Source organism: Lithobates pipiens, unplaced genomic scaffold (genome assembly GCF_037356315.1).
Source record: "Lithobates pipiens isolate NorthernLeopardFrog02 unplaced genomic scaffold, aLitPip1_a1.2 Scaffold_18, whole genome shotgun sequence".
NCBI classification, from domain to species: domain Eukaryota; kingdom Metazoa; phylum Chordata; class Amphibia; order Anura; family Ranidae; genus Lithobates; species Lithobates pipiens.
In genome coordinates, this window is record NW_027507758.1 from 339864623 (window position 1) to 340008801 (window position 144179).

At 43.9% G+C, this 144179-nt stretch overlaps 1 protein-coding gene across 1 annotated transcript; it reads left to right on the forward strand.

Annotated features, from left to right (window-relative positions):
* Positions 1 to 17835: 17835 nt before the first annotated feature.
* On the forward strand, positions 17836 to 98142 carry SLC17A5 (solute carrier family 17 member 5). Its single transcript, XM_077487382.1, has 11 exons — positions 17836 to 18188; positions 42923 to 43119; positions 58009 to 58242; positions 61677 to 61764; positions 76269 to 76355; positions 76462 to 76580; positions 80493 to 80651; positions 84285 to 84417; positions 86341 to 86488; positions 86697 to 86787; positions 91869 to 98142. The coding sequence occupies exons 1-11, from the start codon at positions 18086 to 18088 to the stop codon at positions 92004 to 92006; spliced, it is 1497 nt and encodes a 498-aa protein (XP_077343508.1). The 5' UTR covers positions 17836 to 18085; the 3' UTR covers positions 92007 to 98142.
* The last annotated feature ends 46037 nt before the right edge of the window (positions 98143 to 144179 follow it).

The window sequence follows — 144179 nt, forward strand, 5'->3', positions numbered from 1 at the left end:
CCAACACACTACACAAGGCCGCCGCGCTGGCGGCCTTATATAGTGTGGGGCGTGTACTACACAGCCTGAGCTATGATTGGCCACAGGCATCCTGCCTGTGGCCAATCATGGCTCTCCTCGCTGCTGGCGCTGTGCCAATCATGAGCCAGCAATGCACTGAGATGGCACAGTGGATTGTGGGTCTTGAGCGCCATACGAATTTGGCGTGAACGGGCCATAACGTTCGGTATTCGCCGAACGGGCGAACAGCCGATGCTCGAGTCGAACGTATGTTCGACTCGAACACGAAGCTCATGCCTAACTACTACACATGAAGCTGGTCCAACATAATACCATCTGGTCATATGATTTACTAAGTTTAGGCTGATTCATATTAAAATACAGTATATCACACTCAAAACATAAGAAAAACGAATGAAAGGATAGATTGTAAAATGTGTGCTAAACTCTACAATCTAGTCAGATCTAATAAAACAAATGGCCAAACACCATTTCATGCAACCTAGTGCAGTTTGTATGAATTTATTGAACCATATGTGAGCTCACACAACTTTAGATTTATTTACAGTTTTTTCTAAATAAATTACATACATTTCAGTCATGGTCCCTGGGACACAGTTAACCCTGCCACAGTCTGCCCAGGCCTGTCCAGTAACCAGGTGGTCCTACTCAGACCCCATCAATTTACTTGAGTTGCCTGCCTAAAACCTACCAATAATTATATAGGGATCACCCACTCAGAGACCCCAATCACTGAAATGAGTGCATTAATGTGCATGCCCAGGACACAACATCTTCAGGACTTGGTTCCAAGATTCAGGACTGTCCAGGCAAATCCAGGATAGTTGGTACACTATTATAGCAGGAGCATGTGCATGGCTCAGTTGCCTTCAACAGTACTAATGTAGCGGCCATAACCCTTTGCAGGGTGGCCTTGACTTAATGGGCTTACCGGTTATCCTCTCTCGGCCTGCTCCTCCGCGTCTAGGGGTTCCCAGGGTTAATACCCAACGACTTGTACACTGACACAGATGAAATCCTTTCAAAAAGGTTTATTTTGCAGTAGAACTTTCACAAACACAGTCTCTTAGGGAACAGAGGGCACGGGTGAAGAACTCAGGAACCTTGAACTGCAGGTTTAGCAAAGTCTTTATTTTCCACCTAGAGAGTAGCCACTCGCAGCTGGGTACTTCAAGGCTGAACAGATCTCTAGCCAGAGATCATGGCAGTCAGCATGTTGACTCAAAACTTTAACAATCAACTGAGGGTATACAGGAACCTTTTTCCAACCGTACCTGGAACGTTTCCCGCTTCCTTTATGGTACTGAAAAATTGTGAATTTGTCAATGTCCTTTGCAACTCAGTAACCAGGCACTTCTCAGGATGTCACTTGCCGGCCCTCCTCCAAAGAGTCCTTCCTCGGTCACTTCCACGAGCTGTGGTGTCCCTCCAAGCCAAGAGCACACCCGGACACTTTGAATCCTCCCTCAGTTACTGCACTTCAGACCAGCAGGTTCCGAGACTCAGAAACAGACGGATCCCTACCCCAGACCAAGCAGGTCTATTAGGGGTCACTAACAGAAACATGTTGCGGGATGTCGAACACCCCTCACGGGGCTACCCCGGTCCTGGAACCAGAACAGACCACATGGGTTTTACGAACAACTCCGAAACCCTGAACACGTGACATACACCTGTTTAAGTACCCCCTCCCAGACTCCTCAGTGGGCCCCAGCACTCCCGCTGATTGGTTTCATGAAGGCCGATACCAAAACATCCAACCAGACTTGGTTCTGGCCTGTCATGTGCACCTCACCATTCACATGACCAGGCAGAACTTCCAAACACAGACTGGTTTTAGGCCCACCTACAATAATTAACTCTCAGAACCTTTACTGTCCTGAGGGCAAAAACTAAATTTGCAATGCGTGTGACATTTGACCCCAAATGTCATCCGCTACAACTAATACAACCCTTCCATGATGACAAAGACTATCTTGGCTTGGTCATTTCCATCTATTTACATATGTATGTATTATTATTATTAGACCCAGTGTTCTGTGTTCTAAAAAAGTCAGAAACATTTTATCAAGAGAAAGTGAGTAGGTACGTTGTATTTTTTATTTTATTTTTTACACAGTAAAAACAACGTTGCACCATCTCATACACATTAATAGCTTTATATTAAGTATTTTTTTACTAACCTAGGATACAAAATAAAAAAATTCTGTATTTTTTAATTCTTTATTTATAAAAAGAACACTAGACATAGACACATGATCATATCCGATAAGCATACTTGTTCATATGAATACTTTATCAAGCAAGATGATGGGGTAGAAAATTTTGAAGTTGGTTTAAAGGAGGAGAGAGATTAGGAAGTGTAGAGGAAACAAAACAAGAAATAAAAAAGAAGGGGAGGGTGGAGATGAGGGTGATTACCATTTATCTAGTAAAAAAACATGTTTACGCTTATTACAGTGATTTGTCATACTACAGTTATTGTGGGTTGCATACATGTTGTATTCTACAATGTTATCACTGGGAGGAGAGAAAGCATTAATATTATTATATGTTGGCCAATTCTTTAGGTTCGTGGCTGGAGGGGAAAGTTATTCCAGAGACCAGGTATATATGCGAATTCCAAATTCAGTTTTATAATTGGGAACTGTACTGGTTATTATGTTTGAGAACAGGCACCGATAATGATTACAGCACCTCCCAGTGAGGAAGATCCCAGCGCTGTGGCCTGTGAATTCATCAAAGCTAAAATAAATCTTCAGGTGAGAGCCAGAGTCGGCTCATCTCACTGCAGGCAGTACAAGGCTCTCAGGTTACCAATCTGATTGGGTAAATGGACACCTATCCCCCCCCCCCCCCCCCCCCAAACATAGAATGCTCTCCAAGTAGTCAATGTTCCTCCATACACACATATATATTTGAAGTTCTCATATACACTCCCCCCCTCCAAGCAGTCATACAATTATCCCCCCCCCCTTTATAGTTGAGGCTCTGCCATACACTACCCCTGCCCTTCTTTCCATGCAGTCATACATTGCCCCTCCCCCATACACTCAGTGCTCCCTGATTCCTCTCACTCCCCGTGTTGACAAATCCCCCACAGCTCCTGACTGCAAAACCTTTGTAATGTGTGCCAAGCAGCCAATCGCATTTAAGTGCTTAATATGGAAATTAATATACAGATCTTGTTGCAATAAAGTAATCCATGCTGAAAACTCATTAAATGGTCCTCATTCACTGAAAGTTCATGTACTGCAAAGTTTGCATTGATTTCAGCATGCATGGAGCACTTTGCACATGCTAAAATCAATACAAACTTTGCAGTACATGAACTTGAGGACTGTTTACTGAGTTTGCATTGATTTCAGCACGTGAAAAGTGCTCCATGCATGCTGAAATCAATGCAAACTCATTAAAGAGGAGGTCCAGCCCCCCCCGTGAAATGTTTTTTAAGTCAGCAGCTACAAATACTGTAGCTGCTGACTTTTAATATTAGGACACTTACCTGTCCAGGGAGATTGTGATGTCAGCACCCAAGATGATTTTTGGATAAGTTCTCGGGTGCTGCCACCACCATTCATATTATAGGAAACCAGCAGTGAAGCTTCATAGTTGGTTCCCTACTGCACTAACAAGGGACGGCACCATCTCCCGGAAGTGGAGAAGGGTAACTGTCAAAAACAGGTACCCGGTCCCTCCCCCGTGAAAGGTGCGAAACGTGGCACAGGAGGGGGGGGGGGAGCAGATAAGCAGAGCTTCCATGTTTGGGTGGAAATCCACTTTAAACAGTCTACATTCAGTGAAAACTCATGTACTGAAAACTGCTCTGTGCAATAATCAATACATAATTCGTATACAGTACACCAATAAGGTCTGATATTATGAACATGAGGCTACACTGATGGGCACTGATAGGCTGCACTGGTGGCCCCTGATGAGGCTGCACTGATAAACTGCACCATTAGGCTGGGCACTGATGAGGCAGCTCTGCACTGATGGGCACTGACATCCACTAATGAGGCAGCATTCTTAAGCTGCACTGATGGCCACTGATAGGCTGCACTGATATAAGGCCCCAAAGGGATATGGTTTACAGATGACAGGGTGGGTCTTAAACAGGAAGGGATGTGGCCTTGACAAGAAGGGGTGTGTCAGATTTAAACACACATTGTGCACACATTTAGTCAGGCCTAGGGCAGCACAAAACCTAAATACACCACTGAGTACGTGCACCAAGGGCAGGGGGTATGCCGCTTGTGCCTCCGCTACACATGTTGAAAATGGTCAGCAGTAGCCGCTGGCATTTTTATCCTTCTCTAGGTCTAGGAAGTCGGGCCAGGGGCATGGCCGTGGCGGTCGGTGTAGCAATAAGATTGATAGATTTGAGGCAAAGCAACTCGAGCGCACATCTGCTGCAGCCGAAGGCAGCTGAGGTGAATTAACCCCTTACATGCCAAGTGATCGGCTGGATTATAGAGACACAGGCTGGATCTGGATGACAGTGGGACACAGCGAGACACAGGCTGGTTGGGAGGAGGGGACAGCAGCAAGCTGTATCAGTGAGACACAGGCTGGATGAGCGGTGACACAGGCTGGATAAGGGGGGACACAGGCTGGGTGAGGGGTGACACAGGCTGGATGAGGGGTGACATGCTGGATGAGAGAGGGACACAGGCTGGATGAGAGGGTGACACAGGCTGGATGGGGGGGGGACACAGGCTGGATGAAGGGTGACATGCTGGATGAGGGAGGGACACAGGCTGGATGAGGGGGGACACAGGCTGGGTGAGGAGGGGACACAGGCTGTGGGCAGGGGGTGACGCTGTGCTCTCCTCACTTGGGGGACCATGTTAGGCAGTCATAGGCAGGTGAGTAATTGATTGGGATCGCTCTCACCTGATACTGAGGTGGATCCATCCACCAGCTCCATAAATTGATAGCATCTCATGGCTGAGATTCATTGGGGATCGAGCAGAGAGGCAGGATACTGGTGATTGTGCTTTGGCGGTAAGTGTTACTACTCCAACCCCACACCTATTTATATGGTGTTTTACTGTCTTTTTGGTTTGGAATCCTTGCTTTTCTTGTTTCAAACCCTCTCCTTCTTTGACTGCAGGGTGCTACTTATGATTTTTGATTTTGATAATGATTTTGTATGATTTTTACAGAGCTGATAATTCTAAGGTTTTTTCCCAAAATCTTGGGAGGTGAGGACTTCCGGATCTAGGCTATAGTGCGACATGAAGGTGTTGAAAGATGACCAACTAGCCGCTCTGAAAATTGTCTCAGAGGAGACCCACGCCAAGGCTGCTCAGGATGAGGCCATTCCCCACGTGGAATGAGCATTCACCGCAACTAGGACTGGGAGCCCACTAGCCCGATATGCCTTCTGAATTAGTTTTATGATCCAGCTGGCTAAGGTCGTCTTGGAGGCCGCCATTCCTTTCCTTGCACCCTTGGGAATGACAAACAGATGTTGATCCTTGCGTAATTGCTGTGTCAACTCTAAATAACGCCTCAGGGACCTGGCCACATCCAATTCATGTAGTTTTGAAGAGGTTGGATCTTCTCCGAAGGCTGAGAGAACCCATTCTTGATTAAGGTGGTAAACTGATGGTACCTTCGGGACAAACTGGTGAATAGGCTGCAGAACCACGCTATCTGGAAAAAACGTGACGTAGGGTTCTCTAGCTCCCAAAGCTTGAATTTCCGACACCCTGGGCCCTGATGCGATGGCGATCAGAAAGGTAATTTTCCAGGTAATATCTTCCAATGTACACTCTTCAGTGGGTGCAAAGGGTGGACTGGCTAAGACGTTGAGGACAACTGTCAGATCCCAATTGGGGTAAGTGTTTTCCTAGGAGGATGTAACCTTAGTACTGCTTTTAGGAAGCGGTCTACGAGGGGCTACAGTGCCCAGCGTGTGTCTGTTAAGGCTGATAAGGCCGAAACCTGAACCTTTAGCGTGTTAAGACCTAAGCCTAGGTCCAGGCCCGACTGCAAGAAGAGTAGAACATTATGAACTCCATGATCCAGCGGATTAAAATGGCTGGATTCTGCCTGCTGGGTGAATTTTTTCCATACTCTGTAGTAGGTGGCATTGGTAGATGACTTCCTTGCTTGCAACAATGTTTGTATAACTTGATGGGAGCACCCTAGGCTGCCCAGTCTCTTCCGCTCAACTTCCAGGCCCTCAAGTCCAGGATCTCCAGATGCAGGTGGAAGAAGTCGCCTTGCAATAGGAGGTTGTCCGAGTGGGGAAGCGGAAGTGGATTGCACAAAGCCATCTTGATTAGAAGCGGAAACCATGGTCTCCTCGGCCAGTATGGGATGACCGCCAGGATAGTGACCTTCTCCGATGTCAGCCACTGGAGGAACCTCAGTATCAGGGGAACCGGAGGAAATGCATACCCCTTCTGGAAATTCCAGGGCTGGATTAGGGCATCCACCCCTGCTGACCTTGGAGATGGGAACCTCGTAAAAAACAGAGGAGTTTTGGCATTGAGCGGGGAGGCAAAAAGATCTATCAGGGGAGTACCCCACTGTTAGCATATCCAGCGGAAGACTTGTGGATTCAGTGACCACTCGATTTTGTTGTTGAAAGACCTTGAGAGTCGATCGGCTAGGTGATTCTCCGGGGGATTGGGATGTAAGCGGCCCGAAGGTTGATCAAATTGTTCTCGGCCCAAGATATAATTGGGGCTACCTCGCTGGCTAGGGACCTGCTGCGTGTCCCCCTTTGGTTTTGAATATAGGCCACTGCCGCTCTGTTATCCAACTGGAGCAATATGGCCTTGCCCCTGAGCAGTGGGGCCAGATGTAAGATTGCCATCCATGCTGCCCTTAGCTCTAGTATGTTGGAAATCATCCCTTCTGCATTTTTTTTTTTATAAAATTCTTTTTATTGAGGTTTACATTGTAACAAAAACAAAAACAAAAAACAAAAAACAAAAAAATAAAAAAATAAAAAGAAACCACAAAAGAAGAACCGCGCAGGGTCCAGTCATTCCTGACTAACATTAACATCTCCTAACTACCACCCAGACCACCCCTCCCCCCACCCCACCCTCCCAAACCCCCTCCCATATTGTCACAGCTCACAGTGGATCGCAGAGACCCAGGTCAATAACAGAATGCCCCCATGAAGTACCTTCCTATATTGCCATTCACATATATGTCATCAGCCGTTATAGGGCTGCCCCTTCACTTAATTACAGCCCAAATACTCCCCCTTCCATACATCATACTATGTCCAGTTATACCACAGAGGTCGTTGTACATACCATAAATCAGTATCATCATCCCCAGGAGATCAACACCCCACAGTGTCATCAGCTTCATACCACACCCTCCACACTCTATCAAATTTCTTAAGACATCCCCTGGCTATATATGTAGCCTTGTAATATGGCAGCATACCATTAACCAAGCCTTTCCAAAAGTTAAGATCAGGAGCATTAGCATTCTTCCATTTAAGCAATATAGCCTTTTTCCCATAATACAAAAGGATAGTGAGCAGGGTTCGCAAGGCCCTCGTAGGTACTACCTCCTCCACCAACCCCAGCAGTCAAACCCTCACAGTCAGTGGAATCTGCACCATCAAGAGGCCCGAAATACATGTCGTTACCTCCTTCCAAAAATCTTGTATGCGTGAGCATAGCCAAAAAATGTGCCCGGCATCAGCCGGGGCGACCGAACATCTCCAGCATTCTGCCCGAGCATGGCCATAAATCTTCGCCAGTCTTGCTGGCGTGTAATAGCTCCTGTGGAGAAATTTAAATTGGATTAGCCTATCTCTGGCAGATATCAGGTGTTTAAAGGGTTGAGACCACAAATCATTCCAATCATCCCCTTGGATGTCCGGCACCTCCAATTCCCACTTAGCTCTGCAATTCAGGACAGCCTTCGGCGTCAACTTAAAGAATTCCTTGTATGATACCGAGAGAACCTTTTCAAGGCCCTCTCGGGACAACACGGATTCAAGACACGACGGGAGGGACTCTATCCTCAAATCCCCAAACTGTTTCTGGAAAGCATGCCTGATCTGAAAAAAGCGAAAAAGATATGTGTTAGGTAGGTCATGTCGCGCCTGGAGTTGGGGGAACGTCAGCAAGTCACCAAAAGAGGTAATATCCTTAAGCGTTTTTACTCCCCTCACCGCCCAAATCATCGGATCCGGCAGATTATAGAAGTGAGGTAGTAAGTGGTTCATCCACAGCGGAGTGGATGGGGAAAGTCCTCTGTAGCTAGGGGCCGCCAGTCTCACCGCCTGACCCCAGGCTCTAATAGTGGCCCTCATTGTTTGTGTCAGAGGCAGGTCCGACCTGCCCCCCCGGAAAAGAGCAAAACGCAGACTCTCGTATGAACCCAGCGAGGCAGCCTCCAAAACGGTAGCCGCATCACCGTCATCCGACACGAGCCATCTGCGAGCAAACACCATCTGACCAGCCAAATAGTACTTGTGCCAGTCCGGCAAAGCTAAGCCCCCTCTCTCACTGGGTTCCTGTAGTATCCTAGTCCCTATTCGTGGGGGCTTGGGGGCCCAAACAAAAGAGCTCACAACTCCCTCAAGCTGCCTAAAAAATTTTTGGGGGATCCATAGTGGCGCATGACGCAGGAAATATAGTATAATTGGAAGAATCTTCATCTTAATCAGACTAATTCTACCTATCAGAGAAAGCGGTAGTTTGGACCACACCTGTGTCTTGTGTCGGAGGAGGGTCAATAGGGGAGTCAGGTTCAGAGGTATATAGTCTCTCACATTGGCTGTGATTTTAACCCCCAGATAGGTGAGCGATGTCACCCAGCGCAGAGGCAGGTCCAAGTCCGCCCCCTCCCTGGCCCTTGCATCGATTGGCAAGATAGAGGACTTGCCCCAGTTCACCGTCAACCCAGAGAACCTGGAGAACTCATCAAAGATAGTCAGTACAGCCCGCAGTGATTTCCCAGGGTCGGCCAAGAACAGTAGCATGTCATCGGCATAGAGGGCCAATGACTCCCGGATAGAACCCACTTCTATTGCCCTCACCTCCCCGGAGGATCTCAGTGCAGCAGCCAGGGGCTCCATGACCAGGGCAAATAAAAATGGGGATAATGGGCATCCCTGCCTAGTGCCCCTGCCCACATTAAAAAAATTAGATCTAGTTGACCCCATTCTAATGGCCGTCCTGGGGTTCCTATACAGCATAGCAATCCACTGCCGAAACCGCGGGCCAAACCCCAGCCTCTCCAGCACCTTAAACATATACAACCAATCGACTGAGTCAAATGCTTTCGCAATGTCAATTGACACCACGACCCTAGAGGAAGAGTCAGTTGGGGGTAGCTGCAAATGTGTGAACAGTCGTCTCAGGTTTGTGTCAGTCGATTTGCCGGGTATAAAGCCAGTCTGATCTATATTGACTAACGTTTGGATCACCTTAGCTAGTCTTGTTGCCAAGATTTTCGTTAAAATTTTTAAATCGGCATTCAACAATGCAATGGGGCGATACGACGCACAGTCCGCCGGGTCCTTCCCTGGCTTCGGCAGAAGCACCATGTAAGCCTCCAACATGGAGTCCGGCAGGGAGGCGCTCTCAAAGCATTGTTCGAATACCCAGTGTAGTCTCGTCTCCAATTGGTCCAAGTATTGTTTGTAAAAATCCGCCGGAAGGCCATCAGGCCCCGGCGCCTTGTTAGGGGGGAAGGCCAAAACCGCGTCTCGAACTTCCTGCAGCGTGAGACCCGCGTCCAACATGGCACAGTCCTCCTCCGCCAAACTAGGAAGAGGAAGCCCCGCCAGCAGCTGTTCCAACGCCACCGAGTCGTACCGCGCAATAGGGGAGTATAGAGTGGTAAAAAATTCCGTGAATTCCCGTAGTACGAGGGACGGATCCGTAACCATCCCGCCCGTCGCGTCCCTTATAGCAGGAACCAGCACCGCAGGGTGACTGTCCGCCGCCATCATAGCTAACAGCCTTCCATTTTTGTCCCCCTCAGCAAAGAGCAAGTGTGCGTTTCTATTCAAATCAGCCTTGGTCATACTAGTAATGTGAAGGGAAAGGTCTCTGCGAGCCGCCAAAAGGGCCTCGTAAGACTCCTTCGTAGGGCGTAATGCCTGTTCTTCCGCACAGCCCCTCTCCCTGCGTTTTAAGGCAGTAAATTCTTCATTGTCATTCACCCTTGCCGTCTTAATGGCTGATATACACTCCCCCCTAGTGACAGCTTTGAAAGCATATCCCTTCTGCATTGAATCGCCACCTCCCTTGCACTAGTTGGTTTTGGAAGTGTGCCTCCCATCCTAGCTGGCTTGCATCCGAAGTAAGGACAGACCATGAGATGGGTCCCAGGGGACGGTGAACCAGAAGGTTGGGTGGTTTTGTCCACCACCAGAGACTGGGCTTCATTGACAAAGTGATGACTATTAATTGCCCCAGGTGCTTCCTTCTCCACTGCACCAGAAACCCCGACTGGAAGTCTCGCAGATGCCACCTGGCCCACTTCACCATTGGTATACAGGATGAAAGGGACCCTAGGAGGCTCAGACAACCTGATGCTGGCATGGATATTGGGATCTTTTCTGGTGGGAGTGACACGGCTTTCTCTGGGGCCTGGCTAAAATGATACTTCAGACTGTTTAAATAGGAAATCTCAGCTTGGGAGCACCAGGATGGCCACCGCCTAGCTTCAGAAGGCTACTGAGCATGCGGCAAGCGCTCCGCTGTAGCCCCGCCACCCGTATTAATGAAAATGTGCACAGGGACGCGCGCGAAGTGTCCGGACATGCCGGGGGGGGGAAGCAGGAAGAGACTGTGAAGGCTGCTGGCCATCCCGGGGAGCCAGCCATGAGGAGGAAAAGCAGCATGTCGGCCTGGCTGAACAGGAACAGGTATTGCGCTAAAGGCTCCCCCGCCGGGGGGGGACTCTGTGATAGGCAGCCGGGAGACTGAGGAGAGGACATGCTCCTGGATCTCTCTACCCCCAAAAAGATCCACAGAAAAACGGGCTCCCATACTTATCTGGTGCATTTAGTAACCCAAGTAATGAGACTCCATACTGCAGGAGAGCATGAACCTGCAATGGTCACACCATATGACGGTGAGGTAGGGCTGGACTGTAATCCTGCAGGGATGAGGACAGGAAAAAAGAATACCTGAGGGGGGGAGTAACTCTTTTTTTTATAGAGTTACGTGGTCCTGTGGGTTGATCGAGGGCGGAGCCATCAACCATTGGTATGCTGCCATGGAGGCACCAGGATCATCAGGGGACACAGAGCCATAGTAGTTACTATGTGGGATGTTCCATAGCAATGGCAACTGAAGGGAGGGAGACAGGGCAAAAAAGTAGGGCAAAAAAAGAGGCTAGAGGACTCATACTGCAGCCTGCATTACACTGCGCCCAAAGACAATATCCTCATGACTTTTAACATCAATTTGATCAAATCTGGTAAATGTATGAACTGAAGACCAAGTTGCAGCCTTACAGATCTGAGCCATAGATGCCTGATTATGCACCGCCCAAGAGGCACTGATCGCCCTGGTTGAGTGTGCTTTAACATGAAAAGGAGGAATTTTCTTCTTTAAGCCGTAAGCTTGAAAAATCACTTGACAAATCCATTTGGAAATAGTAGATTTTGATGCTGTCTGTCCCCTTTTTGGACCTTCTAGTTCTGATACTCTTCTAGCAGAAGAAATGGCAACCATAAAGACTCAGATCCAGTTAATTCACATCAGTTGTCTTCGGCTGCAGCAGCTCTGTGCTTGGCTTGCTTTGCCTCAAACCAGCGCATGCACAGGGGCAGCAAGAGATAACTAATTTCACGGGATACCAATCTTACTGCTACACCAGCCGCTGTTGTAGTCCGTACTCAAGCGCAGAGGAAACTACAACTCCCGGACACCAGAGTCTTGGAGGCAGGGTATTTCCTCCAGGAGTCAGTGATGTGCAATGGCCTGCTGAGCTGCCAGGTAAGACACCCCCAGCTGACCACCACATCCCATCTCCCACCCTATACACCCCATTTGCCCTGCCCCAGTGATCAGGCTGCATTTATGGACACTGGTGAGGCTGCATTTGATGGACACTGGCGAGACTGCATTTGCTGATGATTTCGCACATGAACAAAAACCATCACAGACACACACAGAAATCATCACAAACACATACTAAGGATGAGCTCAGGCGTGTTTGCAATGCCACGTGCCCATGCCCCCAGGAAGCTGACACTCCGCAGCGCTAATCACAGGCGGTGAGAGAGACATTTCCCGATCTGCGGCTGCACAGATCAGGAAATGTCTCAATGACGGTAAATAGCGCTGCAGAGTGTCAGCTTCCTGGCGGGCACGTGGAGTTGTGAACATGCCTGAGCTCATCCTTAACCACTTAGCGCAAATTGCCGTCATTGTACGTCGATACTTTGATGCTAAATACCATTGTTATGGTCTTAAAGGGGGAAAAAAAAATTGCAAAAAAATGAAATTTATTTATTTTTATTTTTTTTTTATTGCATTTTTGTGTAAATATGAGATGTGAGGTCTTTTTGATCCCAGGTTTCATATTTAAAGCAATTTTTTTTTTTAAAGGACAGTGTAAAAATAAAAATTTAAATAAATAAGATTTTTTTTTTAAAGCGCCCCTTCCCACGCAGAAGTGAACGCATACATACGTCGCGCAACACATATGAAAACATGTAACCTGTAGAAATTTTTAAACTTCGCCTCTGGGGATTTTTAAGGTTAGAAGTCCCAAACAAAATTGGGGTCCTTTTTTTATCACAATAGACTGTTCTTTTGGTGGTATTTGATCACCCCTGCGGTTTTTATTTTTTGCGGTATAAACAAAAAATAGCGACACTTTTGAAAAAAACGCATTATTTTTTACTTTTTGCTATAATAAATATCCCCAAAAAATAGATAAAAAAACATTTTTTTCCTCAGTTTAGGCCGATACGTATTCTTTTACATATTTTTGGTTAAAAAAATCACAGTAAGCGCTTATTGATTGGTTTGCGCAAAAGTTATAGCGTCTACAAAATAGGGGATAGTTTTATGGCATTTTTATTAATAACTTTTTTTTTTTACTAGTAATGGCGGCGATCAGTGATTTTTATCATGACTGTAACATTATGGCAGTCACATCAGACAATTTTGACACATTTTTGGGACCATTGGCATTGATACAGCGATCAATACTTTAAAATTGCATTGATTACTGTAAAAATGTCACTGGTAGTGAAGGGGTTAACCTCTAGGGGACGGGGAGGGGTTAAGTGTGTCTTAGGGGAGTGATTCTAACTGACTAGGGGATGGGCTTGTGTGATGTGGACACTGATCGCTGCTCCCGATGATAGGGAGCAGACAATCAGTGACCTGTCACTAAGCAGAACGGGGAGATGCTGTTTATATCGGCATCTCCGCATTCTTGAGCTCCGTGACATGATCGCGGGTATCCCCATGGCGATCGAGTCCATGGAACCCACGGGCACGGATATCGCGGCAGGCGCGCATGCACGGCGGGAATTTTAAAGTAATGTACGGGTATGTTACTTTGCCCAGCCGTGCCATTCTGCCGACGTATATATATGCCAACAGCGGTCTGAAAAGTGGCTAAGTAAAAAAAAAAGTGCATTTTTTACAAAAAAAATTGTGCTTGTAAGACCTTTGTGCAAATACGGTATGACATAAAATATTGCATTGACCGCCATTTTATTCTCTATGGTGTCTGAAAAAATATATATTTTTATATATATATATATATATATATATATATATATATATATACACAGTGCCTTGCAAAAGTATTCGGCCCCCTTTAACTTTTCAACCTTTTGCCAAATTTCAGGCTTCAAACACAAAGATATAACATTTTTAGTTTTTGTGAAGAATCACCAACAAGTGGGACACAATTGTGAAGTGGAACGAAATCTATTGGATTTTTTAAACTTTTTTAACTAATAAAAAAATGAAAAGTGGGGCGTGCAAAATTATTCGGCCCCCTTTGCGTTAATACTTTGTAGAGCCACCTTTTGCTGCGATTACAGCTGCAAGTCGCTTGGGGTATGTCTCTATCAGTTTTGCACATCGAGAGACTGAAATTCTTGCCCATTCTTCCTTGCAAAACAGCTCGAGCTCAGTGAGGTTGGATGGAGAGCGTTTGTGAACAGCAGTTTTCAGCTCTTTCCACAGATTCTCGATTGGATTCAGGTCTGGACTTTGACTTGGCCATTCTAACACCTGGATACGTTTATTTGTGAACCATTCCTTTGTAGATTTTGCTGTATGTTTGGGATCATTGTCTTGTTGGAAGATAAATCTCCGTCCCAGTTTCAGGTCTTTTGCAGACTCCAACAGGTTTTCATCCAGAATGGTCCTGTATTTGGCTGCATCCATCTTCCCCTCAATTTTAACCATCTTCCCTGTCCCTGTTGAAGAAAAGCAGGCCCAAACCATGATGCTGCCACCACCATGTTTGACAGTGGGGATGGTGTGTTGAGGGTGATGAGCTGTGTTGCTTTTACGCCAAACATATCGTTTTGCATTGTGGGCAAAAAGTTTGATTTTGGTTTCATCTGACCAGAGCACCTTCTTCCACATGTTTGGTGTGTCTCCCAGGTGGCTTGTGGCAAACTTTAGACGAGATTTTTTATGGATATCTTTGAGAAATGGCTTTCTTCTTGCCACTCTTCCATAAAGGCCAGATTTGTGCAGTGTACGACTGATTGTTGTCCTATGGACAGACTCTCCCACCTCAGCTGTAGTTCTCTGCAGTTCATCCAGAGTGATCATGGGTCTCTTGGCTGCATCTCTGATCAGTCTTCTCCTTGTCTGAGCTGAAAGTTTAGAGGGACGGTCAGGTCTTGGTAGATTTGCAGTGGTCTGATACTCCTTCCATTTCAAAATGATCGCTTGCACAGTGCTCCTTGGGATGTTTAAAGCTTGGGAAATCTTTTTGTATCCAAATCCGGCTTTAAACTTCTCCACAACAGTATTACGGACCTGCCTGGTGTGTTCCTTGGTCTTCATGATGCTCTCTGCGCTTTCAACAGAACCCTGAGACTATCACAGAGCAGGTGCATTTATACAGAGACTTGATTACAGACAGGTGGATTCTATTTATCACCATCAGTCATTTAGGACAACATTGGATCATTCAGAGATCCTCGCTGAACTTCTGGAGTGAGTTTGCTGCACTGAAAGTAAAGGGGCCGAATAATTTTGCACGCACCACTTTTCAGTTTTTTATTTGCTAAAAAAGTTTAAATTATCCAATAGATTTTGTTCCACTTCACAATTGTGTCCCACTTGTTGGTGATTCTTCACAAAAAATTAAAATTTTATATCTTTATGTTTGAAGCCTGAAATGTGGCAAAAGGTTGAAAAGTTCAAAGGGGCCGAATACTTTCGCAAGGCACTGTATATATATATATATATATATATATATATATATATATATATATAATGTTTGGGGGTTCTAAATAATTTTCTAGCAAAAAAATATAAAAAATAATTTTAACAAAAAGAGGATCTGTTCTTAAGTGGTTAATACTGACATTACACAGAAACCATGATACCCAAACAATAGAAATGACTTTCTTGAGACAGGGGTACTTAGGAATTTTTTTTTCTGCAGGGGTACTTCAATGTAAAAGGTTGAGAAACAATGCACTAGAGGGCGCCTGTATAGTAGTAGTGTTAGCTCAGAGTCTCCACTAGAGGGCACACCTGTATAGAAGTAGTGTTAGCTCAGAGTCTCCACTAGAGGGCGCACCTGTATAGAAGTAGTGTAAGCTCAGAGTCTCCACTAGAGGACGCGCCTGTATAGAAGTAGTGTTAGCTCAGAGTCTCCACTAGAGGGCGCGTCTGTGTAGAAGTAGTGTTATAGAAGTAGTGATAGCTCAGAGTCTCCACTATAGGGCGCGTCTGTATAGAAGTAGTGTCAGCGCAGTGTCTCCACTGGAGGGTGCATCTGTATAGAAGTAGTGTTAGCACAGTGTCTCCATTAGAGGGCGCGTCTGTATAGAAATAGTGTTAGCTCAGTGTCTCCACTGGAGGGCGCATCTGTATAGAAGTAGTATTAGCGCAGGGTCTCCACTAGAGGGTGCGCCGGATTTTTTTTATTTCAGATCTGCAGGGGTACTTCAATGTAAAAGGTTGAGAAACACTGCACTAGAGGGCACCTGTATGTGTTAGTAGTGTTAGCTCAGAGTCTCCACTAGAGGGCACGTCTGTATAGAAGTAGTGTTAGCTCAGAGTCTCCACTAGAGGGCACGTCTGTATAGAAGTAGTGTTAGCTCAGAGTCTCCACTAGAGGGTGCGTCTGTATAGAAGTAGGTATGGTAATCCCAAGCAGGCTTAGATCCCAGCGCCATCTAGTACACGTGATCATCTTTTAGCTGCATAGTGCAAGTAAAAAATAAAAATAAAAATCGGTAAATAAAGTCACATTAAACCTGATGTGATATCACATGCTCACAGAGAAGGATGTTATCCCAGTGTGATAAGAATACCAGCAGACACTGCTTCAGTTCATAATTTAGACTGTGACTGTTCCTTCTGACCGCTTCAAATCTACAATGAATGGTATGTACAGAGTGCCTCAAACATGGTAATTTTCATTGTGGAATGGGCAGAGGATGATGCAAGAAATAACCCATTTAACCTGTGTTGCTTCTTGTTGAATATCCTCATTGTATTAGTATAGCTATGCTTGGAGACAGCTCAAACATATCTTAAAGAGATGCTTTGGCATATACAGTATGTGCTCAGGTTTTAGGCTGGGTTCACATCTCCGACGGATGCGGCTCGCAGCAGGGGTCCGGTGCGTTCCTGTTCTCAATTTCAGGGATGAATTGAGAGCCAAATTTCTACATGAATTTGCAGGGGTACTTCAATGTAAAAGGTTGAGAAACACTGCACTAGAGGGCACCTGTATGTGTTAGTAGTGTTAGCTCAGAGTCTCCACTAGAGGGCACGTCTGTATAGAAGTAGTGTTAGCTCAGAGTCTCCACTAGAGGGCACGTCTGTATAGAAGTAGTGTTAGCTCAGAGTCTCCACTAGAGGGTGCGTCTGTATAGAAGTAGTGTTAGCTCAGTGTCTCCACTGGAGGGCGCGTTTGTATAGAAGTAGTATTAGCGCAGCGTCTCCACTAGAGGGTGCGTCTGATTTTTTTTATTTCAGATCTGCAGGGGTACTTCAATGTAAAAGGTTGAGAAACACTGCACTAGAGGGTGCCTGTATAGTAGCAGTGTTAGCTCAGAGTCTCCACTAGAGGGCGCGTCTGTGTCGAAGTAGTGTTATAGAAGTAGTGTTAGCTCAGAGTCTTCACTAGAGGGCGCGTCTGTATAGAAGTAGTTTTAGCGCAGTGTCTCCACTAGAGGGTGCGTCTGTATAGAAGTAGTGCTAGCTCAGAGTCTCCACTAGAGGGCGCGCCTGTATAGTAGTGTTAGCGCAGTGTCTCCACTAGAAGGGTGCGTCTGTATAGAAGTAGTGCTAGCTCAGAGTCTCCACTAGAGGGCGAGTCTGTGTAAAAGTAGTGTTAGCTCAGAGTCTCCACTAGAGGGCGCGTCTGTATAGAAGTAGTGTTAGCGCAATGTCTCCACTAGAGGGCGCGTCTGTGTAGAAGTAGTGTTAGCTCAGAGTTTCCACTAGAGGGCGCGTCTGTATAGAAGTAGTGTTAGCTCAGAGTCTCCACTAGAGGGCGCGTCTGTATAGAAGTAGTGTTAGAGTCTCCACTAGAGGGCGCGTCTGTATAGAAGTAGTGTTAACTCAGATTCTCCACTAGAGGGCGTGTCTGTATAGAAGGAGGGTTAGCGCAGTGTCTCCACTAGAGGGATGAAACAGCGTAGATCCCGCAGAATAGACGGCGGTGGTTTGCTGTGCAGCTCGGTTGTATTGGTAGGGGTCGCCCTGTCCCCAAAGTGTAGAATGAAGCTGTGTGAGGAGGAAGTATACCGGAAGGAGGCGCACACAGGAGGGAAGTGCAGGGCCCCCATACTCTGGGAGGAGTCTGCGGTGTGTGACTCAGGGATGAGACTTCCTAGCACGGGACCCGGCTATTTGTCGAATGTACACAGCGCTCACAGTCCACCATGAGGAGCTGGGGAAGTGACAGCGAGGAGGAGGACCGGAGCCCCTTGCTGACTGAACACGAAGCAGTCCGGGGGAATATCCAGAATGTCCCCCTTGATAAAGGTACCGACCTATAGAAGGCACAGCTGTGCCCGACACTACAGACGGCAGTGTAGACATCCATAGGGGGAGGAGCCGAGTGTGCGATCATGTGACCGCTCGTTCCATCACTAAGCATTACACCTAGATCAGAGCCCCTGTATAGGAAGACCTGGGATCTCACATCCCTCCCTAGTCACCCGCTTCTCACTGGGCTTCTACATGGCTGTTTATTACAGGCACTTACTGTTTATAGTGCTGTCATGTTACACAGTGCTTTACATATGTAGTGTACGGTCACATCAGCACCCAAGGAGCTTACAATCTAAGCCCCCCTAGCTCACACACTCACACTAGGGACAGTTTAGGCATGAACCAGCAATCTCCAGCATGTCTTTGGAGTGTGGAAGGAAAAACCTACACAAGCACTGGGAGAACATACAAACTCCATGTAGGCAGTGTGCTGTATGGAATCTGTACATTTGTGTTAGAAATGAGCGTAGGTGTGTTCAGATCCTAGTCCAAATCTAGCCGAGAGAGGAAGATGTCATTGTACTGGGCCAATCATCTGTGGCCCGAGCATTACCAGCCCCATGGCCACATATATAACATACAGGACAAGCAATGCATCCGCTGATAATGACTGGCCCAGTACTGTGACATCTTCCTGGCGGGCTTGGACTAGGATCCAAACACACCTCGGCTCATCCCTAACGTGTGTATGTGTGTATATATATATATATATATATATATATATATATATATATATATATATATATATATATATACACACACACACACTACACTACTTGTATAGTGTTACCAGTGCATGTTGGTCATGTGTTATTAAAGGTAGATTTTTTTTTTAATTTTTTTTTTATAACATTATACTTACCTGCTCTGTGAAGTGGTTTTGCACAGAGCAGCCCCAATCTTCATATTCTTGGGTCCCCCCACCAGTGCTCCTGGCCTATCCCTCCTGCCAAGTGCCCCCCACAGCAAACAGCTTGCTATGGTGGCACCTAAGCAGGCTCACTCCAGAGCCACTGCTCTGTATGTCCATTCACACATACACAGCTTGGCTTTACCCACACTCTCTCCTCATTGGCTCACTGGATGTAATTGACAGTAGCCAGAGCCAGTGGCTATCACTGCTGTCTCAGCCAATGAGGAGGAAGAGACCCACAAGAGCTGAGGCTCTTGTGCACATCGCTGATTCAAGATGGGGCTTAGGTAAATTTTAGGGAGGGCTGCTTCACACAGAAGGGTTTTTACCTTTATGCATACAATGTATGAAGGTAAAAAGCTTGAGCCTTTACAACCACTTTAATGTTGTTTGGAGAATTTCCTTCGTACAAGCCATCTGTGACAGAAGAAGTAACATTTAAGTTTAGAATCTGTAAATTCCCTCTTTGGTCCTCCTATGTTTCTGTGTAACGGTACCTATACTTATGACAGCTGCCCAGCCTGGTTTATGACAGTTTGAGGTACCAGCAGACAGTACCCACAAGTTAGACAACCAGTCACTTGTGGTCTTCCCTCTGATAGGCGAGCCTTAAAGGTATGTGTTGCCCATCACCCCTTTACCATAGGTATGGTAATCCCAAGCAGGCTTAGATCCCAGCGCCATCTAGTACACGTGATCATCTTTTAGCTGCATAGTGCAAGTAAAAAATAAAAATAAAAATCGGTAAATAAAGTCACATTAAACCTGATGTGATATCACATGCTCACAGAGAAGGATGTTATCCCAGTGTGATAAGAATACCAGCAGACACTGCTTCAGTTCATAATTTAGACTGTGACTGTTCCTTCTGACCGCTTCAAATCTACAATGAATGGTATGTACAGAGTGCCTCAAACATGGTAATTTTCATTGTGGAATGGGCAGAGGATGATGCAAGAAATAACCCATTTAACCTGTGTTGCTTCTTGTTGAATATCCTCATTGTATTAGTATAGCTATGCTTGGAGACAGCTCAAACATATCTTAAAGAGATGCTTTGGCATATACAGTATGTGCTCAGGTTTTAGGCTGGGTTCACATCTCCGACGGATGCGGCTCGCAGCAGGGGTCCGGTGCGTTCCTGTTCTCAATTTCAGGGATGAATTGAGAGCCAAATTTCTACATGAATTTGGCCCTGAAACGGAACCAAAGATGCACAGCGTTCCTGTGTAAGCCGCTCCGCAGCCGCCATGGAGACGTGTGAACCGGCTCCATAGAGAGCCGGTCACTATCTCCTGTCATGCGAATTGGATGTGGATTTCTCCACATCCAATTCACACTAGTGTAAACCCAGCCTAAGACAGGTGTGAAAAAATGCTGTAAATAAAGAATGCTTTCAGAAATAGAAGTGTCAGCCTAGGTTCACACTGGTGCGTGGGAAAAAAACACGTGATTTGAGCCATACATTTTGTATGGCTCAAATTGCATCGCATCCGCACCAAAATGGGACCTTTTTTATTTATTTTATTTATTTTTATTTTTGTTTAAGGGCGTCATTAATCTAACATTGACACCCGCAGCAGATCACATGGTTGCGTTTTTCACAGTGCGAACCAGGGCTCAGTGGTTTATTTTTTTATCAATGAATAAAATGGAAAGTGAGTGAAAGAGAAATACAAATCAAAGTAATACTGTAATAATGTTATGCTCATAATACAATATATTATTTAACAGTCTTTTGAATGTCATGCTTTTCCAGTTTGGCCTGGATTAACTTTGTTTATTAGTCAGCAGGTGGAGCCCACAACTTCTTTTTTTTTTTTTTTTTAACATGTTTTCATTTATCTTTTTACAGCCTCTGAGAACAATCCTGTTTTTACAGGCATCAGTAGCTTATGCTGAAACAGTAACTCATCCTTTATTGGACATCTTAGTCCAAGATTTCAATGAACTGGCAAATGGACATCTATACAGACTGTGGGGGTTATTTACGAAAGGCAAATCCACTTTGCACTACAAGTGCAAAGTGCACTAGAAATTGCACTGCAAGTGCACTTGGAAGTGCAGTCACTGTAATTCTGAGTGGTAGATCTGAAATGAGGGGAAGCTCTGCTGATTTTATCATCCAATCATGTGCAAGCTAAAATGCTGTTTTTTATTTTCCTTGCATGTCCCCCTTGGATCCACAGTGACTGCAATTTCAAGTGCACTTTGCACTTGTAGTGCAAAATGAATTTGCCTTTCGTAAATAACCCCTGTGTTTTGTGTGCCATCTCTTTTGCTGACCCTTGGTGTTCTGGAAATCCTTTGCCATGTATGAATTGTTTACTGTGTTTAGTAAAACACAGTGTTTGTCTAGTAAATGCAGACCTAAAAACAACCATGCAAAAACTAGATTGACCCAAGCCTGGTTTCTTATTAACAGTTGATGAAACGCATATATGCAGCAATACAGAAGTAGGCTTTCTTCCAAAGCACAGCATACAGTGCCTTGCGAAAGTATTTGGCCCCCTTGAACTTTTCAACCTTTTGCCACATTTCAGGCTTTAAACATAAAGATATAAAATTAAATTTTTTTGTGAAGAATCACCAACAAGTGGGACACAATTGTGAAGTGGAACGAAATCTATTGCATATTTTAAACTTTTTTAGCAAATAAAAAACTGAAAAGTGGTGCGTGCAAAATTATTCGGCCCCTTTACTTTCAGTGCAGCAAACTCACTCCAGAAGTTCAGCGAGGATCTCTGAATGATCCAATGTTGTCCTAAACGACTGATGGTGATAAATAGAACCACCTGTGTGTAATCAAGTCTCTGTATAAATGCACCTGCTCTGTGATAGTCTCAGGGTTCTGTTGAAAGCGCAGAGAGCATCATGAAGACCAAGGAACACACCAGGCAGGTCCGTAATACTGTTGTGGAGAAGTTTAAAGCCGGATTTGGATACAAAAAGATTTCCCAAGCTTTAAACATCCCAAGGAGCACTGTGCAAGCGATCATTTTGAAATGGAAGGAGTATCAGACCACTGCAAATCTACCAAGACCTGGCCGCCCCTCTAAACTTTCAGCTCAGACAAGGAGAAGACTGATCAGAGATGCAGCCAAGAGGCCCATGATCACTCTGGATGAACTGCAGAGAACTACAGCTGAGGTGGGAGAGTCTGTCCATAGGACAACAATCAGTTGTACACTGCACAAATCTGGCCTTTATGGAAGAGTGGCAAGAAGAAAGCCATTTCTCAAAGATATCCATAAAAAGTCTCGTCTAAAGTTTGCCACAAGCCACCTGGGAGACACACCAAACATGTGGAAAAAGGTGCTCTGGTCAGATGAAACCAAAATCGAACTTTTTGCCCACAATGCAAAAAGATATGTTTGGCGTAAAAGCAACACAGCTCATCACCCTCAACACACCATCCCCACTGTCAAACATGGTGTGGCAGCATCATGGTTTGGGCCTGCTTTTCTTCAGCAGGGACAGGGAAGATGGTTAAAATTGAGGGGAAGATGGATGCAGCCAAATACAGGACCATTCTGGATGAAAACCTGTTGGAGTCTGCAAAAGACCTGAAACTGGAACAGAGATTTATCTTCCAACAAGACAATGATCCCAAACATACAGCAAAATCTACAAAGGAATGGTTCACAAATAAACGTATCCAGGTGTTAGAATGGCTGAGTCAAAGTCCAGACCTGAATCCAATCGAGAATCTGTGGAAAGAGCTGAAAACTGCTGTTCACAAACACTCTCCATCCAACCTCACTGAGCTCGAGCTGTTTTGCAAGGAAGAATGGGCAAGAATTTCATTTCAAATTTTCATTTTTTATTAGTTAAAAAAGTTTAAAAAATCCAATAGATTTCGTTCCACTTCACAATTGTGTCCCACTTGTTGGTGATTCTTCACAAAAAATAAAAATTTTATATCTTTGTTTGAAGCCTGAAATGTGGCAAAAGGTTGAAAAGTTCAAGGGGGCCAAATACTTTCGCAAGGCACTGTATATGTGCACCAACACTGGTGCTGGAAGTGCTCTTCCTTGGGAGCTACCAGCATGTAGGCCAAGCTGTCACTGCTGGCTCTGGGTCTCGTACTAACAATCAGGAGCTTGGAAGACCTGATCTCAAGCGTGATTGTTGTATTGGCATATAATTGGCTGTCACAGTGATCAATCGGTAAAATGCACCCTGTACTCTTCTCTAAATTGAGAAAAAGGTACATTTAGCTTTCTCTCCTTGCCAAAGATAACAAGAAATTAATAAAGATGAAGTAGCTAGATCAGGGTGTGATCAAGGTCAGGATCAGTATATTTTAGGTAGGATTAAAAATAAAAAGCAAAAAAAAAAAAGTAGTGTTAGTGTGTTTAGGTGAAGCAAAGAAAAAAATGCAAATGTGTTTTTTTTTGTCTGTATATAAAAAGTATACAGCTAAATCTTTCCCTCCTCCCCCCCCCTTTTTTTTTATTTTTATTTTTTTTATACTATTTTGGCTGGTTTTCCTTTTGCAAATGAAAAAAAGTACAGATATCATTGCTATTTTTCAACAAATGCCCAATTTCCTGAAAAAAATCATATAATTCACTTGGCTACACAAAGTAGTTGCAATAGTATGTACAGTTTTCCAAACTACCAAAGTTGCAAAATTGGGTTCAGGCATTAAATTGGATGTAAACCCCATTCATGAAATCTGACCTGGGCATATACACCATATACACCACATACATCTGTAGTGTTAACTTATTTCTCTCCAAAGCTCTGAGTGCCATGTCTTTCTGCTGCTCCATTCCTCTATCAGCAAAGTCACTTCTGACAAGTTCTCCGACACATGAGATAAAAGCAGCTGGAAATTTCTGTCAGGGAGGGAACTTAAGCCGTACACATGATCAGATTTTCCGATGGGGAAATGTGTGATGACAGGCTGTTGGTGGAAAATCCGACCATTTGTACGCACAATTGTTGTCGGATTTTCAACTGACAAATGTTGGATGGCAGGTTGTAAAATTTTCCGCGGACAAATGTCTGTTGTCGGATTTTCGGAGCGTGTGTACATAAGTTGGACAAAAGTCCAAAGTACAAACACAAATGCTCGGACAAGACAGAAGCGGTCAGTCTTGTAAACTAGTGCTCCTAATGGAGAATTAACATTTGTGACATGGCAAATTATGAAAGTTATTGCAAACAAATGTTCAAAGGCTTTTTTAGTGATATCAAGAATAATAATATTATGCGTGGGGTTTTTTTTTTTTTTTGGCAAGTTACCACAACACCATTGTCCCATGGTTTTTAAGATCTAAGATACAACTATGTTGGTGTCTCTTGTCAGTTTTACATTGTATTTTTTTAATTAAATGTAACTGCCTATTCCCAAACTGTCATTTGAAGTAAAACGCATAGCCAAGTATTATTCTCCACAATTTTTTTTTTTTTATTGTGTATTAAAAACAAAACAAAAAAAACACATAAAATTAGACATGCTATCTGCCAATAGAACTTAACCAAAAAGTATATGCATCCAAAAATATAGAAAATATCAAATCATTATTATTCAACCAAAAAATAAAATAAAAGCCTCATGCATGTGTCCTGCTCCTTAATATAGGGGGCTAACAATGCCAAGAGTTGGTGAAAGCAGGGGTCTGTCATCCAGAGAGAATTCCAAAAAACATCTGGATTATTCTCCTGGAGCTCCCGCAGGCACATAACATAATTGGTCGCAATAAATAAAGCAACCAATTTTTGGTCCAAGAACTCCTCCCTGGACTTGGGTCAAAGCAATAACTCCAAGGTCAATAATAAATAACATGTCATCTCCTCCGTTTCCACTGAAAAGAGCAAATCGACACTCGTCAAACTTCTACTAAGACAAAATTAGCAAAAGGAGCCCAAAGGGTGGCGCTAAAGTGCTGAAAAACCACGTAGTACGTCACTACGTTCTTGTTTGTTGGCCGACAATTCCTTGCCGTTTGTATGCAAGATAAAATCCAGGCTCAGGCCTTCGGACAAAAGTCCGAGGTTTTGTCTGCGGAAAATCCGATCGCGTGTACGAGGCTTAAGAGATGGATAAGCAGAGAGCTTGTCTATTCAGACTAAAGCTCTGCAAGTTTCTTCGTTCCTCTGCCTATGTGGAGGGGGGTGGTATGTGCCTTTCCTCCAATCAGCTGTCGCACAGTGTATGTCTGGACTCCCCTCCCACTGCTGGACAAGGAAAAACTATTTCTAACACGAAATATAGAAAGGGGAAGACAGCCGATATACATGTGAAACTTATGTAGGGGGATTTCTTTCATCTTTGTATCATGTGAGGCTGGAGTAGAGTATAGGAGAGGGTTTACATCCACTTTAATATTATTTTACCTTCAGACATTAATGGGTTAATATTGGCCTGTATGTCTTTCAGAGGAGGGCCTAAAAATAAGGTTTACCTCTCAAAGAAGATCAAAGGTATGCAACTGACCTCTTGTGCATTAGAGATGCTTCATGAAGAAGTCTCTCAATGCTTTTGCATGATTGTTACAGCATTTCTCAACAAATTAAGGCCCAATTGAAGCTTCCTATATTACTGTAATGCTGTAATGTTTTTTTCGTTTTTTTGCTGTAGCAAGGGTTAAAATGCCCTGTGCTTGAGTGGGTTTTTTTTTTTTTTGTGTCAGTGTATATGCTCCAAGCAGTTGAAGAGAGTAGGAACATTCCAAACCCCTCTTGGGACAGGTAAGATGCAGAAATTCTGTCTTCTGTTACTGATACCACCTCTACTTGGCCAAAGGATAGAAAAGTCCAGTGTCTGGCTGATGAGTTACTATAATAGTTTGGGGGCCCCCCTCTTGAAACATTCAACCTGCGTGTTAAATATTCAATATATTCTAGTATATGGTATATTAGAGCTGCACAATTCTGGATAAAATGAGAATCACAATTTTTATTTTTATTTTGCTTGGAATAAAGAACACGATTTTTGTGGCGTAACATCATCTTTCACATTATACAAAAAAAAAAATTGGGCTAACTTTTTACTGTTTAGTTTTTTTTTAATTCATTGAAGTGTATTTTTTCCCCAAAAATTGCGTTTGAAAGACCGCTGCACAAAGAGAGTGTGACGTAAAACATTGCAACATAAAATATAATATAATAATCTAATATTTTTTTATAAAATTTGGGGTTCCTAAGTAATTTTCTAGCAAAAAATGCTGATTTTTAACTTGTAAGCAACAAGTGTCAAAAGGTTTAGTCTTTAAGTGGGTAAACTGCCCTCATTTAGGCTCCTTTCGCACGGGTCAGACTCTGCTGGCTCAGTGGGGATCGCTCCATTGATCCCCGCTGAGCAGGCAGATGACGGGTCCATCTCTCCTCACTGTGCAGGGATGGACCTATCAGAGCCCCGCTGTTCTCTATGTGAAGATAGGATGAAAACGGACAGCATTTGATCTGCCGGACGGATGGTGAACGTATCGCCATCTGTCTGTTTTGAGCAGATCTTGTTGGATCGGATGGCAGATGCAAGTCAGTGAGTGGCCTGCTCAGATTTGCCTGAAAAAGAAGGGATAGGCAGATCTTTGCAGGCTGATGGTGTAAAAGGCGCCCTACAGACCGAAGTTCATTCCTTTGATCTAAAAAGAACTAAAACATACAGTGGGGGTTGATTTACTAAAACTGCAGAGTGCCAAATCTGGTGCAGTTCTGCATAGAAACCAGAACTTCCAGGTTTTATTGTCAAAGCTTAATTGAACAAGCTCAAGTTAGAAGCTCATTGGCTACTATGCACAGCTGCACTAGATTCTGAGTGCTCCAGGAATGTTGATAAACATTTGTCACTTTTTTTTTTGACAGCTCAGCTCTGCACTGTTTACATAGAATCACCGAAATGGCTGATTAGCATCGTGAGGGGGGTTGAATCGACGTCACTTTTTTTTTTTAACGATTAATCGTGCAGCTCTACAGTATATATGTCCTTGCTGGTTAGAGTGTATCCTCCTTTTTTTATTTTTTCTAAGTCAACTTCCTGTTCTGTGGAACTTGAATATTTCTCTCAGGTTGTTTACTGAAAGAAATCAAGTCTGTCTATACAAGAGGACACTGTGTGCTGCAGTTTTCCTGCTGAGTTTGCTGTAATTATAGTTATGATGCAACAGCATTTCTCCTGTGGAACTATTGCATCCACATGCCAAACTTTATAATAATTAAAAAAAAGGTCCATCCAGGGGCACACAAAGCATTTATGCAGGTGCTCCAGAGCCCTCTAAGACTTGTGGGGGGAGGGGGGGGGTTCAGATCAGTGAGAGACTGCAGATGGAAGTATACCCATTAATGCAGACAAGCTTTGTACAGGTGGCTTACACACAAGCACCTGTCACTCCCGGGTGCAGAGATATACGGGTCTATAGACAATGTATGGCCAATCCCATTTGCATGCAAGTTCAGCAAGCCAGTAGTTGGAAATTGGCACAGACTTTTTTTTTTTTTTTTTTGTCTTTATTATCAATTGTACTTCATAAAATAGTCAGTCATTAGTGGACATCGTAGCCAAATATCTAATGTTTCCTCATCCTAAAGGATGTGCATTGTGCTGAGTTCAGAAAACAAACCAAACATATTGCTTTCCCCACCCTAGGAAGATTTACTTACTTTTATTTTTCCAGGTGACTTCAGGCTGGTCACATAATGTGAAACTGTGGGTGATCCTAAAAAGTGCAGAGCACTGCAGTGACACGCTCGCCACTCTGCTGTATTGTATGTGGGTGCAGAGCACAATAATGCCCTCTTGGCGTGAAGGTTCATGTGCTCACAGGATATTTCTGGGGGATGTTCAGCCTGGAAGACCAAGGTCTTTTAGTGGCATAAAGGAATTCTTGCAGGGGACAGTATAGGAGAGGAGGTGAGTATTGCAGTCAGAGGTGCTTTTTTGTTTTAAACCCTTTGCCCTATTGAATTTTGTCTGGAGCTGGATTTTAATAAAGTAGAACTAAACCCCCATATCCTTTACAGCCAAGGAAGCTGCCATCTTGGCCTCTATTTGATCTATCGCTATCATGGTGTTGCACATTTAATTTGTTATAATGCCAGCCATTTGATGGCTTGACAGTTTGATTTGACATTCAGACACTGCGCCAGATCATGTACCTAGTACATGATCTGACACTTCTGAGTCTGAGGCACACACGCCCCTGGTGACCCACTCCTACTGTGATCAGACAGCCTAATCCCAGCGTCGGGTACCACGGACTCTGTCCACCGGTTACACAGGACTCAGGCAGAATGACAATCTGCCTATGTAAACAAGGCAGATTGTCGTTCTGTCAGAAGGGAACATATTGATCCTGTGTTTCTGCAAAACGGGGACACAGATCTTTGCATAAAAACATCCCATAGTTTGTGGCTATACCTTTTGCGCAAACCAATCAATATACGCCTATTGGGATTTTTGTTACCAAAAATATGTAGAATACATATTGGCCAAAATTGATGAAGAAAGTAGATTTTTATTGGATGTGTTTTAGAGCATCTATTTATGGGGAGAAAAAGGACATGCATTTTATTTGGGTGCAGTTTCACACAGCCACGCAATTGCCAGTTAAAGTAATGCCGTGCCGTATCCCCAAAAAATGGCCTGGTTGGGATTTGGTTATCTGTTGACTGTTACCAACTCCTTTTTTTTTTTTTTTTCTTTCAGTCCACTGTCTGGCAGTTTTATATATTTATTTTCTTCCATGAAAGAACAGTTTTAATAAAAGGACTGTACATATTGTATATGGGCCTTGAAATACTCCTTTATTCCCACTGCCACCTGATGGATATTTGTATTTCCTATGAATGAGTCAGTTCATGCGTGTGTTCATAATTGCATTAGGGAACTGTCAGATATACTGTGGAGAGGTCATTTGCTTGTGCGTCATGAATAGAATTAGGTTGTCTGTTTTTCTATTAAACTTTTTCAGAAAATTATTTTTAAAAAGGGGGCGAGAAGCAGGATGACACCAGACTTAAACCTTGGACTGCCATCATCTCACACAAGCAAATGGTAATCAGAAAAACTAGGGATTGTATAGGACGGCACCTAAGGACATTAAATTCAATATATGAAGATTTTTATTTTATTTTTTTAAATCCAGATTTATTATTCACGTCATATAAAAGCTTAAAGTGATGCTAAAGTCTCTGATATTTTTAAGGGGGAAAACAAAAAAACATGTTATACTTCCCTGTCCTGTGTAATGGATTTGCACACAGCAGCTCTGATCCTCCTCTTCTCTGGCCCCTGTGCTCCTGGCCCCTCCCGCCTGTTGAGTGCCCCCACAGCTTGCTATGTAGGCACCTGAGCTGAACTGAGCCACAGCTTCCTGTGTCCATTTAGACACGGAGATATGGTCTAGCCCTGCCCCCTTTCTCTCCTTATTAGCTCACTGACTTTGACAGCAGTGGGAGCCAATGGCACCATGCTGTTGTCTCAGCCAATGAGGAGGGGAGTCCCAGACAGCCAAGTCTCTTGTGAAATATCGCTGGATCTAGATGGACCTCAGGCAAGTATTAAAGGGAGTTGATGGGGGCTGCTACACACAGAAGGCTTTTTATCTGAATGCATAGAATGCATTCAGATAAAAAAAAAATCTTCTGCCTTTACAACCACTTTAAAAGAATCCCATATTGTCTACAGTTTGTCAGCCTTTCTCAACCTTTTGAACACAGTGGAACCCTTGAGATAACTTTTCGGTCTAAGGGAACCCCTACTAAAACTGAGTATTTCATTATCGTACATCATAGGACACAGAGCCTTAAGTATTTACTTAGTGGGTTATAGCTACCTTCAGGTGTTGACACTGGCACACCCAATACAGGAAGTTGACTCCCCTATATAACCCCTCCTCCTTCCAGGAGTACCTCTGTTTTTTTGCCAGTGTCTAAAGTCCTTGGAATGAGTGAAGATGTGCTCTGCGAAGCTCTAAGAGGGATCCATGCTGCTGTATTTAAAAAGTCTCCATAACCGGATTCACCCCGCCACTGTGGCTTCAGGATGGTACCCGGGCCTCTCATAGAAGAAGAAGGTCTTGCCTATAATGCTCCTCTTTGAGGGCTGGACCCTAGGAACTAGTACTCTTTTTGGTCTTGCTACATTACCTAAAGCTGTCCTGAGGGGTGCTATACATGGTCCAAAGGAGTGGAACTCTTATTAAAAGGGCTCCAGTATTTTAAGGTTTAACCACGCTGCCCGCCGTGATGGAAGTTTGGATCTGTCTGTTTACAGCAGTATCCTGCAGCAAGGAAAAGGTAAGAGGAAAGTATAGGAACTGCAAAGTCCACCTATGACTTTTCTTTCAATTATATTGTATAATGCCTTAAAAACTCCGGAGGGAGTAATAGTGTATAGACCCTGTTTAAATCTGTGCAAATGCAGCATCTGTCTCAGCAGCTGGAGGGGCGTGGGGGGGTCTCCTCTCCCCCTAAATGCGGAAACTGAGTGGATAGGGATACATGTTATGTTTAACCGCTTAAGGACCGCGTCCTGCACATATACGTCGGCAGAACGTCACGGCTGGGCACAATCGCGTACCTGTATGTGAGTCGGGAGCGTGCGCTCTGACCCGGTCCTGAGCTCTGTGGCCGCAGTGAATCGCATAAAGGGACCTGGTCCTTTTTTCTGCAAATTGGTCCGGGGCTTAAGTGGTTAAACAAGCATAAGGGTCCTTTCACACGGGGCGGATCAGTTCTGATCCGCCCCGTGGATATCCGTTTGCTCAGCGGGGATCACTCCGCCGATCCCCGCTGAGCAGGGAGATGACAGCTCCGTCTCTGCACACTGCGCAGGGACGGACCTGTCACAGCGCCGCTCTCCCCTATGGGAGATCGGATGACGACGGACCGCAGTGCCCGTCGTCACCCGATCCGATCCGCAGACGGATGGAAAAATAGCTTTTTCCTCCGTTACACTTTTTCGGATCGGAGCAGGTCGGATGTCAGCGGACATGTCACCGCTGACATCCGACGCTCCATAGAGCTCTATGGAGCACCCGTTCAGGTCCGCCTGAAAAACTGACAGGCGGGCCTGAACGGGACGTCAGTGTGAAAGAGGCCTAAATCTGAAAAGCATAAAAAGGCTGTGTAAATCCCCTCGAGGTGATTCTTGCTAAAGCACAGAAAAGGGCGTGGCGCATAGACAATCAGGCCCACACCTGAAAAAGTTTAAAGCTGATACTCTAGGAAACAGACAGTGTCTATCAGAGCAGCTGAAAGAAGGCTGCAACAGGACAAAGTGCTGGTGCACATGAGGGGTTTACACAGGCATTTGCAGTACAGGAAAAACGTATTGTTTAGCATTAGATCAGTCTATGCTACCACTGTTTTTCCTACTATTGTTCAAATAAATAGAAGAGTTCTTAGAGTACCTTTTTTGCTTTTAGTACTTTGCACTTCAAGGCTTACTACTAAGGCACCAAAACCACCCCCAGGCGCTGGGAATTCCAGACATGCCTCCACATCCTCTATGGAGATACCTGACATGGCAAGCCAGGGTGAGTCATTGGAAGCAATTGGTGGTGCAACTGCTTCTCACACTTCAGCCTCTCTATACGTGACTGAAGATACAGGGCCCACTCTAAACTCCTTACCAGGGGAACATTGGGGACAAGATGAGGTATTACCCTCAAACGATCGGGGAAAAACAAACTGATTACTCCTCTGCGTAGGAAATAGTTGAAGTTTCAGCTTCACAATCTGAGGTACAAATCCTTACGGACATGGTTTGCTCCACTTTCATACTACCCCTAACAGAGTCAGCTGAAAGTATGGTTTCTTCTTTGGGTTCCTTGAAACCTTCACAACCAGTGTTTCCAGTCCACATATTACTAGAGAAGCTTATTTATACCGAATGGGATCATCCGGATAAGCATTTTCTCCCTCCAAAGAGATTCTCAGTTCTCTATCCTATGGAGGAAAAATTCACCAAAAAATTGAAAGTTCCAGCAGTAGATGCTGCGATTTCCAGTGCAGTTGCAGCTGTAGGCATCTGTCAGTCCTTAAAAGACCAGTTCACGGAGGCCCTTAACGAGCTCCCTGCACAACAGGCCAGTGAATTGGCTGATTTTACCAAAAGCATTATGTTTTGCCATAGATGCTATAAAGCAGGGATGTCCAAACTTTTTTCAAAGAGGGCCAGATTTGATGAAGTGAACGTGCGCGAGGGCCGACCATTTTGCCTGACATTCTTTGAACCATTAAAATTTGGTCTAAGTGTGTTCGTTCGAACACTAATACACGGCCCAACAAGAATTCTCTTGCCTTTTGTGGCTGTGTGTGTGGTAAAGAGAGGAGCTCAAGTGTATTATTTGGATACACCGTATTTATTGGCGTATAACACGCACCATCACCTTAAGAGGGAAGCTTCAGGAAAAAAAAAATACATTTTAAATAAAGAACTGTGAACTGCCCATCTGCAGACCCACCATTGCGGGAATGCAGCGGCCCCCATTGCCGGGAATGCAGCCCCACTATTGCAATTGCCAGGAATGCAGCCACCATTACCATCAGTGCAGCCATGGAGGGCAGGACGAGCGTCAAAGACCTACAGGAGAATTTTCTGTTTACACAGCTGCGTCTTTAAGAGAAAGTCACGCCTCCTCTGATGGACAGAACAGTCATCCAATGGCAGAGATGGGACTTCCTATTACAGCTGCCGTGTAAACAGGAAATTCTCCTGTGTGCATGGCACTGGTCCCGCCTCCTCCCTCCGAGGTAGCCGGACTATACATCTTTTGTGACCCCGACTCTGGGAGATCACCGGGGGCCACAAAAGATGTATATGTTTAAATAACCAGGCGGGCCGTTCAAAACCGTGCCGCGATTGGCCCGCGGGCCGGACTTTGGACATGCCTGCTATAAAGGATTCTATTCATCAGGCGTCTCGCCTTGCACTTGTGCTAGTACACATGCGTAGAACCCTTTGGCTAAAGGGTTGGTCTGCCAAAGCACCCTGCAAAAACCTACTGTCTCCTTTCCCATTTCATGGGGAGCAACTATTTGGAGATGATTTGGATAAACACATCCAGACAATTTCCAGTGGAAAAGGTACTCTCTTGCCAGTCAAAAAATAGTATAAACGTCCTTCATTTAACTACTTGCCAACCGCCTCCTGTACTTATAAGTCAGCAGTTTGAAGATAGATATCTCAGTAACGGCAGCAGCTGCTGCCACAACTGAGCTATCCATGTTTTCAGGAGCCGGTCCTCTTTACAATAATAGTGGTCTCCGCGACAAGATCACCATTATCAGCGGAGGCGATTCGGTCCTTTTTCACTTCCTTGGTATGGAGAGGAGTGAGGCTAAGATGGCCCCCACCCATCTCCAAACCATAGCAGGGCGGAAGCGACCTCAAAACGTCACTTCCGCCCATAGCTCTTAAAGGAACTTTTTTTTCAAATGACTTTTTTATTTTTATTTTTTTGTTTGCATTCTAGTCCAAATATGAAATCTGAGGACTTTTTGACCCCAGATCTCATATTTAAGAGGACCTGTGATGCTTTTTTTCTATTACAAGGGAAGTTTACATTCCTTGTAATAGCAATAAAAGTGACCCAATTTAACCACTTCAATACTGGGCACTTAAACACCTTCCTGCCCAGACCAATTTTGAGCTTTCAGGGCTGTTGCACTTTGAATGACAATTGTGCGGTCATGCTACACTGTACTCAAATGAAATTTTTATAATTTTTTTCCCCCCCACAAATAGAGCTTTCTTTTGGTGGTATTTGATCACCTCTACAGTTTTTTTATTTTTTGCTAAACAAATAAAAAAAAAAACGAAAATTTTGAAGAAAAAAGTTTTATTTTTATTGTTTGTTTGTTTGTTTCAAAACGTTGTAAATAAGTAAGTTTTCTCCTTCACTGATGGGCACTGATGGGGCTGCACTGACGGGCACTGATGAGCTGGCACCAATGAAGTGGCACTGATAGGCAGCACTGATGGGCACTGATAGGTGGCACTGGACGACACGGACACTGATAGCTGGCACAAATTGTCACTGATAGCTGGCACAGATGGGCATAGATAGGTGGCACAGATGGGCACTGATGAGCGACATTGTATTGCATTGTTTTTTAATGATGGATGCCAATCCATGCCAATCAGTGATGCCCATTGTGGGCACTGACTGGCATCCATTGTGGGCACTGACTGGCATCCCTGGTGGTCTACGGTGGCATACCTGGTGCTGGGCATCCCTGGTGGTCCAGTGTGGGCATCCTCGGGGGGGGGGGGGGATGGCTGTGCTGATAATCGATCAGCACAGACCCCCCCCCCTGTCAGGAGCAGCCGATCGGCTCTCCTCTACTCGCGTCTGACAGACGCGAGGTGAGGAAAAGCCGATCGCCAGCTCTTCCCATTTACACTGATCAGCCATGATTGAACATGGCCAGACCTGCTATCGCAGGTGCCGATATTCCATCCTACTTTACGCTAAATTTAACAGCTTGGCTATTGAAACCCACATCCTTTCCAGGTCTGTTATCGCAACTTTAATCGATGCAAGGAAACCAGTTTCCAGAGCTGTATATTGGAGTTTGGAAAGCTTACGTTTCCTGGTATGAATCCAAGGGATGGCATCCTCAGACATATATTCTAGGCAGAATCCTTGCCGTTCTACAATTGGGCGTAGAGATGAAGTTGGCCCCAAGTCTCAGCCTTATCGGTTTTATTTCAAAGACCGCTTGCTACGCATTCTTTAGTTCGGGGTTATATGCAAGGGTTGATGGGGATTAATCCGCCACTTAAATCACCTTTAACCCCTTGGGACTTTAGTTTTGTCAGTGTTATAAAAAACATTACAGCATGTTCCCTTAGTCCTTCTGACTAGGAAGCTGATATTTTTGCTTGCTATATCTTCAGCAAGGAGGGTTTCAGAATTGGCTGCTCTTTCTTGCAAAGAGACATATTTGATTATTCATGAGGACAGAGTGGTGTTACGCCCTTGTCCGGGCTTTTTGCCAAAAGTGGTTTCAGGCTTTCATCTGAATGAAAATTGTCCTGCCATTGTTTTTCCCAAGACCATGTTCCAGGGAAGAAAAATCACTAGATTGTCTTGATGTAGTGAAGGCAGTGAAAATCTATTTAAAGGAAACTGCTCAGATTCATAAGACTGATGTCTTATTTATTCTGCCAGAGGGTCCTAAAAAAGGACAGGCAGTGTTGAAATCCACTGTTGCTAAGTGGTTTCGGCAAGTTATTCAAACGTATGATTTAAGGGTTAAGATTCCCCCTATTCAAGTTAAGGCGCACTCTACCAGAGCAGTTGGTGCTTCTTGGGCAGTGCGTCACCAGTCCTCCTTTGCTCAGATCTACAAAGCCGCAACTTGGTCTTTGGTCCATACATTCACAAAATTTTACCTAGTGGATGTAAGAAGGAATGAGGATGGCGCCTTCAGGCGCAGTGTGCTGTAGGTAGCAGTATAAGTCCTCAAGGTCTGGGGGTGCCCTACGGGTTGAGATCCCTCCCCCCTCAAGTAGCATTGCTATTGGACGTCCCACTAAGTAAATACTTAAGGCCCTGTGTCCTATGATGTACGATAAAGAAAATAGAATTTTTATAACAGCTTACCTGTAAAATCCTTGGAGTGCATCATAGGACACAAAGGTCCCGCTCCTCTTTTTATGGAGTGTAAGTATGTTGCTTAAATTGCTTGGCTACAAAAACTGAGGTACTCCTGGAAGGAGGAGGGGTTATATAGGGGAGTCAACTTCCTGTATTGGGTGTGCCAGTGTCAACACTTGAAGGTAGTTATAATCCACTAAATAAATACTTAAGGCTCTGTGTCCTATGATGTACTCCAAGAAAAGGATTTTACAGGTAAGCTGTTATAAAAAATATTATCTACAACTCATGATACAGTAGTGTGATGGTCAGTGGGAAGAATGCTCCTTACACTTGTGGTCATTAGGAAGAATTACCTCCTAACAGGTAGCTGAAAAGATCAGTGATGTCAGTGGGATCTTATCTAAGAGGCAGAAATTGCTCAAGGAAGCCCTAGCAACCTCTGAAGGAACCCCAAGGTTGACAAACCCTGGTCTATGTGTTGACTCAGTCCTTCTTCCTTCTTCTGGATGTGTAACTCTTGGCGTCAACTACTGCAAACAATCATTTGCAATATCTGCCAGTTAATCTTTCACATCACATCACTGTGGTGGAATTTTGGCCCTCTCTTTGTAGGATTGTTTTAATTGAGCTGAATTGGAGGGTTTTCCAGCATGAACTGCCTGTTTAAGGTAATGCCACAGCATCGGACTTTGACTAGACCACTCCAAAATTTTCATTTTGTTTTTTTGCCATTTAGAGGTGGACTTGCTGGTGTGTTTCGGTTCATTGTCCTGCTGCATAACCCAAGTGCGCTGAAGGTCACAAACTGGCCGGCCATTCTCCTTCAAGATGTTCTGGTAGCGTGCAAAGCCGCCCCAGACCATCACACTGCCACCACCATGTTTGACTGTTGGTATGATGTTCTTTTTATAAAAAGCTGTTTGTTTTATGCCAGATCTAATGGGACTCGGACCTTCCAAAAAGTTCATCTTGTGTCTCATCAGTACACAGATTATTTGTCCAAAGGTCTTGATTAATCAAGGTGTTTTTTGGCAAATGTGAGACAAGCCTTTGCGTTCTTTTTGGTCAGCATTGGCTTTTGCCTTGGAACTCTCCCATGGATGCCATGTGTGTCCAGTCTCTTGTTGAATCATGAACACTGACCTTAAGTGAGGCCTACAGTTCTTTAGATATTCTGGGTTCTTTTATGACCTCCTGAATGAGTCATCATTGTGCTCTTGGGAGACATTTTGGTAAAACAACCATTCCTGGGAAGGTTCACCATCGTTCGAGTTTTCTTTATTTGTGGATAATGGCTCTCGCTGTGGTTCGCTGGAGTCCCAATGCCTTAGAAATGGCCTTGTAACCCTTTCCAGACTGATAATGTCTATTACTTTGGTTGGTATGATGTTTCTTTTTTGAGATCTTTTAGTGTGCTTTACTTTGTCAGATTCAACAGGTTTGGCAGTAATCCAGCCTGGATGTGGCAAGTAGAATTTAACTTTACAAAAAATGTGGTTAATCACAGTTCATTCATGATTTAGCAAGGGGGCGATTACATTTTCACACATGACCAGGTAGGTTTGGACAGTTTTTTTTTTTTTTTTCCCCCTTAATGAATGCCTACTTTTCAAAAACCTGCTTTTTGTATTTACTCGGGTTATCTTTGTGTAGTAAAATTTGTTTAATCTGACTCATTTAAGTGTGGAAAATAGGCAAACAATGAAAAAAAAAAAATCAGGAAGGGGGAAAATGCCTTTTATACAGAACTGTATATATTTTTTTGCCAATATTTTTCTTTCTGTAACTACAATATTTTTAAGTATACTTTCACAGAACTGTACATGAATAACAATCCTAAGTCCCTGAAACATTTATTTTTTTATTTTTTATGAAGAATTGAGTATGAGCTGGTGATAGTGTGTGTGTAAAATATATTGTGTGTACAGTGAGAGCCTGTTCCTGCCACATCCTTGTATAATGGGGAAGATTATTTCCATTCTGTATATGGTGTAACCGGCAGCACAGTGCTTTTGTAAGCATGTAAAATTGTATCTAAACTGGCAGATTTTTATTGTTTTCTAGCTGTGGAATACATAAACAAGAAATATCTAGTCAGTTAGACTGCTGCTTACTATCTAATTTAGTATCCTCTTCCTGTTTGCTGTTTTATCCAGCCCACCATAATTGTATTATCATTAACTGTCACTATGCAGCTATTGCAGCTAAAACCTTCCAAGTGCAGGCTGTCTTTTCAGCAGCAGCGGTTGATGATTTTACCATCTTGTACATTGTGGGGGGCATAGACTGGTGTGGTACTATGTGGCCACTTGACTGGTATGGTATGTACTAATTTAAATATGTTAATTTTCAGGCTAGTATGGTGTGCACACAGTGGTTAATGGGAGAGACGGCGTTTAGTGACTGAGTAAATATGGTGGTAAATGGCAGCTATTATAGTAGTTGTATGACGGGCTTTGTATTGAAGTTATCCTGTTATTTTACATCCACAGCCTAGTCAATTTTGTGTGTTTGGGACAATTTAACATGTTTTAGTATATTGGTCCATGTGTGGGTGCATGTTAATCTTGCCTCCTTATGCTTGCATACATACGAAGGTCTCTGCAACTTTGTATAGGCAGTGTATATAGGGATTGTGTATGCCTATGTTGTCTGACTGTGAGTGCTTGTATACAGGCTGTTCTCTGTCAGTCTTTCATGTTGCCAGCAGGCTTTTCAAACATTAAAGCGACCTGCCACCAACTTAGAACATGTTTGGTAAAGCACAAAAAAATCAAGTATTTTAAATGTTTACTAGCAGCATTTTGTTCCATAAATCCCTTTTCCACTCTCTTTTGAACTGCTAGAAAATTTGACTATACATTTCCCCAGAACAACTCCCCTTAATGCTTGTCAAAGCCCTCTCCTCTCCTCTTTGGAGTGTCTAATTCCTTTCTGAGCTGGCCCAGCTCCTCCACCCCTCACCTCCTTACACAACTTTTATTGTTTCAACAGGGTGAGGAGTGAAAGGGAATAATACAGTTGAATGACATCCCTTTTAACATTGTGACTCTCGGTAGTATTGTCAGGGCTTTGAATGTCTACACAAGGCAAACTTTTACAGGTATTAAAAAGCAAATACCCGCGCTTAGGAAAAAAACTGAACTGCAGCCTCCCTATTGAAGAAACGCCAAAGTGGGGTCCAGAAATTGCTAAAGCTCTAGATAAGGGAGATGGCGCTGTTCAATAAAGATGGTGAACAATATTGGTGTGTATTTAAAAATGTATAAAGTGCAAATGCTAGCACCTGTAAACTGAAACGTGATAAACTAACATACACAGTAAAGTGGGAGCGGATTTAGGCAAAGACGTAGGGCTGTATAGAAAACAGCTGAACACCAAGGGTCAAAATTCAAATCCCTGAACAAAAAACATATAAAGAACAGTGCAGTGCTAATAAAACAAAGAAATGATAAAGTCCATAAATCAATTAACAATCCAAGGTGTCTTCAGTGATGGACTATAAATATTGCATGCAGGTGACTTTGTGGGAAACTCAAACCTCCACCAATGATAAAGATGGCAGCTCACCTCACTAAGTGGACCCTTTCATTATAGAGGGTCTGCCATACCTCCCCCCCCCCCCCCCCCGGGGTAACAAATGGTATATCCACACATATATTTCCTAAAGATCTCCTTATTGTGGGATAAATCAATCAACAATCTCCACGCCAATGCCACATGTATCATAAAAATATAGAAAGCACATAGTGCTCTCTGCATATATGTATAATTAAATTTATTACGGAATAAAACTCGCAAGCACAGCACTTTTAACCGAGTGCCTGGTATAACAGCATGTATGTAAACAGGCAGCAGTGGCTGCGGGTGACGTAACGTCCATTCAGTGAGGTGAGCTGCCATCTTTATCATTGGTGGAGGTTTGAGTTTCCCACAGTCACCTGCATGCAATATTTATAGTCCATCACTGAAGACGCTAGATTGTTTGTTTTTGATTTATGGACATTATCATTTCTTTGTTTTATTAGTGCTGCACTGTTCTTTATATGAAAGACTTAGGGCTCATGCACAGTGCAGCACAAAAAAGCTGCTTTTACAAGCATTTGAGCTTTTATTTCAGCTTGAAGAAGCTTGAACTTTTTTGGGCTCTTTTGCATGGTTTTATTGTGCTCCTTTAAGCTTTTTTGAGCATAAGCGTTTTTTTTTCCCCACAAACCCTCCCCTCAGCTTATTTTTTTGTGTGTGTGTTTTCGAGCTTCTTTAAGCTCTTTCATGCTCCTTTCGTGCTTTTAGGCACTTAGGCGTTTTTTCTGCCCAATAGCTCCTCTCAAAAATGCAAGGTTGGTGGGGGTTTTTTTCTGCCTGTAAACTCCTGAAAAAGCCATAGTGTGCATGGACACATTGGCTAACATGAAGGAGAGTTTCCAGGCAGAAAAAATAAGAACTTAAAAAAAACTCAAAAGCCTGTAGGAGACACTTTGAGCTTCTTAGAGCTGCAGTGTGCATGAGCCCTTAAATCTTAATGAGTGGAAACAAATGCCCTTTCTGGCCTCTTTTTATATAAAGACTTCCATTATTTAAAGAGGGATTCCGCCCAAAAAAAAAAAAAATTAAAAGCCAGCAGCTATAAATACTACAGCTGCTGACTTTTAATAAATGGACACTCACCTGTCCCGGGTTCCAGCGATGCCGAGGCCGATCGACCGCTCGGGCCTCGGCTGCTGCCGCCGCCATTCGAGGTGAGGGAATCAGAAAGTAAAGCGAATCGGCTTCACTTCCCGGTTCCCTACTGCGCATGCGCGAGCTGCGCCGCGCAATAGGAAATCTCCGCGCTGTCACTGGGACCCGTGTGTGTCCCAGCAGACAGCGCGGCAGGGCAGGAAATGGCGTAGACTCCCGTGGGAGTCTATGCCCGGAAGTGGGTGAAAATACCTGTCTTTGACAGGTATCTCCACCCCCCTCCCCCCTGAAAGGTGTCAATTGTGACACCGGAGGGGGGGGGGGGGTTCCGATCAGCGGAGGTTCCACTTTAGGGTGGAATCCCGCTTTAAGCCAATTATAACGTGCTTTTAAGATGGCACATGGTGATTCAAAAAATGTCTTCTGTCCCAGGTGCCTCCACTAAGTTCAGGGGATGTGGACAGAAGGGCATGGAAAATCGCTTATGGTGGACATGCCCAAGAGTCAAGACATTCTAGATTTGAGTATATAATTGCTTTTTTTTTATTTATTTTTTTTATCCCCCTAGAAAGCCTTATTAGGTCAAAAAATAGAGTACACACAGGGTAGCACTGCTCTAACTGTCAAAACCTCCAAATATACATGTTGATTACTGGTACCGTCTCTCTCCAGGTGCCAGGTTCAGACGACCTCCCACTCATCACAAACTCGGAATATGGATATATGGAAAGAACCCGCACTCTGAAATCCATCCCAAATTCTTTATTGGATAATCACCATGTACAAAGTAACTGCTAACATGTTTCTGTGAGGAGCTCTTCGCCGAAACATGTAAGCATTTACTTTGTACTTGGTGACTATAGAATAGAGAATTTGGACAGATTCCAGTATGTGGGTTCTTTCCAAATAAAAAAATAAATAGATGAGGGCCCTGATGCATACCAAAAATTGATCACCTTTATATTGCTAGATCATGAAGGTCTTCCTCTAGTCCATTCCACTGATGAACAAAAAAAAAATATTGTGGATAATGGTAAAAGGAAAACGTCTTGGGCTCCTCTGAATGATGAAATGCCTTTATATGGAAAATATAACAAATTTAATAGATGCAATGGGATTGATTTACTAAAACTTGAGAGTGCAAAAACTAGCGCATTTCTGCATGGTAGCCAATTGGCTTTCTAACTTCAGCTTTTTTAATTAAGGTTTCACAAAAAACAAACAAACTTGGAAGCTGATTGGTTTCTATGCACAGCTGCACCAGATTTTGCACTCTCCAGTTTTAGTAAATCAACCCCATTATATTTTCAGGGTAATAATGAATAGCCAGCAGAATTGAGGTGTGCAACTGAAACGCATTTGTGTTCCTCTCCCTGTGACTACAGTCTTGCAGCACTCGCCTGCAAAAGAGCTGACACTGCAGGTATCAATGTCACTTTGGAATAACAACATAAAATACTATATGCTTTCCATTCCATATGGTAGAATACAAAAATCAGGGACTGAGCTACAGTAGAGCTGCACGATTCTGCCCAAAATGAGAATCACCATTTTTTTGCTTAGAATAAAAATCACGAATCTCACGACGTAAAATCTTTCACATTATACAAAAAAAGGGGGGGGCTAACTTTACTTTAAAATTTTTAAATTTTGAAAAAAAAATGTGTAAATAAGTACGTTTTCTCCTTCACTGATGGGCACTGACGGGGCCGCAGTGACTGTCACTGATAAGGCGGCACTGATGGGCACCAATGATGTGGCATCAATGAAGTGGCACTGATGGCACTGATATGCGACACAGACACCGATAGGTGGCACAAATAGGCACTGATAGGTGGCACGGATTGTCATGGATGGGCACTGATGGGCGGCACGGATGGGCATTGTATTGTATAGGGATGGATGCCAATCAGTGCCAAACAATAATGCATGCCAATCAGTGATGCCCATTGTGGGCACTGCCATCCATTATGGGCATTGGCATCCATTGTGGGCACTGACTGGCATCCCTGGTGGTCTAGGGGGGGGCATACCTGTTGCTGGGCAACTCTGGGGGTCTGGTGGCATCCCTGGTGGTCCAGTGAGGGCATCCTCTGGGGGGGGCTGTGATGATAATCGATCAGCACAGACCCCCCCCCATCAGAGGAGCAGCCGATCGGCTCTCCTCTACTCGCGTCTGACAGACGCGAGTGAGGAAAAGCCAATCACCGGCTCTTCCTATTTACACTGTGATCAGCTGTGATTGGACACGGCAAATAAATACTGATTTATATATTTATACTTGTGTCAGAAAAGACCTGGTCTTCAAGTGGTTAAAATAATTGGTAAGCCTTAGGTTCAAGTTCAGTCCTTTAGCTGCGACAGTGTTCAGCTACATCCTGTTGCTGCAGAGAGGAGTGGAGACTACACAAACACAGAAAGCAATCAGAATACTAAGTAAACACAACAAAAAAGGTCAGGCCTGGCAGAGGTAGAGGTGACACTCTTCTTGCATTGTGTATTCATAACGCTCAGCCTGTTTGTCTCCTGGAGACAATGCACATAAAAGATGTCTCTCTGTATTTCAGTGCCCGTGTGTTGCTCTGCTCGTTACAACTTGGCAGTGTTGGCATTATTTGGATTCTTTATGGTATATGCACTACGAGTCAATTTGAGTGTGGCGTTGGTAGGCATGATAAATTCAACTTCCCATGAGCAAGAAAACAGGAGTGCCAATGTTTGTCCCGACCACACAGCTCATCCAGGCGTGCCTCACAATTCTACGGTAAGCTTTAAAGACCTGTATCTTGCACCAATTTTTTTCTGCAATGACTCGTAGGGATAGGTATAGCAGTCTCTATTACAGTATGTACAGTGCCTTGAAAAAGTATTCACACCCCTTGAAATTTTCTACATTTTGTAATGTTACAACCAAAAACATAAATGTATCTTATTGGGATTTTATGTGATAGACCAACACAAAGTGGCACATAATTATGAAGTTGAAGGAAAATGATGAAGGGTTTTCCAATTTTTTATTAGGGGTTTCAGAGTAAAGGGGGCTGAATAAAAATTCATGCAACACTTTTCACATATTCATTTGTAAACATTTTGAAAATCATTTTACCATTTTTTTTTTCCTTCCACTTTTGACTCACAGTTCTCACATGGTACCTGGCTGTACCATGTGATTAGCTATAGCCAATCCCAGCATGTCAACAGTAACTAAGCAGTCATGAATGTTAACCCATTCATGACAGCTAAGTCAATTGCTTAAAACGCTGAACTTCACACTTAACCTCCCTAGCGGTATGATTAGTTCTGGTTTTAGGTGCTGAAAGCGGTACAATTATTTTGCATGGAAACTTGGCGTTTTATATTGTAGGCCTGCAATTCTTAGGAATAACTCTCTTAAATCTGTTCAAACCAGAGTCTAGCAGACATCCCGGGTATGATAAAGTTTATAATAAATAATAATAAAAATTATCCAATAATGTAATCAAATCCAAAAACACTGACATTTGCTCATTTGCAGAATTGTCGTTGTCATTAGATTTAGTGTTTGACAAATTTCCCCACAAATCGCTATCGCTCAATTCTACAAGTGATTATAATTTATTATCACGGTTTTCTAGTTGGTCTAAAACCACTTTTGACATAAAAGGAAAGTTTTTGGTTGCTATGGACAATCTCCAAATTCCAGGCAGAAAAAAACTGTATTTATAATATAAAAGTGCATGCAGGGCACTGCACAGACCACTAGGGACAAAGGGGGTGTGTAAATTTTTTTTTTTTTTTTTACAGTACTGTAATCTGATAGATGTATGTGTGTGTGTATATATGTGTGTATATAATATAAAATATATATATATTATTGTGTGTGTATATGTATATATTTATACATTTTATTATTATTTTTTCTTCATACTGTCACCAGTCAGTATCCCTGATCACTGCCATACCAGTCATATGATGATGCTGTACTGCACTGGTGGCAGTATTTAGGAAAATTCATTGTTAAAAAGTTACTTCTTTAAAATTGTGACTCAAAATGCCTCTTACGCAATACCTCAGACTGCCTACTTTCCATAAAGGGGTAATTTGGTGGGTATTTGTACTGTACTGTCCTGGCAATTTAGGACCTCAAGAAATGAGATCAGTACATCAGGATTAATCAGTTTTCGAAAAAAAAAAAATAGATATAGATATAGATATCTATATCTCTATCATAGTTTGTAGATGCTATAACATTCACACAAACCAATTAACCTACACTTATTGAGATTCTTTTTTTTTACAAAAGCCATGTAGCAGAATACATTTGGCCTAAATGTATGAAGAAATTTGATTATATTATAATATTAATTATATAATCTCAAATCTCCTAGATTGTAAGCTCTAATGAGCAGGGCCCTCTGATTCCCCTTGTCTTGTATTGTATATGTCTACCCCAATGTTGTAAAGCGCTGCGTAAACTGTCGGCGCTATATAAATCCTGTATAATAATATATATATATATATATATATATATCTCTATATCTCATTTATTTTTTATTTTTATTTGTGGTCTTAATGTTTTATATATAGCAAAAAATAAAATAAAAACCCAATGGTGATCAAATACCATTAAAAGAAAGCTCTATTTGTGTGGGGAAGAAAAGATCTAAATTTAATTTGTGTACAGCAGGGGTGCCCAACCTTTTTAAGAGTGAGGGCCACTTAAGCAACTTGGTAACCAATCGCCGGCCACAATGAGCAGAGCTGGCGGATGACCGGTCAAGGCTACTCTATAGGCCATCCAATCCACCCAGATGGAATGGAAGCGGAGGTGCATTGAGGGCCCAATTGGGTAGGGCCGATCGTGCGAAAAGAGCCCAAACTGCTTTCACACTTTCACACTGATGTGCTGTGGTTTATCCGCACTGCGGATGCAGTGTAGTGTATCTGTATCTATCCTGCGGGTTAACTGAACTTTGCCATTGACTCTGCCTGTGGCAAAAGCCGGCGCTGTACAGGAAGCATCGGCTTATGGGGCTCTGCAGCCGATTTCTTCATCTACCACTAGCTTCATTCACAACACTGATGCTGTGATATGACGGGTCAGCAACCTGCGATCTGGGCTTGCTAACCTGCCACTCCAGAGCAGGAGGTCACGGGACACATTTGGCCCCTGGGCCACTGTTTGGCCACCCCTGGTGTACAATGTCGGATGACCGTGCAATTGCCAGTTAAAGTAGCACAGTGCTGAATATCCAAAAAAATGCCCTGGTTCTAAAGGGGGTAAAAGCTTCCAGAGGTCAAGTAGTTAAATGAAACAAGTGATGGCCAGCTTTGAAAATATTGGGCTACGGCCTTTTATTGAGGTAAAAGCATATAAACAAAATCATTTAACCACTCGACCACTGGACACTTAAACTTCCTAACCAGACCGATTTTTCAGCTTTCAGTGATCTCACATTTTGAATGACAATTACTCAGTCAGGCAACATGCTACCCATAGGAATTTTTTCGTCCTTTTTGTCACACAAATGGAGCTTTCTTTTGTTGGTATTTGATTGCCTCTGGGTTTTTTCTTTTTTGTGCTATAAATGAAAGACCGAAAAATTTGTAAAAGAAAAAAAAGGCTTTTTTTTCTTTTGGTTATAACATTTTGCAAATTAATCATTTTTTTCTTCATAAATTTTGGCTAAATTTATACTGCCACATATCTTTGGTAAAAATAACTCAAATCCGTGTATATTATTTGGTCTGTGTGAATGTAAGAGCCCGTTCACACAGGGGCAACTCAGGATCTGACTTCAGGTCGTCTCAAGTTGCGCTACATGTAAAAATCAATGTACCGTATTTTTCGGACTATAAGGCGCACGTAAAAGCCTAAATTTTCTCATAAAATCGACCGTGCGCCTTATAATCCGGTGCGCCTTATATATGACCTTCGTGGAAAAAGCCACCCGGTCTCTTACCGTAAACTGACGTACCGTAAACCTCTCTCAGGTTTTTCTACTGCGTGACTGATAGCGATGAGTTTGAAATCCGCTTCGTAAGCATGTCTCTTAACAGGAGCCATTTTTGGGGCAGCGGGTATACCGTAGAAAATGAACGAATGAATGCGCACACCTCCTGACTAAGATGGCCGTAATGCCCAATCCAAGCAGTGCAGCTTCGTGAGCATTACGGCCATCTTAGTCCGGAGGTGTGCGCATTCATTCGTTCATTTTCTACGGTATACCCGCTGCCCCAAAAATGGCTCCTGTTAAGAGACATGCTTACGAAGCGGATTTCAAACTGAAGGCTATCAGTCATGCAGTAGAGCATGGAAATAGAGTAGCTGCGAGAGAATTCAACATTAATGAATCAATGGTACGAAAGTGGAGGAAGCAAGAAGATGCCCTGCGCCAGGTAAAGAAGACCAAACTGAGTTTCCGAGGAAACAAAGCAAGATGGCCACGGTTGGAGGACAAAATTGAACAGTGGGTTATTGAACAGAGAACCGCAGGTAGAAGCGTCTCTACTGTCTCTATTCGACTCAAAGCAACAGCGATCGCACGCGACATGGAGATCAACGACTTTCGAGGAGGTCCCTCTTGGTGCTTCCGTTTCATGAAAAGGCGGAATCTCTCTATCCGCACAAGAACCACTATGTCACAGCAACTGCCAAAGGATTACGAAGAAAAGCTGGCCATTTTCCATACCTACTGCAAGAACAAGATCAATGAACAGAAAATCCGACCAGAGCACATCACCAACATGGACGAGGTCCCCCTTACCTTTGATATCCCTGTAAACCGTACTGTCGAGAGAACAGGGACCAGTACGGTATCTATACGCACTACAGGAAACGAAAAGTCATCCTTCACTGTAGTTCTCGGTTGCCAGGCTAATGGCCAGAAACTACCACCCATGGTAATTTTCAAGAGGAAGACTCTGCCAAAAGAAAAGTTTCCGGTTGGCATCATCATCAAGGCTAACCCGAAGGGCTGGATGGACGAGGAGAAGATGAGTGAGTGGCTGAGAGAGGTTTACGTCAAGAGACCGGGCGGCTTTTTCCACGAATCTCCATCCCTATTGGTCTGTGACTCCATGCGCGCCCATCTGACAGATACTGTCAAAGCCCAAGTGAAGAAAACTAATTCGGTGCTTGCCATCATTCCAGGTGGATTAACCAAAGAACTGCAGCCACTAGATATAGGTGTCAACAGGTCGTTTAAAGTTAAACTGCGAGCTGCGTGGGAGCATTGGATGACAGAAGGCGAACACACATTCACCAACACAGGGAGGCAACGCCGGGCGAGTTACGCCACTATCTGCCAGTGGATCGTGGATGCCTGGGCGAAGGTATCAGTCACCAGTGTAATCCGAGCTTTCAAGAAGTCCGGAATTATCACTGAACAGCTAAGTACCGGTACCGATGACAGCAACGAGCCTGACTCGGATACTGATGAGAATGATGAGAGGGATACGGGCGTGCTTGATGCCGAAATCGCCCAATTGTTAAACTCAGACACTGAAGATGAAGAATTTGATGGATTTGCGGGAGAAGAATAAAGTGAAAAAGTGAGTGTCTGGTTTTGTACGGTATTCACCGGTAACTGAACAGTGTTAATAGTTATTGAAGAATAAAGTGAAAAAATAATTGTCTGGTTTTGTATTTAATTGAACAGTGTTAAGAGTTATTGTTATAGACCATTTTATGGTTATTGCTAAAGAGTTGAATAAAATTTGACTTACAGTACCGCATCCGAGTTGTGTTTCATTAAATGCGCCTTATAGTCCGATGCGCCTTATATATGGAAATATCCATTATATTAGCCGGTCGTTGCTAGTGCGCCTTATAATCCGGTGTGCCTTATCGTCCGAAAAATACGGTAAGTGAATGAGAGCCATCTTAATGCACACTACTGAAGTTGCTCCGACTTCAGAAAAGGTTCCTGTACTACGTCTATCCAACTTCTAGGCGACTGGTACCCATTGATTTCAATGGAAGTCACCTCCAAGTCGGATCTCCATCTATATTGAGGCGACTCACAGAATAATCAGCTCTCGAGGGAACTCCACGCCAAATTTATGAAAAAATCCGGCGCGGGATCCCATGTTGAGGGCACGCGGCCTGGTACGGTCCAGGTGGGGGGGGGGGCGCGCTTGCTCGTCCCCACCCCCTTCCTGACTGGCCAGGCTTCGTGCTCGGATAAGGGTCTGGTATGGACCTTGGGGGGCGCCACGGCGGTTTTTTTTCGGCGTAGGGGGGTTCACCCTAAAAAAACCGAACAAGACCAAAGGGCCTGGTATGCTCCCGGAGGGGGAACCCATGCCATTATATATATATATATATATATATATATATTATTTTTTATCTGGTGTGGAGTTCCCCTTGAGAGCTCATTCTCTAATTGGCCACGGCCAAAGTCGCCTGGCTTTGGGGCGACTTAAAGTCGTGTTGACAAGTCGTGTCAAAGTTGCCTACTAAAGTCGCGTTGGAAGTCGTTGCCCCTGTGTGAACCGACTCTTAGTCTACAAGCTATGGTGCCAATCACTGACAGTTGATCTCACCTGATCACACCTGATGTACTGACGGCCTATCTCATTTCTTGACACTAACAAGCCAGAAAAGTTCAAATCCCCCCCCCCAATTACCCCTTTTTGGAAAGTAGACAATCCAAGGTATTTAGTAAGAGGCATTGTGAGTATATTGAAGTTGTAATTTTTTTTTTTTCCCCACAATTCTTTGCAACGTGTGTGTGTGTGGTGTTTTTTTTTTTTTTCACAGAATTGTCATTAACGGTTTTTCTCTCACACAGCATATGCATACCACAAATTATACCCCAAAACACATTCTGCTACTCCACCTGAGTATGGCGATACTACACGTGTGAAACTTTTACACAGCCTGGCCACATACAGAAGCCCAACATGCAGGGAACAACGTCAGGCGTTCTAGGGACATAAATTACACCTTTCATTTTTTGACTCTCTCTTACACTTTTGAAGGCCCTGGAGCACCAGGACAATGGAAACATCCACAAAATTGCCCCATTTTGGAAAGTAAACACGGTACATCCCAACATATATTTTCTTTATCGTACATCACGGGACACAATAATTACTGTCTGGGATGTCCCAGAGCAATGCCACCTGAGGGGAGCGGACACAACAAAAGTAGGATGCAATCAGACCTGAGGACCTATACTGCAGCCTGCAGCACACTGCTTCCAAAGGTGACATCCTCATGCCTTCTTACATCCATCTGGTGAATGTATGGACTGAAGACCCGGTTGTGGCCTTGCAGATTTGAGCCATGGAGGCTTGGTGATGCACTGCCCACGAAGCACTAACAGCCGTGGTGGAGTGCGCTTTGACCTGAAAGGGTGGAACCTTCCTCTTCATGCCATAAACTTGAATAATTACCTGCTGAATCCATTTGGCAATAGTGGCTTTCGATGCTGCCTGTTCTTTCCTAGGACCTTCCAGCAACACAAACAAAACATCTGTTTTCCGAATCTGAGCAGTCGCCTTCAAATAGACCTTGACCGTTCTCATTACATCCAAAGAGTGTAGTGACTTTTCTTCCTTAGAACAGGGTTCTGGAAAAAATGAAGGTAAAAATAATATCCTGGTTTAGGTGAAAACCTGAAACCACCTTTGGCAGAAAGCTAGGATGAGGACGCAATACCACTCTATCCTTGTGAACGATTGAATATGGCTCTTTACAAGAAAGAGCCGCCAGCTGTGATACCCTTCTTGCAGAAGAAATGGCTACCAGAAAAACTAGTTTCCTTGACAAAAGGACCAAAGGAACATGTCGTATCGGCTCAAAGGGCTGTTTCTGTAATGCCGACGGAACTAAATTCCCAAGGGTTCAGGGGTGCTTTAACCGGAGGATTAAGCCACGTTACCCCCTGTATAAAGCTTTGGATCAAAGAATGCAAAGCCAGCGAACGTTGAAATAACACTGAAAAGGCCGAGACCTGGCCCTTGATAGTACTCGAGGCCAGCTTCCTTTCTAGCCCCATTTGCAGAAAGGCCGGAATTCTACCTATGACAAACTTCCTAGGATGCCAACCCCTGGATTCACACCAAGAAACATATGCCTTCCAGACTCTATAATAAATGACTTGCATTAATCAAGGTAGGTATCACTGAGCCTGAAAGCCCACGATTCTTTAGAATGTGGGTTTCAATAGCCAAACTGTTAAATTTAGTGTTTGTAAAGTAGGATGGAACACTGGTCCCTGCGATAGCAAGTCTGGACGTGGTGGTAGGGTCCATGGGTTTCTTACCGCCATCTTTACTGTTTCTGCATACCAAGATCTTCTTGACCATGCTGGAGCCACAAGAACTACCGACTTTCTTTCCCACTTGATCCTGAGAATAAGTCGAAGTAGCAGCAGAATAGGAGGGAACGCATAAATCGATGAGAACTGATCCCACGGAGTCACCAACGCATCTGTTCTGCATGCGAGTGGATCCCTTGTTCTTGACACAAACTTGTCGACTTTGTTGTACCTGGACGCAAACAGATCTACGTCCAGCATCCCACATCGTTGGCATATAGCCAGGAAGATGTCAGAGGGACCATCCCCACGGGAAACAACTGCTGCCGACTTGGGTAGTCTGCCTGCCAGTTCTACCCCTGGAATGAAGATTGCCGAAATGCATGGCACATGTTCTTCTGCCCGGGCTAGGATATGGTTTACCGCTGCCTGATTTCTGGTGCCCCCTTGGTGATTTATATAAGCCACTGCTGTGGCATTGTCGGATTGAATCCTGACATAATTCTGCAACCTGAATGTCCAGGCCTTTAGGGCTAGATGTGCTGCCCGAATTTCTAGAAGGTTGATGGGCAAGGTCTTTTCAATTCTGGGCCATTTCCCTTGGACAGACGCTTTTTCCAGGACTGCTCCCCAACATGAAAGGCTTGCATCTGTTGTTACCACCTTCCAGGTAACCGGTAAGAAGGATTTCCCCTTCTGCAGATTCTCTGATATCCTCCACCAACTGAGGCTCTGGCACACTTTTGGCAACAAACGCATTGGAAAATATAGTGCCTGAATCTTTTTGTTCCAGGCCAATAGGATACTGTTTTGCAGCAGTCTCAAATGAAACTGAGCTTTGGGAACTGCTTCAAATTAAGCCACCATCTTCCCCAATAACCTCATACAAAGGCGAATGGAAGGACCTTTCTTTGCCCTGACCCCTTGGACCAGCTCCTTTTATGGCGCTGATCTTTGTCTGGGGTAAAAACACCTTCTTTTGGGCTGTATCTATGACCAGACCCAAGTAGTCTAATCTTCTTACTGGCTTTAAAGACGATTTCTCTAGGTTGATGACCCAACTTAGGTAATCCAGGTAGTTGATTGTGGTGACTACACTTTTATTCAAGCGGACTACTGTCTTGTTTTCTTCCCCCAGGACCTCTTTTGTCCCTGAGATTGACCCTGAGGTTTACCTCTTGAACTTGATGGTGGAGGCCATCGCGACTGCCTGGAGTCTGATGCTCCTGGCACCGGAGAAAGAGCCCTTTTTAAATGATGGACGTTTTACTCTTTTTCTTAACTGGCAAAAGGGTACTTTTCCCACTTGATATTTTTTGGATGTATTTATCCAAATTCTCCCCAAACAGCTTTTTACTATGGAAAGGAAAACCAGCCAGGAGCTTTTTGCATGGTGCTTCGGCTGACCAACTTTTTAACCATAAGATTCTACGCATATGCACCAACCCAAGCGTAAGGCAAGAGGTTTGAAGAATAGACTCTCTAATTGTGTCAATTGCAAAGCACAAAGCCACTGGCAGCTCAGCTAATTCCTGGGTCTGCTGTTCAGGGACCACCTTGAGTACCTGTTTCAACTGATCTCTCAAAGACTGACATGCTCCAATTGCCGCCACTGCAGGTTGAGCCACTGATCCTGCCAGGGAATTTTTTTATTTTTTTTTAACAGGAATTCCATTTGGATCCCTAAGCATTTGCGCATTGTCAACCGGACAAGTAAAATTTTTATTCAGAGGATATAGCAGCGTCAATAGCTGGTATACTCCACACCTTAGTACAGTGCCTTGCGAAAGTATTCGGCCCCCTTGAACTTTTCAACCTTTTGCCACATTTCAGGCTTCAAACATAAAGATATAACATTTTTTATTTTTTTGTGAAGAATCACCAAGTGGGACACAATTGTGAAGTGGAACGAAATCTATTGGATAATTTAAACTTTTTTAGCAAATGAAAAACTGAAAAGTGGTGCGTGCAAAATTATTCGGTCCCTTTACTTTCAGTGCAGCAAACTCACTCCAGAAGTTCAGCGAGGATCTCTGAATGATCCAATGTTGTCCTAAATGACTGATGGAATCCACCTGTGTGTAATCAAGTCTCTGTATAAATGCACCTGCTCTGTGATAGTCTCATGGTTCTGTTGAAAGCGCAGAGAGCATCATGAAGACCAAGGAACACACCAGGCAGGTCCGTAATACTGTTGTGGAGAAGTTTAAAGCCGAATTTGGATACAAAAAGATACAAAAAGATTTCCCAAGCTTTAAACATCCCAAGGAGCACTGTGCAAGCGATCATTTTGAAATGGAAGGAGTATCAGACCACTGCAAATCTACCAAGACCTGGCCGTCCCTCTAAACTTTCAGCTCAGACAAGACTGATCAGAGGTGCAGCCAAGAGGCCCATGATCACTCTGGATGAACTGCAGAGAACTACAGCTGAGGTGGGAGAGTCTGTCCATAGGACAACAATCAGTCGTACACTGCACAAATCTGGCCTTTATGGAAGAGTGGCAAGAAGAAAGCCATTTCTCAAAGATATCCATAAAAAGTCTCGTCTAAAGTTTGCCACAAGCCACCTGGGAGACACACCAAACATGTGGAAGAAGGTGCTCTGGTCAGATGAAACCAAAATCGAACTTTTTGTCCACAATGCAAAACGATATGTTTGGCGTAAAAGCAACGCAGCTCATCACCCTCAACACACCATCCCCACTGTCAAACATGGTGGTGGCAGCATCATGGTTTGGGCCTGCTTTTCTTCAGCAGGGACAGGGAAGATGGTTAAAATTGAGGGGAAGATGGATGCAGCCAAATACAGGACCATTCTGGATGAAAACCTGTTGGAGTCTGCAAAAGACCTGAAACTGAGACGGAGATTTATCTTCCAACAAGACAATGATCCCAAACATACAGCAAAATCTACAAAGGAATGGTTCACAAATAAACTTATCCAGGTGTTAGAATGGCCAAGTCAAAGTCCAGACCTGAATCCAATCGAGAATCTGTGGAAAGAGCTGAAAACTGCTGTTCACAAACGCTCTCCATCCAACCTCACTGAGCTTGAGCTGTTTTGCAAGGAAGAATGGACAAGAATTTCAGTCTCTCGATGTGCAAAACTGATAGAGACATACCCCAAGTGACTTGCAGCTGTAATCGCAGCAAAAGGTGGCTCTACAAAGTATTAACGCAAGGGGGCCGAATTTTGCACGCCCCACTTCATTTTTTTTTTTATTAGTTAAAAAAGTTTCAAAAATCCAATAAATTTCGTTCCACTTCACAATTTGTGTCCCACTTGTTGGTGATTCTTCACAAAAAATAAAATTTTTATATCTTTATGTTTGAAGCCTGAAATGTGGCAAAAGGTTGAAACGTTCAAGGGGGCCAAATACTTTCGCAAGGCACTGTACATTTTTCCTCCATAGGATAAAGTGTTGAAAACTTTTTAGGAGGGAAAAAATGATTATCTGGGTGATCTCACTTGGAATACGTAAGCTGGCACGGAAGGCTTGAGGAGGCTTTAGTGAGCCCAAACAGGAAGTGGGCTCTTCAACCAACTCCATTAACGGGTTCCCGACCGGCTCCTGTAGAAATACATTGGCAGATTGGCACGGCTGGGCAAAGTAACGTACCCGTACATTACTTTGAATTTCCCGCCGTCAGCGCGCCGCCAGCAGCAGGCCTGGATGCCGAGTGCACCGTGGTCGCATGTCCCACTCGATTGCTGCGGGGACACCTGTGATTGTGTCACGGAGCTCAAGAATGGGGAGATGCCCATGTAAACAGCATCTCCCCGTTCTGCCTAGAGACGGCACACTGATCGTCTGTTCCCTGTCATCGGGAGCAGCGATCAGTGTGGTGTCACACACAGCCACACCCCCATACAGTTAGAAACACTCCCCTAGGAACACTTAACCCCTACACTGCCACCTAGTGGTTAACCCCATTCACTGCCAGTGACATTTTTAATAAACATGCCATAAAACTATCCTCTATTTTGTATACGCTATAACTTTTGCACAAACCAATCACACGCTTATTGTGTTTTTTTTTTTTTTACAAAAATATGTAGAAGAATACATATCGGCCTAAACTGAGGGAAAAAAAAATGTTTTTTTTATATATTTTTGGGGGATATTTATTTATAGAAAAAAGTAAAAAATGTGTGTGTTTTTTTTTTTTTGTTGTTTATAGCGCAAAAAATAAAAACCGCAGAGGTGATCAAATACCACCAAAAGAAAGCTCTCTATTTGTGGGGAAAAAAAGGATGCCAATTTTGTTTGGGAGCCACATCTCACGACCATGCAATTGTCAGTTAAAACGACGCAGTGCCGAATCGCAAAAAAAACGCTGTGGTCAGGAAGGTGGTAAATCCTTCCGGGGCTGAAGTGGTTAATGATAGCTTTAAACGTGGACCAAACCATTTCAGTAAGAAAATGTACCAGCAACTTCTCGGCATGTGAAGCTGAAGAAGATCCTTCCCCCACTTGATTCCTCGAAAGAGGAATCGTCAGCCTGTTCACGGTCCCATGAGGGGGATTCATTTTGCCCAGTTCCTCCGTTTGGGGATCCTGGGTGGTAGGAGATCGAATGCGTTTTTCTTCCACTCTGTGAAGACGTGATTAAAGCCACTAATCTTTCCTCTAAGCCTCTCATAGCTGAGGAGAAAACCTGCTCAGTTATATAGACGGGGCTGAAGTGTCAGAAGCAATTGCAGCCCCTGATTGCTTACTCTGACCAGCCTCCTTTAGTACGGAATGGTGTTGCAGAGGGAGGGTCCTTAGGACCTGTGTACGACCCCTTCGTGTCCTTGGTCTTTGCAGCATTTGAACCACCTCCTCTGGTCATAGTGCCAAGCACAATGCAGAGGTACCACCAAAACAATACACCCACCGCTGAGCAATAGTCCATTAAGCTCAGCCTGGGATGTGCCTGGGAATGCATGTGTCGCCAACTCGCATGCCCTCCGTCTGCTCCGTGTCCCTCCTAGCTGTTTGCACCTGAAAAAGGTGCATTTTATAGCTATGCAGCCTGTGTTTTGGATGCTCAATTCATGCCAACGCCGCTAAGCCTTGCCCCTTCCTTCCTCCGACCACCCACCGTGCCCCCCCCCAATCTATTTTAAATTGGAGAGGTTTCCTCTAATCCGTCCTAACCACATGGAGGAGGGCTGAGGGAGGAGGAAGAGGAGGAGAGCTTGCCAAAGCAGGACCGTTGTAATGGCATGGCGGGAGCGGTGCAGCACACCGCTGTCTAGCACCATGCTCCCCCTGCCTGCAGGAAGCTATCCATGTGGGGGGACATTCCTGGAGAAGAACCCCCCCCCCCCCTTTTCCATGATTTTACCTGGAGCTTTGGGCCGGAGAAGTGTGCAGCCTGAGACACAGAGATGAGACTGACAAGCATGGAACCGGTACTTGCTCTTGACAGCCCCCAGTGGTGACTATAGGCATGACAACATTTACTTTAAAGGAGAAATACCCACTAAAATTAGAAAAATTCCTTAGGAATCTCCCTTACCTTATCCAGCTGCAGGGTTCTGTGGTGACCCCTACAGCGGCCCACTCCTGGTTAACCCCTTCACTGCCAGTCACATTTACACAGTAATAAATGCATTTTTAATCGCACTGATCGCTGTATAAATGTGAAAAATCCCAAAATAGCGCCAAAAGTTTCTGTGTCCGCCATAATGTCGCAGTCACAATAAAAATTACTGATTGCCGCCATTACTAGTTAATTTATTTTTTAATAAAAATGCCATAAAACTATCCCCTATTTTTTGTAGACGCTATAACTTTTGCGCAAACCTATCAATAAACGCTTATTGTGATTTTATTTTTTTTTCAAAAAATATGTAGAAGAATATGTATTGGCCTAAACTGAGGGGGGGAAATATTATTTTTTTTATTTTATTTTTTAAATATTTTTGGGGAATATTTATTATAACAAAAAGTAAAAAATATTGCTTTATTTTCAAAATTGTCGCTTTTTTTTTTTTTTTGTTTTGTTAATAGCGCAAAAAATAAAAACCGCAGAGGTGATCCAATACCACCAAAAGAGAGCTCTATTTGTGGGGGGGGGAAAAAGGATGTAAATTTTGTTTGGGAGCCATGTCGCACGACAATTGTCAAAGTGACAAAGTGCTGAATTGCAAAAAAGAGCTCTGGTCTTTGGTCAGCCAAATGGTCCGGGGGTGAAGTTGTTAAATATGCTGTATCTCATAATTTATTCCCATCTTGCAGCAAGTGACAATGTAGACGGCCCCAGGCTGATACTTTTAATATAGAAGCACAGAAAGATCCTGGAGGGAGCCTATTTACTACTTGCACCTCTCCTTTATTCTGTGAAGTATGTAAGCATTGATCTGTGAAAACAAGATTACTTATGCTGCCAAGTGCCAATATCCTTTCTCTTTACTCTTGGATTTCGTTAAGGTCTTTTGCAGTTCTTCAGTGATGTTATAGTACATTTTCTACAATAATACATGTGACCCAAAGGGTTTGGGCTCTGCTGACACTGTAGTGTGTGGCCATGTTGGTGCACCTTGGTGAGCAATCCGGTATATTTAAGATTTTAAAAAACGTTTTATGCTCATTGGGCTCAGTCAGTCCCTCTTCTGTCTACATTTTCAGTTAAACTACAGGTAGCCTGCTAAATCCACATACATATATTTGAACCTGTACTGTGTTGCTTGCAGCATGATATTAAATAACTAACAAAAAACAATAAATTATGCTCAAATATTTATCAATGTGTATAATCACCACCGACAGTCCACTAAATAATCATCAGTGACCCTCCTCTAAATGATACCATGTAACAGTCCTCAAAAATCTTCCACCACCATGCAAGAAGTTATCCACCAAGAACTGTGTATCCTCCTCATGTAAACAGAAGAAGTACAAACTCGCTAGAACTAGATTCTGCCAAAGATTAAGCAGTAAACAGCGTTCAATATGAGCTATTCCCTCTTTCATTCACTCCAGGTCTTGACCAGCACATGAAGATTCTCCACTCATCCACTAGGGGCAGCGGTGCTCACTGGTCACCATGGAAAGCTCACAACCAATGCAGCCAACAGGCATCATAGTGTAGTATTTATTAGAACTCTTTCACTACATACATCTCCAACAATCCCCCCCCGAATAAATGCAAGATGTTTGGTCTATCCAGTGAAAAAAAAAAAGCTGCTTATCCCACTTACATCAACATCTGGTTCCTGTGTGGCGGCACTTTCAATGGTAGATTTAACAGAACAAAAGGAGCAAATAAGGCAAATTCTTAGTGTTTGCATATACTTTAAAACCTTGTGACATAAATGGCAATGTTCTGAATACTATTTGATAGGGAAGGTCTGCAAAATACCATAAAATAAATGATTTGCTGATAACCTGTCTATCCTTTTACATTTTCAAGGGCAAGACGTATAACTGGGATGCAGATACCCAAGGCTGGATACTTGGCTCTTTCTTCTATGGTTACATCATTACCCAGATCCCAGGTGGATATATAGCTGGAAAATTTGGTGGCAAACTGTTGATGGGATTCGGCATACTAGGCACTGCAGTATTTACTCTGTTAACACCAGTGGCTGCAAATTTGGGAGCTGGTTACCTTATAGCAGTTCGAGCCCTTGAAGGACTGGGAGAGGTAATTTTTAATCTGTTGAAACAAATGAAAACAGAGTGTTGCATTGTCCACTAGAAGAACCAAGTCTGTAAATGGAGAAGCAAAAGCAAACAGAACAGTGCTTTGCTCTGGCTGATGAACGAGCATGAAAACATCAGCACTGTATCTCTGCCTTGTCACATTTCCACACATCAGCTAGAGGGAAGCACTTTTCTGTTTTTGGTTGTTCTGAGTACATTTCTATTTAATACAATAAATGCAAGTATTTTGTACTACATCATGGAGTTTTCTATCCGTTTTCTCTCTAACGCTTACCATTGTGGGCTTGGAGTTTGTGTAATTTGCTTTTGGAGATGCAATACTGCCTGAGTGGACAGCGATCCTTCATTAGCTGCATTTAGTACATTCAGACCTTCTTGTCATTGGGGTCTGATTTTTGTGGTAAGCTACTGTAGGCCCCTTTCACATGGGGCAGACTCCACCAAGAGCCGCTCTGCTCAGCGGATGTCTGGTCTGTGTCCTTTCTGCTTATGCACAGTAGACGCAGACACGGCCTGCTCTCTTCTATGGAGCGGTCAGTCCGTTTGCACCCAACTGCCGTCCGATTCGCTACACTGTTGGGGATCCCCCATCTGTCTGTCTTTTTTATTTTTTTATTTTATTGGACTGGATGCCAATGGGTGTCTGTTTTACATCCACTGTTCCATAGAGGACTGACAGGTGAACCCAATCAGTCTGCTCATGTGAAAAGGGCCTAACACTTGTGTGGTGGAAGAAGGAAACGTATTTGATGTGAAGATCACTGCCTGAGTGGATTTTTGTTTTACTTTTTTCAAGCCTGTATTTTACATTTTCTATAAATTTTTATTTATTTTTGTCACGTTTTTCAGTTTGCACAATATTTTATACTTGGTACTTCTAGGAGACAGTGCAAGTCATTGTTTAATTTTTTTTTTTATTGGATATACAGTATGTCTTTATATCAGCAAATTATTCTGTCCTAATTTATAATTGTATTTTTTTTAAAATATATATACTGTATACATTGTTCTTAAACATTGTGTCACAATCACAATATTTGTTTGTCATTAACATGGTTATATCACATAGTTGTATTTTGATACTTACCAATATAACACTTACCGCAGATATTTTAGCTTTTCTCAATTTGATTTTGTTAGAATGTTTGTTTGTTTTCTTTTCGTTTTTGACCACTGTTATGAGCTGAATGTAGGATAGAAATGGCATGCTCACTGTGACCAATGAGTAGTGTGAATTGTACCTGATGTGAAGGATAACAAGTGTTGCCTTTCATTTATGAGCACTGAAGAAATGCAAATGTCTGAAATGCTCTTATTTATATTGGAAGGATTATAAGATATAGCTGGAGGTGAAAGCAAACTAGTCCCTATATTTAGGGAGAATTTAGTCCCTGGAATTCATAAAGACTGGAATAGGCAGATTTTGTCAGAGTGTGTCTCGTGCATTCTAAAATTGGTAAAGAATGCGCCAAATTCATCTACCTGTCTAAAACTTGAACTTGGCTCATGCTGCGTCACTTATAGAATGCATGAGGGACGCACAAAACAAAATCTGCCTGAGCCAGTTGCTTTACCTTCTGCAGGCCAAAAGTGAGTTGGTCTTAGTGACGCAATATAAAAGTGTTACATTGTAGAACTGCTTGAATTTGGTGCACGAGTCGCTGTCAGAACCAAAAGAGTTGCAAATGCTTCATGAATTTGGCCCAATACATCAATGAAATCCCATCCTCCTGTAGTAACACAAGGGAGCCCTAATCTCTAGAAATTCTTTTGTAAGGCCATCTCTGAGCTGCATAGATCAACGCAAGGGCACAGAGAGAAACCAGTTTGTTTTCTATGTGTCCTTATAGCGCGACACTGAAAAACAAAAGTTAGGAAAGAAAGGTAATCTGTGTTTGTTATAAAAAAAAACACAAGTATTTATGCAGTCTAACATGAGCGGGTATTAACAAACCCTTACAATGCATTGGTTTGTGGTATCATTTTGGATTTTAGGGTTGTACCTCAGAATCAAATGTTCCTAGTGATGAAGATTCAGGTAAAAATCTGAAAATGAATATTTTCCCACTTGTGAAAGCCAGAAAATTAGCGTAATGAACCCCTTTGTTAATACAGGAAGGGATGACAAACAGGCTTGCAGTTTTCCCGGAGGCTTAAGCCCCCTAAACACGATCAGAATGTCGTACAAAAAATACACATGCACAAATCTTTTTCGTATGATGCCAGATCAGATGATGATCGAAAACGCAACACAAATACATTAAAACGCACTACATCACTTCCGAATTAGAATTCTGTCTTATGAGAATTTTGGTGACTTTAATAAGCTCTTCAGGTTCAATCTGAGTGAGCATGCAAAAAAAATCCACGATCGTTCGTCAGATAATCTAATGTGTATCAGGCATTAGCTGGTGTGGTCTGCTACAATAATTTCCACCCAGTGCTTGCTATGTAGCGGTAGAACAGTTATTCAGTCCTGGATTTTATGCTAGATGTATCAGGCTGGTTGTAGCGTAACCCTTTTATGTTGGTTGTCAAAGACTGCATATTCATTGCAGTTTTGTATGGTCATACATTTGTATCTGTCAGTAAACCCCAAACCACATTTATATGCAAAGATATCTAAAGCATTTTGCATGTAATACTCATGTATGTCTTTTGTGTGTGTTGGGGAATAATCATAATTCTGTACGTTGTAAAGCCCAACTCCAGGAAATTTAAAAAACCCACTGCAAAAGTTTAACTGCTCGTTTATGTCTAGGGGATTGTAAAAACACTTTAAATTGTCCAAACCTATGTTTAGCAAAATGCACACTCCTATGCTTCTGGAGTGTGTTTTCCTCGCATCCAGTGCAGGGCCATGCCATTTCATCAGTGTTGAGGTCAGGGGCATCCAACCGCCTGAGTGCAGGGAAGAGGCGGCTGTGGGGACCAGTCAGGCAGCATGGTAGAGCCTGTGGGAGTGAAGGATCAGGTAATAAAACTGCTTTACCCACAATCCCTAGATGTAAATCGGTAATTAATCTTTGAATCAGGACTTATATTTTTCAGCTTTAAAGTAAGCTTAAAGTAAAGCAAAATCTGAAGAAAACATGCCAGAAACCTCACTGTGTATAAGTGCAATCGCTACAAAAGACAATCTCCCACAAAATATAAAATGTATACAGAATAAGTGCAATTAATTATTAAACCTTAAAAGGATTATGCGCATATAGTTATATGCCCCTATACTGCTGCCCACACTGTTTTCATATGTGCCAACCAAAATGATATACAAAAGAATGTTTGACATTATTATGGACATGTTTGTATAATTTTTTATTTTTTATTTTTATCGTTTATACATGTACTGCATGGCAGTGTTTTTATATATAATTATTTGTAAACAATTGATTTAATCCAATGTCTCCACAGGGTGTGACTTTCCCAGCCATGCATGCCATGTGGGCTTCCTGGGCGCCCCCTCTTGAGCGCAGCAGATTGTTAAGTCTTTCTTATGCAGGTCAGTATATAAAGATTCAGCCATATTTTTTTTTTCTTAATGACCACAAGTGTCCTGGTTATTGCTAAAACTGTGATGGACCGAGTTAATGCAAGGCCAAAGCTAGACAACTGCATTTACCCACCTAATCGAGGTACGTGTGCATGATCATTTTTTTTTTCCCAGTTATCTTCCAGGGTGGCTTAACAGAGAGGCTCCTCCCACTTAGATCAGGAAACATATGATCCACTTTATAAAAGACCACCCATAGGCCATGGCTCCTCAGTATTATGTATTTCCTCTGATCAGACAGGAACTTTAAGCAAGTTGTTTTATTTTTTTTCTGGCCTATATACTAGGTAGCAGGGGCCTCCTAGTGGCCAGATCCCTCTAACAAGGGCAGTGCTTCTGGGGAGCTGGTTGGCTTGGGTCATCCTGGGCCCCTCTGTTAGGGACTCATGGATGAGTAAGGAGGGACCCCCCCCCCTCTCATGTCCCTGTTTGTATGTACCTTCAGTGTAAGGTGCCTTCTTGGCACGCTACCACCAGGGATGGACTCCTGAGCACATATCCTCCTGCAACCAACAGCGGGCTGGTTTCTCATGCCAGGGAGTAGCCTGCTTTTCCTGGGTCTTCCTGGCTTGTTCAGGAGCGCAGTAGGCCTGTCTCCATGCCTGCTATCTTTTTGTGGCTAAATCCGTCGTGCAGGTGAATGAAGTCCCTTCCGGTGCACAGGCATGAAGGGATGCGGTACCCATTTTGGTACACCCAAGGGGGGTAAATCTAGCCTGTACCGAGTAAAGGAAGGGCAGGCACACTAGCCACAAGGATGGCGCTGGATCCACATTGCAGTCCCGGTTCCTCCACGGCAATATAAATAAAGGGCACTAGCATAAGATGGTGCTGGGATACTTCCTGGACAGTGAACATGGAAGAGCTGGAGACTGCGGATGCAGGTCTGAAGGTGACATCACTTTTTGCTGCAAAGGTAAGAAAAGGTTGGCTAGGGCGCTCCTATAGTCTTTTCTTACCCTCCTGTGGTGGGGGCACAGGGGGATTGTGGGGGTCTTTTTGTTGGTGCACGGGTGTAACCTCCCTCCTAGTTGTAGGGTTGAGTCATATATAGCATCACAGGTCCTGGTGGTGGGTGTTTTTAGGCATGAATTTATGCTATCCACCTGGGTGTTCTTTCCTTTCAGTTTGTACTTCAGTTGAAACACTGGGTTGGTTTGTCCTTTGGACTCTCGATTTTTGTCCTGGAAATAAGCAAAGAAAGCAAGACATATGCTTCTAGGAAGAGATGCCCAGTCCTTACTAGAAAAATGTCTGCTGGTTGGAAAAAGGACATGCGTCAAGATTGCATTGATAACCTGGTCAAGAAAGCAACAAGCCTGCTATTCAAAAATGTCATTGATTCAATGAAAATGGCACATCCGGAGCAAGCGCCAGGGCAGAGGTGACCCCCTGATCAGGGGATGCTAGAGGAGCTGGAAGAAAGCTCAGAGTTGGCTTTGGATTCCAAAGAAGGGGAGTTTAAGAAGGATAAGCCAAATAAAACCCAAAGATTCCGGTTTTCCATAGATGAGACAGATGAGTTATTAAAGGCCATATATGATACCCTGAAGTTGAAGAAGCCAGAAGATAAAGAACTGTCTGTGCATGACCTGTTGTATGCAGGTCTCCAAGCCAAGCAGGCCAGAACCTTTCCGGTTCATGCACTAAAATAAACCATGTTGCAGGAATGGAATGTACCAGAAAAAATTATCTTTCTCCCCCAAAAACCTCAAAAGGAGATTCCCTTTCAAAGAAAAGGATACAAGACTATGGGATAAGTGTCCCAATTTGTACGCTTCACTATCAAAAGTCTCAAAGGGAGCGGAGCTCTCTTTTGAAGATACAGGCTCATTAAAAGCCGATGGACAGAAAAGCCGAAGGTTACTTGAAAATGGCATGGGAGGCCTGTTCAGCTAACTTTAAACCTGCCTTTGCCACTACCTGCATAGCACGTACTGTAGATTTGTGGTTAAAACAGCTCAGCTCACTTCTAGAGTCAGATACTCTTAAAGAGGAGATCCTGGAGGCACTACCAACTTAACAAGGCAGTGGCTTGTATAGCGGACACCTCCACAGAGTCTGAGATTTACATCCAGGGCTACAGCCTTGGTTAACGAGGAATGGAGGGCTATCTGGTTAAAATCCTGGGATTGGGAATACAGTCTCAAAAATTAAGCTCTTTTCTTTTCAGGCAAATTGTTTAGGAAAGAGTTGCATTCGGTACTCAAAAAGCTCAGCCGACAGGAAAAAGGGGATTCCTATCCCCAAAAAGCAGCAACAAATGGAATTTTCGTCCCTTTCAAGGGCCAAGTGACAGCAGCGGGGAAAGATGTCGGCACAACAAAGCTTACGCAAACAGACAGAATCAGAGAAAAGGTAAAAGTATGGCAGTATAGGAGGGGGAAAGGAAAAGGTGGCCCAGTGGGCGGAAGATTGGGGGCTTTCTTCCCACAATGGCAAGCCATTTCCAGCAACAGTTTTTTATTTTGCATCTTATCAATCACGGACACAGAATAGAATTAGTGGGCTGTCCTCAAATTTCGTGCCATAATTTTACCAAAAGAAAATGCAATCTCTTCTTCAAAATATGCTCGAGGAGGACGTGATAAATTACATTCCTCTAAATCAAATGAAGGGTGGATTTTATTCCCACGTCTTCCTCAGGAAAAAGGCGTCTGGCAAATATCAGCTGATTCTAAATCTGAAATGTGTAAACTCTTTTGTCAGATATGAATAGGTAAGTAAAGTTGCGCTACGGACTGCACAGAAAATTGATAGAAGATAGGTTAGAGCTGCCTCTACTTAGAAACCTCAACCCAAAAATTGGGGAGAGGGTACTATGGCTAAAAGTGTAGGAGAGTAGATTGTGGCGCTAAACCCAAAACCTTTTATATTTTATGTATTATGAATACCCAATCCTCAACGAGAAAAAAAAAAAAGGTAAAAATATGAATTATATGTGCTGACTTATGTAATACTATATGTCTAATACATACTCTTACTTAAGTGTATTAGTGCCTAAAATCCCCCAAAAAGTGCCAAAAAAACTGTAAATTATTCATTTCAATCTGAATAAATAGTGGTATAGTTCATATAATAAACATGTGCTAACACAAATGTGCTGGCAAAAACAGAAGTGACCGTCAGACATTGGAAAAATGTCCCATATAGCGGTGAAATAAAGTGACTAATGCAAAAGTGCTGGTGTCTTCAATGAAGAGAACAGCCTTCCCCGGTGTGCTTCTCAGTGTGATGATAATGTGAATGCTCTCACCACAATTCATACCCCAATTGGGGTGGATGGGCTTTCACAGTATAAGCCACTGTGCTGCTATCTGGCGTTTGCTGGTGATGCACTGGGGGATGTTCACTCTTCCGATCCTATTAAACCTCAGTTGATGTATACATTGAAGGAAGAAACATATCCATAGTGTAGTATGTATTTACAATGTGCTTTATTTAAAACGAAAAACCTACTCACATATAGGAAGTAAAAACTTGCTTTGTTTACAATGTCCACCAGCCGCTGCTAGCTGCGAGGAAGATGCACGCAACGTGACCACGCCCTAGGCGTTTCATCAGAGTGACGTCTTCTGGAGTCGCGTAGGGCGTGGTCACGTTGCGTGCATCTTCCTCGCAGCTAGCAGCGGCTGGTGGACATTGTAAACAAAGCAAGTTTTTACTTCCTATATGTGAGTAGATGCACAAGGGGGAAAAAAGCTGGGGGACATGGGGGACAAGGGGACTTTATATGAAATACAACACTCAGGGTTGGCTGAGACATTATAGTATTATAGTATAAATGTTCTGAGGTGACAATGGGCATAAAGCAATAATTCATCGAGTATTTAATTGAAATCAATAGGTAAGATATACAATAAGAAATAATTGATACAAATACAATATATTAATATGTAATTAATTAAATCAATAGTATAATAAATAAAATATGATTAGTATAATATCTCACAATATAATTTTATATCATACAATATATCATAATAATAATAATAATAATAATAAGTATAATAACATAATAAATAATATATCACATAGTAAAAATAAATAGCAGCAGTACACCCAAAATCGACACGACCATGATGAACATATTGTAATAAAAAATAAATGAATACATAAATAAATAAATGTCTCCGCCCTTTAATAGAGCCCATGGTATAAACTATAGATACTGTGATATAGCAGCAAGGCTAAAATCTCGACGCATTTCGTGGACTTATAGCCACTCATCAGGAGCAGCTGGTTAGGAATATCTACAATGAATTATATGCAAAAAGTTAATGGTTTAAAATCAATTGATACAGGAAAGAGAGGGAGCAACACCTATGATCCTAGCCCTTTTACCTGTAGTAATATAATGTGATGGTAGAAACAGGCAAAAAATAATAAGTAGTAACTGGGATTAAATATATCGGGGGATGATAAACCATTGTCCACCCGGGAGCTGAGGTAGTGACGAATGCGGCAGCAGGACAGAGGCATCCAAGGGACAAAAATGAGAAAGGTGTGTAGAAAGGATCCCCCTTCCAATGCAGTGATATTCGATATAGATCATTAGAACATAGAACATAGAACATTTATACTATAATTAATGTCTCAGCCAACCCTGAGTGTTGTATTTCATATAAAGTCCCCTTGTCCCCCATGTCCCCCAGCTTTTTTCCCCCTTGTGCATTTATAGATTAGGGATGGAGACCTTTGTACGGGATGTCCAAGGTCTCATATAAAGTCCCAACATTGTTCTCCTTTTATTTCTATATGTGAGTAGGTTTTTCGTTTCAAATAAAGCACATTGTAAATGCATACTACACTATGGATATGTTTCTTCCTTCAATGTATACATCAACTGAGGTTTAATACGATCGGAAGAGTGAACATCCCCCAGTGCATCACCAGCAAACACCAGATAGCAGCACAGTGGCTTATACTGTGAAAGCCCATCCACCCCAATTGGGGTATGAATTCTGATGAGAGCATTCACATTATCATAACACTGAGAAGCCCATCGGGGAAGGCTGTTCTCTTCATTGAAGACACCAGCACTTTTGCACTAGTCACTTTATTTCACCGCTATATGGGACATTTTTCCAATGTCTGACGGTCACTTCTGTTTTTGCCAGCACATTTGTGTTAGCACATGTTTATTATATGAACTATACCACTATTTATTCAGTTTGAAATTAATAATTTACAGTTTTTTTTGGGGGGATTTTAGGCACTAATACACTTACAGTGCCTTGCGAAAGTATTCGGCCCCCTTGAACTTTTCAACCTTTTGCCACATTTCAGGCTTCAAACATTAAGATATAACATTTTTATTTTTTGTGAAGAATCACCAACAAGTGGCACACAATTGTGAAGTGGAACGAAATCTATTGGATTTTTGAAACTTTTTTTAACTAATAAAAAAATGAAAAGTGGGGTGTGCAAAATTATTCGCCCCCTTGAGTTAATACTTTGTAGAGCCACCTTTTGCTGAGATTACAGCTGCAAGTCGCTTGGGGTATGTCTCTATCAGTTTTGCACATCGAGAGACTGAAATTCTTGCCCATTCTTCCTTGCAAAACAGCTCAAGCTCAGTGAGGTTGGATGGAGAGCATTTGTGAACAGCAGTTTTCAGCTCTTTCCACAGATTCTCGATTGGATTCAGGTCTGGACTTTGACTTGGCCATTCTAATACCTGGATACGTTTATTTGTGAACCATTCCTTTGTAAATTTTGCTGTATGTTTGGGATCATTGGCTTTCTTCTTGGCACTCTTCCATAAAGGCCAGATTTGTGCAGTGTATGACTGATTGTTGTCCTATGGACAGACTCTCCCACCTCAGCTGTAGTTCTCTGCAGTTCATCCAGAGTGATCATGGGCCTCTTGGCTGCATCTCTGATCAGTCTTCTACTTGTCTGAGTTGAAAGTTTAGAGGGACGGCCAAGTCTTGGTAGATTTGCAGTGGTCTGATACTCCCATTTCAAAATGATCACTTGCACAGTTCTCCTTGGGATGTTTAAAGCTTGGGAAATCTTTTTCTATCCAAATCCGGCTTTAAACTTCTCCACAACAGTATTACGGACCTGCCTGGTGTGTTCCTTGCTCTTCATGATGATCTCTGTGCTTTCAACAGAACCCTGAGACGATCACAGAGCAGGTGCATTTATACAGAGACTTGATTACGCACAGGTGCATTCTATTTATCACCATCAGTCGTTTAGGACAACATTGGATCATTCAGAGATCCTCGCTGAACTTCTGGAGTGAGTTTGCTGCACTGAAAGTAAAGGGGCCGAATAATTTTGCACGCACCACTTTTCAGTTTTTTTTATTTGCTAAAAAAGTTTAAATTATCCAATAGATTTCGTTCCACTTCACAATTGTGTCCCACTTGTTGGTGATTCTTCACAAAAAATTAAAATGTTATATCTTTATGTTTGAAGCCTGAAATGTGGCAAAAGGTTGAAAAGTTCAAGGGGGCTGAATACTTTCGCAAGGCACTGTAAGTATGAGTATGTATTATTATTATTATGACACATAGTATTACATAAGTCAGCACATATAATTCATATTTTTCCCTTTGGTTTTTTTTTTTTTTTTTTTTCTCGTTGAGGATTGGGCATTCATAATGCATAAAATATAAAGGTTTCGGGTTTAGCGCCACAATCTACTCTCCTACACTTTTAGCTTTTGTCAGATACAAACGGTTCAAGATGTAGTCTATCTACACCACCAGGGAGTTAACCACAGGAGTTTTAATGGCTTTGTTAGATCTAAGGGACACATCTGCACAAGTTCAAAACCCTGAACTTCCAATTCAACTCTCTGCCATTTGGCCTAGCGTCAGCGCCACACATTTTTACAAAAGGGCTGGAGGAAGCTCTGCAGATCCTGAGGGCAGAGGGGATTCAAATAATCCCGTACTTGGATGATCTGCTGATATTTGCATATTTCGCAAAAGAAGTGGAACAGAACATAAACGGGACCATCATACACCTCCAGCAGCTGGGCTTGCTGGTGAATTGTGAAAAGTCACAGCTAGTCTCTACTCAAAAGATAGCATTCCTAGGGTACACAATAAATTGTACTGTATCCAAAATCTTTCTGATGGAAGAAAAAATCATGACGATAATTAAAAAGGCGAGCAACCTCTGCGCAATGGCGGAGACCTCAATACAAAACATGAGGATTCTCGAATTAATAATGGCGGCCATCCCAGGGGTTCAACGGGCCCAATTGCATGCAAGTTCTGCAGTCCTTTATGCTCTCGATCTGGGATGGGAAGGAGTTTTATTACCCGATGATTTCCCTCAGGAACTTTAAAACTGTCAATCAGGTGGTTGCTAAAGGCAGAAATCTCTTGGCTGGTTGACTTTGGTCACAACACCTTCCCGTGACAGTCATCATGAACGTGAGTGGCCGAGGATGGAGGGCCTACATGGGTGACCAGATGGTATAAGGGGTCTGGCACACCAACTAGCATGCCTTTCTTCCAATGCAAAAGAGCTAAAGGCCGTACAGAAAGCCATTTATACAGCGATCAGAGCCAAAAATAGCCACTGATTACTGTATAAATGTCACTGACAGGGAAGGGGTTAACAAGGGGTTAAATGTGTCCTAGGGAGTTTCTAACTGTGGGGAGATGGGACTGACAGGAAGTAGAAAGAGAAAACTGTTTCCTGATTACTAGAAACAGTAGATCTCTCTCTATTTCCCTAACGGAACAAGGATCTGTCGGTTTACATTGACAGATCCACGTTCTGTCTCTGTGAGGAGCAATCCCAGGTGGCTGGCAGACATTGAATCCACACACATCGGCTCCAGGGACGTGGCGCACGTGTGCACCCGCTACAACATTTTTAAGGAGCTTATATACAATGACTGTGATTCACACAGCCGCGTCAACCTGCCGCAGTGCAACTGCGGTGGGTGGTTGGCAAGTAGTTAAAAAAAAAAAAAAGTGCTGTGGCACCTAATTATAGGTATATCTGCACTTTCTCCTAGTACCCGCTCAAAGTCCCAAAATTACCTGCTGAGCCTGCCAGTAAAGCCTACCTAACTAAGGCAGTGTCCTGTGATTCTGCATTGCTCCTGAATTCAGAACAGTTGTCACTCTCATGTATACCGTGCTGGCTCCCACTACAGTGGGATGAAAACATGCTGGATTGTGGCTATCAGCATTGTCACCCCGGAAGGATTTGCTCCCTTCCTGACCACACTATTTTTTGCAATACGGCACTGCATCACTTTAACTGACAATTGCGTGCTCCTGTGACGTTGTACCCAGACAAAAATGTATGTCCTTTTTTCCCCACAAATAGAGCTTTCTTTTGGTGGTATTTGATCACCTCTGCGTCTTTTTTATTTTTTGCGCTATAAACAAAAAAAGCGTCAATTTTGAAAACTATATTGTACTTTTTGCTATAATAAATATCCCCCCAAAAAAAAGAATTTTAGTCAGATTAGGCCGATATGTAATCTAAATCTTTTTGGTTACAAAAAAAAATCTCAGTACGCTTATATTGATTGGTTTGCGCAACTAGTATTGACGGTAATCTGGGTTTTTTTTTTTTTTTTTTAGAACTAAGACACTTTTTTGGGACCAGGGACATTAATACAGCAATCAGTGCTATAAATAGCCACTTATTACTGTATAAATTTCACTGGCAGGGAAGGGGTTAACACTAGGGGGTTGATCAAGGGGTTAAATGTGTTCCCTATGTGTTCTAACTGTGGGGGGGAATGTGGCTGACTAGAGGAGGAGAGAGATCATTGTTCCTACTTGGTAGGAATACAGGATCTCTGTCTCCTCTCCAATGACAGAAGCAGGATGTGTGTGTTTACACGCAGATCCCAGTTCTCACTCTGACACGAGTGATTGCGGGTGGCCGGCGGTCATCGTCCCTGCCGGGTGCGCGCATTAGCTCCGGGGAAAGCTGCCGGCGGTTGCACGCCTCCTACAGCGTCTTAAAGAGCCGACATACAGCTGCGACAGCTTGCGCAAAAGTGCCAGCCTGCTGCAGTATAACTGTGGCGACTGGTCGGGACGGGGTTAAAGACCATTTTTTCTTTTTTGCTAGAAAATTACTTTGAATTCACAAAAATTATATATGTTTTTCAAAAGCCTTCCAAATTTTTTGGGGGGAAAAATACACTTCAACGAATTGGGGGAAAAAAAAAAATGAAACCGTAAAGTTAGCCCAATTTTTTTTGTATAGTGTGAAAGATGTTACGCCAAGAAATCATGAGAGAACTGTCATTTTTATTCCAAGCAAAAAAAAATTGTGATTCTCCAGAATGGCGCAGCTCTATCTTGAAATAGTGAAACTGATGAATTTGCAGATTTATTGGTTATGCACTTTGTATTGTGTGGATTATGTGTATTTTATTGAGTATGTATTTATTTTATTAGGTCCGTTTCATTAAAGCATAAGTTCCCCCTTTTTTTTTTTTTTTTTTTTTTTTTTTTTTTTTTACATTTTAGCTCCCTATGTACCAATTTACTATTAATGCACCTCTGTTGCAGAAAAATACAAGCTTCCTTTATTTTAATAACAAGGCCTTAACCTAGCCCTGGCTATATTTCTTAGAAAGATTCAGCGACTTCCTGGTATATAGATTTGGGATGTAGAAAATGGTAAGACACAGGAAAGAGTTTTACCAGCTGACCTCATTAGCGCGCACACAGCCTTCAACCATGAACTATATTTGTACAGCATCCCTCTACTCCTGAGTTTGCCTGGCTTGTCAATGTAGGTTGCCAAAGCTGCTATGTTTGCATGCTAAATTCTCTGAGGCTGTGGGTTGGACACCCCTGATGCAGTGCAAAGACCAGCCTGATTGGATAGATGGTGTCCCCGCCTATTCCATCGTTTTGGTAAAGTTATGACCACCTTTATACACCTAAAATGAACTAGTTACGCTTTCAGTGCCATTACTTAACAACACAGAAACAAACACAAATTTTGGCAAGTGAAAAAATAGGTGACAAATGCAGCTTATCGCACAGTAAAAAAAAGTGCAACTCGCACCATGCCAAAATGTCCCATGCCATGTGTGTAGGACAGTCCACTGAAATCAATAGGCCCCTATGTGTGTCACAAGAAAAACTAGCCAAAAAATGTGCCCCATTCACAAGGTGTGAATGGGGCCTGAAAGTGAAACTGATGTGTTTACACAAGAACAATGAGGCTCCATTCAAATCTGTTTCCAAACGCATGGCAAACCGAACAGAAAATGTGCTCTTTGCAGTGTGTTTAACCACTTCAGCCCCGGACCAATAAACAGCCTAAGGACCAGAGGTCTTTTTTTACAATTTCGCACTGCACTGCTTTAACTGGTAATTGCGCGGTCATGCAATGTTGTACCCAAACGAAATTTGCGTCCTTTTCTTCCCACAAATAGAGCTTTCTTTTGATGGTATTTGATTGCCTCTGCGATTTCTTTATTTTTTGCGATATAAATGGAAAGACCGAAAATTTTGAGGAAAAAATGATATTTTTTCTACTTTTTGTTATAAGAAAAATCGAATAAACTCAATTTTAGTCATACATTTAGGGCAAAATTTATTCAGCCACATGTCTTTAGTTAAAAAAAAAAGTCAATAAGCGTATATTTATTGGTTTGCGCAAAAGTTATAGCGTCTACAAACTAGAGTACATTTTCTGGAATTTACACAGCTTCTAATTTACGACTGCCTATCTCATTTCTTGAGGTGCTAAAATGGCAGGGCAGTACAAACCCCCCCAAATGACCCCATTTTGGAAAGTAGACACCCCAAGGAAGTTGTGGAGAGGCATGTTGAGCCCATTGAATATTTTATTTTTTTGTCCCAAGTGATTGAATAATGACAAAAAAAAAAAGTTTACAAAAAGTTGTCACTAAATTATATATTGCTCACACATGCCATAGTTATATGTGGAATTGCACCCCAAAATATATTCTGCTGCTTCTCCTGAGTACGGGGATACCACATATGTGGGACTTTTTGGGAGTCTAGCTGCGTACGGCACCCCGAAATCCAATCACTGCCTTCAGGGTATCTAAGGGTGCAAATTTTTGATTTCACTCCTCACTACCTATCTCACAGTTTCGAAGGCCATAAAATTCCAAAATAACACAAACCCCCCCCCAAATGACCCCATTTTGGAAAGTAGACACCCCAAGCTATTTACTGAGAGGCATGTTGAGTCCATGAAATATTTTATATTTTGCCGCAAGTTGCAGGAATTTTTACAATTTTTTTTTTTTTTTTTGCACAAAGTTGTCACTAAATAATATATTGCTCACACATGCTATGGGCATAAGTCAAATTACACCCCAAAATAAATTCTGCTGCTTCTCTCGAGTACGGGGATACCACATGTGGGGGACTTTTTGGGAGCCTAGCCACGTACAGGACCCCGAAAACCAAGCACTGCCTTCCGGATTTAAATATAAAATGCTACCAAAAAAACTGTTAGCGATCGCAGGGATCAGGCCTGACTCTGCGATTGCTGCAGTTATGTGTTTAGTGTTTTGTAAGTGACAGTGATCGATCGATACTGCACTTGGGTGGGCTGGGCAGAGGGGCAAAACGCAGGTGCCAGCAGGTATCTGGGCTGATCCCACTAACAATGCGTTTTTTTGGAACCCTAAACTGCTGGGGACGCTAGTATAGATCTGATCAGATATTGATCTGTTCAGATTCTATACCACTACGGGAGGTTTATGCTTTGCGTGTGGGTGTTAGCGGTACTGGCACTAACCTTGCGCTGCCTGGGGCGACGCAGACCCTGACCCTAAAACCTAATTGATATCACCTGCCGGGTGATCAGGGGGTTAAACCTTTATTGGGTAATAAATGGTGGGTGCCCTGATGCTATAAAAAGCAAACTAACCAGAGTCAGCCGTAACACTTATACGGTGATCACTGGTGAAAGGGTTAACTAGGGGCAATCAGGGGGTTCAAATTTTTATTAGGTAGTATATGGGGGTCCCTGGCGCTATATAAAAACCTGACGGGGAACCTAAATAACTAACTAGCTAACCAGCGTCACCAGTGACACTTATACTGTGATCGTTGGTGAAAGGGTTAACTAGGGGAAATCGGGGGTTAAAACCATTATTGGGTAGTATATCGGGGTACCTAGCGCTATAAAAACCTGGCGGTGAACCTAAAAAAATAACTAGCTACCTAGCGACATCAGTGACACTAATGCAGCGATCAGAAAAACGATCGCTTAGTGACACTGGCAAAAGGGGGTGAAAGGGTTAACTCTAGGGGCAATCAGGGGGTTAAACCTTTATTGGGGGGTGATAGGGGGCTACCCTGGACCTAACACTAGCTGCCCTGACAGTTTTTACTTTTACAACTGACACTGAATGCAGTGATATGCAGTAAATAAATGATCAATGCAATCAGTGACACTGTGATCGGGGGGGGGGGGGGGGTTGTGCACTTGTGTGTACCTATGTGTTAGTGTAGTGTTTTGGTGCACTTACTTTCTGTCTTCTCCTCGTAGTCCGGTCAAAAAGACCGCCCCGAGGAGAATGACATCACTTCCTCCTTCCTGTGTATACAATACACAGTGGGAGGAAGCTTCTCATTGGCCAGGAGCGATCGAGAGGGGGTGGCCAGAAACCAACGGCCATTCCCTCATCACGGATCGCTCCTGCAGCGAACCGGATCGCTCCTGCAGCGAACCGGACCGCCGTATCCAGCGGGAGGGGGTCCGATCGGACCCCCCACCCGCTGGAAGGCAGGCACGTACATGTACGTGCTTGTGCCTGCCTGTGCCATTGTAATGATGTACATTGGCAATACGACGGTCCTTAAGTGGTTAAGAAACCTGCTATAAATGTACCAAAAAGCATGGTAAAAAAAGCACCACACTCCACTCTTAAGGAAACGTTCTGGAGCTTCTTTGGGTGATTGTTGCTCATAGGACAGCCCATTCAAGTGAATAGGCTGCCCAATGCTTGACTAGCAGAAACGCTTCAAAAGGCCCCAAAGTTCCTGCTATGTGAAGATGTGAACAAGGCCTGACAGCTGAGTGTCTCCATCCATTCCCACCTGTGTACTTGTTTAACCATTTGCCGACCAGCCACCGTTGTTATACTGCGGCAGGTCGGCACAATCGCGCGAAGCATTGTAGTCGTACGTCAGCCCTTTAAATGGCGAAAGCAGGTGCGGATGGCCGCTGCACGGTTGGGGAGCCGATGTGCATGGCCAGCGGTCGCAGTGACTGCCGGCCAAGAAATGGTATTGGAAGCCATTGATGGCTATCCTATGACCCAGGGAGGAGGTGTCGATAGAGAATAGAAGAGGCCTGAGACTGGAATTTACGGGACCCCAACACAAAGGAGAAGAGGTGAGGATGTGTTAAAGATTGGAAGTGACACTGAAGGTGTGTTCAGATAGTTAAAAAGAGAACCAACAAAGTGCAGATTCAGGGGTTGCAGGAGTCGCCATCGCGACCGGGCCCCTTTGTGCCTGGATAGGAGGAGCAGCAAAGCTGGCTAAGCCTAAAGTGAAAGCACAGTACAAATTCTGTCTCCTCTATAGTGCAGTACCTGGCAGGAAGAGAGGTTTTTAGAAGGCTATCTTTGTACTGTATGTGTGTTTTATATATGTGTGTTTACATGCATGTATATATGCACCTTACTTTTAATCCTGCCCAATCGGAACTGATCTTTTTTTTTTTTTTACCGCTGGTTCGAAGTACCAGCAAGAAAATGCAGTTCCTCTGAAAAGCTATCTATGCTCAGATCTCTTTTCAGTTGCATAATCACTATGCTGCAACACAGTTGTGAGGTGGTTGCAGTGCAGCCCCATTCACCTAGGGGTGTACTTCAAGGGTGCCCTGACTGGAAAAAGATTGAGAAACACCGACATAGAAGAACCGATCTCTCCATTTTCCTCCTGCAACCACTAAATGCTGGCGGGAGGGAGAGGAGGAGGAGAAGCAGGGGGAAATGGAGCGATTGGTTTCTTTGGAATGTGCACTTGAACAGGGAGATATATGTACAGTTTTTGAATGGGGAGATAGCTGTACAGTTTAGATCTCATCACAAATTGCATCAATCTTATTTTTTAAGTGAATGACAACCTCCTGGGCAGTGTATGAGTTAGTGGGTGGAGGCAGTGGAGGATGACGTGGACTTGGAGGTAGAAAGGAGTTGCTGTGGACTGGGTGAGAGGGTGATATTAAGAGTTATAAAATAGGTCTATTTGTCATTGTGGAGGCAGGAATTGTATCTTTGGAGGGCAAAAGTGAAGTCTTTCTGACATTTACTTTTATGCTACAGACACAAGAGTGTGGCTATAGACACTTCTGGTGTTGTCTGTATGCCAAGGTTGTAGCAGTCATGCATGTGCACATCTAGACTAGAGTATATTTGTTGACTTGTCCTATCATTGTAAACTGCATTATCCTGATGTACAGTACTGGCGTTTTTTATTATATTTCTTGCTTTTGTCTTTCAGGGGCACAGCTTGGGACAGTTGTTTCTCTTCCCCTCTCAGGGTTAATCTGTTACTATCTGGATTGGGTTTATGTGTTCTATATTTTTGGTAGGTATTGTGTGTGTTGTATATATTGGAAATTTGAATTTTAAAAGTGATAATTTCTACTACGATTTTTAAGCTTTTGTTTACACTTGGTACTTTTTTCATGCAGGGACACTTGGTGTTTTTTGGTTTATATTGTGGTGCCTTTTCGTTAGCGATAACCCACAAACACATCCCTCGATCTCAGATCCTGAGAAGGAGTATATCCTTTCTTCACTCAAAAATGAAGTATGTATATACAACAATCGTAACCTTTATATAATAGTGTGCATGGGAATTACAGATAAAATGTTACTCTTTATTAAAATGTCTTCACATGTCTACTAAACATCTTAAAGCGATTTGTAAAGTCTCGGTTTTTTTGTTTTGTTTTTTTCTATTAAAATAACAAACATGCTACTCACCTGCTCTGGGTAGTGGTTTTGCACAGAGCAGCCCCGATTCTCCTCTTCTCGGTTTCCTGGCTGGAACTCCTGGCCCCCTCCTTCCAGTTAAGTGCCCCCACAGCAAGCAGCTTGCTATAGGGGAATCTGAGCCGAGCTGCAGCACCGTTTGGCCCTGCCCCTTCCCTTCCCTGATTGGCTAACTGAGTTTGATATCAGCAGGAGCCCATGACACTGCTGCTGTGTGTCAGACAATTGGGAGGGAGCGTCCCGGACAGCCAAGTCTCTCGTGGACATCGCTGGACAGAGATGGCACTCTGGTAAGTATTAAGGGGGCTGCTGCACACAGATGGCTTTTATCTTAATGCATTAAAGCGGGAGTCCGCCGTTTAAAAAAAATAAATAAATAAATAAAAATAAAAAAAGCCAGCAGCTACAAATACTGCAGCTGCTGACTTTTAAAATAATGACACTTAGCCGCCCAGCGTGCCCACGATGTCGGCACCCGAAGCCGATCTCTCGATCGTCTCTCGGGTGCTGCCGCCGCCATCTTGGGTATGGGAATCAGGAAGTGGAGCCTTGCGGCTTAATTTCCCTGTTCCCTACTGCGCATGCGCGAGTCGCGCTGCGCAATAAGGATGGTCCCCGCTGTCTCTGGGATCCGTGTGTTTCCCAGCAGGCAGCTGGGGACCTTCGGAAAGGGGGCGTAGATTCTGCGGAAAAGGGGCGTAGCTTCTGCAGAATCTACGCCAGAAGTGGGTGCAGATACCTGTACTGAACAGGTACCTGCACCCCCCTCCCCCCTGAAAGGTGCCAATTGTGGCGCCGGAGGGGGGGAGGGTTCCAATGAGCGGAAGCTCCACTTTAGGGTGGACCTCCGCTTTAAGATTAAAAAAAACCTTCTGACTTTACAACCATTTTAACAAATTATAAGTAAATTAAATTTTGTACTTTCTCCATTCATAATTGAACATGTTTGAAATATTTATCCTTCACTTTTAGTTTTTGTGGAATGGTACATATACTGTTAAGAGTATAGAGTAAGGCAGTGGGATTGATTTACTGCAGGCCCATTCACACCAGAATAAATTGACCTGCAGTGCACATGTGCGTTGAGTGCTGTGCTGTGTTGTTCTAAAGCCCATTCAAAATAAATGCGCTGAAATGCAACACAAAAGATATGGTGCAGGCTATTTTCGCAGCACAGCCTATATATATATATATATATATATATATATATATATATATATATATTATAATATACAAAACAAAAATGATCATAGACATGTAGAGCTCCATATCATGGAACACCAGTCATCAGAAATGATACAAAGAAAACACAAATGACGACAAAAACAGATCACGGGGGTCCCGCTCTGAGGTAATACCCATTATCAGGCCTGACAATATAAGGGGACCATATCAAGGGGAGAAAACACATTCTAGTAAACGGTGAAGAGGAAGAACAAAGGACCTCATAACAAAACCTTCAGTAGGTGTATGAGCGCAAAGGTTAGAAACTCCCAGACCTCCCACCACCCCCATGTGTTGAATAAGAATGTATTATTTTCCACTTACTTTAAATGTGGTTCCATCTACATAATGCAAAACTTTTAGCCAGAAAATGCTGCAAGCTATCCTCCACTAATGCACGAACTACCACAATTTAATAAACTGTTATAATAGGCTTTTTGAATGTGTTTTCCAGCTTCTCTAAATTACACCAGCCCTATATATTTTGTTGTGCTGCTATCCCTCCTGCCACCAGAGCTTCCCCATATTTACTGATAGAGAGGAAGGAGTTTAAGAGGGTGCAAAAAAGTTAGGTTATGCATGAGTACTGAGATTAGTAGTGCTAACAGGTGATTGGAGATGATCTTCTATAAAGGAGAAAATAGGGGTGAGTGGAAATCTGAGGAGAGCATAGGGGGAGCTGTAGCATACTCACCGAGGGTAAAAAACTGAATGGTACAGGAACCCCCCTCTTTTTTAACACAGGATTACCTGTCAAGGGCACTCCCTCCTTGAAAGTGGAGATAAGTAATTTCAGAAAATGGTTTTTGGAACCTAAGCTTGCTTTAGTTTCACTCTCAACTACAGAAACTTTATCACGCCTGTCAGAAAAGGTGAACATTTCTGAAATGTCAGCAGTGTTTGCTCTCAAATTTCCGAGGGTCTTGCTTTGTCTGTCAATACAGTATAAACTCAGGACTTCCTGTTTTAGGGAACAGGAAGCCTTATTCGAAAAGGAAATGTGCATTGAATTTAGAAGGCAAGCTCGTACACCACTTTTATTACCAGTTCTTACTGTGAAATTGACAAACTCACTCCAGTGTTGTATTAATGCTACCAGGAAAGAGATGTGACACTATGTAAACATAATGCAAGCAGGTGTTCTATATGCAGGTCAGGTCAATGCAACCATAAATAGAAATGGGATATAAATATAATAAAGAATTGTTCTTCTATCCAGTTTTTGTGGATTGTAAAAATGCATTTCACCCATAACATTGCTAAAATTAGATGTAAGATTAAAATTAAAGTCTGGTAATTTACTTAAAATATTTTAATTTTTATTTTATTTTTTATTTATTTTTTATATTTTGTAGCATTGATTTAGTGTAGCATTAAAAGGCACTGCCCTGGCCACTCTTTCCAGAAAATCCCGCCTGTCAAAATGACAGCCAGTACTGACTGTTTATCAAAGCTGCAACCACTGCTATGTTAGACTGACTTTCTGAATAGTGTTTAGAAGTTTAATCCAGAAATAGAATATAACAAATGCTCATTTATTCAATTGCAAATCGCATTACAATACCTTGTACCACAGAATCCTAATCGAGAATCCTAAATCCTAATTGTAGTGTCAAGCTGTACGTTTAGAGTAAATTTTTTTTATCCAGGGTAACACATCTGGTTTTAAAATGAAAACTAGTCAAAATAGGAAAAAGTCTTGTGTCCTTACAAGTCATTTATTGCAAAAATAAAAAGACATGTTTGTCCCCAAAAGGGTGGATTACGACATTTATCTTCTGAAATTACCAACGTATTGCTGTATTAATGGGCTCATATCATAAAATGTAAAAATTGCTTGGGTCCATGAGTGGTTGCTCGGGTCCTAAAGTGGTTAGCGATGACCATTGCTGAGAATACACAGACGAGCTGGAAAACTCCCACCCTAATGTTATATTTTTATATATGTGAGGTAATTATTTTTCACCCTTCTTTATGCTAAATGTGATCTAACATTGAGGGTCTTGCCCACTAGTATGGTTGATGGGGAAGTTACTCCAAACCAGATTGCAACTTTAGCAGTATCAGATGCCACACCATTATCATCGTCAATATATTCACTCTGGGGGCGGGTGATTAAAGGGTTGGTAAGAACACAAAGGTCTCGCTATTAGACTAGCCATAAATTATCTGATCCTTCAGGATGTAATGGTAATGCAAGAAAGAAATGAGTCGTGTGGTGTTACCCAAGGGTGTGATAATGTCATTTTAGAAATCAGAACATCTTGGAATGTCTGAGCAAGTTTGCTCCTTTTTTTATTTGTGTGTTGATTATTTTGGTTGTTTGCATATGTCTTACCACCTAATACTTTTGGGGAGACATCTGAACATTTACAGCCACCCTTATTGCTTAATTCTTAACTTCAGAGCATAGTGTTAGTTTGAAAAGTGGCATAGTAATTACAGTGCACATACATGCACAGTTTTTACTTGTATTAATCTCTTCTGTTTTTTTTCCATCCAGCTTTCCAAGAACAAAGATGTTCCTGTCTGTGCAATGCTGAAATCATTACCCCTGTGGGCTATTATTGTTGCTCATTTTTCTTATAACTGGACCTTTTACACTTTGCTTACTTTATTACCTACATATATGAAGGAGATCCTGCGTTTTAATACACAGGAAGTAAGTGAATATTTTGTTACAACATAACCTTCAACTTTTTAGAATATGTAGTTGAAAGTCATGATTGTTTATAAACCAATGTTCTCCGATAACTAAATGTCTAAACACCATTCAGTATTCATATGCAAAGCTTCCAAGTATACAAAGTTTTATTAGGCATCAGATTTCAATTCTAATCTGCATGGTTGTCGTGTTTCGCAAATAGACTTTTAGTAATGATTATTCAGGTCAGTTCAACAGCTGTTTTTACCTATGCATAATTTAATTTGGTTTATATAAGAAGTTTGTGCGCCTGATTTCGAAATGGGGTTATTAAAAATGTAGCGAGGGCAGAAAGCATAAAAAATATCTTTTTTATTTTGAGGCTTATTTTACTAGGTATAAAAAGGGAAAGGCAAGTGTGGACTTTAAATGAAGCATATGTAACCACATGCCTCCATCCCTCTATCAGGAAATTGAAGGGGGAAAATTTGGGACTTGTCACAATTTGGGTAAAAAAAAATGTATAAATGTGCGTTGTCCTAAATGGTTAACTTGGCAGATTGCAGTAGGTACATGTAAAATATATATATATATATATATATATATATATTAATATATATATAATCACACACACTGTATACATGATGAAGCAGCACATTCCAGTTACCGATATGTAGAATATTAACCACTTACAGACCGGACCATTTTGCTGGCTAAGAGACCAGACCACTTTTTGCGATTCGGCACTGCGTTGCTTTAACTGACAATTGCGCGGTCATGCCACATGGCTCCCAAACAAAATTGACGTCCTTTTTTTCCGAAAATATAGCTTTCTTATGGTGGTATTTGATCACCCCTGCGGTTTTTATTTTTTGCGCTATAAACAAAAATAGAGCGTCAATTTTGAAAAAAAACGCATTATTTTTTACTTTTTGTTTTGATAAATATCCCCCAAAAATATATAAAAAAACATTTTTTTCGCTCAGTTTAGGCCGATACGTGTTCTTCTACATATTTTTCATAAAAAAATCGCAATAAGCGATTGATTGGTTTGCACAAAAGTTATAGCGTTTACAAAATAGGGATAGTTTTATAGCATCTTTAATAATTTTTATTATTATTTTTTTTACTAGTAATGGCGGCAATCAGCGATTTTTATTGTGACTGCGACATTGTGGGGGGGACATCAGACACTTTTGACACATTTTTGGGACCATTGTCATTTATACAGTAATCACTGCTATATAAATTCAGTGATTCCTGTGTAAATGACACTGGCAGTGAAGGGGTTAACCAGTGGGTGGCAGTGTAGGAGTTAAGTGTTCCTAGGGGTGTGTTACTAACTGTGGGGGGGGGTTGGGCTTTCATTTAGTGAACATTGATCTCTGCTCCAATCACATGGAGCAGAGATCAGCGTCACTAGTTGCTAGGCAGAATGGAAACACGGCATTTCCTCCATTCAGCCGTCCCGTGAGACGATCGCTGGTATGCCCGCGGCGATCGAGTCCGCGGGACCTGCGACCGGACTCACGGGGGGTCCCGACCGGCACACAGCGGCACGCTCGTGATGGCAGGGCGGCATTGAAGATTGGACGTACCTGTATGCCAATATGCCTGCCCATGCCATTCTGCCGACGTACATCGGCATGCGCTGGTCGGGAAGTGGTTAAATGCTCCGTGTTATGGAGTTAAAAATAATAGGAAATATGTGGTATAATCTGTACAAACAATAATGGTGTATTAAAAACATGACTGCATCCAATAATTCTCGTTGCGTTTCTTGGTTAACAATCCACTTCCTTCAGGAGCGGATACATCAACACGTATGGGGTTAGAATTCAATGACATGCAGGACAGGAGCAGCTAGAATTGTCTGTCCCGGGAGCTAAGGTTGTGAAACCCGCATGCGGCGCAAACTCGCACAAAATGTCCCCAAAGGATAAAGAGATTCACATGTACTGAATAGTAGTAGGAATAACTCCAAAGATATCGAAGTATAGGACAAAGAAAAAACTGGTGTTGCATGAACCATCATGCATATTTCCCAAAGGAAGCATAAAAACAGTGAAAGAAAAAGAGTTGGTGCATGAACAGAAATGGTAATTTTACTAGATATGGGTTTTTAACTCTCTAGAATTTCATCGCACAAAGGTTGCTTTAAATCGAGGGTCAGCAACCTGTAGATCGCGATCTACTAGTAGATCATGGACAGTTGACTGGTAGATCATGGTTTGGGCTTGCTGACCTGCCATTCCAGTGCATCACACAGTGCAATACAGAGGGACTACTTGTAAAGTTAGAGCTGTTGAAGGAAGCAAGAGCCGCATAAGCCGATGCCTTCTCTGTAGTGCTGACTCCTGTCCCATGCGGAGTGATACCAACTGTACTCCACCTCTTATCCTGGCTATCAGTCTCCAGAGCGATGCCAGCAGCAGGAAGAGGAGATCTTCAGGTCAGTGTGAAGCAATACACTGGGCATATTAGTATAGGGCTGCTTTCACACTAATGTGCTGCGGTTTACCCACACCGAGGGTGCAGTGCAGTGTACCTGCAGCTGTCCTGCAGGTTTGCTACGCTTAGCAATAGACTTCTATTATATCCTTCTGTTTTACCACTTCCCAACTTTAGGTGTGAATGAGTCCTAAGGGTGCTGCTACCGAATGCAAGGGCTCATTTACAAGTGCTGCTCCTCTAAAAAGCAATCAGAGTGTGTGCTCTAGGTAGGTGGTGAGGAGGCAACATGTTGCTTTCTCGCCATCTGAATTAGAGGATTAAGGTGTGAGAAGGTGACATTGTGCCCTATGATCTTTAACTTCTCCTGTCGTGTTTAGGTAGATCTCCACCTCTTTAAGGTTGCCTACCCCTGCTTTTAAATGATGTCTCCATCCAAATCTACCGATTTACTTATAATGAGGAGCGATGAGTATAGTTTATGTGTAAAGTCCTGGTTTGAAGGTCTAATAGTATGTTGTTATGCACAATCCGAATATTGACCGGTTCAGCAAGAATCGGCCAGCATTCAGGCAGTGTGTACAGCTGCCTGTACAACAGGAGCCAGTCTCGCAACCAGCTTCTGTCCAACGGTCTTGCTGGAAAAACAGAATCTGACCAGCAACCAATCCACATTTACAGCTACTGGCATTGAACACTGATCAGTGTCTTCTGAGGGGGGTGAGAGGTGCAGGGCCCCCGTCAGAATACAATAGCACAGCAGGGGAGATTGGCACACTAACATTGCTTGTGTTGGTACAGTTATCTGTGTTATTTTTCGTTCAGCCTACTGGGTTGAATGAAAAAAAAAAAAACTGAGTGAGAGTACCCAGCTTTTACTGGCCCTTTGCTTTTAACATGGCTGTACCTGTATGTGTGTTGAGGGATCATTTTACCCTTTGGGGCTTACGATATATACTGTAGAAATACAGTAATGATATGAGCATGGAAGCATTGCTGGAGACGCTCCCCTAACGTATTTACAATGAAACACTACAGGGAATTGTACATAGTGGTACTCGCAGGTATAATCAGGTATAGGAAGTTTTGCTCCCACAGAAGAATATATAATGTGACACATACAATGCATGGATTTTCTGGTTGTGCCAGAATTACTCCAACATTTCTATCACTAACCATGACACACATGTCTATTTACAGAATGGATTCCTCTCTGCACTTCCTTACTTTGGATGTTGGCTTTGTATGGTCCTTACCGGTTATATTGCAGACTTCATGAGGGAGAGGTTGAACTTTTCAACTGTAGCAGTGCGAAAAACTTTTAATACATTAGGTAAAAGGAACTTTTTTTTTTTATAAGAGTTATTAAACCTTTTGAGGTGAAAAAAACTAACAGCATACCTCATATAATTTGTTTACTGTCCTCTTTTTGTATGCAGCCTGTCTTCGGCATAACAAGCCATTGAATTTTGTGTATATTCTTCTCTGCCTTTAGGGTGATATGCTGCCCAGCAGGGTCTCCCTGGAGGTCCAGCATAGTCACCATGACTTTCTCTTCCCACAAGGGCTTTGAATAGGAGCAGCTCTGTTCTGTGGGATCGACCTAGCTAGAGCTATGCACACATGAAACCACATATCTAATCTCTGATGTGCACAGTGGATGCTCCCTGACTGGACGTTTTGGAGAAGCGTCAAGGAGAGGGACGCAGTGCAGATCTTGGAGCAAAATACAGAAATAACTTTTTTATATACACTTAGTTACCTAGAGCTTGGGAGAAGATACAATATTGGCATCATGGTGTAATAGGAACACTGATGGAAAAGGTGCCCACATTGCACTGAATAGCGTGTGGCCTAAAGAGCCATTGTTAACTACAAAATACACATTTTCTGTAGACAGTTGCAAACAGCTGTTGCAGTCCTTATACCTATAAAAATTTGCCTTGGGGCTAAGTTTAGACTTTCGACTACAGCGATACACGTTCAGATTGCGTTTGAGAGGCAATGATTAGGCGATAGGATGTCTCCTTACCACCTATTTTTACTCCATAAAGGCCATAAGAATGCACAGCATCTCCTTGCAATGAACGCAGTTGCTGGGTGTTTGTGGCGCATCTTTATTTGTTTGATTGGGTTGCATTCAGCAGTAGTACTGCTCACAGAACGCAACAGGAGTGATCATTTTTGCTGAGGGCACAAAGCAAAGCCTTGTAACCATGACATGTTATCACCCTATTTGCTGCCTGTGCTAAAAACGCAGCTCGACTGCATTTAACGCCCCCCATCCAAAAGCCTAAACAAGCCCTTAAAGAAACATTCTTTCTGCTTTTGCAGGTCAAAGTGAGAATGTGTCTGCTATGGCATCCCTTCACACCCCCAATCTCCTTATACAAACCTTGTATGCAACCAGAAGGAATGGGGACTTCACTCCCTCAATTATGTGACAGTTCTTGTGTCTAGCATTCTGTGGAGTGAGGAGCTTCTGGACGCTCATGTCATCTCACACGTCACAAATACGAGGAAATTCTACAAAACCCGAGTGCATATTGACTTCTATACTCTGGGCCTCATCCCTCTGATAAGTATTTGATTCAAATCCGGAGGTGGTGGAGGATTTGGCACCTAGATGGGACTCAGCACTCTGATGCTTAGCGCTGTCTCATCCAACCTTGTGTGAGTTCAGGGGTCTACACCCACAGATCATATTGGGACACAGTGGCTCTGTCCATGCAGTCACACGATATCTCACTTCTGTTGAAATTCCCAGCAAGTTGATCAGTGAAGTTACACATGTGGCACATTTTATTTTAAGAGACCGTGATGGAAGAGGAATTGGTCCACTCTCAGTGTCTCACACAAGCTCGTCAGTACATGTTTGTGTGTTTATTCTAGAGACTTTATATATTGGTCTATATTTGTACTATTTGTAAAAGATTTTGGTGTGCACACTAGTGTGGATATTGTGGTTGAACCTTTTTGTACTTTTACAACTTTTGCATGTGTATTTATGTATGCATTCAGTGCAAAGCAGCCTGATAAAATCAATGATAGGCCAAAAATACTCGGTATTCCAAGCAGTACAGAGATGCGTGTGTATGGGGCAGACGCCCCAAACGTGGACCTTCTGTGTTTGGGACACAAGTCCCAGTGTGCTTCTGCCCACCTACGCCCTATTTTTATTTATTTTTTGGTTGTATTTACTGTATAGACATGCATTTATATGTGTATAACATATATATTTGTTCTTGTTTCCCAGGAATGATTGGACCTGCAGGCTTTTTATTGGCAGCTGGTTACACTGGGTGTAATTACACTCTGGCAGTGGTATTCCTTACACTATCAACCACACTTGGGGGAATGAGTATTGCGGGATACAGTATAAATCATTTGGATATTGCACCTTCGTAAGTATATGAAAATTGTTACTGTAAGCATGTATTTCCTTTCGTAACTTGCTGCTATAAGTACTTTACAGATGATGGAGAGCCATGGATGCTGCCTTGGCCTCTCTTGTGTGGCTTGCAGTATGATATATTAATTGGTAATTTTATGCAGTTATGTAATATCTATTCAGCTGAAACTATTTGGCCTAATGTATGTCCTGTGTTACAGATTTGCAGGACTGCTACTTGGAATCACAAACTCATTTGCCACAATTCCTGGCATGATTGGGCCAGTCATTGCCAAAATTTTAACACATGAAGTAAGTGTCATTGGGAAATATTGTGTATATGGGGGGGGGGGGGGGTTAACAAAGAGTGGTGTGAGCATAATGCTTGCACCACTCTTTTAAACATGGAAAATGGAGCAGATCCTGCTCCTAATTAACAAAAGGGGCACAAGTCCCTTTGTTAATTCGGGTCAATCGGTTCTCTGTTCTGCTGTGTCTAAGACAGACCTAGCACAGAGAACAGAGTTCCTCAGGGTTGTTTTTTTTTTTTTTTTTTTTTGCAGTCCTCCGGATCAACTGTGGGTGTAGGATTGTGTATATAGGATTGTGTAAAAAAATTTTTCCCCCTTATGCTGGTTGAACTAGATGGACTTTTTTTTAACCAGACTAACTATGTAACAGAAGAGCTGGATCTGCATGGTTGGATTTCTGTCTGCTTGTCCCCCTCTACCTACTGTACCTCAGCTCAGAGTGGGAGGAAAGAGCAGGGTTGTTCCTGCAGGCTCTGCTCATATAGTGTAATTATTGCACAGGCAGAGAGAGGGTTGCAAGCTGACTGATAACTGCACACATCCCATATGCCACGACATACCTGGCAGGAATCTGCGGCAGTTTTCTATGTAGGAAAACTGCTGCATTACCTATGTTAGAAACTGGTGCAGGGTCTGCACCTATTTCAATCTGAACTAGAAACTGGTGCAGATCTGAAATGGGTGTATCTCCTTTGTTAATGTGGTGTATGCTACTCCCGACCATTTCCTGCACCAATATAATAGCACTAAGAGCTTCATTATGTCCCCAGTTTGTGTAAGGACGCTGAACGGACAGCTGCTAGAGATTAAGGGTCCATTCATGTGGGGTGCTTGACTGCGTGCCCTGTGCAGGTCTGTTTTCCTGGTACGGGATGCATTTTTTGTGCTGACAGCCTATAGAGGTCTATTGGGGCGTGTGACTGCATGGACAGAGCCACTGTGTCCCAATATGATCTGTGGGTGTAGACCCCTGAACTCACACAAGGTTGGATGAGACAGCGCTAAGCATTAGAGTTTACATATTGTGTTTTATTTCCTCTCTCCTATTTATCTATGGATATTTATGGATGAATTCTGCAAAAGAACCTAGCTCTAAATGAGTAAAGAATTTCTATTATTCTTTCAACTCTTTGTTGGTCTGTAAAGTTGAAAGTTAGCTCTTCATATGAAGCAAACAGCTAATAGTGCATTCTAGCTTTAGCTGTCACTATAATAAGGAAATGACACTTGTTTAGACAGCTTATATAAAAGGGTGTCTTTATTCAGGTGTGCCTAGAGAAGCCTGGGGATTAAGTACAGCCTGCTGACACATCAATGCAAGTTACAACAGACAGTACATTAGAGTATTGGAACAGACCTCTCTGCTATGGCCAGTATAGACTTCAGTCTTTTCCCAGAGCACATTTGTGAGATGTTCTACGGTTACTGTGTCATCTCCCTCGTTAAAAAATCACTTTGGCCAAATCCAATAAAAAAAAATGAAATATGCAGCATATAAACAATATTTACAGGCAATCATCTGTTTTAATTGGAGTTGGAGGACTTTGCAGTATCTTCTATATAGACTATTTATAATGCAATTCTAATAGAAAGATATATGTATTCCCACAAAAGTACACCCCTCACATTTTTGTAAATATTTTATTCTATCTTTTCATGTGACAACACTGAAGAAATTACACTTTGCCACAATGTGAAGTAGTGAGTGTACAGCTTGTATAACAGTGTAAATTTGCTGTCCCCTCAAAATTACTCAAAACACAGCCATTAATGTCTAAACTGCTGGCAACAAAAGGGAGTGCACTCCTAAGTGAAAATGTCCACATTGGGCCCAAAGTTTCAATATTTTGTGTGGCCACCATTATTTTCCAGCACTGCCTTAACCTTCTTGGGCATGGAGTTCACCAGAGATCACAGGTTACCACTGGAATCCTCTTCCACTCCTCCATGACAACATCACAGAGCTGGTGGATGTTTGAGACCTTGCGCTCCTCCACCTTCTGTTTGAGGATGCCCCACAGATTCTCATTAGGGTTTAGGTCTGAAAGCATGCTTGGCCAGTCTATCACCTTTACCCTCAGCTTCTTTAGTAAGGCAGTGGTCGTCTTGGAGGTGTGTTTGGGGTCGTTAACATGTTGGAATACTGCCCTGCGGCCCAGTCTCCAAAGGGAAGGGATCATGCTCTGCTTCAGTATGTCACAGTACATGTTGGCATTCATGGTTCCCTCAATGAACTGTAGCTCCCCATTACCGGCAACACTAATGCAGTCCCGGACAATGACACTCCCACCACCATGCTTGACTGTAGGCAAGAAACACTTGTCTTTTACTCCTCGCCTGGTTGCTGCCACACACGCTTGACACCATCTGAACCAAATAAGTTTATCAGTGGTTCCAGTAATTCATGTCCTTAGTCTGTCTGTCTTCAGCAAACTGTTCGCAGACTTTCTTCTACATCATCTTTAGAAGAGGCTTCCTTCTGGGAAGATAGCCATGCAAACCAAATTGATGTGGTGTGAGGTGTATGATCTGAGCACTGACAGGCTGACCTTCAACCTCTGCAGCAAAGCTGGCAGCACTCATATGTCTATTTCCCAAAGACAACCTCTGGACATGACGTTGAGCACATGCACGCAACTTCTTTGGTCGACCATAGCGAGGCCTGTTCTGAGTGGAACCCGTTCTGTTAAACCGCTGTATGGTCTTGGCCATCGTGCTGCAACTCAGTTTCAGGGTCTTGGCAATCTTCTTATAGCCTAGGCCAGTGATGGCGAACCTTGGCACCCCAGATGTTTTGGAACTACATTTCCCATGATGCTCACACACTCTGTAGTGTTGATAAGCATCATGGGAAATGTAGTTCCAAAACATCTGGGGTGCCAAGGTTCGCCATCACTGGCCTAGGCCATCTTTATGTAGAGCAACAATTCTTCTTTTTTTTTTTTTTTTTCCCAGATCCTCAGAGTACTTTGCCATGAGGTGCCATGTTGAACTTCCAGTGACCAATATGAGAGAGTGAGAGCGATGACACCAAATTTAACACACCTGCTCCCCATTCACACCTGAGACCTTGTAACACTAACGAGTCACATGACACCGGCGAGGAAAAATGTCTAATGCGCCCAATTTGGACATTTTCACTTAGGGGTGTACTCACTTTTGTTTCCAGCAGTTTAGACATTATTGGATGTGTGTTGAGTTATTTTGAGGGGGCAGCAAATTTACACTATTATACAAGATGTACACTCACTACTTTACATTGTAGCAAAGTGTAATTTCTTCAGTGTTGTCACTCCTGTACTAAAAGTGCTTACTCTAATGTCAGTGCACAGAGGACATTTAGCATCATCTAGGCCTTACTTCCCCATCCTCCTTCGTACTATCACTTTCACTGAATTTCATTTCTTTCACTAATGGGTCTCAGCATTACTAGGTAGTCTTTGCAAATGTATTCTACCTAGGAATGCCCAGACTGACATCCACCTCTGAAGAAATATTTGAATAACGCCTCCCAAGCACCAGCCCACTGCCTATATCAGGGCTAAGGGCTCTTGATGAGCAATGAGGTAGGGTGCTGTGATATTTTCAGGAAGCTATGTAGAGCTGGTCCCTCTCCATCAGCCATGGTGCATACATCTGCCTGTGTTGCATAGAAAAGCAGAGATGTATTGAACAGGGAACCAGTGAAGGAAAAATAGAAGCAGATTAAACTTCAGAGGTAAGTCTCTCTAGGTTGTATAATAAGATCAAATCTTCAATACATGTACAGTTGCATTTTGGAATTAACAGTCCTATAGTTTCTTGTATTATATCAGACTATAAATATCATTCCAGCCCACTCCTTTCATAATAAATTATCTCTAAATGGCAACTGACATTTTATGTCTGCATAGTCACAAATAAATGTATAATTTAAAAAAAACACAAACGGTGCTCAAAATAAAACCTATTCTCTTATATATTCTACAAGCAGCTTTATAGTTCCTTTCTGGAGCCTGCAGGTAGTGCCACAACAAGTGAATAGCTGGATAGCCTGTTCAAAGCACATATGCCACACAAAAATGCGGCATGACATACATGTACAGTTCTATTAACCATGTTTTTACTTGGCTTCTAATGGAAGATCTATACATGATCTGCAAATCCCAATAGCTTCTACATGTATATAATTCACCAGGTGCTAAAAAGGTGTGACCACATGTTATCACAAGAAATTCTGGATGAACCCTCTGCACACTGCTATACACCCTTTCTAGCAAACTTTGTTTAAAAAAACAGGGACGTTTGGTTTACATATATTGTAATACATGTTTAAACTATTGGGATTTGAGCACAGGTATATCTTTCTATTTCATTCAAGGTCATTGGCCAGATCTGAACCTTGTAGCTTTCATACAACTTGTGCCTATCTGCCCCATATTTGCACCATATCAAATGGAGCATTTCCATTTTGCAGAAAATGAACTAGCCATTGAGGGATTACTTTACCAGACTCCAATATGTATTGTAATGTATTGTATGTGAATCAACAATCCTTTTTTTTTTCTTTCTTGCAAAGTTTGCTTGAAAGGGCATATATCAGTGTGCACCTGATGACTTATATGCATGTAGATCTCTTGGAATTTGAGCACAGTTATGTCTCATTGCTATTGCACTGACTAGAGGAATGCTGTCCTACATTCATGCCCTTTTATGCAAATACCGCATATGGGGAGAGAAAGGAGTGCTGGGAAATGTAGTCTCAGCATCTCTACATGCAGTACTATTACTTAGGCGGTAACATGCAATGCAGCATCAACCCATCTGCAAACACGATACAGGACAGGAAAGGGGCCAAAAATCATTGCATGACGAAGTGATTTACATTTCTCAACCTACTCTATACTACTGAAGAAATGCAACCTACTACCTACCAATAGTCTATCAACGCATTGAAAAGTTGTGGCAGGTTGCCTTGACCCATTTGGTTTTTGTGATTGAAAGCTGCTTGAAATTGCCTGTAAACTGTTGTGTGGGCGTGTGTTGTCAACATTAGTAGTATTCTTTGAATGTAATCACTTGTCCTTTCCCTTTCTTCTACAGAACACTGTGGAACAGTGGCAGATTGTCTTCTACATTGCTGCTGCCATTAATCTATTTGGAGCATTGTTCTTTGCAGCATTTGCCAGCGGTACAGTACAAGATTGGGCTGTGAGGACTAATAAAGCCCAGGGAAGCTGAAAACAAGCACTGACACTTTACATACACAAGATGCCTTGAAATGTCATTCATATAGACATTAATACTTTATTTTTAGTATTTGTATTACATTTGAAATTCAGGATGCAGCCTTATGGAGTTAAAGGGAAGGTATAGTGTATTTTCAGTGAGCTCATGTTTTACATTTAAGTGACACTAAAATCTGAATTTCTGGTTTAAAAAAAAAAAAAGTATATCTATATTCCTATTCAAATATGTATTTTTAATTCCAAAAGCTACTTGCTGTTGCTCTGTCTCTTCCAAATGCATTTTTCTTTTTGTTGGCTGCTTTGACCTGACTTCCTGGCTATGTTCCCACTGTAAGTAAGAGCGTAGCCACCCTCTGTCCCAAGATGGACTAGGGAATTTGAACTATGGGATTTATAGTGTGCATAGAGCAGTGCACATGTCCGCAACTAATGTGCACTGTTCCTTTCAAACATACAGAGAGTTGAGGGGGAAAAGGAGTGGTACAAGGAGACAGAAAAACCACAGTAAAACGATTTAATTAAAAATAGATTACATGAATGTTTATGGATTTTTTTTGAAAAAAAAGGATATGTTTTTAGTGTCACTTTAAAGTAATTTTTCATCATGACATTGTTTTTTCTTTTGTATATTCATGTTACTGGATTACATTTAGAGACCTGTAATAGATTTTATAATTTTTGAGATAAGACGTCTGCCCCTAGAAAATGCATTTTCCTTTTTACTGTAAAAAAAAAAAGTAGAAAATGCATTTTCAATTAGTGCGTTGGCTTGTATATTTTGCTTTATGAGAAGGAGCAGTAAAGCAAAACAATTATAGCACTGCAAAGCAGAACCTGCATATGTCATAAGCAAATATGGCTGTCTCATGTACATATGATGTAAACAAACACGAATCTTAAAGTAGAACTATAGGCAAAACCTTTTTTATTTTTTTTGCCATCTGTGTCCCATTGTGGAGATTTCCTTGCACTTCCTGTCCCATAGCCAAACCGGAAGTGAAAGGATATCCCTGCACATTAAGGGAATTCCTTGGGCCCCCCCAGGTCACCAGAACTAGTGTCCCCAGTGGAAGACTTCCCCTCTATTACTTTTCTGGGGACAACCCAAAATGTGGGATTTTCTTTTACTGTCACTGATGATGGTAAACAGGATAAATAGAAGGTGAATCTCCTTAAAGTGGTTGTAAACCCATGGGGGGGAAAAAATAAGCAACCTGCAAGGCAAAGGCATAATGAGCTAATATGCATAGCATACTAGCTCATTATAAATAACTTACCTGAGAACGAAGCCCCCGAAGTGGTCCTCCGTCTTCATATCTGCCGCTGCCATGGATCCCGGAGTGACTTCCGGGTCTCACTACTCCGGCGCTGTGATTCGCCGGAGCAGCGATGACGTCACTCCCGCGCATGCACACGGGAGCAGACATTCGCGAAGTATCGCCGCGATCTGCGGCCTGCCCAGTGTGCCTGCTCACCGCTGTCTTTTTGGAAATATCTCCTAAACCGTATAGGTTTAGGAGATATTACTTGAACCTACAGGTAAGCCTTAACCTAGGCTTACCTGTAGGTCAAAGTTGTTTGTAAGGGTTTACAACCACTTTAATGGGAACACAGACATCAATAAAAATTGACAGGCGTTCTAATCCCTCTCCACTCTATCAAAAACAAAAAAAAAGTTTTGCCTTTTAGTTATACTTTTCACAACATAAATTGATTCATAATTACCAGTCAATGATAATCAGAATCTACATGTTTATGTAGGAAAACCTTGAAATGACTATACGTTCCCTTTAATAAATCGATGTGCAATGCAACTGTCTCAGGAAGACCAGGTTTCAGTGAAAGGTGTGGAAACACTTATGATAAGGGAATATGTGTTATTTCTGCTGGACTTCAGCATTCTGCTCTAGTGTTTTGTGTCCTTCTCAGCATTTTCTTATATATTTATGTGTACAGGAAGTTAATGTGCAGTTTCCTGTTACAAAGCACAGCAGTTCCAAATATGCCATGCTTGCTTATTGTAATTGTAAAGGATCATTTTTTTATTTTTTATTAAATAACAAACATATCCTACCTACCTCCAATGTGCAGCTTATTTTGCACAGAGTGGTCCCGAACATCCTCTTCTGGGGTCCCCCGGCGCCTCCCCGCATCAGATCACCCCCTAGGACAGTGATGGCGAACCTTGGCACCCCTGATGTTTTGGAACTACATTTCCCATGATGCTCATGCACTCTGCAGTGTAGATGAGCATCATGGGAAATGTAGTTCTAAAACATCTGGAGTGCCGAGGTTCGCCATCACTGCCCTAGGAGAAGCGTTATCTTGAGGGGGTTACCAGTCGGACGTGCTCCCGAGTCCAGAATTTGCATCCATAGACACACACACAAATGCCGGACTCGGCCCCGTCCCCGCAGCGTTGGATTTGATTAACGGCATCGGGAGCCAATGGCTGCGCTGCTATCAATCTATCCAATCAAGAGCTGGGACCCCATGGAGAGGGGGACAGCGCGTCCCCGCCGAGGAGAGGAAGGGGCTCAGGTAAGTAAAGCTGGGAGGGTGGTGACTGCCAGGTGTTTTTTCACCTCAATGCATAGGATGCGTTAAGGTAAAAAAAAATACAAGGAACCACTTTAAGTGCCTTAGAGACTTTTTTTAATAGTGCAATCCATCCAGTATGACTGACTTCTAGAATGATTCATTATGTGGAGTAAAGGGAATGTGTTATCTGTAGTTGTGTAGTTAGTCAGTGACCATCTATAATAAGTAACCTGATATCACGACAGTTCATGTGCTGAAACTTTATTTATAATCCACACACATCTGTGGACACTGTTGTGTGTCAATAAAAGCAACCATGACAAACTATGGCTAAATTTGATCTTTTTCACATGCTGTATAATTGTGTGTGATTAAAAGTTATGGGCAAAGTAAGGAAGAAATGCACACTTTGGTTTACATCCATATATTTATATGCTAGCTAGCAGTGCAAATATTTGTATATGGTTTTCTTTCAGGACATTGAATGATATCAGAGATCTTGTACAATAATGTACATTACTTGAAACACACTTTTTTAAGCATACATACAACAGATGATGAAGGCTACGGGAAATACCCTGTAGGCATATGAAGTACCTCTAAAATAACAGACCCTCAATTTGGGCCAAGTTGTGTTCAGTCTTGGTGAAAATGTCAAATTTATTTGGTGCTTTATTTACAAACAAAATGGGAAAATAATACCTCTCACCCTGGTCTGGCATGTTTTCCTAGGTGAGGGGGACATCACTGTTTTTTTTTTTTTTTTTTTTTTTCCTGGGATACTTAGAAGGCTGAAGATCCCAAATACTGTGTACATGCACTTCTATGATGGGCAGATGTTTTATTCCCAGCCTTTCTAGAAAAATACCTAACAACGTCACCTTGCCTAGGCGAGCATATGCTGAAAGCCAGGTGTTAAGTTTTTTTTTGTTTTGTTTTTTTGTTAGCTTTAAATGTGCCTTTTTTTATATATATATTTAGGAGACGGGGGCTAGTTGTAACCATATATTCAACAGAATTCAGTAAATCCCTACCAACACTTTTCTAGCTCAATGGCTTTTTAAAATGGCCTGCGCCAGATTAACATCCTTTTCTGTAACTTTACTGATGCAGATTCAGGTAGCTCCTTATGTCTCTTTTACAAAGTTGTGCTATTAATGTACCAAATTCAAACAGAATTGCCTCCAGTTTTTTATTTTATTTACAAACTGGTGTTAAGACCTACTCTAAAGTGTTCAGAGACTGGCAGAGTGCCAGACTTGCTGCCACTACCCCTTCCCTGTCACTGATTAATAAGTTCACCTTTCATAACATGTTACACCTATAGTTGGGGTGTAACATGTTATTAACTGACCAGCCCTCCTCTTGCCCCCAAGCCCCTGTTGTTACAGTGGGCCTAGGATCTTCTCCCCGCACCCGCTGTTTCAATTTTAAAATTGTTCTGTGAATGGGAGAAGTACAACTGTCATTGCAGCTGACAGCTTGCAGTTCTCAATGAACTACCAGGGCACTGATGGGCGCTCTAGGTAGTTAATTGAATCATCCCGCCATTCAGTAACTGCCTGCCCATTCAATGTATGGGTAGACAACTACACATACAGTCTGCAGGAGCCTGATATGGTGCACTTCTCCATTAAGGACTTCAGCTTCACATCGAAAAGTCAGTAATTTCAATTGAAAAAGCCCATGGCGTGCAAAATACACCCAAAAAACTTCCACCCGGTGCATAAAAAAAGTGCACACACATAAAGAGTGACACACTAAAAAGTGCAGAAGGGTGTCTGATGTCCTCCCTAGGAAGGACCATACCCTGATCCCCCGGGGCGTTAGGCTCCAGACAGGGACTGAGGTACCAGACTCATCTAGTGGTCATCTAGCCGAAGCCGGACGACCTCCTTTCCCCGGGAGGTCTGCCGAAACAGAACCTACTAGGTACTATGGGGCTTCCCTGAAGGTAGGCCCCCCAATAGAGGGCAGACCAAGCCAGAAGGCCTATGTCCACCCTCCCACAAGACTTTCAGGATGGGTCCGGGGACCAACACCCTACTCATCTAAACGTGAAAGTGACAAACGTGACACACACACATAAATAAAATAAATAAAAAGTGAGGAAAGGGATAGTGTAGAGGAGAGTGAAAGTGTGACCATTGTGTAATACAATGGCCAGGCCCTCCGGCCAGGAATCAAAAATTCCCCTGGTCCTAGCCAAAAGGCCGGGCCCTAGAGGCAGGTGTAAAAAAGCGTGTTGTATGGTGACATGACCAAGGTGCCAAATATCAAAGTGCAAGCACAGTGAACATAAGGCACCCCTGGACTGCCACTCCAGGGGCACATCACCATGGGCTTTTCAACAGAAGCATTCCTGACCCCCAGCCCAGACCACGACAGCCCCCACTCCAGGCAGAAAGGCATGGAGATCCAGGAGCTTAGTGAGACCCTTTGCCATCAGGTCACACCCTCGCTCCCATCACTCCTACCTAATTACATTCGGGAAGTACAGGCCGTTCCCCCGGTGGGAGAAAGGGGAACAAACGTTCCCTCCCGAAAAACTGACTGGAGCTAAAGCTGCCACAATCCAAGCCAGAAGGCCAGGGTCCCCTCCCTGGCGCGAAAAGCCAGTAATGCTACAGTAGACCGAGCCTGACAGGGAAGCTGAGACACTAGATCCCCCCCCCCCCCCCATCACAGCCCTTCACTCCTTGTAATTGATGGCAGGCAGTGGGTGGATTATGTAGCCAATAGCAGGCTGTTTATCAGCTAAGAATCCACCCACTGATTGCTGTCAATCACAGGATGAGCAGACTTTATATGGAACTGGTGTTCCTGAATCCCCAATCCACCCCTCCAGATACAAAATTCCCTGCCTCTGTGCTCTGCGTGTGACAGCTGCAGTAGTGGGAAGAAAGTGCAGTTGTGCGGGGCCTGGAGTGTCAGTATGGACACTCCAGCCCCAATGCCCCTCTGCACATAGTGTATGCTACCTCAGATTCATGCACCAGTCTATAACAGGCACATGAATGTGTCGCTCACTCTTGACATTTATTGTGTGAAGTCGGAAGAATGTCTCAGTATTGGCTTATAGCAATTATATAAATATAATCTTAACTTACACTAATACCATAACATGGAACAAAATATAATGCACCAGTAAAATAAAGCATTTTGTGCAATATGTGTTTAAAAATACAATATACTATTTTTTTTTTTTTTTTTTTTTATAGGAGTGAACCAAAGTGTACATTTTACTGTGTGTTAAATGACATTCCTCTGCATAATACCTTTCTGACTAAACTAATACTAAATACTTACTGTGGGCTCATGCCTTGTTCAGTGGAGTAATATGGGCAAAGTGCTAAATTATCTATAGATTGATTATTGTACCCAAGCCATGGTCTGCAATTCTACCACAAGGTGGCAGTGTAATCATACAGTAGATTAGTGTACCTTTCAGTTCTGCTCCATAATGGTGTAATTGTGGTCACGAAAAATCTCCAGATTCATTTGTACAGTTGCAAATTGTTTTTGTTTGAATGTTTGCAGAAAGATGCAGAATGACACTAAAACGTAATAAACATTTCTAAGATAAATGATTGACTCATTTTTAATGGGGTTTTAAAAGCATTTGTAAATAATTGGAACCAATCGCTGGCAAAAAAGACAGTGCTTTAATAATAATGTATAGTGCAGTGTTTCTACACATTACCACAAGGTTTCTTACAGCAGTAATGCTGGGTACACAATGTGTGTGTTTATTTTTTTTATTTTTTTGTTTTTGTTTTTTCAACCAGTGGGCTAAAAGGGAAAAAAAAAACCTCAATATTATGCATATACATAAGCAAAGTGGACACGTGAATCCTCCCTGCTGTGCTATTATATTCTGACAGCGAGTACTTCAAGCCAGAATAACACTAATCAGCACTGTAGCAGACTGGCTGCAAGCTGCTGATTGATGTTTGTTTGTTTTTTGTTTTGTTTTTTTAATCGGGACCGCTCTGCAGGACCTGTTAATATGGGAGAACTACACACAGATTGGAATCTGACCATTAGATTTTCAATCCATTTGTACCCAGCTTTAGGCCTAAACCACGAGAGATTTGTGAAGCCCCACTGCAGGAATTACAAAAAAATAAATGGAAATCTGGGGATTAGGAAAAGAATGTAATACCTTACTGCCCACTCTGGCAGGCTCCCTCTATCTGTGTGACCTGTATCCCAAAGCCTTTTCTATGTGTAGCGCCCGCTCCCGAAGAGCATGCGCTATGTGTTTTTGAAATTTAATGTTAAACCTAAACTGCAGTTTGGGTATAATTACTCCAAATTTTGACCTCAGCTTCAGTCTGACTAGACTATAGGGTGTTCGGCCTGGCCATGGGGGGGGGGGGGGGGGGGCACTGTCTCTTTTGGCAGCCATGGAAACACAGTCTGGTTGGGTGCTTTAAGTTTACTTTCTCTCTGAGTCAGCCCAGTGGGAGTGTCACTCTTGCTGTGCTTTCTGGGAGAGGGTACTTAAGATATGGAGGTCACATGGTTCGGGGTTTCCGGTCCAGAAGTGTGTTCTGACTCCATGATCCTGATCCTCCTGACCAGCCCCCAGGACGCCAATGGCCTGGGGTGCAGATCCACCTGACTTTGTCTCGGGGCTGACTAGCCCAAGGCAAGGAGACTAAAGCAAAGATTCGGAGGTGGTCCGGTGCCTTCTCAGGTTGTGGAGAGGACCAGCGACTTTGTAGTTATCCAGGGGAGGACTCTTCAGAAGAAGGCCACGCAAAGGTTGGCTTCTTAACAAGAGCCTGGTAAAGCTGAAGGGCCTAAGGGAATCCAATCTCGTGTGGTATCGCCGGACCAGCTGCAAGTTACTGGTACCACACGAGTGTTCTGTAAGTTTTCTAGTTTCCTGTACATGTTCTACAACAAAGGTCTGTGGCAGAGACTTGTTCCTGACTCAAGCACCTTGTTGGCTGCTAGGCCTGGTGAGAGAAGGACTATCCAACTAGGGTGAAGATCCAGCTGTGAATGGCTATTCTCTGGATTTTATCCAAAGTAAGAAAGTTCTTTTATTACTGGCTTTGACACTGAGTACCTGGACTTTTCACCCAAACCCTCTGATCCTATACTGAGAGACTGTTGTTTAACTACGTTTTTGCAAATAAAAATCCCTTCGGTCTCTGTAGTTTCTGGGCATCTACCACGGGAAACCCCTAGACGTAAATCGAGATGAAGAAGGTAGCTGTAAGCCCATTAAAATCAGCCGTTCCTTCGGGGGTCAGTGCTACATATAAGACAGTCTGGGCCTTGGTTACACAATTGTATCATCAAATAGAGTACAGAGCCCATAGCCCTGCATTGTACACCAATGGGCCCTTCTATAAGCCAGAGGAGAGCACTGGAGCCTGCCAGAGCAAAGAGTAAGGTAAATGTTACACTGTATTATTCATCCTCCAGAGTTTACCCTCCAGTGCAGGGTGTTTACAGTGGTGTGAAAAAGTGTTTGCCCCCTTCCTCATTTCCTGTTCCTTTGCATGTTTGTCACACTTAAGTGTTTCGGAACATCAAACCAATTTAAACAATAGTCAAGGACAACAAAAGTAAACACAAAATGCAATTTGTAAATGAAGGTGTTTATTATTAAAGGTGAAAAAAAATCCAAACCATGATGGCCCTGTGTGAAAAAGTGATTGCCCCCTAAACCTAATAACTGGTTGGGCCACCCTTAGCAGCAACAACTGCAACCAAGCGTTTGCGATAACGTGCAATGAGGCTTTTACAGCGTCCTGGAGGAATTTTGGCCCACTCATCTTTGCAGAATTGTCCTAATTCAGTTACATTAGAGGGTTTTCGAGCATGAACGGCCTTTTTAAGGTCATACCACAACATCTCAATAGGATTCAGGTCAGGACTTTGGCTAGGCCACTCCAAAGTCTTCATTTTGTTTTTCTTCAGCCATTCGGTGGTGGACTTGCTGGTGTGTTTAGGATCATTGTCCTGCTGCAGAACCCAAGTTCGTTTCAGCTTGAGTACACGAACAGATGGTCGGACATTCTCCTTCAGGATCTCTTGGTAGACAGCAGAATTCATAGTTCCTTTTATCACGGCAAGTCTTCCAGGTCCTGAAGCAGCAAAACAGCCCCAGACCATCACACTACCACCACCATATTTTACTGTTGGTATAATGTTCTTTTTATGAAATGCAGTGTTCCTTCTACGCCAGATATACTTGGACACACACCTTCCAAAGAGTTCCACTTTTGTCTCATCGGTCCACAGAATGTTGTCCCAAAAGTCTTGGGGATCATCAAGATGTGTTGTGGAGAAATTGAGACGAGCTTTGATGTTCTTTTTGCTCAGCAGTGGTTTTCTCCTTGGAACTCTGCCATGCAGGCCATTTTTGCCCAGTCTTTTCCTGATGGTGGAGGCATGGACGCTGACCTTAACTGAGGCAAGTGAGGCCTGCAGTTCCTTGGACGTTGTTGTGGGGTCTTTTGTGACCTCTTGGATGAGTCGTCGCTGCGCTCTTGGGGTAATTTTGGGCGGCCGGCCACTCCTGGGAAGGTTCACCACTGTTCCATGTCTTCGCCATTTGTGGATAATGGCTCTCACTGTGGTTCGCTGGATTCCCAAAGCTTTGGAAATGGCTTTATAACCCTTTCCAGACTGATAGATCTCAATTACTTTCTTTCTCAATTGTTCCTGAATTTCTTTGGGTCTCGGCATGATGTGTAGCTTTTAAGGATCTTCTGGTGGACCTTACTGTGTCAAGCAGCTCCTATTATTTAAGTGATGCCTTGATTGTGAACAGGTGTGGCAATAATCAGGCCTGGGTGTGGCTAGAGAAATTGAACTCAGGTGTGGACAACCACAGTTATAGTATGTTTTAACAAGGGGGGGCAATCACTTTTTCACACAGGGCCATGATGGTTTGGATTTTTTTTCACCTTTAATAATAAACACCTTCATTTACAAATTGCATTTTGTGTTTACTTGTGTTGTCCTTGACTATTGTTTAAATTGGTTTGATGTTCCGAAACACTTAAGTGTGACAAACATGCAAAGGAACAGGAAATGAGGAAGGGGGCAAACACTTTTTCACACCACTGTATTTGTATCCCGGACATAGGCTTTCAAGTATAACAAACATTATTTTTTATTTTATTTTTTGCTTGGAGTGGGGTAGCACTCCTGTCAGTTTTTACCAAAGTGAAGGGGTGCTTTTATTTTTTTTTGCTTAAGTAGGGGGAATGCTAGAACCCTTGTCACCATTTTTATTGTTGCCCTAGAACAGAAAGTGAGATGAAATCTCTGGAATGATGACCAATGGATCAAAATATTTGTTTAGCAGGGGCCAATTTCAATCCATGTGATCGATCAATCAGCTTATGTTGCACTGATTTGTTGGAGAAAAAGCCGTTCGATCAGAAGCTTCTGTGTATTCGGACAGAGGAGGAGTCTTCCTGCTGTCAGAATACAATAGTGCAGTATTGTATGTGTGGCTTGGGGAATCTGTTCCATTTTTTTTTCAGCCCGCTGGCTAAACATTAAAAAAAAAAAAAAAGTTGCTCATGTATGGGAATGTAACCTGTGTGATTTGGTTCCAATATCCAAGCCTGTTATAATTACATCATTTATTGCATTGGTTTCAGTAATCACAAATCTTAAGTCGTTCACCTAGTTAAGATAAGTGGTAAGTCAGTATGAGTTGACTAAATGCTGTCAGTTTGGCAATATAAAACCATGAAGTAGCCATGATTTTAAAATTAAGTCGTGTTTCCAGGATTTTTTTTTCTAGACAAGGGCTTACTTTGGTTTATTTGGTATATACGTGTTTATTTGGTATGGTCTAGACAAGGAAGTCCTTGTCTAGAAAAAAAAAATCCTTAGGCATTTGGTCATGTAATCATTAGTGCAAGAGTATTGCCCAATCTGAACTCTGATCTTGCCTTCAGCAGAGTTCACATGATTAAATGCTTAGGTGTGTGTCGCATATTTGGCTACCACATGGTCCTGGAATATTTTTCATATAAGACCGCTAAAACCCAAATTACAAAAAAGTTGGGACGTTGTATAAAAACGGAATACAATGATTTGCAAATCTCAAACCCATACTTTATTAACAATAGAAAACATATCAAATGTTTAAACTGAGAAATTATGTACTAAAAAAAAAGTTGTTGAAATTGATGGCAATAGCATGCCTCAGTTGGGACAGGGCAACAAAAATCTGGCAAAGTACAGCCCCAATTCCAAAAAAGTCGGGTCAGGGCCATGTTTACCACAGTATAGCATCCTACCTTTTTTTTAACAACACTCTGTAAGCATCTGGGACCTGAGCAGGCCAGTTGCTGAAGTTTTGGGAGAGGAATGTTCTATTCTTGCTTGAGCATTGCTCTAAAACGTGGGTTCATCTTTAGCATTGATGGACCCCTGCCAGATGTGTAAGCTGCCCATTTCATACGCACTGATGTGCCCCCGTGCAATCAGAGATGCAGGCTTTTGAGTGCTGATAAGCAGGAAGGTCCCTCTTCTCTCTAGTCCAGAGGACGGGACACCCATGATTGCCAAAAAAAAATAATTAAATTTCGATCTGCCTGACCACAACTGTTTTCCACTTTGCAACAGACCATTTTAAATGAGCTTTGGTGCGGTTTTCATAACCACACCAAGAGGTGCAGCATGCAGGACTTTTAAAACACATTGCACCTGCAGCGCAGTGGTGTGAAGAGTCTCATAGGTTTAAGGCTCGGTTCACACTTATGCACATTGAATGCAGCTTTCCTCACATCCAATTCGCATGTCAGGAGAGTGACTGGCTCGCTATAATGGACCTGGTTCCCATACCTCCAGGGCGGCCGCAGTCCCCACTGGAAAAAGGGTCCTGTGTGTCTTGGCTTTTCAGGCCCGAATTCGGGCAAAAATTTTGGACCTGATTCGCCCCTGAAACGAAGAACAGGGACACACCGGACCCCCTGCTGCAAGCCATGGCTGCAGCTGGTGTAAACCTGGCCTTAAAGGGAAACCTTTTCTTGCATTTTTCTTGCAAGGTAAAAATGTATCCGTGTAAAAGGGCCCTAAAGCCGGCCATAAATTAATCAAATCTTGTCCGGTTCAGCTGTCAACAATTTCAAAATTACAAAAATTCTATTTTATCTTTTTTTTTTTTTTTTTTCTTTAAAATGGTACATATTCTCCGTTTTAAATGCTTGATATATTTTCTATTTTGAATAAAATATGAGTTTGAGACTTTCAAATCATTGCATTTTGTTTTTTGCATTCTGTTTTTATGTAGATTTTACAAAGCGTCCCAACTTTTTTGTAATAGGGGTTGCATATCTGAATACGTATTTTAGCATATTTGCATTTTAAAGCTGAACTCTGGGGGGGGGATCTGTTTTTGGAGACTTGCTATGGAAGTTGGATCGTGCCACTTCTATTGATGGATGATAGTTTGTGAAAAAAAAAAAAAGTTTGTTTTCATCCCAGACACATTGTATATGCCAAACTCTCAGCACGGAGACTTATAGTTCTGGTTCTCATATGTTGGGTTGCGTGTTCTCCAACTTCTTTTCCCTTCCTATTTACAACATTTTTTGTATTCTTTTCATATAATACAAGGAGTTCTGTGAAAGGACAAAAGGAGATTGTAGCATTCACCTGCCCCTCATCTATTCACAGAGCACCTTGTATTATATGAAAGGAATTAAGCACATTTTGTAAATGGAGGGGGGGGGGAGGGAGAGGAAGGTGGAGAGCGAGTGATTTACTGTTATTCACTGTACTAGAGTCAGTACTTTCAATTTCAGCGGCAGAAATTCTGTGCTTGCAGTAGTGTCTGGGGTGAATGTAACTAATAGTTGTGTGTTAAAACAGCCACTTGTAGTCTTCATAAGAAACACATGTGAGAGGGTGACAATGTAGGAGCACAGTTTGGAGTAAGAGACAAGAATGATGTCACCCTCTATTAAGAAATGCCTGTGCAAGGACCTTCATGGCACCTAAATGAGTTCTAAAGCCTTGTACACACGGTCGGAGAATCCGTCGGAATGTGTCCTATCGGACCGTGTTGTCGGATAATCCGACTGTGTTTGGTATGCATCGGACTGATTCCGTCGGAACCAATTTTCCAACTTGTTGGAAATATTTTCCGACCAACTGGTTCGATCGGACATACTCCGATCATGTGTAGAGAATTTTGATCGGACAAAGTGCCACGCATGCTCAGATCAAATTCCTACATCAAAGCTATTGGCTACTAGCCTGAACGTAGTCCCATCGTAACGAAATTACGTCATCACGTTCTGAATGATCGGATTTTTCGACAACTTAGTCCGACTGTGTGTATGCAACAGTTTCGGACAAGATCCGACGGATTTGGTTGTCGAAATCTCCGACTGTGTGTACAGGGGCTAAGTGTTTGGTTATACAGGTAGGTTGTGCCTCTCCAGAATGGAGTTTCTTTCCTTGGTTTATAATGGCTAAAATGTCTGAGGCATGTATAGAAAGTGGCTCTTTTTCGGATTGGGATAGGTGTAAAAAAAAAAAAAAAAGGCAACTGCCCTGCTGTTTTACTGCCCCCTGGCATCCCACCAGGGCCGTCTTTAAGGCAGGGCAAAAGGGGCAGCTGCCCTGGGCCCTCTCATTGTTGTGGGGCCCAAAACAGCTGCCTCATACTTGCCAACTATCCCAGTTTACATTCCCTTGAAGTTTTAGTCCTGTGCTGCTACTAATGCTGCCCAGCTCTGCCCTATTGTTGTGTACAGATGACTCATCTGCAGACCTGTGTTTACATGTAAATATTGGCATTCATATGTAAATAGCAGTGACATGCATATGTAAATGGCTGAGGCCAACTGCATTGATATGTAAATAAAGGCAGCATTCATAGGTATTTCATGACCCCCTGCAGTGAGGAGAAGATGTGCTGTAACCTATAGCAACCAGTGAGCAGTATTACTGTACAGCAATCTCTAGCAGCCAATCAACAAGCAGAAATGTGATGTAACCTCTAGCAACTAATCAGTGAGCCTTAAGGAGTGCTGTAACCTCTAGCAACCAGTCAGTAAGCAGTAATGATATGCTGTAACCTGTGGCAACCAATCGCAATCGCTGCCTAATCTGATACAGTAAACTGATTTTAAGTCTAGCTGCTATTTATTGTATGTCTCAGAGAAGGTGGAGAGTGAAATTGCATGGGGGGAGAGGGGCCCTAAGAAAATTGTGCCCAGGGTCCAATCACTATTAAAGACGGCCCTGCATCCCACCCAGATTGTAACCTTGTAACAATACAGGCAGATGGGGCTATACACATGCCACAGCCATGATGCTGTACTTTGTCGCGAAGGCACTTGCAGGGGTGGAGAGTTGTGCCAAACTCGCCTATTGAGTTTAATGGGGCTGCAATGCAACTGCATCCAAAAGCAAGATGGCTGCAGGAATCCCTCTGCTGGGACATTGGATTCTGACAGGGGACACTCTTTGCTGCTAAAATAAAATTGGTGTGTCAGCTGCTGATCATAGAAGGTATTCCAGTGGGTCAGTTCGATATAAGCCTATCTAGCCCAGTGAACACGTTTTGACAGTCAGTGTTGCCCATCAAACTCTGCATTTAAAAAATGACATGGCTGTGGCATATGTACAGCTATGTCAGGCATTTGAGTGGGCGGCCCCTGCACTTTCCTTGTCCCCTTGGATTTTGACCAAGTCGATCAGGTCAGCAAGTGGCTCAGCGGTGCCAGGGAAGCTGCTTGTAACACTCCCCTGTCATTCAATCAAGTTAGGCTGTCCCTCTGGGATCTTCAATATCTCTCCCAATTGTAGCTGAAGTTGGTGGGTGGAGCTGGGGGATGCCTCCTACACTCCTCCTCCCAAAGACTCAAGCTGAGGAGGAGAGACCACAGCAGCCCCGGGAGTGTCTGTATCTAGCAATGCTGTAAGTCACAGCATACTGCACTAACCTGCCACTATACCGCCCTATACTACCCAAACCTGCCACTATACTGCCCTATACTACCAAAACCTGCCAAACAGTGCCCATAGTAGCCAATCATATTTTATCCTTATTTTATCTATCACAGTCATATTAATGAAATATACTCTGTTAATATTAACCAGATCCCGCCCGGCCTATAGCAGATTGATGGCTGGTGCATCTGTTATCCTGATCGGGCATCATTTGACATCCTTCAGTATGTGCCACTACTGCGCGCACCGGGGTTGTGCAACGCAGCGATCGAGGATGAGGCGTGGCCCTCGCACACAGCCCATCCCCGATCAGGGTAAATAGCCACTGACATTGGCTGTTTACCACGTGATCGGCTGTGTTTAATTACAGCTGGTCACAACAGTAAACACAAGCAATTACGAGCTGTTCTCGGCTTCTTCTCCTCACACACCAATCGTGTGAGGAGAAGAGTTGGAGAACAGTTAGTGATTGCCATTGTACCTTATTATTACACAGTACTGTGCACCACATGCTAGGTGAGAGTGCTAATCACTATACCACTGTGCCACAGATATATCACACAATGCATTAGTCCTGCCATCAGTGATCTGTCACAGCTCATCAATGATCTGTCATCTCTGCCTGCTGCCTCTACTGACTATGGACAGTTTTGCTGCCTGGACGATTCCTTTTGCTGTCGCTGACCACATCCCTGCCTGGACCGATGCTCTCCTTTGTGGACTACTGTACTACTAATGCCACAGGTAATCTTTTGTTTACCCATTGCTCAGCAGAATGTATTTTGGGGTGTAATTGGTATGTACATGCTATGTGTTAGAAATATGAAGGGCCTTCAAAAGTGTGATGGGTAGTTGGAAAATTAGATGTGTAATTTATGCTCCTAGAATGCCTGAAGGTGGCAGCTTGGATGTTGGGGCTCTGTATGTGGCCAGGCTGTGCAAAAGTCTCGCAGATGTGGTATAACCATACTCAGGAGGAGTAGCAGAATGCATTTTGGGGTGAATGTATGCTATGTGTTAGTAATATCATCATCTAAATTTTGTGTAAAAAAATAAATAAATAAATAAATAAATGTTTTTCATTTTTCCCCACACTTTCCAAAAACTTGTGGAAAAAATTACATGTTCAAAAGACTCATAGAATATATGTTGGGGTGTTTGCTTTCCAAAATTGGGTCATTTTATGGGTGTTTCCATTGTCCCGGTGCTCCATTGCCTTCAAAACTGTGATAGGTAGTCAGGAAATTTGATGCATCATTTACAGTATGTAGCAGTATAAATTTTGAACTTTGAAGCAAAATAAGGATCAGTGCCCATCTGCAGCCCCCACCATTAGCCCATCACAATGCAGACTGATCAGTGCATGGAGATTAGAGGTGCCAGATTACACAAAGCAGGGATCTCCCGTTTACTCAGCAGCCAGTGTAATACGAAGTCCTGGCTCCTATGATAGACAGAACACTGGTCCAATGGCAGGACATGTGACGTCTATCATAGGAGCAAGTCCAGGAGGTGGGACTTCGTACTACAGCAGCCGCTGAGTAAATAAGAGATCCCCACTCTGTGCAGTCTGGCAGCTCTCGCCCCGCTTCCCCTTTGAGGCAGCCCAGGTAAAATATCAGTGTATAACACGCACACATGATTTGCTCTCTATTTTCAGGGGGAAAAGTGTGTTATATGCCAATAAATACAGAACTTATTTGCAAAATTTTAAATATGTAATAATATATAATTATACATTTTCATTATTTTTTCGCTTATATCGCAAAAAAATAAAAACCCCAGTGGTGATTAAATACCACCAAACTAAAGCTCTACTTGAAAATGTTTGGGTACACTGTAGCATGACTGAGAAATTGTGATTTAAAGTGTGAGAGCACTGAAAGCTGAAAATTGGTCTGGGCAGGAAGGGGGTAAAAGTGCCCGGTACTGAAGTGGTGAAATTTCATGAGATAATTTACAAGGGTGTGTTTAGGGGTGGGGCAGGGTAGGGGTTTGGTGGGGCAACTGGTGGCGAGTAACTCTTAGGGCCTGGCTAGTAGCTCAGGACCAAAAATTTTGAGTAATAGACAACAGTTATACATCACAAAACAATCCATATAAAAATTTTATAACCAGTGAGAACCACAAGCTGTGATCTGTGATACCAGCTGTGGATCTCAGAACTGACAATTCAACATAAGAATAGGTATCAAATTTCTGTGATAGTTGTTATTAAATATGGTCATTAGAATCTGCAGAGATATGTATGTGATAACACAGAAATTAACTAGACCATATCTTGTGGGGAAAAAAGTTTTACTATGTAAACCAAAAATCTGCGCTGAGCACTGTACACTTAAATCCTGTTGCCTGTGCAGAGTACAGTGACAGCAGTGTTTTGTATGTAATGGTGTATGCACAGTGCACCATTAACCTGATGACATTCCACTGGGCTCTGGGGGTTTCTTAGATGGGTGTGTGTATAGTTCTACATGTATTTAAAAAAAAAAAAAGAGCAGTGGATGTACAAGACCTCACTGCCTAGTTTACATCTAACAGAGAGACTAGTATGGGTTTTGGTGAACAAGGTTTTTCAGTGCTTTACATTAAAATTCTTATCTCTGCTAAGCACTATTTTTATCTAAACGGCTAGCAAAAGTATTTGAGCAGCTTATTTATGGCACAACTTATGGTACGTACATCTACCACCCAAGATCCCAGCACACCACCATTCAGGATGGATCCCTGTGGCTAGGAGCAGGTATTATTTGTCCCTGTTATAATGCTACTACTGCACAGCAAGTGGGAGCTCTAAAAAGAACCTGCAAATAGAGCCCCCCTTCAGAATTCACCAGCCTGCTGCTTATGAATACTAGGCTTCTTTGTAGCACACCGCTCCAGGAGATGATGGTACCGTTGCATGACAATGAACAACTAGAGGAACCCAGTTATTGTCTATAGGGCCTGTTCACACCTATGCAATGAACTTGCAATATGGAAAAGTATGTAAGCCTTTCCTTGGGAGCAGATGCATAACAAAAATGGAAACGCACAAGTGTGAACCTAGCCTTAAGCCTCATACACACTATCGGACTTTGTACAAACTTTCCTGTGGATTTTTGTACAAAGGGCATCGGCCGAGAACTTGTATTGCATACACACGGCAGGACTTTTTCAGCCAACTTTCACCAAATCAGGTGTTTTTTTTGCTCTTTACCGCCACCTTTGGTCAACTTCTGTATTGTTGTCTGATCTTTTGAATTCGTTCTGAGCATGCGCGTTTGTACTTTGTACAAAAGTCCTATGGTTTTCTGTACACACGATCAGACTTTGCTCCATCGGACAGAAAGTTTGTCCATTTGCGCAGCCAACAAAAGTCAGATGAAAACCGAAAAAGTTTGTCCGATGGAGAGTACACGCGGTTGGATGTTGCTCCAAAACAGCTAATTTGCATGTTTGTTGTCTAAAGGCCCGTACACGCGATCAGACTTTTAGAGTCCTTATTGCTATATTGGACTGTGGAAACGTGGTAGATTCAGCTGGTCCAGTTATTGTGAGGTCATTGGCAATGCACAGATGTCTATGCAAGTCGTACCTGAACTTGCAAAAAGTAGTGCAGGAACTACTTTAACCACTACAATACAGGGCACTTTCACCCCCTTCCTTCCCAGCCCAATTTTCAGCTTTCATCGCTCTAGCGCTTTCAATGACAATTGCGCGGTCATGCTACACTGTACCCAAATGAAGTTGTTATCATTTTGTTCGCACAAATAGAGCTTTATTTTGGTGTTATTTATTCACGACTCCGTTTTTTATTTTTTGCGATATAAGCGCAAAAAAAGCGGAAATTTGGAAAAAAAAAACAATATTTTATTTTTTCTATTTGAAAAGAAATCCAATAAAATCAAATTTTGTCATAAATTTAAGCCAAAATGTATTCTGCTACATGTTTTTGGTAAAAAAAATTCCGTTAAGTGTATAATAATTGGTTTGTGTGATCACGGACATATACGCAAATGATCATGTACAGATGTGTGCAGGTGATCACGTACATATGTGTGCAGATAATCATTGGGACATGTGATTTTAGTGGGACATATGTGGGGGACATGTTTTTATTATTAGGGACATGTGTTTTTATTATTTGGGGACATGTATGTTTTGGGGACATGTGTGTTTTGGGGACATATGTGGGGACTGTGTTTGTACTGTGTGGTGTGTTGACACTAGACTGATGATCAGTGAGTAAAAAGCTGTAAAAAACAGCTCATACTCACTGATCATCAGCCGGCTGCAGCGTTCTGCTCTCCTCTCCTCAGCGATGACTTCCGTGTGAGGAGAGGAGAGCCGATTGCCTAGCAACCGGCTGTTTGTTTACATCACATGACGGCCGTGATTGGACACGGCCGTCATGTGATCAGGAGGGCCAATCACAGAGCCCTCCTGCCGATCTGAGATGTGCCGTGTCCGGGTGACACGAGCACATCGGGATCGCGCCGCTGCGCGGGCACGATCCCGCTACTTCTGAAGGACGTTCCTGAACGTCCTATCAGGAGTAGACGGCTCCCACCCGGCCGTATATATGCATTGGCCGGGTGGGAAGTGGTTAAAAATTTGACCACTTCCAATGTGAATGGAGTGCGATATGTCATGCGATTTTAAAACTGTCAAAGGGGCTTAGTTCCACACTCCTGTGACCCAGATTCAGCCAACAGCAGGCTAAAGCTCACTGTTGGCTGACATCACAGAGCTGGTCCAGACTTTGCAGGGATCCTGAAAATGTTGGGATCGACCCCATTCTAACAGAAGCCTCAAAAATAAATACATTTTCCATGAGACTGTAATCTACCAGAGTTTGGAAAGGTGTTAGAAAAACTTATCTTTAAGGTGTCCTCAAGAGATTTCATCCTGTGCTCCCTCTGCAAGGGCAGGATGAGTTCTGAGACTCCTTGTATTGGTGGTCAGGGAGGGTTTCCAACCAATAATGATCCTTCTCCTTGATTCCAAGAATTCCCAGGTCCTTTTGCAGGCTTTGAAGAATAAGGGAGCCCATACACTGCAAGTTTGCAGAGGCATGAGAAGCAGACTCCTCGGGTCACTGAGGATAGAAAAAAAAAAAACTGGAACTGCCTTCTCCCAGCCATGTACTACTACCAACGTTTCTGAGGACTTTAAGAGATGGTTTTAAGATTGATGTATGTCACCCACCAAAAATGGTGTCTGCATAAAGCAGGCCTTGAGAGGAAAGGAAGTCCTCCTCTTCTTTCCGCTGCTCTGCCTCGAGTGCCCTGTCCATAATGCCCCGCAGAGTATGCTCCAGCAGAAACATAAAAGGGGTAGTGTCACTGATGTATTGTCACAGCTCATCATCCTCATCGCCTCCTCAAATGGTGACAGTACAGTGCATGGATCCTTTATCAGCAGTCATTGATGTGGGGAAAAAAAGCCGAGCCCCCCTGAGCCTGTCCTTGTGCCATACGCGCACATATACTCGTTGATAGCCCACTGCTGTATATGCAGCCGCTGCAGCATTGCTAAAGTTGAGTTCCACCTGGTGGACATGTCACAAATCAGGCTGTTTACAGGCAGGTGGAATTCCTGCTGAATTTCAGCCATCCGAACACTGATTGTGTATGACCTCCTGAAATGATTACAGACTCTTCTTAGAAGATCTTGCAACCATGGGTGCTTGTTTAAGAAACTCCTGCACCACCAAATTGAGGACATGTGCCAGGCATGGCATGTGTCAACTTTCCCTCTTGAAGGGCGGACGGGAGTTGCCATTATCACACACCACCATTCCTGGCTCAATCTGGTGTGGCATGAACCACCTCTGGGCTTTCCCCTGCAGTGCTGAAAGAATCTCTGCTCCAGTGTGGCTCCTGTTCCCTAGATAGACCAGCTGAAGCACTGCATGGCATCCTTTAGCCTGACTCTTTGAATAGCCCCTTGAACGCTTAGGGAGTACTGGTGGTTCATAGGATAATTCAGCAGATGAGGGCATTGAGGAGGAGGGATGGGTGGAGCTGACAGATCTCACATTATCACCACCAGCTTTATGGAGATGTGGCAGAAAAACAAGCTCCAGCACTGAGCCCTGTAACGCATCCTTCCTAGTTGCAAGCAGAGTTACCTTGTGTGCTGTGAACTATTATTGAGTCTGACCATGCTTGCTGGACCACATGTTAGCAGTAATGTGGACCTTGCTGCTGACTGCCTTGCCCAACAATGCCAAAACATTGCCTTCCACGTAATGGTACAGAGCTGGAATGGCCTTACATGCAAAGAAATGGGAACCTGCCATTGTGGTACAGCATTTTCTGCAAATTCACGGAAGGGGCAAAATCCACCAGACGAAAGGGCAGGAGTTGTAATGCCAGCAATTTAGTCAAGCTGGAATTTAGACACTGCTATACTCTACAGCTGGTGGTGTGCTGCTGACAGACTTGTTGCAAGGACATGTGACACCCTTTGTTATACCATCCCCCTGTGAGTGGGCGTTGCTGAGAGGTCATCATCATGAGATATATAGCAGGAGTAGAGATGAAACGTGAGAAGTGTGTGGCTTTCAGGTGCTCTTGCCAATGGGCTGAGTGGTGGAAAGTTAAATGCCTTTGCAAGCATGTGGTACCCAAATGGCTGGTGTTTTTCCCACACTTGATCTCTTTGCGGCAGAGATAGCAACAGTGCGATCGGCTGCACATGTGCTAAAGGCCCACAAAGCTGAGCTGTGGGAAGTGGGCCAGGAGATAAGAGCACTACAATCTGATGGAATAGGGTGCCTGCTCCCTTTTGTTCCATGATCCCTCACCCTCACTTTCCTCTTCTGCTCTGTCAGGCACCTAAGTCGAGGTAGTGAACTCATTATCATCGTCCCCTCCATCCTCATCACTGGAGCCAACTTGGCAATACACTGTGGCTGGGGGGGAACGCGACTGACAATTTCTTGTTTATCAGTGTTCTCTCCTCTCTGTAGGCTCATGTTACTCCCTTCCATAACCACAGAACCAACATCAGTATCAAGTAATGCCTGTGCATCTTCAAGAAGCGAGTGGTTAACGCTGTGTTCAAATAATTCATCTGACTCCTCCGTGCATGATGGTGGGGCTTTGGCAGGAGTAGCTGTGGACAAGGAGGCAGAATAGGCCACTCTGGCAGCTGTGGTGGACTGCAAACTAGTGTGAGCTTGAGTGATAGAGGATGATGATGGTTTAGTAAACCAGTTCGCCACCCTCTGCATTCTGTGGCTAGATAGCACGGGCAACATCACTAAACAGAGACAAATGTGCCCTGCCTGAGGACGGATCACGTTCACCTTTGCCTGTGGACATACATGCTGCTGGACCCTCATCGTGGCATGGGAATGTCTGCCTCTTTGCTTGCCTCCCAGACATGAAGGGGGTCTTAGTCAATCACAATAGTAAGTTGTTATGAATGAAACCCATTAATGACAGTTCAAAGCATTGCTGTTACAGTGATCACTTTAACAGCCTTTAAAAATCTTTAAAAAAAAATCCCTATTAAACCCCCCCTCCCAAAAGTAGTACGGCATTACTTACTATGGTGACACTGAACTACTCTGATGAAAGCATTTAAATATATATATATATATATATATATATATATATATATATATATATATATATATATATATATATATATATATATATATATATAATATATATATAATAAAAAATGTATATATTTTTTAACATACCGTCACCAGTCAGTAGCTCTGATCACAGCTACACCAGTCATTTTGATGACGCTCTACTGCACTGGTGACAGTATGTGAAAGAAAGTTGTATTTAATTTCTTTGTTTTCCAAAAAATTGTAACAAATTACAACTTCAAAAAACTTGTGATGCCTCTTATTAAGTACAGTGGACTGTCTACTTTCCAAAAAGGGGTTACTTGGGGGGTATTTGTACTGTGCTGGCATTTTAAGGGCAAGGAGATAGGCCATCTGTACAAACCGCATTGAATGGTGGGTGTGGCCAACTGCACTAACAGTTGGAGGATCTTGAAGAGGCAATAAATACCAGAAGTATGTTATGTGCAGAGTATAGAGGTGCGCTATGTACAGAGTGCAGTGTTTGATGAGTGAGCTACATATGGAGTGCAGGGTTATGCACCGTGTGCAGGGTTCAGCTCTTTCAACAGACTGTCCACATCTTGCCTCCACCCTTTCCCCTGGGGGCTAGGGTCAACTGTGTTTGAGGGTCTTGTGTTTGCTGTGTAAAGGGTGAGGAGCATACTATAGCTGTCATGTAAAAGGCTGGTAAGGGTAAAGAGGATGAGCACCCTTCCATTGCCAATATAACAGATGAGGGATCAGGAATGAGAGGCCCATACAACAGCCTGCTATGGATTCCAAGCAGATCATACAAAGAACAAGGTGTGATCTGATATTACATCACAATCACCATCATTGTATCTCCCCCATCCCCCATCCCTTTTAGCTCCAGAGCCAGTACTCTGGCAGCCAGGAATAGTAGCATCATATGGGGCAGCATGGCTGCAGCTAAGGCCAGGGATGGGAGCCTGGTGTGGCCACTGTCGGGGTTCTTCCATATATTTACTGAGCTCTCCTCCCTCCTGGACTGGCAGCTATGGGATCAGGACACAAGCAAATGGCATCAGCTGCTGCATCAGCTGACCCTGCCTACCCGTCACCTGGCAGCCAGACCGTGGTGCTGGAACTGCTTTGATACAATAGTGTGGTGGGGAGAAGTGTGTGGCTGGGGTGTCACTGTACTGCCAAGCAAACCTTCATCATCATCATCATCAATCACCGGGCCAGTGTTGCATTTTTTTAATGAGCTGCTCTATGTGTGTGAATTGTGCAAAAAAGTGGCAGCATGATTTTTAAACCGTGGTACTACAGTACCATGCATTTTAGAAGGCGCAAACGAAAATGCATTTAATAGATGTGTGAGGGTGTGATTAAGAACTAATGGCACCCCTGTGCCTCTGCAAAAGGTGGTGCTATTTTGCACGTTACCGCACTGCACTTGGTGTGAACAATCCCTAAAATGTAATCTGCGAGTTCAGTGGTCTGTAGGTTGTAAATCATCTCCCTCCAAATCCCCCCCCCCCCGCTCCAAATCCCACCTTCTGGCACAACCCTCCACCAAAATGACCCTCCTAGCACAACCCCCCCTCCTTTCCAGCACAAATTATGTCCCTACAGGAGTAGTGGCAACAGCAGCGAGGAGGAGGGACGCAGAAGGTATGGGCTGTGCTCTTCCTCTTACCCCCTCCCCCTCCTGTACATTCTGAGTTGAGCGAACCTATGTTAACTCCTGTGATAGAGGAGGGAGAGAGCACTGTTAAGTCCTGTGTACAGAGGAGGCAGGTAGCTCAGCCCGCATCCCCTCCCAGCTCTCTCCTCCTCTCTACTATTGCCGGCACCACAGAAAGCTGTGCAGGCCGCCCGACATGTCTTTAGCAACCAGTGTCATCACCAGATGGTAGGACACAGGCGGATGGCCCACACAACAAAGGAAAATGGCGGCACATCCGGAAGTAAAATCAAAAGAATTTATTGGAAGTCCAAAAAATCAAGAGAACATGACAAACATCAACCCAAAAAAGGTGGTGAGTAATCATTTGTGTGAAACGCGTCCACTTTTGGATTGATGTTTGTCGTGTTTTCTTGATTTTATGGACTTCCAATAAATTATTTTTATTTTAATTCCGGATGTGCCACTGTTCTTCTTTGTTTGCACTGGATTTCTCTGGCTGCGGACCAGGCAGGCACCTGGATCTCTCCAGCAGTTCATCAGATCCTCACAGGTGGCTTTGAGCGGTGTGCACCCAGCTCTCTCTCATCGGATGCCCCACACAGCTTTCTGTTTTGTTGACAATATTACAGAGAGGAGGAGAGAGCCGAGGGGGAGGTGCGGGCTGAACCCTCTTCCTTCTCTGCACACAGGAGTTAACAATGCTCTCTCCCTCCTCTATCAAAGGCGTTAACATAGAATCACTGAAATAGGACTGTTGCCGCGGTCTCCTAGTTGAAAAACAATGCACCAGGCGCTGTGTGCAAAATGCAGGGCTGGTCAGGCAAAATCTCTCCCTGTCGACCCATTGCTTTCTGGGCATGGTCTGTTCTTTTTTGGGATGCTGGGCCTATATTAAGGTAGGGGGCCTGAATCTGCAGCTCCGGTAGCCCCCAAGTTTAATCGGCCCTGGTGGATTCTGAAATTAATTCGTGATGGCACATGTTCTTTAAAGACTTTCCACATAAACACTTGCCTAATCCTGTCAGCAGTTTAAGCATTATGCCCTCTTATAAACCATCAAAATGCACATTTGAAAGGCGACAAGATAAATTACGTTTTCTGGCAGCTAAACTGTATGAATCAGCTGCTTGTTCTTATACTGACGTTTGTTACTGGCAAAGGATAGTTGGACGATTGGCCAATTTAGTGTACTGTTAGTTGCTTACACCAGATTAAATTCAGCTTCAGTTGCCTTTAATTTAAGTTTTATCGTATAAATTGGTCATTTTTTATATTGTAAAAAAGCATATTATACACAGTGTATTTTCCGCTCAGAAAAGCCATTTTTCCACCCTGCATGCAGCTTCTCGACTAGTAATAATGTCTGTTTTTTCAAAGAAAAGACGGCAGCTGGCTACAGATAAGGCAAAATAAACTTGCTGAAAGTCTGTTCAAGTCTGAAATTATCAATATGTTTATATCAGTATCTTGCATAAGGCAGGCTTGTGTTTAAGGGTACATTGCCTTTTAAATGGGAGATTTCTGAATAATGAACAGAAATTGCAGCCCTGACAGGATCAGTACAGCTGTCCACAGCTCAGAGAAACAAAAGCAATTTAGGATGTCTGAATACACTGTGCTGAGCTGTTGCATGCTTTGGAACAATGAAGGCCCACAGAGCAGTTTTACCAACTTCAACAGATAAATCAGATCAAGCTCTCTGCTTAAAGTACCTTCATTCTAAGTAAACCCAATTTTGTGCTTCAGTATATTAGTCTTACAGTTTTCCTGAACTGATATTGCTAGTTCTCAAAAAGTTTTAGCCTTTAACAGGTAAAATACAGGTTCAAAGTATCTAAGGCCAAATTACGACGTGCAGCAACCCTTACCACCCCTCTGAAAAGCGATCACTTTTCAGAGACGTTTGACATCCTGTTCTAACTGTGTAAATATCGCCCCACTGCGCTACAACCGGATGCATTACATGCATTTATAGGGCAGTTGCAGCACAGCCCCCTTCACTTAATGGGTCATGTTTAGTGTCAACACTGCCCGCTATACACGACATAGGGTATCGTTTTTGCTGTGGCATGTGTACAACCCTGTGTTGCTGCCGTTGCAGATTAAAGCCTCGTACCCACAGTAGGACTGTTGGCAGGGGATTGTCTGTTGACAGACTGTTGTCCTAAAATCTTACCGTTAGTAAGTTCCTTTTGCCAATTGTTGTCCAACTTACGGCCAACAAATGCTGGATGACAGGCTAGTAAATTTTCGGCGGACAACGGTTTGAAGTCAGATTTTCGTATGGTCAGTACACAAATCCCTCACACAAAAGTCGAAAGTACAAACACGCATCATCGGAATCAATGTTCACCAAACATGAAATTAGCAGAAGGGGCCCAAAGGGTGGCGCTCAAGAGCTGAAATTCCTTGTAGTAAGTCACTACGTTTGTGTTTGTTGCACGACATTTGTGTACCATTGGTATGCAAGACAAGATCCTGGCACATGCCCTTTTGAAAAAAATCTGACATTCGGTTGGTCAACAATCGTACAGTTGTGTGTACGAGGCTTAAGGGGGATGGTCAGGGGGCAGTAAAAATGCAGCTTAACTGCCCATCCTTACTGCCCACCCCCCGATTGAAAGTGTAAATGAGCCCTTAAAGCCCATCTGAAGTCTCATACCTTTTAACCTGTTTAGAATCAATACCTCACATCATTTGCAACTGATGTTGTGTATGTATGTATGCGCATGTGTCTGAATGTATGTATGTGTCTGCATGTGTCTATGTGTGTGCGGCGTGCTTTTGTAGGGCTTATGTGTGATATCAGCCAGGACTGCTGCTCCTCTGAAAAGCAATCCATACACAGATCGCTTTTCAGAGGCGTTTGAAAGGCGGTAAAGAGGCATTATGTTGCCTCCTCACTGCCTGTTTTAAGCCCGTAAATTCAGCATCACTATACCACAACTGTGCAATCCACACAGTTGCGAGGTAGTTGTAGTGCAGGCCCATTCACCCTGGGTATACCTCCAGCTGCAGCCACAGCATGTGTACACCCCCAGCTGCTCCCTCTGCAGCTAAAGGGGGAGAAGTTAGGGGTGGTAAAAAACAGCTTAACCATGTGGTTTTACTGCCCCTCCAACCTGACATGTGAACAAGCCCTTGGTTCACATCTGTGTGGCTACATGTAGGGCAGCCCATTAATTTCCCTACCCACAAAAATGCAGGGAAAGAAGTCCCCGGGCTTTTTTTTTTAAATTGCACTGCACCAAAAGCACCATGCCCATCTGTGCCGCCTATCCATTCCCATTAATGCCGCCTCCCCAGGGCAGGGGCTGCTTGTTAAAAAGCATGTGACCCACTTGGGTTGGGCAGCTCCTGCTCCCCCTGCAGACCTTCCCTGCCTTCCACCCTCTTTGCTGCTGTAAGTTCAATAACGGTGGTGGCAGGTGAGTACATACAGAAGAGGAGCCCATCCTGACATTCCTCCCACCCTCTACAATGCTGTGACTTTTAACAGCTGCAACAGTGGGGGGAGAGGAGTCCACTGAGGCTGCGGTGGTGGCAGTGGTGTGGCCATGGTCTGGACAGGACTGTCACTCTGGACCGTGGTCCACCATTTAGTGACACCTGATATATGGGCTGCTTAACTCTGGTGTCTATTGTATTGCCATGTTTAGACACCCTACACAACTGCTGTAACAAAAAAGTAGAGGTCAAACTAGAAATGTGGTTGTTACTACAATGTGTATCTGACTGTATATTTCTGCACCTTCAGAAAATTTGCACTGCTGGCATCTGCGTCCAAAAATACATTTTCTGACTCTTCTACTGATCTAATTGTCTCATAATGTTCTAAATCGCACAACCTGGGCAGATATGCAGATCAGGAGTTCTTACTCCACAATGACTTAAATTGCTGCCTGTTCCAAGTCATAGTATTGAAGCGAGAGAATCACCATGACAACCAGACCTTTTGGCATTTAAAGCTGAAGTTTAGAAGTACATATTTTTACATAGTTACATTGGAGCTTGGATTAATGCAAGTATGTACCATAGTTGTAGGATTCTCGCGGAAACTAAAAATCTCTGTAGTAGGCACCGCTACTTGCTGCTAACTTTCTGTTCATGCCAAATGGCTGCCCTGTTGAACACAGAAGGCCGCTCATGGGCACCATTTAGAGAACTTTCATTTTCTCAGGGAATGAAAAGTGTTCTTTGATTGGAAGTGGTGGTGATTATGACGTCACCACCCCACTTCTCCACCTTGCATCGGATAACTTTTTGCATGAACCGAAAAAATGCAAAGGGGTCCCTGAATGACGCTGATAGCAAATGAGTGTGTTCAGCGGGACAGCCACTTGGCACGGGACCTGGAGTAGGGATGCCTACTACATTGATTTACATCTTCCACTGGGATCCAACATATAGGGCACATTTATTACATTGGACCAATGTATCTACGGTATGTAAATATGCATACCTAAATGTCATCTTTAAAGAAGGTCAACTCTCGTTTCAGTATTGGTTTTCTTTAACAGACCTAAAGTATTAGGTTCTCTAAAATGCTACATTAGGAGACCACTTTACCCAGGGCTCATACTTGTAGAAATTCCTCAGTGCTTACATTCAGGCCCCCTTTATATACTACTTGCATTGCATTTAATATTTCTTTCAGCGAGGAATAAAAAGCACAAAAAAAGGACCATAGTAAGCACAAAAACACATACTACTGTCTACAGGGTCCATGAGGGCCACATACAGCCGTGGTCACAGGTTGGGCACCAGGAGTTTAGATCATCCAGATGTTATAGTATAACACACAAGTACTGGATTTTTTGATTGATACTTTCAAAAATGTGTCATCCAATTTTATCAGATTTTCTTACAATAGTCTACATCTGTCCCGCAGATTTTTTTAGAGAGTTGAGATATTTACCTACTGTGAAGAACAAGATCAAGTCATTGATGCTCACCTCACAGTTGCTAAGCAATAAGAACAATTACTATAGCAACACATGATTATAAGCACTCAATAATGTTCTTTAAGTTTTATATATTAGTCTACCCGCAACTTATTTATAACATCAGCATAGGTAGGGAGGCAAAAAAAGGGCCACTAGGGTGCTACGTTTTCTGTACCTGAAAATTAGCAACTCATACACTATATACTGTTGGAATTGCATGAACGCATATTTTTTGAAACATGTTCTAGCTGACCAGCAATCACAAATAATACCCACAACATTTGTAAAGTGTGTGATTATGTCAGTTTCTATTTGTTGCCTTTTGCTGGGCGAATGTAAAATTCGATCCCAAGAGAAAAGCCTTAGAGCTGGACTCCAGGCACAAGAATTTTAATTATTAAATTTTAATTTTTGTTGTCCGTTTTTTTTTTTTTAGTGGGACTGCTTCAGCAGTCCCACTATTCATTTTTTTTTTTTTATTTATTCATTTTAATTTTAACCCTTTCATGACTAAGCCTATTTTAGACATTTGGTGTTTACAAGTTAAAAGCAGTATTTTTTGCTAGAAAATTACTTAGAACCCCCAAACATCATATATAATAAATATATATATATATATATATATATATATATATATATATATATATATATATATATATAATTTTAGCAGAGAATCTAGAGAATAAAATGGCGATTGTTGCAATAGTTTGTCACACGTATTTGTGCAGCAGTGTTTTAAACGCAACTTTTTGGGAAAAGGGACATTTTCATGAATTTAAAAAAAAGTTTGCCCAATTTTTTTTTTTTTATAATGTGAAAGATGATGTTACACCGAGTAAATAGATACCAAACATGTCATGCTTTATAATTGCACGCACTCATGGAATGACGACAAACTACGGTACCTAAAAATCTCCATAGGCGACGTTTTACTTTTTTTTCCCGGTTACCAGGTTAGAGTTACAGAGGAGGTCTAGTGCAGAATTATTTCTCTCGCTCTGACGATCACGGCGATACCTTGCATGTGTGATTTGAACACCGTTTACATATGCGGACGTGACTTTCCTATGCGTTTTCTTTGCTGCGCGAGCTCGCGGCGACGAGGGCTCTTTAAAAAAAAATTCTTATTTATTTTAAAATGAATAAATAGTTTATTTTTTTTATATCACTTTTATTGCCGTCACAAGGAATGTAAACATCCTTTGTGACAGTAATAGGTGGTGACAGGTACTCTTTATGGAGGGATCGGGGGTCTAAAAGACCCCCGATCCCTCCTTTGCACTTTAAAGTATTAGGATCGCCGTTTTCGGCTATTATGAATACTGTATTTTTTTTTTTAAACCAGTGCCATTGGCAGCCTAGTAAACGAGAAGTGATGTCATGATGTCGCTTCCGTGTTTACAATTAGGAGGCTGGAGTGACGCCGCTTACAGCTTCATTCTAGGAGCCCTGGTAAGAGCGGCGGGAGGGGGGGTCCCCTCCCGCTCCTCCGATATAACAACCGAGCGGCTTTTAGCCGCATCGGTTGTTATATCTGGAAAGCTGATCGCCGGCTCTAAAAAACAGTTCCCGGGATGATGCCTGCAGCTGCGGGCATCATCCCGGTATAACCCCAGAAAGCTGAGCACGCACATCTGCGTACGCTTGGCGGCAAGGGGTTATTTTTATTCCGTACGTTTTTTGGCTCTGCGTAACTTCTGCATACTTTCAGCTATTAAAATGATTCAATTTTTAAAATGTTCAGCTCTTTCAGCTAATTATGGGACTTTTTTTCTGCTATTTTTATACTTTTTTTAAATATTAAGCTTTTTAACACTTTTTTTCTCTTTCGTTCACTCACTGACACAGCTCCATTAATCTTGACCATAGGGTTGTTACGCCACCTTCAGGAGAGGACTAGGCAGAACATGTTATACATGTGAAAAAACAACTTTACAGTTCAGCCCAGGGGGCGGTCCCTCCAGTAACATCCCCTCAGTCTGCCTCCTGCAGCTCAGTTTTTTTCTGCCTAGTGAAGGAAATGGACCTAGGAACCCTGCGGGTCCATCGGTCCTGGGATTTTTGTCTTACGCAAGATTTTGGATCCTGTGATCTACTATCAACAGCTGGCTGGGTGACAGGCTGGATACCCTTATCCTTGTAGTCTCCCCAGCCTGGACATCGAGCGTGTGCAGACCATAGCTACGCACTGGGTCAGCCACGACATGCCCCTCAGGCTCCAGGGGCGGCCAGTGAGAGCAACACTCTGGGGCACACACATGACCGGGCTACTGATGTCTGAGTCACAGTGTGCCATGGCCAGCAGGAACCCCGTACTCTTCGGCAGTGGGTCTGTGATGGTATGTCCCCAGCTCGTCCGGATGGTAAGTACAGCACTCCCTGCCTTGGTGGGGTTGAGCAGCTGGGCCTTCCCTGGGAGGTCAATTTGGGGGTCCCTCTCCTCCCTCTCTTCTCTCCCTGTCCCTATCACCCCTCCCTCTTGTGGGGGATGCTGCATGATGGGCTGCTGAGCGGTGTGTGTACCTATAGCCAGGGGTCCCCTGGGGGGCTCTCACCTTGGATGGGGGGCTGCGGTGAGTGGCTGTGTCCCTGGGTGTCTGTGGTCTCCCCGCTGGGTGTCTGGAGGTCTGCACATGCTGATTGCCATAGCGCTGTTCTGCTGCCATTTTCTCTTTTTCACTGTCCTTCTCTGTGTACAGTTGTTTGTCATCCATGTTTGGTGCGACTCAGGGGAAAGCATGGTCAGGAACCATTTTACTGTTGTTCAGTGGCCATTTTCCCTGTGATTTTGTCCTTTATACTGGACGCCCGGTGGCCATTTTGTTGTAGCCCAGAAAGGTTTTTATGCTCAGCGCTGGTCCCTGAGGCTCAGAATAGCACAGTTCTTCACTCGGGACACCTGAGAGCTGACACAGGCTCTAGTAGCTGAGCGGCTCAGAACTCGTCAGGGTGGCGAGTCCTGCAGTGGGGGCCACTTAGTCTGCAGCAGCTAGGAGGGTAGAACTGTGCACCTGTCCTAAGTCCCCAAGGGTGGAAGATGGGGTGGGTCAGCATGGCTTCAGAAACTGATGTTTCTTCCCCCTAACTCCCTGCAATTGCAACCGGCTCGTCTGCAAACAAACAGTGCAGTGCCTTTGGAGGCCTTGTCAGCGGTCCTGAAAACGTTTGTTGCCAGGGTGGAGGTGGTGTGCGGGCGCAAGGTGGTAGAAAGTGGCCCCTGCACACCCCCCCCCCCCCCCCCGACCTCCGGGGAGAGCTCTGACGCAGACTCTGGCCCCGTTGAGACTGGCGGCCCCTGCTCTGTTTCAGATGACGCTGACCAGGACCGATCGGACAGTGAGGATGAGTCCCAGTCTGTATCCGCACAAGAAAAGCGCTCATTGGAGCACTTATAGCTGTGCGTGATACCCTGAAGATCAGGATATAGCAGGTGCTTCTGCTGCAGTAGTGGTCCCTTTTGGGTCCTGTAAGCCAGCCCATACACCTAAAGTGTTTCCTTATCTGACTTATTTTGATAAGTTCATATACAGGAATGGGGGCAACCACAACTGACCTTTTCGCTCCCAAAAAGCATGGCGATGCATTACCCCTTTGAGGAGAGCCTTTTTAAATAATGGTCGGCTCCTCCGGTCGTGGACCCCCCAGTATCCAGGTTAAATATAGTAACAACGATCCTGGTAGAGGGGGCTCCTGTGTGTAAGGACCCCACAGTGGCCTGTTCCTTATTTACGGTTGGGGGGTCAGCAATACGACCAGTACTGACCACAGCACTTGTGTTGCAGACACTTACTGAATGGGCAAACTTTTGCACCGCAAATTGGAGAAGCAGTAGGCTACTAGCAGACCAGGTTAGTGCACGATCTTAAGTACGTTTGGGATGCAGCTCTGGATACGTTTCCTTTGCTATCCAGGGCTTCAGTGTCAGCAGTGGTGCTGAGGCGCCTGATTTGGCTGAAATGCTGGTCGGCGGACCAGGCATCTAAAAAAGAGACGGATCTACCCTTCCTTGGTGAGCGGCTCTTTGGAGCATCCTTGTATGACATTTATTAAGAATCTCACAGGTGAGAGGAGTACTTTGTTCCCACAGGCTAGGAAGACTAAGGAGCCATGCCGCAGGCAAGAGCCCTCATTTTCCGCTCAAAAGAGGCTTTTCGTACGTCTGGTACTTCGCTGCACTCCATCAAGGGGACTCCCTGGCATCTTTGGACACCCAGGATGCATACCTGCACATACCCATATCCCTTAGGCATATGAGGGTTCTGCGAATTGCAGTCTGGGAAGCCCACTACCAGTTTGTGGCTCTCCCTTTTGGCTTGGCTTCAGCACCCCGAGTCCTTACCAAGGTACTGATTCCAATTTTGGCGTTGAGACAACACAGGATTGCAATCGTAGGTTACCTGGACGATTTCCTTCTGAGAGCAGCTTCCGCCTCAGTATTAAAGGAGGATGTGGCGATCACCATGCAAACCCTGCAGGAATTTGGGTGGCTGTTAAACCTAAAAAAGTCGGTGCTCATACCAATTCAGTGTTCGGAGTACCTAGGCTTACCACTGGACTCCATGGAAGCGAGAGTTTTTCTCCCTTCAGACAAACTGCAGACTCTCAGAGCCGAGGTAAAACTATTGCTGAACTGAAGGTGGTCATCGCTGCGTTTCTGCATGCGAGTTCTGGGCATCGTGGTGGCCTCCCTCGAGGCGGTACCGTACACCCAGATTCACACCAGAGTCTTGCACAAGGAGATATTGATAAAATGGAACATATCTCAGTTATCCCCGGATAGGCAGATTCAGGTGAGCCAGTCAGAGACTCCCTGCTTTGGTGGCTGAGGTCCCCAGCACTTCGGTCCGGGAAGCCGTTCCTACCTCTGCATTGGACTGATCACAACAGGTGCCAGCCTGACCGGCTGGGGTGGAGTACTGGGAGTACAGTCGACCCAGGGTCTCTAGTCGGGTGAGGAACCCAAGTTGCAGATCAATGTGCTCGAACTCCGAGCGATCAGGCTTTGTCTCTCCACTTGGTCGATGAGACTACTAGGGGTCCAATCAGGATCAGGTCAGATGATGCCACGGCGGTGGCATATGTCAACCATCAAGGAGGAACAAGAAGCTCGGCTGCAGCACGGGAGGTTGCTCACATCCTTCAGTGGACAGAGCGACAGGTGCCGGCCTTGTTAGCCATTTACGTCCCGGGAATAGAAAGCTGGCAGGCGGACTACCTAAGTCGCCCGATGCTGGGCCCAGGAGAATGGGTGTTGCGTCCAGAGATGTTCAGGCTACTGCGCCTGTGGTGGGGCACACCAGACATGGACCTTCTGGCCTCCTGTCTTAATCAGACGGGGCCGAGATCATATTCAGAATAAGAGATCCTTGGGCAGACGCGTCAATCGCTGGTTTTAAAGGCATGGCTGTTGAGAGCCAGGTGCTAAGGTGCGGAGGCCTATCGGGACTCAGTGATCACTCTATGTTGAGAAAGGATGGCTTCCACGCACCTATTCCATTTCCAGGATCCTGCTGTTTCTACAGCAAGGAGTAGATCAGAAACTGGCTTTAAGCACCATTAAAGGACAAATATCAGCCTTGGCTGTCTTTTTTTCAGCAACCCCTGGCGTCTCCCTCTCTAGTGAGCACTTTTGTTCAGGGGGTCCGACATGTAGTTCCTCCGGTGTGTCCACCATTACCCCCGTGGGATCTGAACCTGGTGTTCTCGGCACTTCAGAAACCACCGTTTGAGAACATCAGAGAAATTCCCTTGTTGACCCTTTCTCAGACAGTGGTCTTTCTAGTGGCCATTACATCGGCCAGGAGAGTTTCGGAACTGGTGGCCTTGTCTTGCAACCTTCTTTTCTGCCGAAGGTGGTTTCGGCGTTCCACATCAATGAAGAAATTGTGTTACCATCTCTGTGTCCTAAACAGACACATCCTAAGGAGGTGGCCCTTTATTACCTGGACGTGGTCCGGGCTCTAAGGGTGTATTTGTCTGCCATAACTCCCTTTCGGAAGTTAGATTCTCTGTTCGTTTCGGTAGATGGTCCGAAATAGAGGTATGGCGGTCTTGTCGACCACCATTTCCAGGTGGATCAGACAGATGTGGTACACGCCTATGGCTTGAAGGGGCAGGTGTCCCCCTTTCCTGTCATGGCCCATTCCACCAGGGCAATTTGGGTGTCTTGGGCTTTCGACATTGAGTGTCAGTCGCTCTAGTGTGTAAGGCGACGATTTAGTCATCCGTTCACACTTTACCAAATTCTACAGAGTGGATGTAAGCGCATCGTCTGATGCCTGCTTTGGCCACAAAGTTTTGCAGGCGGCCGTGTAATGTTGCAATTCTGCACTCCTTTTTCTGTTTAAAGAAAATACAGTTACTTTGAGTATAATGCACGGTTGTATTGTTGACCGCAAGTCCTGATGCTGCTAGTTAAGGGGGTGACTCCCTTGTTAGGGAGCACTTATGGTTGTGGGTGAAGGTTTTTTTTTATGCTGTTCTCACCCCTCGTTATGACGCTGCTTGGGGATGTCCCTATGGTCAAGATTAATGGAGCTGTGTCAGTCAGTGAACAAAAGAGAAAATAGTTTTTTTTTACTCGCCGTAAAATCCTTTTCTCTGAAGTTCACTGACTGACACAGCACCCTCCCCTCCTATTGATCTACGTTATACTGCTTGTTGATGTACTAAGCTGCAGGAGGCAGGCTGAGGGGATGTTACTGGAGGGACCGCCCCCTAGGCGGAATTATAAAGTTCTGTTTTTTTCACATGTATAACATGTTCTGCCTAGTCCTCTCCTGAAGGTGGCGTAACAACCCTATGGTCAAGATTAATGGAGCTGTGTCAGTCAGTGAACTTCAGAGAAAAGGATTTTACGGCCAGTACAAAAATCCTATTTTTTTTAACATTGAAGTGAATGAGAGCATGCTTCAAATCCTTAAAATCTTCTTCTGCTCCCAAAAGTTTCAGATCCTTCATACTTTCACCTATAGACGCTAAACAAACTTTAAAATGTTCACAAAATATTCAGCTATCTGACTATATCTTTTCAGTTTGATCTCTTTTACAGTTTTTGTGAAAAAGCTGTTTAAGTTTTGATCATTTCAGGAAATTTTATTGATTAAACAGAGTGTGTATTGGGCTGCTTAGAGTGGATGATGTCATACTTAGAGCACACATTTATACATCAAAACGTAGGTATTTTTGTCTAGTTTTAGGCAATGTGCTCAGTTGTGATACGCCTTTTACTTTTCCCCGGTTGAACTAACAAATGACAAGAATTCTACACTTTCTCCCATTGACTGCCCTGTATAAAATTCTAAACATTTCCTAGCGAAACGCACAGCCAACTTCTTTTTTAAATCATTGACATGCCCACATTTGTAAGTTTATCAACATCAATTTTATACCAATACGTTCACAAAGGCTGTGTGTGTCTCTAACGGTGAAGTCGATGGTTCAATAGCATATACTGTTGTGGATTTATTAAGGCTTGTTTGAAGGATTCTTTCACACTGTCTCTCACACAGGCAGCTGGCAGATAGTGAGGAGTAGGGATGAGCCGAACACCCCCCGGTTCGGTCCGCACCAGAACTTTCGAACGGACCCCAAATTCGTACGAACGTTAGAACCCCATTGAAGTCTATGGGACTCGAACATTCGAAATTAAAAGTGCTAATTTTAACGGCTAATATGCAAGATACTGTCCTAAAAGGGTTTGGGGACCTGGCTCGTGCCCCAGGGGACATGAGTCAATGCAAAAAAAAGTTTTAAAAACTGCCGTTTTGGCAGGAGCACTGATTTTAATGACGATTAAAGTGAAAAAAAAAAGTGAAATATTCCTTTAAATATCGTGCCTGGGGGGGTGTCTATAGTATGCCTGTGAAGTGCCACGCATTTCCCGTGTTTAGAACAGTCCCTGCACAAAATGACATTTAACGGAAATAACGTCATTTAAAACTGCTTGCGGTTTTAATGTTATATCTGGTTCCTGCAATATGGTTGAAAATCATTGAGAAAAATGGCATGGGTAGGCCTCCCTGTCCATTACCAGCCCCTTTGGGTCTTGTACGGATATTAAGGGGAACCCCATACCCATATTAAAAAAAGGAAATACGTGTGGCCCCCAGGCCCTATATACTCAGAACAGCAGTATACAGGCGGTGCAAACAAGACAGGGACTGTGTAGATTTGTTGTGGTAAGTTGAATCTGTTTATAATTTTCAACTGGTACATGTTTAAAGTGTAGCTCCAGTCAAAAAAACAATTTTTAAGCTTTTTGGAAAACATAGGGAAGGGTTATCACCCCTGTATAATTTGTTTTGCCGTCCGTCTTTTCATCTCACTTGCTGTTGTCTCCTTCCGTTTGCAAGTAGGAGATGTTTGTAAGTTGGATGTTTGAAAGTAGGGGCCTGCCCTATATGCTCTGCAGAAATGGCGGAACAAGGTGTTGGTTTTGCCACAACATTGTAAGCCCTCAAAGTGACTCTTGATGGGAGCTGGAGCGCCCTGCTTTGAACGATTATATCAAGAATTGTAATTACATGCCATTGTATAACAGTGGTAGAAAAATTGACCTTTGGTAGTTGTGGTGCTGGTGCCACAACACTATAAGTCCTCACAGTTACTCTGGGTGGGCACAGGAACGGGCCCTCCTGTGAAATATTATATCAAAAATTGTAATTAAACGCCCCTGTTAAACAGGGGCAGAAAAAATGGGCCTTAGGCACTGGTGCTGGTGCCACGACACTGCAACCTCTCCCATATACTCTAGTTTTAGTGCAGGAATTAGCCCTGCTGCAAAGCATTGCATCAAAAATTGTAATTAAACGCCCCTGTTAAACAGGGGCATAAAAATTGGGCTGATGGCATCACCCAGAACCAAAAATGTTCTTCCAACATATCAGCGGAGGAGGAAGAGGATAGACAATCAACCTAACAGGACAGTCACTCAGCATCAGCATAGGCAGTCTTGAAGGGATGTGATATTTCAAAAAAAAATTATTCGGTTACATCAGCTTCAGGTGCTTGGTAGCTGTGGGTGATCCAAGACTGATTCATCTTGATGAAGGTCAGTCGATCAACTGATTCTGTGGACAGGCGCACCCTGTGATCGTTAACAAAGCCACCAGCAGCACTGAAGGTGCGTTCCGAAAGAACGCTGGATGCAGGACAGGCCAGTAGCTCAATTGCATACTGTGCAAGCTCTGGCCAGTGATCCATCCTCAAGACCCAGTAAGCCAGAGGATTTTCGGTGGGAAAGGTGTCCAAGTCTGACCTTGCCCCTAGGTATTCCTGCACCATGTAAATCAGACGCTGGCGATGGTTGCTGGAACCGATCATACCTTGGGGCTGCGGACTAAAAAATTGTCTGAAAGCATCGGTCAGACGGCCACCTTCTCCACCGCTCCTTCTGACCGATGCCTCAGCAACACGTTGTCCAGGACCAGGAGTTTGTAACCTCCCAATCTCTGGGAACGCGTTGCACAGACCATTCTGCAAGGCCTCCTGGAGATGTCTCATCCTCTGCTCCCTTGCGACGGCAAGATAAGGTCGGCAACCTTACCCTTGTACCATGGATCAAGGAGAGTGGCCAGCCAGTAATGGTCCCTCTCCTTGATCCGAAGAATTCGAGGATCCTTCCACAGGCTTTGCAGGATCAGGGAGGCCATGCAGCGTAGGTTAGCCGAGGCATTCGGTCCGAAGTCCTCTGGGTCACTAAGGACAACATGATCCGCAGCTACCTCCTCCCAGCCACGTACAAGTCCACGGGTTTCTTGGGACTGTAAATCATCCCTACAAGAATGCTGCTGATGCTGAGTGCCAGCCTCCACCTCCATGCTGACACAATCATCCTCCTCCTCCTCATCCTCTTCCTGTGTGATGGGTGGCACAGCAGGAACACTGTCTGGATAAAGGGGGCCTTGAGAGGCAAGGAAGTCCTCCTCTTCCTGCCTCTGTTCTGCCTCAAGTGCCCTGTCCATTATTCCATGCAGCGTATGCTCCAAGAGGTGGACAAGAGGTACAGTGTCACTGATGCATGCACTGTCACTGCTCACCATCCTTGTGACCTCCTCAAACGGTGACAGGACAGTGCATGCATCCCTGATCATGCCCCACTGGCGTGGTGAGGAAAAACAGAGCTCCCTGACCCTGTCCTGGTGCCGTAGTCGCACAGGTACTCATCGATGGCCCTCTGCTGCGTGTTCAGCCGCTGCAGCATGGCCAACGTTGAGTTCCACCTGGTGGGCATGTCACATATAAGGCGGTTCTTGGTTAGGTTCAACTCCTTTTGGAGCTCAGCCAGCCGAGCACAGGCATTAAATAATTGGCGGAAATGCACACAGACTTTCCTGGCCTGCTTCAGGACATCCTGTAAGCCCGGGTACCTGCCCAAGAACCACTGAACCACCAGGTTAAGGACGTGAGCCACACAGGGCACATGGGTCAGTTGTCCCTGTCGGAGGGCGGAGAGGAGGTTGGTGCCATTGTCGCAAACCACCATTCCTGGCTTAAGCTGGCGTGGTGTCAACCACCTCTCGGCCTGCCCCTGCAGAGCTGACAAAACATCCGCCCCAGTGTGGCTCCTGTCCACCAAACAAACCAGCGCAAGCACGGCATGGCATTGTTTTGCCTGCGTACTTGCGTAGCCCCTGGAACGCCTACGAAGCACCGCTGGTTATGAGGACAGAGCACTGGAAGAGGCCATAGAGGAAGAAGAGGAGGAGGGGGTGGAGGAGAGAGGTGTGTCACAACCAATAGTAGCATTTTGGAGGCGTGGTGGCGGAACAACCTCCAACACTACTGCACCTTGTCCTGCATCCTTCCCAGCTGCCAGAAGAGTGACCCAATGGGCCGTGAAAGACAGGTAACGTCCCTCTCCATGCCTGCTGGACCATGAGTCAGCGGTAATATGCACCTTACTGCTGACCGCCCTGTCCAGCGAGGCAAGGACATTGCCTTCCACATGCCGGTAGAGAGCCGGAATCGCCTTCCGTGAGAAAAAGTGGCGTTTGGGGACATGCCACTGAGGAACCGCACATTGTACAAACTCACGGAAGGGGGCCGAGTCTACCAACTGAAAAGGCAGCAGTTGAACTGCTAGCAATTTAGCCAAGCTAGCATTCAACCGCTGGGCATGTGGATGGCTGGGAGTGAACTTCTTTCACCGGTCCAGCAGCTGGGGCAGGGGCATTTGCCTGCTATAATCGGACGTGGGTGTACTGCTAGCAGAGTGCCCGGAAGCACTAGGCTGTGACGCACCTAATTCTACACCTTCATTCCTCTCAGTGCAGGTTTCAGAGAGGACTGAAGGTCTAGTGGGGTTGGAGATGCCAGCTGATGAGGAGCAAGGAGAGGTCCGCTTTGTTCTTTGGTGTTGGTCTTTGAGGTACGCTTGCCAACGAGCTGCATGGCAGGTCAACATATGTCTGGTCAAGCATGTGGTGCCCAAGCGGCTGATGTTATGGCCACGCGAGATACGCTTGAGACATATGTTTCAAATAGCAGCGGTGCGATCTGATGCACTCGTCTCAAAAAAGGCCCACACCAAAGAACTTTTAGAATAACGTGCAGAGGCAGCGCCCTGCACAGGCAGAGCTCTGCGGTGTGATTCAGTCGGTGTGCTGCCCCTAAGCTGGCCCCCGGAGGGCATCCTGCCTCATTGGACATATGCCTCCTCCTCCTCCTCCTCCTACTCCTACTCCTCCTCCTACTCCTCCTCGCACGTGGAGTCAGTGCCCTCATCATCCCCTCCCTCTTCATCGCTGGAGCAAACCTGGCAGTATGCTGCAGCTTGTGGAACATGACTGCCAGATTGCTGTCCTTCTTGAGCATCCCCTCTCTCTGCATTCACGCTACTGCCTTCCTCTAGCTGAGTATCATCATCAGAGCCTACAAAACACTAAGCATCCTCCTGGAGCATGTACCCAACACTGTGCTCAAAGAGTTCAGGAGGACGTGGTGGGTCTAGGGAAGGAGTCACTGATGATGACATTGAGAGGAGGGAAGACGATGCGTTGGCAGCTGCTTTGCTTGTACCCTGAGCCTGGGTGAGAGAGGATGAGGAGGATGAAGAGGGCTTGGTCATCCACTCTACCAAGTCGTTGGCATGTTGTGGCTCAACATGTCCAGCTGCCGAAAAGGACAAGCGTGTCCCATGGCCACGTGCTGATGATGATAATGCACCGCGTCCACGACTAGCACTGTTGTCTCTAGACATAGAGCCTGCTTGCCCTCTTTTATCGTCTCGTGCCTGTCTGCCTCTCCTTGCTGGCCTTCCAGACATGGTAATGGCCTGAAGGGAGTTGGGAAAACCAGCAATTGGGTAGTGTATATTGTGCTGGAGGCACGCACAACACCCATTAACTCCTGCAGATGGCTCAATTAGAGAAGAGCTATGTAGGTGGATATAGCGGTGCATACTGGGTTCAGAGCACGCAGACAGCACGCACAATCTCCTACCACTGACTGCAAGCTCTATTAAAAAACAAAGCAAGATAGTTGGCTATATAGATGGATATAGCGGTGTATACTGGGTTCAGAGCACGCAGACAGCACGCACAATTTAAAACAAGCAAGATAGCTAGCTATATAGATGGATATAATGGTGTATACTGGGTTCAGAGCACGCAGACAGCACGCACAATCTCCTACCACTGACTGCAGGCTCTATTAAAGAGAAATATAGCTAGCTATATAGGTGAATATAGCGGTGTATACTGCAGTCAGGGCACACAGACAACAACCACTACAGAAGAGCAAGAACGAAAAATCGTCCGATAACGATCGGTGTATACTGTGTTGAAGGTACACAGAGCACCCACTAACTCCTACAGACACCAACACACTACTACGCTGGCGGCCTTATATAGTGTGGGGCGTGTACTACACAGCCTGAGCTATGATTGGCCACAGGCATCCTGCCTGTGGCCAATCATGGCTCTCCTCGCTGCCGGCGCTGTGATTGGCCAAGCATGCGGGGTCACAGTGCATGCTTGGCCAATCATGAGCCAGCAATGCACTGCGATGGCGCAGTGCATTGTGGGCCGTGAGCGCCACACAAATTTGGTGCGAACGGCCCATAATGTTCGGAATTCGCCGAACGGGCGAACAGCCGATGTTCGAGTCGAACATATGTTCGACTCGAACACGAAGCTCATCCCTAGTGAGGAGATGTTTTTTACAGTGTGTTCAGGGGACAGGCAGCTAGCAAACAGGGAGATGCTATTCAGCATCCCCATGCATTTTCTCCAGGAAATGCATTTTCTAGTTTACATATATTCCTCAATAGCCAATTAGGATATAAATCCACTTATGCATCCGTGTGCACCAAAATGTCCTTGCAAACCCAGATATCACCTTAACCACTTGAGATCCGCGCTATAGCCAAATGACGGCTACAGCGCGGACCTCCTTTGCCGGGACTACGTCTATTGATGTCGTCCCGTGCACGAGTGGCTTGCGCGCCCCCTTAGGGGCACGCGCGGCGCGCTCTGTGATTGGCGAGTCTGAGACTCGCCTGATCACGGATCAGAGCAAGGGGTCGATCCCAACCCCTTACCACGTGATCAGCTGTCGGCCAATGACAGCTGATCATGTGATACAACGGAGCCGGTAATCTGCTATTATTCCTCCTCACGCTGTCAGCGCGAGGAGATAAAAAAAGAGCCGATCACCGGCGGCCGTGATCGGGACATCAGTCCCGATCACGGCCAGCTTACCAGTGTCCACCTGCCCCCCTCAGGAATAAATAAGTGCCCCCCGTATGTGCCACCCAGCAGTGCCCACAGTGCCACCCAGCAGTGCCCACAGTGCCACACATCAGTGCCCACAGTGCCACCCACAATCTGCCTCAACGGTGCTGCACCCCAGTGCCACATATCCGTGCCCATCAGTGCCGCCCAGCAGTGCCCCCTATCAGTGCCGCCCAGCAGTGCCCCCTATCAGTGCCCATCAGTCCCATCTATTAGTGGTACCTATCAGTGCCCCTTAGTGCCACCCATCAGTGCCGCCTTATCTGTGCCCATCAGTGCCGCCTTATCTGTGCCCATCAGTACTGCCTTATCTGTGCCTATCGGTGCCACCTTATCTGTGCCTATTAGTGTCGCCTTAACTATGCCTATCAGTGCCCACCAGTGCAGCCTATCAGTGCGCCTCATCAACGCATTTCAATGAAGGAGAAAAATGACCTGTTTGCAAAATTTTATAACAAACTATTAAACATGATTATTTTTATTTATTTTTTGCATCTTTTTTTGTTTGTTTAGCAAAAAATAAAACTCCCAGCTGTAATTAAATACCACCAAAAGAAAGCTCTATTTGTGGGAAAAAAATGATAAAAATTTAATTTGAGTACAGTGTTGTATGCCCGCGCAATTGTCATTCAAAGTGCATCAGCGCTGAAAGCTGAAAATTGGTCTGGGCAGGAGGGGGGTTTAAGTGCCCAGTAAGCAAGTGGTTAAAAGTAGCAGTGTCTTCATCGCTGTGCTGTACATAACCTGTGCAGGGAGCTGAGCTATGGGAGAGGTCCAGCAGGTTCCACCCACTAGAGACTCCTTGCAGAAAAATACAAGGAGGAGCAGAGACAAGACCAGTCACTCTGCAGAAGGATTGAAAGCAGCAGTGACTGGCCTTTATTACATGAAGTTCCCACATAGAGAAATTTCCCACTGGATTACTGCACAAATCAGAAAGAACTGCAGAAAACACACCAATATTCAAGTAAGGATACACATTACTCTTGTATTTGGACATTGTTTCCTGATCCTGGAGTTCATCGTTAAAGTGGAAGGCAAAGGCTACATACAAGTCTACCTAAAAACTCTGCTTGTCCCCCACCTCCTACCTATTGCTGTATACTGCTAGTTTAAAAAAAAAAAAAAAAAAAAAGTATAAATATCATTTTTCAATCTGCTCTGGTGCAATCAAAAGCTCCTGCTCCCCTGTGTGACAGAGCCCTCGACAGCAGGGTTGAATTCTAGGAGCCATGTCGTCACCTGCCGGCTTTCATTGCCAAACTGTTGTCAGTGCTCCCTCCTCTCCATCTCTCAGTACTCCTAGTAAGTAGCCAAATACTGAAATAAAAATAGAACTTTAGTCAGAAAATTCCTGCTAGATCGCTTCAGGCTGGCCCCTTTTGCATGTGTAGCTATGTAAAACATTAACAATAAGCAATCCCCGAGTTACAAAAATCTGACTTGCATACGACTCCAACTTACAAAGGGGGACAACAGCAAGTGAGAGGAAATCTAACCCTAGGAAGGGAAATTCACTTCTCTAAGAGTTAACATGGGAAAAAGATACATCCACTGATGCTTTATCACCAATCTTTATTTCCACAACAAAACATTTCCCAAAACAGTCTTTCAGGACAGCCACCATAGAGAGACCCTGGTTCCTCCCTTCCTAGGAAACACCGCCTTCAATTTTAGATTTCTCATCCTCCCTTCAGCCCCTCAGTTATGGTGTTTCGTCCGCTGGGAAGACACCGCTAGGGAACCGAAGCCGGTCAGCTGGGGAGGCTGAGGCTAATCTTCTTTACCTGGAGGAGACAGGGGTCTCTCTATGGTGTTCCTGGGCAGTCAGTCGGCTAAGGGATTCCGGTAGGCCGAGGCTTGATTGCCGCTGCGCACCCCAGCTACCCTTGGGGAAGGTGGAGGTCGGGGGGGAGGTCTGGCTTTGTGGCACCTAGCGTGGCGAGGCGGGAGGAGGAGGCACCTAGTTTCCCTCTGTGTTGCAGGCAGCGTTGGAGCGCAAGGCCGGACCGGATGATGGGCGACGTCACTTCTGGTGGGGGCGGGCTTCCTCCCTGCGTCCGCGTCTTCTGGTTCCAGACACGGCAGATTCAAAGCAGGCCGCACGATTGGCTGGTGAAGTCCGCTCTGTTTTGCGCTGTACAGACAGCATTCGGAAGGCGAGTTGTGACCATCCGTTCTCGGTGATGTCAGCTTCAAAAACATCCGTTCTCGGTAATAGTGTTTCCTCCGGTGGGAAGACACCGCTAGGGAACCGAAGCCGGCCAGCTGGGGAGGCTGAGGCTAATCTTCTTTACCTGGAGGAGACAGGGGTCTCTCTATGGTGTTCCTGGGCAGTCAGTCGGCTAAGGGATTCCGGTAGGCCGAGGCTTGATTGCCGCTGCGCACCCCAGCTACCCTTGGGGAAGGTGGAGGTCGGGAGGAGGTCTGGCTTTGTGGCACCTAGCGTGGCGAGGCGGGAGGAGGAGGCACCTAGTTTCCCTCCTGTGTTGCAGGCAGCGTTGGAGCGCAAGGCCGGACCGGATGATGGGCGACGTCACTTCTGGTGGGGGCGGGCTTCCTCCCTGCGTCCGCGTCTTCTGGTTCCAGACGCGGCAGATTCAAAGCGGGCCGCACGATTGGCTGGTGAAGTCCTTTCTGTTTTGCGCTGTACAGACAGCATTCGGAAGGCGAGTTGTGACCATCCGTTCTCGGTGATGTCAGCTTCAAGAACATCCGTTCTCGGTAATGAAGGCTTCAAGAACAGCCCCGGGAGACAACAGCACCAGCCACTCCAAGGTAAGGTGAACCCTGGGGTGGTGTTCCCTTGCCTAGATCTCGGTAGCTCCACCGGTGTTTTCCCTCCCTAGTGGTCGGGGGGAAGGGGGGTGCATCCGGAACCCTGGTGGTGGTTGGTTCTCTGGTCAGTGCTGGTGATGCGGACAGTGCCATCTCCGATTCCCAGGGGGAGTCGGATGAGGAAGGTTTGGATGGGAAATCCAAAAGATCCTCACGGTATAAGCTTTCTCTTGAAGTGGAGGATCTTAGATTGAAAATCTGTGGCAAGACTTGAAAATTGTTGTTCACAGGCACTCTCCATCCAATCTGACAGAGCTTGAGCTATTTTGAAAAGAAGAATGGGCATAAATGTCAGTCTCTAGCCACTTCAATACAGGGCATTTATACACCCTTCCTTCCCAGACCAATTTTTAGCTTTCAGCACTCTCACATTTTGAATGCCAATTACTCAGTCATGCAACACTGTACCCAAACCAAATTTTTATAATATTTTTTTCATACAAATAGAGCTTTCTTTTGGTGGTATTTAATCACCACTGGGTTTTTGTTTTGTTTTTTTGCGACATAAGTGAAAAAAGAGCAAAAATTTTGAAAAAAAAAACTTTTTTTTTAGTTTCTATGATAAAATTTAACAAATAAGTAATTTTTATTCATAAATTTGGGCCAACGTTTATACTGCTACATCTCTTTGGTAAAAATAACCCAAATTAGTGGATATTATTTAGTCTCTTTGAAAGTTAGTCTACAAGCTATGGTGCAAATCATTAAAAATTGATCACATCTGATCACACCTGCTGCACTGACGGCCTATCTAATTTATTAAGGCTCTGAAATGTCAGGAAAGTACAAATATCCCCCAAATGACCCCTTTTTGAAAAGTAGACAGTCCAAGGTATTTAGTAAGAGGCATGGTGAGTTTTTTGAAGTTGTAAATTTTTCCCACAATTCTTAGCAAAAAGGAGGTGTTTTTTTTTTTTTAATTTTTACAAAATTGTCATAAGTTATTTCTCATACACAGCATATGCATACTTCCAATTACACCCCAAAATACATTCTACAACTCTTCCCGAGTATGCCGATACCACATATGTGGGACTTTTACACAGGATGGCCACACAGAGAGGTCCAACATGCAGGGAGCGCCGTCAGGGGTTCTAGGAGCATAAATGACCTATTACAATTGTGAAGGCCCTGGAGCACCAGGACAGTAGAATTACCCATAAAATGACCCCATTTTGGAAAGCAAACACCCCAACGTATATTCTATGTGGCATAATGAGTCTTTTGAACAGTTCATTTTTTTCCACAAGTCTTCGGAAAATGTGGAAAGAAAATGAAAACTTTTTTTTTTTTTTTACACAAAGTGGTAAGTTTATAAGATATTTGTAACTCAAAGCATGTACATAGCAAAAAAGACACCCCAAAATACATTCTGCTACTCATCCTGAGTATAGCGATACCATAGGTGAGTGACTTTTACACAGCCTGGCCAAATACAAAGGCCCAACATGCAGAAAGCCCCATCAGGGGTTCTAGGAGCATAAATGACACCTCTAATTTCCTAACGACGATTACATTTGTGAAGGCCCTGGAGCACAAGGGCAATGGAATTACCCACAAAATGACCCAATTTTGGAAAACAAACACCCCAAAGTATATTCTATGAAGCATTATGAGTCTTTTGAACATTTCATTTTTTTTTACACGAGTCTTCAGAAAACATGGAAAGAAAATGAAATTTTGTTTTTTTTTTTTTGTTTTTTTACACAAAGTTGTCCATTTATAAGATATTTCTAACACATAGCATGTATACAGCAAAAATTACACCCCAAAACACATTCTGCTACTCCTCCCGAGTATGGCAATAACACATGTGTGAGACTTTTACACAGCCTGGCCATATACGGAGGTCCAACATTGAAGTAGTACCTTCAGGCGTTTTAGGAGCATAAATTACACATCTCATTTTTCGTTCCTACCTATCACACTTTTGAAGGTCCTGGAGCACCAGGACAATGGAATTACCCCCAAAATGACCTCATTTTGGAAATCAAACACCTCAACACGTATTCTATGAGGCATGGTCTGCAAATAGGTACTCGGGTACTCTAACGGGCTGGTGACAGGTACTCGGGTACTCCGGGCTGGTGACCGGGACTTGGGTACTCCAATGGACTGTGACAGGTACTCGGGTGCTCAGATGAACTGTGACAGGTACTCAGGTACTCAGATGGGCTGTGACAGGTACTCCGGTACTAGGGTACTCAGATGGGTTCTGACAGCTACTCAGGTACTCCTGTACTCAGATGGGCTGTGACAGGTACTCAGGTATTCGGGTACTCAGATGGGCTGGGGCAGGTACTTGGGTACTCAGATGGACTGTGACAGGTACTCTGGTATTCTGATGGGCTGTGACAGGTACTCAGGTACTCAGATGGGCTGACAGGTACTCGGATACTCAGATGGACTGTGACAGGTACTCGCTTACTCAGATGGGCTGAGACAGACAGAGGGGGTGGAGCACCATGACGTAGGCGCGTGCTGAGGACGGCTCCCTCCTCCCTCTAACCTCCAGGATCCCCGTGTCACATCGTAGCCCATGACGAGCGGCGGCAAGCGCGGTGAGCGAAGCCGACCCCGAGATCGAGACCGAGGCTGAGACGCTCAGAAGGACCCAGTAGCACCGCACCCGGCAGTGGAAAAGTTCAATAGAGCCTGAACCAGCAACAGCGTCCCCCGATCCACTGGCTGGTGGAAGGGGGCAGAGAGTGCGGAACAGCCCGGCAGACGGGGGAAGGAGCGAGAGGCAGCGGAGTCAGCCGCCCCCGGAGAACAGAGTGAACACTGCACCTACATGGCAGCCCACAACTTGCGGCAGCGCTGAGCGAGGAGCCAGTGGACCAAAGCTGCAGAGGACGATACTGCAGAGGAAAGGTACCTGACGGGAAAGGGGTGAATGGCTAGGCACATGATGCGAACAGACTGTTTGAAAAGGGCTTAATAAATGGAGGACTGTCTCAGGGATGGCGTTTGGGGATGCTAATGGACATTAGTCAAACTGGCCGAGCACAGTAAGCCAACAAGAAGGGAAAAGGTGTCACCTCCCCCACAGGGTGCTCAAAGGGTAATAGTATATTCAGTACACAGCGATTTTCTACAAGCCTATGTGACCCAGGTACACTATGCAAGAAGCAATAAAGTCAAAGACTGTGGTTAGTTCTGAAAATATATAGGCCGTCCCGAGAGTATATTGATGTACACCGGCCTCTGTGTATGCATCTAGAAGGTTCCAAATTTCACCCCGACTGGACCTATCCCCAAGAGTAAAGGTACCCCCCACGTCTGAAAGGCGAGAGAAAGAACTGCGGCAATTGCAAGGAAGCGGCTCCCTGGGATCATTAAAGTGGGGAGTTAGAGTGCCTGTATCCTTTCTAGCCCTTTTTGGATTAGAGGGCCTCTCTCCCAGCGTATTGCCAGGCCTTGACTCAGATACTTTTTCCTCTTTTTTCTTTTTGTGTCTGCCTCCTTAATTCCGCTTTAGAAGAGTATCCGAGAATTAGTGCCCCTCCCAAAAAGTAGTAGGATTAAAGGACTCTACCTCACCCACCGAACCAAAGACAGAGGCACTGAAGATAGAGATAATAAACAATTCCCAGTCTAGGAGGAGGGAATCGTAAAGGGGACAGGAGAGTGTAAGATTGGCAACTGAAGAAACTTTCGAAGATCCTGTTGTCCCAATATACTTTAGAACAGACTATTCGCCTTAGCCCTCTGACCCCTCCAGGAGATATTTGCCTTACCCCAGTTTGACTGACTAGGAGGGCACCATCCTCCCATTTCTGTATTTGTTCTCTGGGTACACTGAAGGTGTATATTGGCATTGCTGTGTATGTATTTGTAAGGGGGGCACGGGCGGATCCCAGAAAGGATTTATCCCCCAGGGGTCTATACGTGTCCCTCGGAGGGGACGTTTGGGCTATACAAAGGTGGGACAGCCGTAGAAACAGCTCAGGAAAGAAAAGTAGGGAGAAATAATGAGAGGGAAGGCAAAAGTAGGTAAAAGTGCCCCTCCGGCATCCAGCCCTGGAGGGATCCAGAGGTACATGGCAAGTAACATCACAAATACTAGTACGTTGGAGGAGGGGCAGGAAAGTCCAAAACAAGGAGTGGGAAGGAGGTCAGGCCCAAGTAGACAGAAGTTAGAGGAAGGTAAAGGAGCGAAAGCAAACGGGGCTAAAAGTGGGGGGACGAAAGAGACAAGTCCCACAATACAAAGCTTTGCCAGAGGCCAAAGGGATAAAGAGGAGGAGAGAGCAATAGGAGAGCCTGTGTCCGAGGAAAGGACCTTGCGATCAGGTCCCCAAGTGGAATCTACTCTGATAAAAAGAGATGTTAGGGGAAATGTTCGCAAAAATGGAGGTGGCCCTAAAGACAGAAATAGCTGGAGTGCGTGCAGATATAGGTCGGTTACTGGAGAGGGTAGAGGAGATCGAAGATAGAATTGATAACCAGGAGCTTAGGATAGAGGAGATAGCAGAACAGGTACAGAACCTCCAGAGAACAAATAGGTCCCTCCTTTACAAATTAGAAGATCAGGAGAATAGGAGTAGGAGGAAGAACGTACGTATCAAAGGTATCCCCGAAAAATATGGCGCCGCAGAGCTGGGTAAAATAGTGCAGCAGGTCTTCAACCCGTTACTACAAAGGGAGCCAACTGAAAGTATAAAGTTAGACAGGGTTCATAGGATCGCAGCTAGGGGGGCAGTAAGTAGGGAAGCTATACGGGACGTGATAGTCAGGTTTCACTACGTAGAGGAGAAAGGGCAAATAATGGAGAAACTAAGGGCAGTGTCGGAGATTTCCTTTGAGGGTGCAGAGCTGCGAGTGTTCTCAGAAACGCTGAGGAGAAGGAGATTGTTAAAACCCTTAACGGAAGTCATGAACGCTGCGGGAGTCTCCTATCAGTGGGGCTTCCCAGCGTGTTTGAGGGGGCGAAGAGATGGCCGCTCAGCGGTGCTCCGCTTCCCGGAGGATTTAAGAGGGTTCTGCGAGAGTTTAGAGATCACCCCCCCTTCGCTACCAGGTTGGCAGGAAGAAATAGATACGCACTTCCCCCAAAGAAAGCTAAGATGGCAGAGAGGGAGAAATAGAGAGACGAGTGATAGGGAAGGAGACAACAGAAATAGGGGGCAGCAATGTTGAGGGTCAGATGGGTCCGGGGAAGGAGAAGGGGAGGTGGAGTGGGGGGGGAGTTGTCGTCACTGGGTAGGCGCCACCAGGTGCGAACCCCCGGGTAAATGTGAAGTACAGACGTTATCAGAGAGATAGGGTCGGGTTCATATACCCACAAAAGGGGGGAGAGACCCCGGCCAACGGCTGCAGAGTTGGGGGGGAGGAGGGGGGGTGTGTGTGTGTGTGTTTTTTTTTGGTATGGTGTCCTTCGCGTCCCCCCCTGTCCCCCGGAATGGGAAAGCCCCCTCTGGGTCAGCACTCGGGGAACGATAGAATAATATAATAGTGGTCCATGGTTCTTATTAATGTGATAACATACAATGTGAGGGGACTAAACACAAAAGAAAAAAGATATAAAGTTAATAAAGAACTCCAATTTATGGGGGGAAAAGTTATATGCCTCCAAGAAACATACATTACCAGTAGTTCAGGGATAAAACTGTCATCACCCCAATTCCCAATGTGGTTTTATGGAGACTCTCCCTCCGTGCACTCCAGAGGAGTAGCTATTGGTTTTGATAAATCAGTAAGATTTGAAATCGAGGAACAATTGACTGACCCAGAGGGGAGATATTTATTTTTAAAGGGTAAATTGGGAATTATGCAATGCACCATTGTTAATGTGTACGCACCAAACAGTAACCAAGAGAAATTTCTATTGAGAGTATTAAGTAAACTGGAGGAATTTAGAACGGGCATAGTAATTTTAGCAGGTGATTTAAATTGGTGTTTAGACCCGAAGTTGGACTCCTCAGGGGGTGGTATACGGGGGGCAGAACAACGGTACAGAAAAATAAATAAAGCATTTACTAACGCCCAGCTACATGACGGTTGGAGGATTAACCACCAGAAAGAACGGGACTACACCCATTTCTCCTCAGTCCATAAAACCTTTACAAGACTAGACTATATATTTGTTGGACAACAATTAGTGGCCAATTTTAAAAAAATCAGAAATTAAACCAATCACCTTGTCCGATCATGCCCCTGTAAAAATTCAACTAGAAATACAGGGTCATATGGGGACAGGAAGTGCCTGGAAACTGAATGACTCACTCATCCAAGAACAAGACGTAAGCACAAAAATTCTGCAGGAATTAAGCGATTTTTATGATGTGAATGATACAGGAGAATGTTCAAAGGCTACTATTTGGGAGACACAAGGTGGTTATTAGAGGGATCTTGATTGGAATTGGCGCCAGGAAAAAGAAAGACAGGGAGAAGGTGAAGGTCCAGCTATACAAGGAGATTGAGGAATTAGAACAAATGACCAGACCCAGAGGGCTTCAGGAAACCCAGGAATTACAACAAAAAAAAAAGAGAGTTAGAAGAATTCTTAGAACAAGAGAGGAGGACAGCTTTCCATAAAATAAATAGGGAGAGACACTTGTGGGGTAACAAGTCAAGTAAGTGGTTAGCTAGAAGAGTAAAAGAGCAGAAAAACAGGACCTACATACCGAAGATCAGAGATAAAGAGGGGGAGATGAAGTTTGCAACACCGGATATTGCAGAGAACTTCCATCTATATTATAGCGCCCTATACAACATAGGCACTAGAAGGGAGGAAGGGGGGAAAAGGAAAGAAGCTATCAGGGAATATCTAGAGAAGCTCGACTGTTTAAAAGTTATACGTGACGAGATGCAGGAATTAGAGACCCCTATCTCAGTTATGGAAGTGGAAAGGGCAATTAAAGAAACAGCTCTTGGGGGAAGCCCTGGCCCAGATGGCTATTCTATTTTATATTACAAA

Excerpts from the sequence above, each read along its gene's own strand:
- SLC17A5 (XM_077487382.1), top strand. The coding sequence starts at position 18,086 with ATGAGGAGCTGGGGAAGTGACAGCGAGGAGGAGGACCGGAGCCCCTTG. Across the intron at positions 58,243-61,676 it reads CCCTTGAAGGACTGGGAGAG|GGTGTGACTTTCCCAGCCAT; the intron begins GTAATTTTTAAT and ends ATGTCTCCACAG. Across the intron at positions 76,356-76,461 it reads TTATGTGTTCTATATTTTTG|GGACACTTGGTGTTTTTTGG; the intron begins GTAGGTATTGTG and ends TTTTTCATGCAG.